Here is a 113,335-nt window from a genome sequence, read left to right as displayed (position 1 = left end):
GCACGTCGGGCGAGCGGCCCCGGTGCGTCTCTCGAACGTGCGGTGGCCGGAGGCGACATGCAAGAGCGAAGCTTTCCGGGCGGCGCTGGCCGTGTAACATCCAGTTGCACCGCGGCGGCCGCCCCTGCCCCGTCGGTGTGTGGCACACGGGGCCGCGCCGCGTTTTTCCTTTCCCTTCAGCCGTCCCGTTTGGCTGAGGCCCGGTTAATAATTCCCCGACGGACTCTCACTGATGAAAGCGTTCACAATTCTCACTGCGGGGAAATGGATTACACGTCAGATTAGGGAAGGATTATCTCTGTCATTAGCGCTGCGATATTTTGCCGGCAAAGGCTGTCGAGGTTTTATCGAAAGTGGCTTCGCACGGCGCAGGCAGAGATCAAACCGGAGGGGGAAGCGAGCCCCTCTATCAGCGGAGCGAGCCGGGGCCGCTCCGCAAAGTAACAAATGACCGTGACTTCAAAGCGGCTGACAGCGCCGTGATAACGGGGGGGGACGTGCGAGTCCCGGGGGGAACAAAGAGCCTCGCACAACCCTTCACACTGCGCTGAGGGCGGGCGGGAGGGAGGGAACCTCCGCGCGAGGCCGTGGACGAGCCCACGCGTGGCCGCAGCCACCGCCACGGCGAGGGGGGGACACTTGGGAAGAAGCCCCGCTCACTGTCCGCCCCGCCCGGCGTCGGAGCGAGCGCTTCCTGACAGCAGGAGCCGCTCTTTCCTCCCAGTGGGTAAAGGCTTCACGTGTGCCCCATCGCACATCGCGTCCCCGCTGTGTGTGAAGGTGTCGTGCCTGGAAACACGCGTGCAGATCTCCCACACACGACGCACGGAACGCTCGGACGGTGCTACCTTCACTCAGAGACAAACCAACACTCAGGCGACTTCAAGGGACTTTCCCGAATTACCGGTGCTGCTCCTTCTCCCCCTTGCCCAGGGGGCAGTACCCACGGGTGACAACCCCCTGCTCTGCCACGCTCACCCAGGAGGCGATGGAGAGCCATCGGGATCGAGACTTCCGAGTTCAGAGCTCCTGGGCTGCCAGGGGGAAGGTGTTCAGGGACTGGCTGCTGGAAAGCGAGGACGAGCTGCTGGTGGTTTCCTGATGGGGATGGGGCGACAGCTCTGAGCCCCGCGTCCGGGGCACCCAGCTCAGGGACATCTCCTGAACGCAGCCGTGTCTGTGGGGCAGAACTTTGTAACGCCACTGTTCCGCCCTGCGCATTTGCGCTTGGGAAAGGAACGCGCATCGCCCTGAGGGATGCCTGACGCAAGCGTTGCCCAAGACTTCATGAAAAGGAAACTTGTGACAAGAGGAAGGCGGTCGCAGCACCGTGGCCAAGCACCTGGGCAAGCACTGCCCGTGTTGCAAACGCCCTTGGTGCGGTATTTGCCTGCCCGTCGGGGATCGCCCGGGTATTCTGCCGACGTGCGGCAGTGACGCTCCCGGCAGCACCTCCAGCGGGGAATGCCCGAGTAGCACCCAATGCACATCATTCCAGTTCCCTGAGGGCAGGGACTGGATGGGGGAACCAACGGCCCTTCAAAGTCTGGGACCATGAGACAAATCCAGCAGGGTGGCAGGAAGAAGCTCTACATCCCCTCATTGCCCATCTCTAGTCCAACCCTAACTCAACCCTAGACCAACCTTAACTAATCCCTAAATCAACCCAAATCCAACCCTAACCCAACCTGAACTGATCCCTAACTCAACATTAAGTGAGCCCTAACTCAACCTTAACCCTAATTATCCCCGAGGATGCTGCACGCTCCCGACACTCCCTGCTGTGTGTGTACCCAGGTTTTCTCCCCTTCTTGTGCATTCTGTCCAGAACTGCTTGAAGATGGAAGTAGGGACACGTGTTAGCGCTGATGGGGAATTAAGGGAGCAGTGGCAAAGTTCTGTCTATAAGAACCAAAGTCTGTGTCCCATTCGTTGTCCTTCACTCCAAAGTCTTCTGAAGCATTTCCAAATCCATGTGATGTTCCAGGATAATGAAACCTCTTATTTAGAGCTGAGATGCTTCAGGTGCCCTCAAAGATGTCTGTGGGATTATACAGCCAGGCCTAAACTCCAGCTCTTAGTCCCAGGTTACTTGCATGTTTTGGCTAATTTGTGGTGCTAAGCCGGTGCCATGAAACCACAGACACAAGGAGACAAGCCGGGGGAGTTCCCCCTTCCCTCGTGTCAATGTTTTCCTGCAAATCTCCATTTCCACCCTGCCAGTTTCTGTTTAACCAGAGGTCTGGAGGCCAAAGAGACACAATGGGGCAAATAGAGGCTGGGACGTTTTTTTTCCCTTTTCCATCAGATTACAAAACTCACCGGCTCCTGCTGCGATTCCTTCGTGTGTTGGGCTCTTTTAGAGATACAGTGTTTGATGCAGAAGGGGAGTCTTTTAAGAACTGGCCTAAAGTTGGCCCAGCGTCCGCACGAATGATATTTTAGCAGGAAAAGATTAAAAGCAAACGGACAACACCACAGCCCTACTGCAACCCCTGCTTTCAAACGGCACTTCGGCTGATTGAAAATAGCATCTCCTCCGCTCTGTTTACCACCAACAAGCTGCGACTGAAGCCAAGTGCAGCGCAGCAGTGGGGAGCTGCCCGCTCTCTGTCCGCCTGCTCCGTTTCCTGTCCCTAAGCCAGGGACACCCGGGCCAGAAGCGCTCCCGATCACACCCGGCCCCGCTCAGGGCGTCTCACGCTGCCACCGGTGCGGGCACGGCTGCGTGCTGGGAGCACGGCCCGGCCCCGCCACCACGTGGGGGCCGTAAATAAACCGACGTGAGCTTCTCCCCCCGCCTTCGGCATCGCTCGTGGTGCGAGCGTGGCGCCGTGGGGAGGGGGGAGGCACCTGCAGCCGGGGTCGGGCTCCCCTCGGCGCCGGTACCTGGGCGCCTGGCTTTTAATGCAGCGTAAAGAGCCTCCTTTCAGGCTCTTTCAAGGCGAGATCGCGGAGGTCACCGTGTCTACAAACCCCCCTCTGTCGGCCGCGCGGCCCGGGGTGCCAGCACGGCAAGCTGGAGAGCAGCGCAGCCCATGGGAATCCCAACACTTGTGCCGGCGGCGGGCGGCGGGCGGGGGGCGGAGGGAGGGCTCCCCCGGCCCGCCTTTCTCCCCCGCTCTCCCTCCCCGAGGAGCCGCTGAATGTAACAAATGAGCTGCAATCGATCTACGGGCACGGGGGAAAATCAAATTATATGGTGCGGCTGGGCGGCCGAGGCCGGCGAGGTGCGGGCGGGCGGGCGTACGGCTCGCTCCTCGCCGGCTGCCGGCTTCGCCCCGACCGGAGCGGGACCGGAGCCAGCCCCGGGCTCGGCGGAGGGGAGGCCGTACTCGGAGCGCGCCGCCCTTGCCGGGCCGGGGGCATCCGAGCGCTCCACTCATCCCGCTGCTCCGGGGCGCCCCGTCGAGCGGCCGCCGTCCGAAGGGCACCGCGCCCGCAGCCGCGCCTCCCCCCCGGCAGGGCGGCACCTGCCCGGATCCTGAATGGAGCAGCTCCCAGCGGCGAGCTCGTACCTGCGCCCCATTCTCCGCTCCCAGACGTGCGCGTCGGCACCGCGCCGGCCGTTCCGCTTGGGAAAAGCCTCGCGCGAGGCCGGCGTTTGTCTGCGGCAAAGCTGCCGTCCATGGGAATCTCGCCACTTGTGCCGGCAGCAGCCGGGAGGGGGCTGTGCTTCCTTTACAAAAAGAGACACAATTAAGCAAAATGCTCAATGAACATTATAAATGATGTGCAATCGCCTCGCAGATTGCTTAGCAAATCAAATTATATGGTTGCTCACGGGTGATTTCCATGCGCTTTAAAACGCAAACAGGTACTTTCTGATTTTTTTTTCCTTTTTTTTCCTTTTTTTTTTTTTTTTTTTGGTCTAAAAAAAAAAGCGTTAAACATTGCGGAGAAATGCCACACGCTGAAAGGCGGCTGTGTGAATATTCACGTTCTCCTTTGTTCCCTCCTGAATTTCACAATAGCCCGAGGAGGGCACGTCCACTGCGCTCTTGTAAATTTACCAATCCTTGACTAAAACCGCCAGGCACCTGCTTGGCAAAGCACAAAGCTGCCTACGTTTCAACCACCAACAATTTACTGTTTCATCGTCTTCTAAATTGCCCTGACAATAGCGGGGTGCAACGCTAATACCATTGAAATCAGGGGAGCCGGTCGAACCCCGGGACGACGAGCGGCCTGAGGCCGAGTGAGGGAGCGGCTCAGGTGTGAGCGCTGCCGCAGCAACCCCCGGACGCCCCCGGAGGTCGAGGCAATCCCGAGCAGCAGGTACCGGCCGCAGGGAGCCCGCTCCCCCCGGAGGACTCGTGCTCAAGGCCACCGGAGGAAAGCAGAACTTAACAAGCGCAGTTTGATAAGGAGCCCCGTTTGCCAGTACACACAAGCACTCATGGGGTGAGGGAACGGCTTGGAATTAAGTTTTGCCTCTTGTCGCTCCTCTGTGGGTTAGAGAATCCCTCTGTTTTCTAATTCCCTTCCTTTATTTCTTCCTTTCTGGGTTATGACTGTTTATTCTTGTGCAAGAGCGGGTGCCCATTGAAGATCTCTCTCTTCAGGGGATTTTCCCTTGGGTTTAGTTACAGTTTCCACATTCCTTCCTGGATCTCATCTTGCCGGTATATGTAAATGAAACTCAGTGTTTGACAGATCCAAATCACCTTTCCTTGACCTTTTCTCAGTAAGAATTCATCTACTGGGACAACCAGAACTGTGACCGCACACTTTCATCCAGGAGAGTCCTCACGGCTCCTTGGAGAGCACTGTCAGCCCTCACCTTTCTGCCAAAAGCCCTCAAGTCACACTGCGATGGTAATATTTACTCTTTCCATGGCCAGGTTCCTTCAGTGGCTCGTAACCACTTGGTCATTAACTAGTGACCAGGGTCTTCTTCTCTATCTGTCAAGGACTACTGAGATCACAGCACAGTATGTTCTTACAGTACTCCCTCACTGCATGGCCTCTTCACACTGGACTTAATTCCTTCTCTCTCATTCTACTGCTTCCAATTGTAGGCTTCCTCCTGACGATTTCTCAAGCCTCCCCAGTGCCAAGATGCCTTTCCTGCTCTCTGACTTTGTCAGATGTTCTCAGAAGATTCTTTCTTTTCTTACAAAACTCTTCATGAGTATTTTCCATTGACTCTGTGTAAACAAGGAGGAAGCTGTGACTGTCCTGGGCCATGGCACAGGTACATCCTGTTCCTTCAACCACCTGTGACAGTGAAAGGAGCTCAGGGAATTCATTTGTCAGACACTGATCCTGTGGATCTAAGAGCTATCAGGTCTCTCTGTCTTTTCTTTTAAACTCAATGATTTAGAGCTCTGAAGACCTGAGCTGCCTTAGTTGTTCATTTCCAAGGAAGGATACCCAGAGGAGATCCTTCAGTCTCCATTTGTAGGTGCAGTCAGGGTGTTCTCCAGCCCAGAGATGATTTACAGCATCTGTTGGCTCCTTGCTGAGCTCACTGGCTTGCTCCTGCACTCTGTTTATCACCTGCCTCTCGCCATACCCAGAGCCTTGGGGCTGGGTGCCCAGCACCTACAATTCAGGCATTGCAAAACCACATCTCTGCATCTTTTAGCCCTGAGGCGTTTATCTTTGTGGCCAATTATTAACTAAGTCAGGGACATGAAAAAACATCTGCACAAGGAGATGCTGCACTTTCTTTGGAAGTGGTCCACACATGCACTGCATTGCTTTGTTTTACCTACCCTGGTACCTCTTCTTCTACTCTCAGCTTCTGATAGGCACAGGATAACACTGCTAATTCCATCCTCTAAGCCCCTTTTTCAGAATGAGAACTTTTACCACGTCACCTAGCAAAGATCACTTCCTGAGGCTACACAAACCCCTTTGGCTTTAGTGTGTACTTTTTAACACCTTTATATTGCTGTTCTCTACTATTTCCCTGCAGCTTTTCTTCAAGTGTAATGTCTAAAACTGGACACGGTACTCAAGCTAAGCCTCAACAGTGCCAAGTAGAGCAGAATAATTACCTCAGTGTTTTACCCAAGACACTGCTGCTAATATCTCACCAAACAACATTTGTTTTTCTGTATAAGCTTTAACCTAGCTTTAACTTGCAAGTGGTTCACAATGGCCAGTCGATTCATTCCTGTAGCACTGCTGCCTTATCAGTTATTTCCCATTTCACACACCATGCATTTGAACTGTCTTTTGTCCTAGAAGTGCATTTCATACTTGTCTTTATCACAGTGAGGCTTATTGATTTCAGACAAGCTCTCCAATCTGTGAAGATCAATTTGAGTCCTGATCCTGCTCTCCAAATCAGCCTCTCCCGGCCTGTCCCAGTCAGTGCTTGCAGGAACTTTGTTCAGTTCCCCCTTTCCCAGCAGACAATTTACTGTTGAAAACATTGAGGCTGCAGCAGATGCATGCAGGGCCCAATTGGCATGTCCAGATTTGACAGTGAACAACAGATCAGTGCTTCCACACAGTTCAAACATTATGTTCTCATTCTAATCCCTATTTCATTTTGATCTCATTACAGTTTTGTTTATAAGAGCAAGTAATTTGACACTAACAAAGTCAACATACATCGTATCTATCCCTTTATACACTTGGCCAGACAGTCCTTCAAATAAGGACCCTGAATTAATTTGAAGTGATATGTTCCTGATTAATCTATTTCAATATGTGCTACTGCCTTCTTATCACTTATGTGCTTACACATTGATTAATAATTGACTCTCATTATCATGGCTAAGCTGATAGTTTTATACTTCCCAGGATCCTCTCCTTTTTTTGGGCTTGTAAACACATGATTCTGGCATCAATGTTCCGTGACCTCAAGAAAGTGACTTAGAGAGTGAGTCATTATTGCCAATAACTTCAGCCACTCAAAAGCTGGATAGGAACTAGGACATTGATTCAGTTCTTTGCACACAGCAACATGACGTCATTTTAAGTACTACACAGCAGCCAAGACATTTCCTGGACTTTGCTGAAATGACACAAGACCCAGGTTTCTGCAAGGTCAGATGGAGACAGTGCAGGATACCTGACATCACTGATGATGGGAGTAGAACAACTGTGTTGAAGTGGCTGAATCCCTGAATATAAGTTTTTCATAAGTAGTCAAGAGGAAAATAATGGTTGTAACAAACCAGCTTCAAGAGGGAACTTCCTTAAGATGAAGTCAATCAGCCTTTGGAAGCTCCGCTTCCTTTTCACAGGTAATAGAAGGAACCAAAAAGAATTTAGCTTCAGGTTAGAGATCATAGAATCATAGAATTACCCAGGTTGGAACAGACCTTGAAGATCATCAAGTCCAACTGCAGCCTAACCATAGTACCCTAACTCTAAAAACCCTCTGCTAAATCATATCCCTGAGGACCACATCCAAACGGCTCTTAAACACAACCAGAGATCTTATATTTAAGAAGCTACACGGTTTAAAGGGCACTGTGACACTTAAAGGTCCAAATGCCTCCTCAAAATATGTAAGTGCAGTATCTAAGCGCCTACCACCTAGACTGGTCCATGTTTATTTTCTCTGATTTTCAATACTACTCAAGATATCTAAGGTAGGAAGATAATTACTTCAAAGCATCCTGAAATCTGGAATGCCCTCTTGATATGCTTATAGCCCTTTAAAAATTACTGAGAGAATCTGCACTGGTTAAACCTTAGTTTTGGGATTTCTGTTCATTGAGAGGAATTCAAGGCTTTATAACTCAGCCCTATCTATTAAGTGCATAAAACAGACCTTTGACCACATGAAAGCTTGCAAGACACTCTAATCTGTAGCAGCAGAGCCACATATACCCAACACACAAGGTTTCGATATAGCCATTAGTACAGAATGCAAAGCTGAAACTCATCTGTGCTGCCCACAGCCCAAGATGTAGTACAACCTTTCTCCAGATCTACAGTGTAGATATCTACAGTAATGTCAAGACACAACTAACGCCAACAGCAAATTAAGAAAACATCAAAGATCAGATTGGATGACAATTGCCTCATTTTTGTTACTGAAATACTGAAGGTCTCTTCTGAATATCATCGGTCCCGAAGGTTCATGAGAACTGTTACTGATGGGTTTTAGCTCTTTGCATGCACTCATCTCACACGCATGATCTCTGTCATCAGTGATGGCTAAACAAACAAGTGTTTCTGCCTTTATTTGCAAGCTGTCAAAAATCTGTAGGAATAATTCCATTGCCAGTTACACACAGGCTGTTTGATTTAATCCACGCCTTCATCAGCTTCCACATCAATACAGCCCACAAGGAGTTATCAGATCCAAATGAGCTGCTACAGTTTCCCACCCTAGCATGAGGATGGAACCCGAATTACCCTAGGCCACCTGTCCCTGCTCACCACTGCTATGTACAGTAGAGGGATTTAGCCCTTATTTGTAATCTTTTGTCTGTAGCGTTGTTGTTTGGGTGGGGCTGCACCTGTTCTTGGGCAGTGGGAATCCCTTAATTAACGCAGTGGGGCTGGGCAGCAGGAGCTGGCCCTGTGGGCTGGCACACAAAGGCTTAGGGGAACGCGTGTGAATTCACTGCCCTCTGGATGCCATGCCAACATTCATTTCAAATCCTCTGCAGGTCTTTACGGCTCAGCTCCTGCATTCCCAGGGCTTCTGCCTGGGAACCCACACGCCGGGCTTTCCTTTCCTTAGAACGTAGAGATGCTGCCTCCCTGTATTTTAGATTCCGAGAGGTTTCAATTCTTTAGGAATAGCTGTTGAGGGACAAGAATATATTTTAGGATGTATTGTTGTATTGTTCTTTCCTGACACCAAAACTGAATTGAGTTTATATGGCGAACACAGCTCCACAGCTTTGAAGTGTCATGCTAATAAATACAGCCTAAGGCACAACATTCACCCAGGTTATATGTGTTCTGAATGCTCACAGCAGGTGCATCCCAAATTTCTTCCCCCATCTATCCCAGTTACTTACTAAATTTCATATCCACGTCACCTCATTTTGGTGAGTGCCCAATTCCCCTGCCTTCCACAGAATCATACCATTGTTTGAGTGGGAAGGGATCTTTTAAAGGCCATTTAGTCCAACTCCCCTACAATGAACAGGGACACCTATGTTAGATCAGAGCCTCATCCAGCCTGACAGTGAAATGTCCCCAGGGATGGGGCATCCCTCCGGGCAGCCTGTTGCTGTGCCCATTGCCGGAGCTGCCGAAGAGCTCCACGAAGCGCTGAGGATCTCCCCTCCCGATACACGGGCTGTTCGCTCCGCAGCCCCGTGCTCCATCTCCAGGTTGCCCTCAAACCTCGACGCTTCCCCCCGCAGACCCGGCCGGGCCTCGGCTCTCTGCCGTCATCTTGTGGCGCAGCGCGGAACGGCAGCGGCCTGGAGCGGCTTATGTGGCAAACGAGAGGTTGAGATGTAGGGCTGATAGCAATTACATCGCCACCTGCTATTGCTTTAATCTCCATCCTGGATTTCTAATTGCGAGGGGGCTGCTGGCACATGAACACACGAGGGCTATCTTAAAAGGCACAAGCATTAGGATGCATCCCTGCCATCATGGGTGCGGCTGCCCCAGATTGTAGTTTTTAGCCTTTGCTTTGAGTTTTGGCCTCATTTTTCATCAGTTTGCCCTCACCTTCCTAGCATTTCACCCACGAGTTCCATACGTGATTTCATTTATTTGTTTCTTTTGAAAACGTAGGTGGTTTTATGTTAGGTTTGGACAGCTCTTTCCAGTTTGGCTTCCTGACAGCCTTCTGCTGTCAAGTGGTCTGCATTCATCTGTGTTGTGGCTGATTTTCAGCAGGTCCCTCTCTGAGGCCTATTTCTGCTGGCTGTTACCCAGGTGAGCAGTCCTACTGTAGTCAGCGTGATAATAGCTCCCAGTAATTGCTGCTTCCACAGGTTGATGGGGTCAGGGCTTGCTTCTTCCTTTGCTTTGGTTGGTTCCAATTTGCTTTCGAGTCATGCTTCAGCAGAAAAAGAGAATGCCAAGAATGTTGAAAGGTTTGCTATCTAGTTCCACAAAGGGATATGTTTGGGAGAAACATGTTGATTCTATGGGAGAGATGCACAAAATAGGCTACGATTTGCATAAGGAGCTACTGAGAGAGGGGAACTGAATGAAGGGCTGAGGGAAGGCTTTGCATTGACATCAAAGAGCATTGGATCAGATCCATACCGAGCATCTGCAACTTCCTTTGATGCAACAGCAAGCTGTAGATAACAAGCCTCCCCTCTCAATACGTGACCTACCTAAAGCACTGTGTGGAGAAAGACTCGGAGAGAGAAAGTAGGTCTGTATAATCTATTTGTGGGAAGCTGCTTTTTCTAGGTGATCTGGGGTTGTAGCAGGTCTGAGAGCAAACACGCCTTGGACATCACTGCAGAGCAGGCACCTGAGCTGCTCTGTATCTCAAAGAAAATTCTGATTTTCTCAAAAAACTCAAAGATTATTCTGGGATATAAAAGTTGAATTTTCATAACGGTATTTGCAGGTAATCCTGAGAAGCCACTGTTCACCCCCTTCCAAAAGCATCCACCCATCCACCTCCACAGAGCAGTATCCCCAGCCATACCATGCTGTCTTTCTCAAGAAGAATGGCACCACCTTTGCACTACACTCTCTACCTTAATTCCCACTTACTCCCTACACCACACCTCACTCCACAAGGTCTTCCTGCTGTGGTGCACGTCAACCCCATAATCATGCCTGTATCTCCCCAGCACCCACAAGCTGCTGCCCCTCCACAGTCATAATAAATGGTCTCATTTGTCCTTCTCCGGCTGGTAGGGCAGTTCTCACAGCAGACAGGTCCTTGCAGATGCCACTGTGGTGGCTGCAGGCTGGAAGCCATCAGAAGTTAAGCTCAACCTCTCTGCTTGGCTGTAGTTATCCATGGGGAGGTGCTTGATGACTGGCTAAATGCCACTGCATGGGTAGAGTGGAGCAGTTTTGTTATGCCTCTTTGGTGTGATTTGTTCACACCACACACACTGTTCTAGGCAGTGGTTTTTTACTGGCACTTTCTGCCTGATCTTGAGGCAGGTGAAGTGTGAGGAGGTGAAATCTTGCAGAGAAGATAAATTGAGAGAAGGGTGGTAGGGTAATAGAACAGGGCCAAAATAACGAGCCATCATAGGAATTTCTACAGCCCTTTTCAACAGTGGATATCAAACAACTTGCAAGAACCAAACAGGTTAAGCCTCTTAGCAGCGCTAGGAAGTCAGAAGCACATGCAGATTGTTTCACCTACTGCCTAACTGCTGTCCCCCCTGAATTAAAACACAGAAGCTGTTCATTGCTCAAGGCAACAACTCCTGGCAATTTAGGGTGTGAGAGGCTAACTCAAACTGTAAGACAAGGCAGCATTTAGTGTCTAGAGTTGGCCAGGCCACTGCCTTACAAAAAGAGCCATGGATCTTTAACACCAAGTGGTCAGGCCTCAGTTTGACGTCTTAGCTGATAAAACAGGAAAGGTGAAAGCAGGGGCAGAACCAATCTTTTAACAGCTGGCTATAGGAGAAGACAAATTTGTAAACTGAAAGAGGGACAAAGAAAAAACATTTACCCCCTGCTTTTAATAGAGATTCATTCATAAAAGTAAAGTGAAGGCTACAAGGTCACTGAAAGTTACATGTGATTGGGATTTGGAAAATGCCCTTCTTACAGCCCAGGCCCAGAGGCAAGCGGCTGTTTGGACTATTGCCAAGGAGAAGAGTCATGGAGCCCTTTTTTCCTTCTCTGGGGGCCTAAGGAAACTCCAGCTAGACATTGTACATGACAAGGTTTAATGACCTTTGTTCATAATGGACCCAAGCATGAATACCCAAGCGCATTCAGGAGAGGCCCAGGACTGAGAGGTAATGTAAAGCCTAAAATAGGGAGTGAAGATTTTCTGGATTGGGAATAGGGTCATTCGTGGGGCAGTGGATGTGTGAGGGTTCATTTTGCACCTGGTATTCTGATTAACACTGTGGTCAATCTCTTAAACTTCCCAAGCAGGAACACCTGCTTGTAGCTCTGCTCAGATCCCAGCCCTTTACAATGCTTTCGCCTTCAGCAGTCCAAGCAAATATGAAGGTGTCTCATAGGTCAGTCAAAGAGACACTGTCACATCAGGAAGCATTGACTTCAGCACCCCATTCCTGAGAGCTCACTCTCTAGCTGCCAACAGTCACACTCACTGGACTTATTGTCACCTCTGAGTTCTGACTCCTGCTTGAAATGAAGGTGCTGATTTTCATGATCTCTTTTGGACTCTTGTGCCTTCTTTTGTGCTATGTTTAACCCTTTCCTAACGAGTACTCAACATGAGCCAGCAATGTGCCCTAACAGCCCAGACAGCCAACTGTGTCCTGGGTTGCACCAAACAAAGCGTGGTCAGTAGGTCAGGGAGGTGAACCTGCTCCTCTACTCAGCACTGTGAGATCTCACCTGTAGTTCTGCATCCTCAGTATGGGAGAGACATGGACCTGTTGGAGCATGTGCACAAAAATGATCCCAGGGGTGGAACACCTCCCTATGAGGACAGGCTGAGAGAGCTGGGGCTGTTCAGCCTGGAGAAGAGAAGGCTCCGGGGAGAGCAGAGATGGAGCTGTAAGAAAGAAGGGGGCAGACTCTTTAGCAGCATCTGTTGTGACAGGACAGCCTCCCCCCCAGCCCCCAGTGCATGCAAGTAGCTGCTGACTCAGATGTGAGCACTTGGCTGTGTGTTTGGTCATGTCTGGAACCAGGGGAAGTGGACTGAAGGATAGAAGCTAAGATGGTTCCAACACAGGGTAAGGGTGAGTTCAGTCAAGAAAGACAGATTTGGGAGTAGATTACAAAGAGATTTCTAGAGAGGAGAGAGGAAAGATACCATAGAGCTAAAGGGAGGCGGGGAGAGAGAAAGAGAGAAGACAGCAAAATGAACGATAATAATGAGCATGAATTTCTCTTTCTTCTGCCCTGTGGCAAACTGCCAATCCCTTCCACACACATTCCTCAGCGCTACTAAAACCAGTCCCCATGGACACACCTGCCTTCAGACAAATTCTTTCAGTCTTGAAAAAATCTGGGCACTTCTTCAATAAGGGCTTCGCTTTTAAGCTACTTTGCCTTTGTGAATTTTGGCAGCAGCTCACACTTGGAGAGCTTTTGAGAATCCTTTCTGTAATTAGATTGCCCTGCCCTGCCCCAGGGAACTGTGGGCAAGTCACTTCCCACAGCTGTCCCTCAGCTTCCTATTCGGTGACATGTGGTTTACCACTGCCTCAAAGCCTGGGGCTGGGCGTTATTTATGCATAGAGAGCTGTGAAATCCATGGGTGATGGGGTACTGAGCAGTACGTGGCATGCTATGGGCGTAGTGTTTCCACAGCTCATGGCATGGGTGAGGTAGGAGGTGGGAAAGGCACTGGAGTGTGGCTGTAAAACACTTGGCTTCCTGGTGCAAAAAGTCATTAAGCAAGTGGAGAAAGAGGCAGTTGAGTTGTGTGCTGCAGGACTTGTTTCTTCTTTCTATGTTGACGACCAGGAAATACCAACACGAGGACTAGCTAAGCCTTCACCATCATGCTCAAATCAAGAAGTCTTCCTTCTAACCACAGTCAGACTAGGTTGTCAACAAGCTTGAAAGAAAATCTGAATGGCTTGCAGCATGGTGCCACAGGACAGAGCATCACTGCAGCTCTGTGGATACGTGGATAACATAATGGGTGTTTCTGGTGAAAGCAGGGTGAAGCTGCTTGTAATGCAAGAGTAATCTACTCCTCCTCTCCTTATCTCTCTTTGAGCTCACAAAGAAAGCCACACTGCCTCCCAAGCAAGGAAGATACTGTTAGAAATCTGCTTTACAGCATTTCTATCTAAAGCTGGCTTGGAACATAAAGTACATCATTATAAAGTACATCCTCTTGGTACATAAAATGTGTAAAGTACATAAAATGCGTAAAGTACATAAAATACATTTTGGGCTGCGTGGAAATACACAGCACAGATAGAGACTATAGCTGCCTATTTCCCAACCAAACCTGTATCACCTTTGCTCTGAGAAATACATCGTGTTGCTCTTTTTATGCCAATATTGCCCTGTTTAGCTTAGTTCTGTAGTTTTGATACCACAGTTAGAAAAATATGTGCTAAATGATACTTCCTCTCTTTCAATAATTCACCCTCTCCAAACAGTGAAGTGCCAAAAAAGCTTTAGAAAAATAATGTCTGAAAATCTGGACACCATTAGGAGTCGCACAGTCTAATTCTGGCTTGGCTGCAATCTTCAGCAAGTCAGTGAAGTTATTCTAATTGAGTCTTCCCTCAGCAAAACTGAGACTAATTACGTACTTGGAGGGATGCTGCAAGGACTAAGGAAGGCCTGAAATAGTTTATTTAAGGAGTCAAAATCTCTTGAGAATTATACAGAAAAATAAATTAGGGTTTGTTAAAAGGTTATTTAAAAACACAATGGGAGAAAAAGTATCGTTATTGAAACTAATTAATGAAATGGTCATGTTGAAAGACTTCTCACATGTAAAGGATGGAACACTGATTTACAGTTGCCTGGCAGATTATATTCAGCTCAGAGAAGCAACTGTTCTTTATTTGCTGTCGTGGAACAAACTCAGTGAAGATGCACAAGGGAATTATTGTAGCCTATGATGGTCTTTAATAGTGGATTGTAACACCTTGGGCCTTTAGCTGGGTCTGTCATGCTGGGGTTGGTTCTGTAGGCACAGAAAATAATGCTATTTCCATCCCAAAGATCTCAGGATCAGAGGTCTTGAATGGCCAGCAGTTCACATCACATGGGGACTGAGGCCATTGGTGTCAACAGCTCTGTTGATAGACATAGAATTAGTTTGTATAAATGCATCTTTGTAGGAGACATGCTCAAATACATGATGATTTTATGAAGGAGTACTGAAGAGTACCCCATTTGATCCCATTTGATTTGTTGGTATGGCGTTCACTCTTTTACCTCCAGAAGGTGTCAGTGAGATCTGGTGTCCCTGGGCACTGATTGGAAGTGTCTATTTTGCCATTTCTCATCCTACCTACGATGGTCTATGCTGATCTTCACAAAGACTATGCATGTCTTAAATAAAACTTAAGTTTAAAACCACTGCTGTAAACCCACCCAGATAAGTGAAACTCTGTGTTAAGACATGACAGCATGCATGCGCAGATAGGAGGAGCATTTCAGCTTGGTATCCCAGCCAAAAGCTCAGTACTCAGGCAGGTGTTGCCTGGTTTGCCAGCATCTGGCTGCACGCAGGAGCCCAGCCACCTCTGATGGCAATGCAGCCATTGCCAGCTGTGACACCGTGCCACAGCAGTAGCTGCAGCTTTTCTTGCTGCTTCACACCTTCCAGGGCTCTGGTGCAGCTCTGTTTTAGGCTGGCTGTGATAATCACCATGCCCGTCTGGTGTTTGTAAAAGGGGTATGAAATTGCTTAGAAAGCACAGAGAGAATGAAAAAAAAATGTAGAGTTCCAAAGACACAAGATCAGGAGGAAAGGTAAATTCAGTGCGCTCGAGATTTCTAAAGACATTAAACACATTTCAAGACTGCACCAGTCCGCAGAAGTCTAAGTAAGTGAACACACCCTTTTTATTACCGAGGCAACAGAGCCAGGGAGAATGGAAACAGCCTGTTATAGGTGAAGCCAAATGAGATGTTGCCTAGTAACTCTCAGCAGGGAGGCGTTTAAACCCAGCCAGTTTCATGAAGCTGATGTTCTGACTTAGACATTATTTTTGCTAAAAAAAAAATCTGAAAGCAGGAAAGCTCGATTTAACAAACACAATTTATTTTCCTGCTACAGCAAACCGCAGTGACAATGCTTGGAGGAATACAAAGTATTTACAAACTTGTACAAGGAAGAACAGACTGGGCATGTTTTCAACAAAAGGATCACATTACTGAAGATGTATTTTAATTCTGTTTTGTTTTGGGGTATTTTTCCCCCCTAAATACAGAAAGCTTCACGTGCATTTTTATTTCCAGATTCTGAAGCACACAAGTGATAACGGCAGCCTGAAGATACTACACAGATCGTGACTTTATTATAGCATTATTTTTATGAGAGGAAGTTCCTGGAGCAAATCCTACTTCAGCTCTGCTATAGGACACAGAATCCAAGTCTCTGGTTTAAAAGAAGAAAGACTCCATGTATCCACTGGTTCCATTTCCTGACAGAGTTTTAGTTAGGTTCTCCTTCAGGACTCTGCCTTTATGGTTCACAGAAAGGACTGCTTTGGCTAAAAATCTCTTGCATCATACTGCAAAGATGAACTACATTGTGGTAACTGACTATAGTGTGTGCCTCTGATGTTCATAAATGATACCTAATGCTTCTAGAGGGGGCTGCAAGACCACTGGAGAAGAGTAACAGAATAAAGAGCAACCTTAATTCACAGTTGGTTGGGCAAGTTGATCAGTCCCCTGAAGATACAATTCCTTAAACTCAACTGCATAATTTCACACCTTAACAGAAGTAATAAACAGCAGAGATTTAGGGTTGGGAAGAAATGGCTGTGGTGGCAGTTTTCTGAATATAGTGGAAGCCAGACTTTCTTGTTGATTTATCCTTGCTAAGCAAGGCCCTGGGTGTTGTGTGGTCACAGTGTATGTGTGGGTCATGGGCTGTGGAAAGGTGAGGATGTGTAGGCCGGAGTACCCACACAAGCTCTAATTGCTGAGGAAGGTTGGGCCCAGCTGCTGTGTCGTGTCCAGCTTTGTACTCTGCTTCATGAAAAAGGATCCATCGAAAGAGAAAGAGAGAAAACAGGGCAGCAGAAGGATCAGCCTCTGCAAAACACCCATAAAATGGAAGGATTGAAAGGGTTAGCCCTTTCTAGTCCGGGAGGGAGATGACTGAGGGAATAAAGACAGCGTCCTAGAAGGACAGCTTCTATGAAATGAAAGAACAGTGTTTGTGGGGCAGACAGCAATAAGCCTGCAGTGATGCAAAGGGAACCCAGCCTTTTCCCCGGAGCCTAACCAGTGATTGGAAGACCTCAGCAATCCACCTCATCACACTGTGAGGATGTAGATTGTAAGAACGTCTTAAGCAAATATTTGACTGGACTGCATTAGGAAGCACTGACTGTAATGGGATGGATGGTTGGACTAAATCCCTTCCAGCTGCTCACCTGAGGTTTTCTGAATAAATTTTCTAAGTTCCAGCCTTCAGCCCTATTTGAACAGCTACACTCTCACCAGTCTCATCATTTTCTCCATCCAAAACCAACCGTAAGCTCTTGATACTTAGAACTCTACTCGTGTACATATTTTATACCAGGAAGGGGGACAGAATTTTTCCAGCACTGCCGCCACTCTGTGTGTCCAGGTGGATACATTCATTGTCACAAAGAAGACAACTTCTGTTCCCATAGATCTCAGTAGGTTGTCTGGTCATCTCTCAGTATTGGTACTGCTTTCATGTCTGCCACAAGTACCACATGCCTCAGAAAACAATAGCCATCCAGTCCCATCATTGTACTTATTTTCTGAATATAGTGGAAGCCAGACTTTCTTGTTGATTAAGAACAGAGATGCCACAGAAACATCTGCATTTAATACGAGCACTCGCTTCTTTCCTCATCGTGTACTAATATTAACAATATTTGGCACTGTCACATTTTCTCACTGGCACCAAACTGTGTTGGAATCTCTTTTCCAAAGGGAATTCTCCACCAACCCACTACAGGAGCTTTTGCCATTTCTGTTTCACCAACATCTAAGTATGTTACAAAGCTTGTAAGAAGCGTTTTTTCCCCCAGTAACTAAACACACTGGCTGAACTACACCTGTAAAGTCACAGCTCAAAGTGTGGCACAATGGAACACAACCTCTGAGAGCAGTTTATGGTGTGAAATGAGATGTGACACAAAACCAAAGCAAGTATGGAGAGCGGCTGTGCTGGCCCACCATGCCAGCTCCTTGGGGGATGGTGGCTTCTGTGTGCAGCCAGCAGCGTGCCACAGCCCAGCTGCTAAATAAAACAGGGCCTTGCTCAAAGCTTAATCCACCGGTGGGAAAATCCTGTCAGCACAAGATTTGCTTTGCCCAAGAGATATCCATTGCCAGAAGGAAAAGCACTACAGATTGTCCCCTTGTGGGTGCCTCCTGTTAACGTGCAGGATTACCAGCACTGCTCAGCTGTATATTAAAACTTAGAGCGTATCGTAAATAGGATCAGAGAATATTTTGGGGGTTTGGCACACAGCAGTGTGAAAATCCCATCGATGTAAAGATACTGATAGCAGTAAGTGAACTGCAAACAAAGAGCTGTTGTTCCCTTCTGCCTACTCTAGGATGACATAGAGACAGGAATGAAGACTGGCTCACACACCGTTACAAGAAATGCATGGAGAGCCACAATCAGCCCCTCCGGATCCCCCATCTCAGCCACCCGCCTCCCAAAAGCAATGATCCTACTGGCACCTAGCGGTGGATGGACACATCAGCGGGAGCTTTGATGTCAGAGATTTTTACATCACTCTATGTACGATTTTAACAATGGTGAAAAGAAACACTTGTATTTTGCTGGGATCCTCACACAGTGAAGGCAAGTCTTAGAATCTTCTCTAAAAGGAGCCTTTTGGAGAGACACGATAACAAGCCGGCCAACAAGCCTAACAAACCAAAGCAGAAAACTGCATTAGAGCTTCAGCATGCATTTTGTAATTACAGGATGTGGCTTTCTTGGAGCAGTGTAACTATGGAGATAAAAGAGGATTTGCAAACAGAGATGACCAAGGGCTGGTTTCTGTGCAGGCTGCTACATTGATCAGTGAAGATGCATGGGAAATGTACTGCTTCCTCCTCCACTCCACGGAACCAGGGAGAAATAGAACATGGAGGAGGCTGCACCATACAAATGTTCTCTGCTGGTTCTCATCCTTGTGTGAGGGTGTTCTGGGCTCCCATCCTATTGCTTGCAGCCAAAGCACGCTCTCTGCTCTTCAAAATCCCTCAGACCCCACGCCTGCTGAGCACAGGTTCCCAAATGGAAACCTGGGTGAGCTCAAACATCCACGTGCCCTGAATTTCCCTGGTGCATACTTGTGTAATTCTCCTTTTACCTTGAGTTCTTCATTTGCTGGCACAAGGACCCTTCTGCTGAATCAGACGTAGGAAAGATACACCAGGCTCGCTCTGAAACCTGGCAAAGCCCAGGAAGCTCTTCCTGCTGTAATTCTGTGTGGGTTTTGCATCCGACTCCTGCTGACTCCATCCTTTACTTGCCACTCACAATACCCGGGTTCATTGCAGGTGTTTTCCACTGCTAATGGATCCATCTTCAGAGCTGTTAAACTGACTGCATGGAAATGGTCTCTATGTGGTTTTACTAACAGTAACATCCCTTGGATTCCCTAATAGAAACATCTTAGTACCCCAAAATATTGCTGCTCAAGATCATATTTGTCCTTTGAAGTATTTCGCCACTTAATTTATGGATAGATGGTCTTTCCCTAAACATATGCATTAGATTAGCCTCCAACACACCATTCCTTCAGCACATGTCATTTACTTTGATCCCTATTTCAGTCGTCCTGGATGAAATCCAGATAATTCTAAGAAGTGCTTTTTGCTGTATGAATCTCAGCTGTAGGTTTGTGGCTCATGGAGGGTTTGAGATTTCATTAAAGCTCCTCAATTTGCTATCGCTACAGGTTTGAGGTTTGTTTGCTATCGCTACAGGTTTGAGGTTTGTTGCGTGTATTTCCAAGTCTTGCAAACAAAAAATTGGTAGCAGAAGGTGATAAATGAAGGTATAAATACACACACACACATACACTTGAAAGGAGAGTAGAAGACGCTTCATGTTTACCTGCAGCTGACACCAATGGTGCCCATGTTGAAGGAGCATTTGAAGGAACAGAAGTAACTTCCACAGCTGAGTGATTTAAAATGTCTCCGAGTGATGTGAATCTTCCCCAGGTATCTGTGGGTTTTGTGTTTGCCCTCAGAAGATTCTGCAGTGCCTTTTTTAATACAGTCTCCAATATCCAGATATTTTACCCCTCAACTTCCCATCTGATATTCCAATGTATGATGCACCCTTTAAAGTAGTCACAAAAGGATCACCAACAAGAAGGGCGTATTGGCTGTATTTCATTGACTTCTTAGTTGGAAAGGTAGAAAGGCAGTTTTCTGGATCAAAAATGAGGAACTGTCCTTTCTGGTTCAGTTACAGAGAACAGAACACCATCTGCGTGTCCTACACTGAGGCACTCTATTTCCTTTTACTCAGACTTTAATGAAGTTGCAAAGTATACAGTATTGTAAATAGCACAGAGGTTAATGGCACAGTCATTCGCAGGCAGGTTTTTAAAAGTAAATGAAACTAAAAAGGCAAAAATAGTGGAATTTAATTTAGGGAGCAAGAATGAGGAGGGGGGGGAGGTCTCGAGCTCTGGTACAAGGAAGACAGCAATGGGAACAGTGAGAGCCAGTGCCCCCAGCACCAGGAGATGGCTGCGGGAAACACAAAACCAGAGCGGGCATGGAGTGGTACCCAGCACAGACACATGGGTCTGTGCCCGTCTGTAGTTCAGGGAGCTCTTAAATGGAGAACTATTGTCAGCCAGAGAGAGCAGCGAGTGCAACAGAAGAATGCAGATCCTGATTCAACAACTGCTGGATGCTGGAGACCTTTGTCAGTGGGAAAAAGCCCTCCAGCAAGAAGGGACTGCTTCTCTCTGCTAACTCAGCTTTCCATTCCTCCTGCATACTCAGGATATGGCCAGGATGCTGAGGGATCAAGGGGATGTTACCTGGGCGTGGCACACTGCACACACGGCAGTGTGTTCCTGGTCCCACGTTCTTCAGATAGATCCCAGGAGAAACAAGATAAGTCAGTAGTGTGTGTCTTTAAAAGATTACCAGATCAGGTGTGTAGAAATCAGGTTGAAAACATGGGAAGAATCATAAAACAAGGACTTCCCAGTGGGGCTTCGAAGAATGAATATTAGCAACATTAAAGAAATGAAGGAGAGATGCCTTTGGATTAATAGGGAAGACTTTCCCCTGCCCCAGAAACTTGGAGACCAGTCAGACATAAACCACCCAGAGCTCAGTGCTGGAGTCACCACCTCCAAGGAGCTCACAAAACACTCGGGATCCCAAGCACCAAACCTCTGGTCATGATAACCCCTTGCTAACCTCCACTCTACTTTACACTGTTGCACTGGCCTTGTGGGACTGCTAAAATGTGAGTGAGTTTTGCTGATTACTCCTTGGCCCTTCGGATGATGATAAGTACAGCAAGCTGGAACTCTTTGGCATTGCCTGGATCAGGGAATATCTTTCTGAAACATTCTGGGCAGGCATCAGTCACCTCTCACTGCTGTCAGATTGCAATTAAATTCATGCTGCAGCCAGAAGATGTAGTGTGCACACTAATTGGTGCCAGGGAAAAAAATCCTGTCAAGACATTTGTTTGTGGCTGTTATGGATTGACTTTACAGAGAGGCCAGCGTCTGCATGCAGAAATGCTCATGCTTTTGCTCTCTTAAATGCACATTACAAGCATTGCTCTTTGCTATATTGATCAAGTAATTGTGAAGGTGGTGTGCTATCTGCATCTCTCTACCACTGGTCCTGTCCCCAGCCCCCAACAGGCAGGTCAGTGCGGCTCTGCCTTAGGTGCCAGGAAATGAAGCAGGGTAAGAGATAGTGATTAGTCTTGAAACGTGTGCCTTTTAATGTAATTGACATTGATTTAACTGCTGGTTGGATTTTTGAAGACAAAATCCAATAAAAAATGGACTGTCAATATCTTCCTTACAGCTGTTTGCTGCTGGTTCTACTGCAAAATGCAACAATTTGGAGGCGGTGAGAAATGAAATAAGGCAGATCCGTTGCTGTGCCCTCTTCCTTGTGCTCCGCATGGCATTGCAGCACATGGGCTGTGCAAGTGGGAGCAGAAGGTGCTGTGTTCATCAGCCCAGGCATCATCATCCTCTTTACTGCCCAGACTGTTGCAAGCTGCTTCTTGATCACAGTCAGCACAAAGGTAGGACGTGCAGATCCAGGTAATGCCAACATCCCCATTTCACATATGAGATCCTGCAGTCAAAGCTGTGCCACCCTCTGCAGCACACATCACTGCAGGGCCCATCACATCAGGACCCATTGCTGCAGGGCCCATCACTGCACCCTGTTGCCCCTTCACCTCACTGGCTGCCAGTCCTACTCGCTGGGCAGAGCACAGGTGAGAGGAGGCAGCAGAGCAGCAGCTCCTCAGCTGCCCTCTCCACCCAGCACCTTGACCAGCCACTTCACACATCCTTCCCAGGCAGAAAGCTGCCCCCAAATGGAGACATTTTGTTTTTCTGATCTTGTTAAAAAGCAAGCAAATAAATAAATAAATAATCTCTGTCCCATCACGCCGGTAATACGGCCTCCCCTGGTTACAGCACACACCGTGCTTTGTAGCTAGGCAGAGAACAGGCCTGCACTTCCCCCTGCAGACTGCTATAAAAGCCAATTAAGTTGTTACTTAATTTTCCTCTTTTTTTTCTTTTCCCCCCATTATGCACAAGGGGAAGCAGCTGAAAGTCTCGCCTAGCAACAGTATGTAAAATTTAAAGTAAATTCTCCCCAAACTGTGATTCAGCTGCCTTATCGCTACAAACGCCTTCTGACTGTGATGTATGGACACACTGTGCTGAGGAATGGGTCCCTCCCAAAAAGCTCAGCATCTACTTAAGGGAGTGCACAGAGTGCTCATGTTCATTGTAGCTCTGATCATGTCCCAGCCCAGCTCAGCCTTGGCTGCCAGCTCTAGAGATGAGTGGAGTGTCACCATTCAGCCAGCTCTGAGGTGTATAAATCATACAAATATCCTTCTGCAAACCCAAATCCACACTTAGGCTGTTTTTGTTCATAGAATCATACAATCATAAACAATTGGAAAAGACCTTTAAGATTACCTTGTCCAATTGTCTACCTACCACCACCACTGCTCACCAGACCACGTCCATTAGTACTACACCTACCCTTTTCTTGAACACCTCCAGGGACGATGGCTGCACCACCTCCCTGGGCAGCTCATTCCAGTGCCTGACCACTCTTTCAGAGAAGATTTTCATAACACCCAACCTGAACCACCACTGGTACAACCTGAGTCCATTCCCTCTCATCCTTCTTGAGTCGCATGGCCAGGAACAACACATTCCCCACAGCCACGCGTGTGTTTTCTCATCCCTTGTAGCTCAGGCAGTAAAAATCCACACTGCTTCTCCTTCCACCCAGCACCCAAAGCCTGAACAAAACATTGAGTAATTATTTGGCAACTGCTACAGCAGCAGCTTCCTGTAGGTTATCTTAATGGATTTATCGCCCTGAACTAAGCCCTGGCCATCTGCTCTACTCTCTAATTACAAATGCAGAAAGAACTAATTCACGACTGTATCATAAAAAAGTGAAATAGGAATGATTGAGGAGCGGGGTAAGCTCTGCTCCTCCCTCCAGTGCCCCAACAACAGCTCTCCTCCTCCCCAGTGAGTGGCAGCTCCTGAGGAATGGGGCTCCCCAGAACAGCCTTCTCACTCATTCATTTGGTTGCACCATTTAATCTGGGATTCACATAAACGCTGTCACAAACCTTTCCTTCTCTCTCAGATGATCCCCCAAAGATGTTCTTGTAATGCATTTTCTAATCAGGAGAAGCACAAAACCAAGCTGCTGAAAAATACCCTAAAACTCTTCATTTCCTCCAATTCACAGTGAAACCCACCCCTTCACTCAATGAAGACACATGGAGTCGTTCCCTGGCGTTGTGTTGCTCACTCATTTCCACCTTAGTGCTGCTGGTCTGGGAGAGCAGGGGCTGAGCACCCATCACCACTGCCCAGGAATCACTCTACCAAGAAGGACCAATTCCCAGCACATAGGCCAGGAAGATGGGAGTATCTCAGAGCAAGTTGTTTGGCCCTGGGCTTTGGGAGACTTTATTTTTCCCGCAGCTATCTATAAACAGATTGTGATTTCCTCAAATGCATTTGTTATATGAGAAATAAGAACTGAGTGGGAGAGTGGAGCAGCGCGAGAGGTTATTCCAACCAGAAGGATTGCCTGAGGGACTGACAGGTAGAATCACAGAATCATGGAACCATCAGGGCTGGAAAAGACCACCGAGATCATCCAGTTGAACCCCAACCCTTTCTCACCACACCCAGAAACCATGGCCCTCAGTGCCACATCTGCACAGTTCTTCAGCACCTCCAGGGTCAGTGACTCCCCCACCTCCCTGGGCAGCCTGTGCCAATGCATCACCACTCTTTCTGAGAATAAATTCTCCCTACCATCCAACCTGAACCTCCCCTGGCACAGTTTGAGGCCATTCCCTCTCATCCTATCACTGTTACCTGGGAGAAGAGGCTGTAAGACAGCAGCAACTTACCATGGGTAAATTGTATCTGAAGAGGGCACATTTATCAGAAAACATGCTAGTTTTGCAACTTTAGATATTAGATGTCATTAACAAAATCTCTTGTATCTTGGGATACAGAGCAGAACTCCACCCGTATCCTTTCTAATTTGTTCCATAACACCAATTAAAATTAATGACATTTTGAAAATCTCTTTGACCCTCGAATATCCTTTTGACACTTGGCCTTTAAGGACTTTTCTTTCAAGCTCTATCACTAAAAGCTTCCTGCACAGAGAAGTTGAATTAAAAAGGAATTTAATGCACTCCATTGCTATTACACTTTCAGGTGTGTTCTTCTTTTTTCTTGTGTTTTTTTCCCTCACGAAATCCAGAAATCCTTTTATAACTAGGAAGAGCTGCTCATTTGTCAAAGGACGTAAGTTAACACAATCAACTAATATCAGAAACAATGAGTCAGTCTGGGGACATCTCATGGAGAAAGCATGAGAGAGAAGAACAAAGCAGTGCGAAGCAGGACCTGCAGGCTGGGAGCTCCCTGGCTCCCCAGTGCTTGGCACAGCCCTTTGCAGCAGGGCATGTGCTCCCTGGAGCAGCTTCTGCTCCACAGGAAGGCAGCACCGTGCTCTGGAGCAAGCCTGTGTGATGCTGGCACCTCAAAGGGGAACGTGTTGCATGCAGCAGTCACAAGGGCAGCAGTGGGCAGATATAGAAAGACTAGAAAATGCTGCACAACCAAACAGTGCTGCACTTTTTAGGAGAGCATTTCACTAAAGAGTTGTGAGTTTTTTTGTCTCATAACCTAAAACAGGCCTTTGGCTGCAGCTGCCCAGCCCAGGGAGGTCAGCCATTCCAACCCGCCATTTGCCTTAAATATGAATAAATGTCAGCTTCAAGCAGGAGCTGTCTTTGGTTCTGCTTTGTGCACAGTTTCCATAGATGGCATCTCAGCATGTCAGTGAAACATCAATGAGCTGGAAGAGCAGGCTGGTTAATTAGCATGCAAATAGGCTCCCTCCTTAATGAGAAAGAAGCTTTTACTAGCTCACTGAGCCTCCAACACATGAGTTCCTGCCATGTCCTACAAATAACATTTTTATAGGTCAAAGACACACGTGCACATTTTTGGCCCCACACCGCCAGCATTGCTTCACATACACCACCTGTATCTGGAGTGTGAATTCTGCCCAGTGATGGTGGACGAGGAAGGCCAGGTAAAGTCATCCCAATATACCTGGTATCTTTCAGTGTCAGAGGTAGCGTTTTTATAATAGAAAAATAATTAGCTCATTAAGAGGTCTGAAGAGCTTTCCATTTATCTGCAAAGTTCTGCTCTAATGGCCATACTGGTAAAGAGCAGGAAACAATCAGACCCCACAGCCACACAGCGGTCTTGCAAGGCCTTGCAAACTGAACTGCAAACTGCTCTGGAAATGTAGAAGTGTATTTGTGCCATGTTCTTAACCTTTGCTTTATCGATCTTTACTGGAGATGGGCTATTTGGGCAGACAGACTGTTGCCATTCATTATTCTTCTGCTTTGCTGTAATGTCATACACAAGGGTTTCAGCGCATGTTATTTTGTGGCTTTGCATTGCCTGGGGAACTTTTTGCTTATTTTAAGTCTTCTGAAGAAAACAGGTACTGCAACAAGTTGTGGGGGGAGACGGCTCTTGTAAAAACCATCACGAAAGCGATGAATATAATGAGTGTATTAATGCACTTCTCTATTTTAACTAAATTGGCATGATAGTCAGTAAAAGCTTGCTGCCTCTGCACAGCCTCTATTTTGACATTGACGCTGTGATGGTAACAAGCTGTATTTTTGGAGAAGGGAGTCATATAATAGAAAGGTTTAGATTCATGCAGAGGAGCTGTGGATAAATTAGTACATCATCATCCCAAATCCATATCCACTAACAGAAGACTTGTTTGTTTTGCCTGAAGCAAAGTTTTATACATAGAGATATATATACACACATACATATATATATGTTATATATAAGTCTATATATATATAAAGAATTTAAAAGTTCCTCTTGTATCTGAAAAGAGACATCTGTTTTGCCCCACAAGCTCTGGATCCTCCTTAGGGTCCATAGTTAAACAGTTAGAGAGATATACTGGGGAAAGTGTTCAACTTCTTCAATACAAGGGAGTATAGAGTTTGAAGGAGTGACATATTGGAAGTCTTCTGCTGTTGCTGTTGTTTAGTAATAGACAATCAGAAAGTACCTGAAATGCATTAATTCCATGAATTAGACAGCAGTTGTCCGTTGCTAACATAAAGATAAACCAAGTGGAAGTTAACCCGGATGTTCCTACTACTGATCAGAGACCAAGATCAACAGAGGGGAAGTGTGGAAATGCTGGTACTGCTGCTGCCAGTAATCTGTGCTGCCTCTGCATCTACTTTGGGGAAAACAGAAGAATCCTTTTCTGTAGTGAAGCGTAGCTACAGACGCCTCAGAAATGTATCTGAGCCAGCAAACTAGTCTAAAAAGCCTGGAATTATCTACTTAGAATCCTATTTGTCGTAACAGCCTCCACACATGCAGAACAAGCAAACAAAGAGAAGTACGCAGGGTCAAGGCTGTAAGTCCTCCCATATCAAAATCCCACTGACAGCACCACCACCTTCAGTCTGCTGCTTTGCTGGTTTACATTCATTAGAAAGGTAGAAATCATAGAATCATAGAATCCTTAGAGTTAGAAATTAAAGGGAGATTGCAAGCAATAACTTATCAATCATCTGTCTTCTCTGTGCCAGGATAAACAGTATTTACTTTTACCTACATTATAATATTATCCATCCAGAGACAGAAAGTACACAGTTGAAGGACCATAAGAAAAGAAAGGTAGTTTAGAAATCTATTTGGAAAAATCTATTTAATAAGCACAACATACCAAGTATTCTTCAACTAATAAATTTTAATCTTACTCTTAAAATAGTACCAACATTAACAGCTTCCACTCCCTTCCTAGTTTCTAAGAACTGAGGTTGGCTATGTTTAATTCGATGTTTAGAACAACATACCAAATGCAGATATCTAAAGCGAAGTCTCAGAAAATGAAGAATGCCTTTCAGCAAATGTCTGTAGAAATCAATGCTTTTTCTTTGGATAGCTGGACCGCAACCCCCATTTGTTTCATGAATAATAGCATGTAATCATCTTAAAATGCTTATTTTGGAGAAATTTGGGTGTGATTAAATATATTTGTACTGATCAGCCTCTGCACTTCCTTGTTTCATCAGAAAGCCCGGCACAAACATCAAATCTACAATATACTCTTGAGGAGGAAGCAGCAGCCCAGTTACTCCTTGAGGAGAATCATCGACCAATTTAACTTCATTCCAAGCTCTGTTATACTCGCCACGAACTAAACTACAGCCAATTCCAAGTCTGTCTGCTATCACCTAAAAGAGAAAGAAAAGGAGTTAATCAGTTAGTGCATTTAGCTTGTGTGATAGTGAACAATGCTTAAAAAGAAAAGAAATACCATAAAAAGCTTTCTTGATACTGACTGCATAAATATCTGTGGTGTTCCAAACTGCAAATATTTACTGTTGGTTGTGCTTAGACAGACTGCTTATAGATGCTATTTCTACCACATTCTATGTACTGAATAAAATCTATTCATTTTTACTCTTCTCGGACACCAACATATCCATGCATCAGCCTGTCTTTCAGATATCAAATGGAGAACAATAACCACGCTGCACCGTAAGGTATTCTTCTTCCTGGAAGGCCGTTTTGCACAATGTTCTGAAGATCCATTAGTGATAGTTGTACCTTGCATACTTTACATGCACTAAGTGTAGAAAGGTAACATTTTTATTAGTGTTAAATTTAGGGCTGCTGCTTCACTCCAATGCTCTTTGCTCTTCAGCACCTTCAGTGTATGAAGCAATGAAACATGAGGTGAACTACATAGAACACCTCCATGGCCTCAGCTCTATGTTGTCCCCAGCAGTGCTGCAAGGGCTTCCAGCTACAAAAGGTACTTTCTTCGAACACATCTGCCATGAAGAAATAAAATCCTGAAAAAATCTTACTTCTTACAAAGATATTCCATGCTGAGATTGCAGTAGCTTTAAGAGAGAGGATTTGTCCCTGCAAACGTTTCTTTGGAAACATAATGGTGAGAGGACAGTGGAGGGTAAGAGAACATCAGTACTGCTTCAGCACAATTAATTCCTTCTCTCAGACCTCCACAATATATGTCAGGAACTTTCTCTCCCCATGGATGTCATGTATTTTGCACTGTACTCTTTCTCCTCTATACTATTTCCCAGGTCCTTCCTGCTTAGCGCCTAAGCCCTTCTTCTCTTTTTCTTTTCATACAAGAAGGAGAAGAGGCCAGCTACGGAGGGCACAGATAAGCAGGCTGACATGAAGACAGAGGAAGAAACAAAGCTTTCCAGCCTATGCAACTGGAACATAAAAGCTGTTATGCATTGTCACAGAATATTGGATAGATAATGAACAGAAATTGTCCCTACACATTTACATTTGCAGCATACAACAAACAAACAAAAACAACAACAACAACAGAAAAACAACCCAGGAAACTGCATAATTCAGTATTTGACAGTTACAGAAAATATAAAATGTTTTGACTACCAAACAAATCTCTTGACTCCTCGCCATTTTTCAAGTGTTCTGCTGATATCACTTAAGGCAATTTAATGAGAAAAAGAATGTTTACAAAAAGAAGCCATGCTGGCTTTTGTTCACTGGGAAATCAGTTTTGCCAGTAAAATATGTATATACTTCTGCAGACTTAGACATATACACAAGATATTACATGAATATAAATATTAGATTACACTGATGCAAGTATACTCTAGTTTTAATATCCATTTAGCAAGAATAACAATATGTTCTAAAGTAAATGTTAACATACCTTGAAAAGTAAAGCCCTGTGGCAAAATGTTCCTTTTTTCACTTTCCCAATAGGCACAACATTGGATTTTAGTTCAAATTCTATTTCACTTATGTGAAGCTCCCAGCTGAAATTGTGTAGTTCGTCTCTTTCAATTGCACCACCCATTTTGTCTGCAACAAACCTGTTCCAATGAACACCAAGATCAATTAAACCTACAGCACCTCTCGAATTTGTCACAAAATGGAAGGTACAGATGCAGTAAGAGAATGATACATGTAACTTCAAACTGTTGCTTTGAATGCTGTAATTGTTTTATTTGCTGTTTTTTGTTTGTTTTACTATTAACTACAGTTAGACATCACTGTAAACATAAAGATCACAGACCAAAGTCAAAGCTGCCAGCAGTGATTCTGGAGAGGTCTAGTGTGGGCATCAAGTACTCCAATAACATCATCATCAAAACTGAAATCACTGAGTACATAGTTCAGAAACTAATGGTCATCTCTGCAGCCAACAGATTACTTGAGTAATGTAGTACAATCCCCAGCCCCAGCATTTGTTTGAAATTTTAATTAAAGCACGAGAATATGTGACAAAAATAAAGTCATTAGACAATATTCCCAATACAGGAAAGTAACTACACCCAGAAAGGGTACCTCAATCTCTACATGTGTTTTCTTATGCCAAAGCCAATATTTGGTGCAGGAGGTTATCTTTATCCTTAAAAAAAAATAAATAATAGTTTAAACAAAGAAAGAGAAGATCAGAACCCACAAGCTATGCAAAAACTGCAAAAAGAATGTCTTCTAGGTGACTGTGCACAGATAGGATCCAACTCTGATTTATACATCCCTACCTCCTCTTACACACATCTTCACCTCCCTTCTGTCACAGCTCCTCTATGCACAGACCTCTGTTCCTTGCAGTGCCCTCAGTTGAAAGCATGGCTATTCATGAGGGCTGTAACTCTGGACAAGGTGCCGCAGAGTTGACACAACAGCTACTACCTCAGACTGGGAACAAACTTCTGCATCACTGCCTCCATCGTAAACATATGCAAACAGGTTTTAACTTCACACTGCATGCAAAACTATTCAAGAGGTCTTATTTCTCAAAATCCAGGGCCTAGGGAGGCACTAGTAGCAGCAGCACAGGGAGGTATTGCTGAGCAGACTGGATGTGATAACGCGAAGCTGGCAATTACAGCGTGAGCCTGAAGAAGCAAAGGGCTCCAAATAGTCTCTTGTGCTGCTCATGCCTGCAGCCAGCTCTCAGTAAAGGGAGCAAAGGCCCCTGAGCCTACATGCACACCACTCCTGCATGTGCACGGAGATGTGCTGCACCCGTTTAAATGAGGCAGCCAGTACCATGGTGCATTCCCTAACTCATGCTGGCTTCCTCCCAGCAAACACAGCAGGGATGTGCATGGGCTCCTGCAGCTGCCTCCTCCTCCAGCATTCAGCACATGCTCCCCAGGCACACACAGAAAATGCACTATATGAATACAAATCCCTGCAGAAAACATTTTACCCCTGTCCCTGATGATCATTTCACCAGGTTGGGTATTTGCAAATATTCCATTCGCGTGTTTGAAGAGTGGATTTGAAAGGGTATTTTATGAGTTCCACCTTGAGAAAGACAGCGTAATTTATACACAGCTGGATAGTGAAGGATGAATCCCTGTCTTGTCAAATTTTGCAATCAACAGAGAAGTCGTTCCTCATACCACAGCGGACCACTTCATTAAAAATGTGGTTAAAAGAAAGAAAGAACAAATTTTGAGAGACTCAGTGGGATCTGACGCCAAACTCTCCAGATTCAGGAGGCAGTCAGGAAACTGCTAAGATAGTAAAGGTTAAACTATGGAGAAGATGAAAGAAGCCACACTGCTTGGAGATGACAGTGATTGGTGCCTAGGCTGAATGGCCAGTGCTACTAATGAATCGCACATTGATAACAACTGTCTGTACACACATCATTGCAATGTTCTGGCACTATTAAATCATCAGGATGTTAATTATAGTAGTACCTGAAAACTCCTCTTAAGAATGTTTTGTGCTTTTGTGATAGAAAACAAAATAGAAGAGAGCTCTTATTAAGAGGAGTTTCTAAACTAATAGAGCAAGAAATATCCTAAGGCAAGAAACTACTGTGCAGTTTTTTCTTCAGCGGCAATTGTACAAAGTTCTACATATAAGGAATTAAAAGGGCATTTCCTGGGAATCTGGACCTTCTCCTACAGAACATGACAGTTTTGCATTTGGGTCAATTTTTAAACCCTCATCCAAAACCCATTGGAGTCAACAGAAAGGCTCACAGCACCTTTTTGTGCTGGGCCATACCCCAGTAGCAGTGAGAAAATAATGGCAAGTAATGCTTCTTTCTAGATGTTTGTTTTAAAAACCAGGGGATAAAAAAACATTAATTACTCTCCTAACATTAATTGCTGTTCAACAACCTTCAGGGCATCATCATAGCCAAGATGACAACTAAGAATAAGGGCCATCTGTATTACCACAAAATAGGTGCTATGTCAAGAGGAATAAGGGGGGACATATTTCACAAAACAAGCTCTTTAATGATAGGAAATATTTTAAATACTTTAAAGACAGTCTTCATTGTGCATTCACTTGTAGAATGAATAGGAAAGTTTACAAGGAAACACTGGAAATCCTGATTTATCCGAAATGCTCAATGGAAAGGCTCAGTACAGATATGTAAGTGTCAAAAACCTGAAACTGCCAGCATGAATATTTTCAGAATGAGAAAATTATACCCTTTTGTTGCAAATGATATTTTATTTAAGTACTTTAATTATAATCAAGTAATAAAGAAGAAACTTAAAACCAAAAATCGTATTAAAATACCAGGCCAAAGCTGGTTTTGATTCCAATTATGGGTGGGGAAAAAAGAACAAGCTGGAAAAAGTTGCCCTGTGAAAAGAAAAATGTTACTTTACCAAATCAACTTATTTGCATTACTTATGGAAATACAATTAGGTACTCACTGTGCAAGAGCCACAACCTGCTCCCGCGTAGTGGTGAGTGGTAGAATTGTTTTGGAAGCATCATTAATATAATTCATTAACATGTAGTCAGGTGGTGGTTGCCATTGTGCATCTTCTAGATTTATTTCATCCTGGACTTCAGATAAAATCTCAGCAACTTCTTTCAGTTTTTCCTCTTCTTTCTTCCCTTTCCATTTTCTTACACTGAAAATAATAATACCTTTGTTTAGAGTACTGTTACTTCTAAAGTCCAAATCCGGAACAGGTCCCATAACCACATAGCGGAAGAACAAATGAAATGCTTGCTTTGCTCAGAGAAAACACTGTGCATTTCACAGGCTTCATAGGAACTACAAAATCAGCATCTCACTGGGGCTATTATTAAGATCCACAGAATCAGACATTTTAGGATTTTTTATTTGTAGGAACGCATAGAACTTGTGTTTTGTAAGCATTGTTTCTTTTTTCAGCATACATCTTGAGTAATCCTACTGGGAAATTGGACAAAATTCCTTTCATTTCCATTTTTTTTTAATCCATAACACTTTCATCATTCTTGGAAGAAAAAGAAAAGAAATAAAGGGCCACAAGAGAGCGTGCTTCAGGGTACAATATAATTACTGTATGCTCTTCCAATTATTCTTAAAAATTTTACAATGAATTGCACTCTTAAGACTTAAGAAGGCTTTGTACAAAGCAGAAAGGCATTTACCTTTATCAGTAGTCTAATTCAAGCAATTTGTCTTCGGAATATTTTTCAACTTTTACCTATTAAAATTTATCATATTCACAAAAAGCCCTTTTCACAGGTTTCAAAAAAGCACATTTTTTAGAAGGACAACCAATTAAGATTTAATCTTCAAAATATAGAAAATTCACCACTGTCTTAAATAAACTACTCTGGTTATTAATTACACTTATACTCTAAAAAAGCAGGCAAACTGTTTTCATTATCTGTTTTGACTCCATAGCAAGGAGACCTCATAATAGTAGCTCAAACAACCACTACTCCATTTATGCACTTAGATATTATGCTTGAGAATAACTTGTTAAAGGGAACAACATCAAAAATGAACCACTCTCACCTGTCCAGTGTCTGATTTAGCAGGTTTTCAAAATAACAGACATCTATGGATGGTGTATTTCTTTCTCTTTGACTATTTTTTTTTCTCTGCTCCTCCCAAAACGTTCTCTTCCCAATGAGGAGTGTGCTAAGTGATTGTGCTACAACAGGAGGAGTAGTTTCCTATTCCTTTTTACTCAAATGTCTGTTGAAACACTTTTATTCTCCTTCATCCCAGCTTTTCAGGAAAAAAACTGTGTCTGTCCTGCTCCTCAACATTTCATTATGTCTGCCTAAAAATCTGTCTTGTAAGGAACTCTGGGATTACTGCCTTACAGCTGAAGGCTGTAAAATGAACAGTGACCATCACAGCAGGCTTCTATTAACCTTTTCATATCCTCTTCTTTATCCCCATTTTATTATGGGAATTATGAAATCTGGGGGAAAAAAAATCCACTCCTATTTCTGAAAATTGCCTTACTGCTCATGATGAAGTTCTTCACAGAGAGTGGTGAGGTGCTGGCACAGGTTGCCCAGGGATGTGGATGCCCCATCCCTGGAGGTGTTCAAGACCAGGTTGGATGTGACTCTCGGCAACCTGTTCTAGTGCCAGATCTGGAGGTTGGTGGCCCTGCCTGTGTCATGGGGGCTGGAACTGGATGATCCTTGGGGTCCCTTCCAACCCAAGCCATTCTATGATTCTATGACATGCTGCAAACGTAAAACAGTACTCTAGAGGAGAATTAGCTGTGGTAAATAGTTTTAAAGCTGCTAGGATTTCTGTTGCAAATTCAGCATGGATGTGCTGTGTAATACCAGAGAGCCAGCATGAAGAAAATGGCAGCCAATGCACTGTACTGCCACCGAAGAACAGCAATTGCTTCTATTTTTTTTTTTCCTTTTGTATACAATAAAATCTCTTGCCTGTCTTTCAGAAAGGAGGAAATGAGCATTGGAAAGTATTTTCTTGAATGCTCTGTAAGTATATAGCATGTGAGAGATACACATTTATCAGTCTACATTAAAGTTAACAGTTTAGTTCAGGCATCATATATATCAAATATGCAACTGTTTGATCAAAAATGTTGCTATCTGTCTATGCAAATACATGTCAAACTATCAGCTAAGCACTTTCTCTACATCTAATTCAAACACTTCCAGCAGACAACTATAATTCTCCTTTCTCTTAGCTTTCAGCTACAGTTTATATAAACCAGTATCACTTTTCAAAAACAATGGTTTTAAACTATGTTCAGTGGTACTCTGCAAAATAATGTTGAACAGAAACGTATGATCAAAGGAAAAAAATATGTAGAAAAAAAGTATAAGCATGTTTAAGACTTGGAGTCAGCCACTGACCTTCAAGTAACTTCCATATATCTCACAAATTAATAGTAATAATGATGTATGAATTATGGATTCAAAATGAATGACAATGGGGTTATAAATCATGCAACTTGATTATGGCATTCAAAAGCAATTATTTTATACTCGAAGAAAGAAGTCTTTGTATCCCTGCAAGTTTACTGTGGGGAAACTGAGCCAGGTATTTGTTTTTTCTTAAATAAAAATTCCTGCTTTCCACAAGAGTTAAGATCACTAACAGTGCAGTTATTTACTGTGTAATTGACACAGATTACATTGGTCACTCCAAAAGTAATGCCTCCTGTATATTTCCATGGAAACTACAACAGATACAAAAAGCATAGTAACACTACTTGATAGAGAAAATTCTCAGCTATAAAACACTATTTTTCAATATAGTCACCACCATTAGCTACGCATTTTCACCAGCAATGAACAACAGCCTGCATGCTGTGCTCACAAAAATCTGCATGGCTGCCCAGAACATGATTTGTCTCTCATGTCACTGTCACCACCGCTGAAATGTATCACCACTGACTCACTGGGCTCACATTCACATTTTGGTCTCCAGAAACATTTGTCAAGCATCAATGAACATCAATGGGTGCAATTCTTTTCCACTTGGAGCAATTCAATTCCACACCTTTGCTTCCTGTACCCTTTCATGTCAGACACCATTTTGTCAAACTGCCCCTCTGCTGTCAAAAGGAATAGGATACTGGTGGGAAGGTTCAACCTCTACCGCCATACCACCAACATTCACTTCTGGCACTGTGGGCCAACATAACGAAATAGGAAACATTATATTTGGAGCAGCCCTTGTACGTTAAAAAGCAACTACCCAAGGGTGCCCTCACACAGCAGTACACAAACACATTATCTTGTCAGAACAGATCTCTAAGCTTTGCACTTTATGACAGGGCAAAGTAGTCTCAGTCTCTAGAGCATCTGCTGAAATGACAGAAATGCCCACAAGTACAAAGCAAATACTATTGGCTTTGTATTCCCCCATCACTTCTCTTCCCTTTAAGTGAACTGCAATAGACATGGGATGGACATCAGGAGGACACCATCCAAATCAGCAGACATTAGAGCAGGCCTGGTAAGATACTAAAGACACTTCCACTCCTTTTCATCCTGAAACAAGAACCCTGCACAACATCCAAGTGGCAAGTAGTTCCTTATTGCTTTTTTTTCCTTTTTCCTTTTCTCTGTCTTAGCAAACAGTTTTTAACTCAACCCATGAGTTCTATTTTGTTTCCACTTTCTCCCTTATCCTCCTGATTGGGGGAAATCAAGCAAACAGTTGTGTGGTGCTGAGCTGCTCCCAGGTTAAACTACAACAAACTCATTTCAAGTATTTAATATGAAGTGATTCAAACAGAATTCCAGAAGTACTTACAGAATTACTAGCCAAATTGTAACTCAGTAACTTGTGGCTAGATTAATCCCACAATTTGGTTTGAACTCAGAACCTCAACACTTGACCATCAGTAGCTATTATCTATCAAAAAATTTGCATTTCACTTCTAAATTAATATAATTCAGAGTGTGACACCTTAAAGCTTTTTCTCTGCTGCGGCTTATGCAGACCAAAAGACCTTCTTCCAGATAACTCCTGCTTTTCCTCCACTGGAGATACCATCAAGCTATTGAGATCACAAAGCAAGTTCCAATTTTCCCTTGTCTTTCCTTACGGCACATTTAATCTCTCAGGCACACACAAAGATTCATAAGCACAAAAACACACAGCAGTGCAAGAAATCAGCAATTACCTCTATCAATAAAAGGTCTGTATAGATAGTAGCATATCGTAGTTCATGGATAAGCTCCAAGATGAAAATTGCAGCCGTGGTGCCCTTGCTCCTGCAACAGACACTCACATTTTGCAAGCCTGAAATTGTTAGTATTCTGTAATGCTATTGGTGACAAGAATTCACAGCCCTGAGAAGTGGCAAAAAACCCCTAGACCACAAAATTAGGTAAATTTGGAAGTCAGGACTGAGACCCACAGAAACTTGAATGATAAATGGTCATAACCCTAAGTTAGGTAACCAAAAATCTGAGTGCAGCTGTAGGTTGTATCACATTCCTATCAAGGATTAGATGCCATCCCCTGGATTGCAAAGAGGTTCTGCTTGGACTGGCTTTGCAGTCCTGAACATTCCCCTGGAACTAGGCACGTACTCCTGCCTTCTCCAAAAGGCACTCATGCAGTGGTGACTGTGCAGCTGTTCAGTTCAGGCAAACTGAACTGAAGGTGAGTCAGTTCAGTTGGGAGACTGCGGTTCACTTTTCTTTTCCACACTAAAAGAATATAAATTAAGTATTTTAACTAAAAATCATTAAGACCAGGACGAGATCTCAGCTCTCTCAGAAGAAATGCCTTAACAGACAGAGCTTTCTATTATATCTGTTATGCCTTGTTTTGAGCAGGTTTACAACAAACCAGAATAAGACTGAAAAACCCCAAACATCAAGCTGGGACAGGCTCAAATACTCTTTCTACAGAGGAAGGAAATAATTTTTCCATGAGATTAGAGATTTGTACCTCTTTGGTAGAAGCAAACCCGCTCAACAGATCAGCCCCACAAAAAGGACCAGTAAAACTCTACCTAGTGTACTGTATGGATCAGAGGGAGCTCTCCACGACTGAGGCATTTTTAGGCTCCCTGCTGAAATAGTACTGAACACACGCTTTACTGCTTTTAGTCATTTGAAGAATTTCACTGGAAGAAATTTAATCTATGAAAATGGATGAATGTGGGCAGTAGAGGGACTTCTCATTCACAAGTGTAGCTTTTAATTTGAAAAAGAACTACCCTAATTTCCCTGTGGCTTAATTGTCAGGCTGTAAAATAATTGCCTTCTAGGGATACCAAAAGGAAAAACAGCCAAATAAACAGGAGATGTTTGAGTACAGTATGGGGAGGACAAATAACAACTAAGATAGACAAAGGAAGATTACTTCAATCAGGATGTGAAAGAAGGACTCTGAAAACCTATTTAAGATTGTATTTGAGCTATTGTACTCTGTTAGGAAATTCTCTATTACAATTTTCAATCAGAATTCTATTTTTAACTATAGCACAATAACAGAACACTGACAACTAGTACATTTTAAGACCATACCTTGATATTTCTCTACTGCTTCTCCTTGAAGTTAAAGGTGACAAGGTAGCCTGTTCGTAAGATACACGCCGTGGCTTTTCCTCTATTGCAAGGACACTGCAAAGAAGTAAGATTTTTTTGTGTATTATTTGTAAGACAGCATTTGCATGTTAAATTATGAAAATAGAGCTTTGAATTTAAAGGACAGTCAACATATTAATAAGAAATATATTCGGGGAAGAAATAACAGAAATAAACATAATGTGGATTCAAGGATCAAAAATGAAGTACGGAATACCAATGATGGACACAGAAGTAACTGGGTAGTAGGACTGATGCTAAGGTGCAAAGGCAATAAGCTGTGCAAAAGTCAAAGAAAGAAAACCCAATAGTTAAAAGACAAGGTTAGGATCAACAAAGAGCATGAAAGGTTAATTTGTCATAGATATTCTCAGACATTTTTATGGTGTCATATACAAGCTTAAAAGGGAAGCTTACGATACTGTAAACCAAATATGTGATGTGTTGACAGAGAAGATGATTTTGGACTTGCAAAATACTGGTAGAGCATTCTTTGATCTGTGAGACTGTTTACACGAAATGACTCCCAGTTAAACAAGGCCAATACCAACTTCCTGCATTCAAATCTAAGAAGATTTGTTAGGCTGGCTTCAACTTAAACAGAGAAATAACTGACATAGATTATCTATCGAGTCCAACAGCTTTGTGCTACTTCCTGGGATGTTGTGCTTAAAATTCCACACATTTGTCTGCTCATTAAGATCATCAAATCATAGGTCTCATTGCTCCATGCTGATGTTCAGTTTGGATGACATAACTATTATGGCAGATGACAAGCTCTGTTATAGCTATTAATAAAATGGATGTCCCACCATGAGAAACCAAAAAGTGTTCAGTGAGTGAGTCTTCTTTGCTAAGTTTTCTAACAAAAAACAGATTAAATCAAGTGAATAAATATTTTCTGTCTAAGGGGAAAAAAATACCATTTTACAAATTTTTGTGTTATGAAATACCCATCACTTGGCTTCTAGGACGTAGCACTCTGTTGAAATTAAAATAGATCTCTCACAGTACAAACTATGTAGTACTTTCATATCAGAAACAGTGGAAACAATGGAAAAATGAGTTACTGCAATAAATATTACTAGATGACTCACTCTTCTTGTGTCTTAGTGCTAATGAAGATTATGGCCCGACGGTCAGTAAGCTCTTGCATACTCAGTTCCTCCAAAGATGGAAGTTTTACGCCAGGTTTTATCTACAAGAAAATTACAGCAAAAGATAAGGTGGTGCTCTCAGTTAGAAATGAAGATAAAAAATAGTTTAAAAGAGTCAGGTAAACCTTTAACAGAAGACTTACATGAGAACTTATAAAACTCATTCTAAATATACAAAAACAGTGTTTTCCCTATTTGCATTTTCCTTCAATTTTCTTAGAAAAGATCATTTGTAAGTAATTTAACTTGTGATTATTGTTACATCCTAAAATTTAGGATAAGGAAATATTCCTGATTTTGAAGACATTACAATTTAGGATGAAATTTTCAAAAGTAAGTAAATGCTTTAAAGGCACGTATTTCACTGATCTTTCAGTAAGACTAATATTTTTAATTTATTTGGGCATTTTGAAAAGTACTTCCCTAATTTAAACTGAACACAGTAACTGGTGATACATAGTGGAGTCAGTCTTGATATATCAGCAGTGCTGTGTGAGACAAAGGGTCATGACCAAGGTGAAAATACGAACCCTTCTTTATGTAAAAATAAACAAAAAGTCCATAGGTCATTCAGAGTCAGATTACTATCAAATATACTGCAGTGAAAGACAACAGAAGAACTAACTTCCAAGAAAGTCCCTGGTAGGGAACTAAGAACTCAGCAGATTACACAGGATTGGAAGGAGATCTGGAAGAAGAGTGTAATTAGGGGATAGCATAAAGATTATAAGATTTTACCATAAAGAAAGATAATCAAAAGAAATCATTATAAAACCTGGGAGACAGCATAACAGGAAAACAAAGTTATTTTAGGTAGCCAGATGCTGGCTGTTGCTACAGTCCTCTTTTTCAAAATGAAGAAGAAAATTTTACTGTTTCTGAGCAAAGTAATTTAAAGTAACTTACCTTACCATAATCATAGAATCCATCAGTAATGACATTACTTGATGATAAATAACCCATTTGGCTGTACTTTTGGGAGAGATTGTTATCAAGTAGCCTTTCCAGAGCAGCTTCACTGAAGTTATTTCTGCGTGCCGTTGACTGATTAATTTCTTCTAGGATGTCTATTGCTCTGTTAAACAAAACACAATGGCTAATTCATCACTAAGTACCAATTCATTGTTATTACACAGTTTTCAGCATTACCAAGGCCAAGACACAGACTTCTTTCTACAAGCTAGCTCAATGCTCTTTAGACCAGCAAGGAGCTTGCTGTGCTACACTGAATTCTTTCTCTAGAGGAGAAAAAATGCCTTACTGTGCTCAAAAGCAAAACCAGTCCTTTTCAGCAGTTGAACAGTTACATAAAGAAATGCTAAACTGGACTCCATAGCTGGACTGTCCATTTATCTCTCTGAACTACACACGGTGCCTCAGCTGTGGACATTTACAAGATAGACTTCTGAAAGTACGTCAGATGAAATTCAGAAAACAAGTTTTGCAGACAAGGCATGTGACAGCCATCTCTTTTAGAAGAGAGCACTGGGAGAAAATAGTAGAACAACCATACAGACTACTTGTCATAAAGCAAATCTCAACAAGATCAGGCAATCAGAATGTAAGATAATGAAGGAAAGAATTTTCAAAGGGAAAGCTAAGTCTAGTGAGTACAGCAAAGTCTAAAACGTGACATTAGAGGCACACTGGCCTCACATGGAGGAAAGACAAGCCACAAAAAGGAACAATATGCAGAAGCATTAACAATTCTGTGACTACCTGAAAACCCAGAAGGGACTCAGGCAGAAATGGGAATATGGAGACTTCCAACAGGGAAGTGAAAATAAGGGACAAGGCCAAAAAAGCCCACAGAAAAACTGAGATACAACTATTCAGGGACCCGAAACAAAAATAAATGTTTCATATGCTACAATAAAAGAGAAAAATGTAAGTCTATGACTCAGTGTGGGAAGAAAACTCATAACAGATGGCATAGAAAAGACTGAAGCATCTGCTGCCTTTCTTGCTTCAGTTTTGATAAAATGGTTGCAAACAGATGCCTAACAGCAATATTAACAAGAAGGCAGAAGCAGTAGGCATAACATGTAAGCTTCAGAAGACTAAGTTAGCAGTGCCTGACATTCACCCCATCCTGTGTTTTGAAATGACAAAATCAACTTCTAAAGTATTTATAATTATCTTTGAAAATGTAGGAAGAAGAGGTACAGAGCCAGAAGAGTGGAGAAGGGCATAGATAAATTTAAAAAGAATCAACAAGGAAATGGTGGAGATCATTCAGCTGAATTTCAGTGTCCAAAGAATATCATATCAGAATACTAAACAATCAATTTGCAAGCATTCAAGAGATAAGGCAGCTAGAAATAACCATTACGTAACATTATAAACAAATCACATAAAGCCAATTTAATCCTTTCTGCGATAGGGTAACTGACTTAATGTACAGGCACAAGGAGTAGATGTGAGATATGTCATGACTTTGAGATATGTTGTGACTTTAATAAGTCCTCTCAAATATTCATTTTTGAATAGTCATGAGCAAGTCAGGGAAATATGATCTATATGAAAATAACATGAAACAGAGCCTGACTGGTTGAAAAACTATGCTTAATGTATTATTATCAATAATATGCTGTCAAACTAGAAGGACATATAAATTAGAGTCCTATTCGGATGCTGCCAGAAAGAAAGGATTAAATAAGAACAGTGCTATGTGCAAGATATGGAAAATAATTACTGAGCCTTGATTGGTGGTGATTTGATTACAGCTGAGATACCTCATCCAGGCTGGGAAACAACACTTCAAAATAGCGTAAATAACTGGGAGAAATTTAGAGATGTGTGACAGAATGCTACCAGATTTCAAAACAAAAAAGCAGTTCAATGTTTTTGCTTTGTCATGAAAAGGAAATTGAGAAATTTACTGCATAGACTCAATGAATCATTAAGGTTGGAAAAGACCTCTAAGATCAGCTTGTCCACCTACCACCAATGTTGTCCACTAAACCGTGTTCCTTAGTACCACATCTGCACAGTTCAGGGATGATGAATTCACCACCTCCATGGATGGCCAATTCCAGTGTCTGACCACTCTTTCAGAGAAGTTTTTCCTAGTATCCAACCTGAACCTCCCCTGGCACAACTTGAGGCCATTCCCTCTTGTCCTTGTCTGTTACCTCAGAGAAGTGGCCGACCCCAACTTGCCAGTATCTCCCTTCAGGCAGTTGTAGAGAGTGCCATGGTCTCTCCTGAGCCTCCTCCAGAATGAACAATCCTATTTCCTCCAGTCACTCTTCATAAGACTTGTGTTCCAGACCCCTCACCAGCAGTGTTGCCCTTCCCTGGACACATTCCAGGGCCTCCATGTCTTTCTTGTAGCGAGGGGCACAAAACCAAACACTGTAATTGAGATGCGGCCTCAATCAGAGCTGAGTAGTCATCTCCGTGCTCCTGCTGACTATGCTATTTCTGATACAAAATACAGTAAGTTAAAAAATAAACTGCTATAAAGAGGTGGTTATTCAATTCCACTGAAATTAGGATGAGATATAATTGGACAGAGTTGCTGCAAGAAACATTTAAAAATTGAAAAACTTTCTAATTATAACAACACCTCATCACCAGAAGAGGTTACCTCAGAAGTTGTAAAACCCCTTCATAACGAGTACCCACAATCACACTGAGCAAGCTGAAGTATGTCAGTGTACCTGATTCAGTCACAGTAGGCAGACAGACAGAACTACATCTGAGGTCTCCTCCAAATCTGTTTTTGAGGTCTGGCTGCAGAATTCCCTCACAGATGGGCTGCAAGCATCAGTGCAGCAACCAGAGAAGTGTCCAGCAGAGGGAGCAGGGCAATAACATATATTTCACTTCAACAATAAAAGAATCACCTCATACACAAATCTTGATCTTTTTTCAGGCTTGCAGTTTTTCTTCTGTAAAATTAGGACCATTTCAGCTGTAACACTGGCAATACAAAAGTAGTTTCTGTTTGCCAAAAAGTATAGCTTAACTTTGTCCTTCTGTTATTAATACATTAAAATCAACTTTAATAGTTATCTCATTAAAATCCTCCCTCTGCTCCTTGATATTATTCCTACTCACCCTAGCCTGCACAGTTCAACAGCGGTTAGTTCATCACTTGCGCAGACCATGACAGCCCAACAGGCATTTCTTCTGACTTCTTTGTCCTTTGAGTGTAGCAGCTCAACAAGTGGCTCCAGTCCACCTGCATTTCTTAACTGTAAGAACATGAAGACACAGCCGCTGATATATTTTACCTACTTCATTCCAGCAAGAACAACATATTAAATTCTCCATCCAAAGCTTGATTCAAGACTTGCAGACAAGCAATGCTGGGCTGGCAGATAGGCTATTTATGGTAGCTCTCTGCTTCTGTGCTGTTCTGACCTGAAGTGAGGTTCAGAGTGACACACATCCTTTCTGACTCTGCTTTTCAGTTATAAGATTGCAATGTAGAAATTGAAGAGACTATGCAACCCAAGACTGCCATGGAGATTTGTACACCTTTTTCCGCTTTCTTTTGCCTCCTAGCAACTAATTTACATTACAATACATTTGAATTTGTATTGTACTATATGTATGGCAATCTTATTAACATCCTATTCTCTCATGTGCTACAGTGTCTTTCCTACACATGCTGGAGAAAACATTGCTCATTTGGATTTCTGAAGATAAAGACATTTTAAGGACACCGAAAGAGGTAGATTGATTACCTACCCCCCTTATTCGTGTCCTAAGTAACAGCTTTGACCCTTGAGAAATCTCCAGCTTATGATCCATGAACGCACAAAGCACCATCCTTATTTATGAAAAGAAAGTAATATCACCACTGATAAACAGTGAAAAGTTCAACTAGCTGGATGCTGCTGATGGAGGGATTAATTACATTTTGAGTTTTGTTTGAATCACGTTTACTCTGTGCACATTCAATATCTCATAAATCAAAATTAGGCATTGCCATTCAGGCCTTGAAATTGGACAGTAATAAAACACCGAGAGGAGCAACAAGAACTTATCATCTTCAAAATACAGCTGTCAGTTCCAGCTGAAAGAAACCTTAATGTTTTCTACTCATAAACATAGGGATTAAGATACAGTCCTGGCTGAGACTTGTTGAAGCTACAGGAAGGTTGTGTAGCATGAATTTGTGCAGGTAAATACAACAGTAAAAATAAAAATTAAGGAAAACCTTTTACAAGTCTTCACAACAAATGGAGGTGAGCTCAGCCAAACGAGCCTATCATAACCATGCAAAACTAGTTACTATCTAGAAGCCAAGGACTTTTAGAGCAGACAAAAAATACAGGGAACATCAGTAACAAAAACTTCAGCACTCAGAATTCTTACAATCAATCCCAATCTTGGAGATTTTTACCTCACTTCTCGCGTCAGCATCACAACCAAAGGCAGCCACGGTGAGTGCTGCCCTGCTTTGCACCTGGCTGCTGGTAGAACGCAGTGGCTCTGTGAGCACACTCATCATGCCGTGGCTCTGAATACTTAAGCGCAAAGGCTCTTGCATGGCCATATTTGTTAGCACTGTAGCAGCATTCGCAATGGCTCCATGTCTCTCAGCATTTAAGGTCTCTACTAAAGGCTTGATTCCTTCAGCTTCTGCAACAGCACTAAGAAAATGAAGAAGAAAAAACATGTTAGTTATTTTTAGGATATTTATTTCCACTTACTGTGTTACATTTACCAATGAAATAAGTCTTACATTTCAATAATGTAAAATGTTGCTTACCTGCAATAACTTGAAAGGCTGATTTTTATGCTCTTAATCACTATGTGAAACAGAAGGTAAGAGCTGAATTGTGAAAGCCCTCCTTCTGATGCCTTACCTAGATCTGACTCACACAGCGAAGCACTGCTCAAGAGGCACAACCTAAGCATGAAAACTGAGACATTCAACCTATCAGGACACTTTTTTTTCCTTCAGAAGTTTCAAATAAGCAAATTAAATCTTGCAACTTTCCTAAGATGCTGAGTTTCTCTATCTTCAGCTCCAGCTAAACATCTCTCCTGAACCCTATCATCTCTTCACATAACCATTCTTGCACTTTTTCTAACGAGGATTTTAGTGCACAGAGTATCACACTGCTATGCTTTTTGCTGTCTCCTTGAATTTCTGTGATAGCATGAGTGGGTGACATGAATAGTACAGCAAGCTCCTGCCATTCTTATAGGGTAACGCACTGCAGTTCAGTGCAATGTAGAAACTACTAAGCTGGCTTTGCAGGAGCTGGTTTAGCCAGCAGGAGTACAGCAGACACATTAGTACAGGCATGTCCAGCTGCAGCCCAGCCTGGCTGGCAACGCGTCACTCCCCCCCCATGCTATAAATGGCAGCAGCTCTTCCCAGCAGAGCAGCCCTGTGCACACCCAACACTCAGCCACAACCAAACTACTGGCACATTACAAATGAAAACTACATTAACAGAACCTTGGGCACAAGGAGGGCGGTGCCGTGCAGTGCTGACTCAAGTGATGTTTAACAACTCTATGCACACAGGGCTCTGAAGAGAGAAGAATATGCAGCCGTGCCTTCCTTTTTAATACAGGAGTTTAAGAATAAGTTTCAAGATTGCCAAAAGAACTACATCAATTTATGTTTGTGGCACCATTTTCAGTTGTTATAAAGCCATGACCTGCACATTTTCAAATGGAATGTACAGGGCTGCAATCAGACATTCAACTCAAAAATCTGACCATGTATCCTTACAGGACTTTTATAATCCCAGTTTTACCAGAGAAAAATATCCTTTGCTTCACAGTCACACCTCATTCACATCGCTGCTTTTTGGCAGTATGCACATTTGTGAACAGTTGTCAAGGATGAAGTACAGGAAGAGTACAATTACATCAGGAATCTCTGACAAACACCTTGAGAGTTCACTGAGAATTGCAACCACTGCCATCTCACCAGGGAGCAATGTGTTAAGTGTCACAGAACAGGGTCAGAAATCCCACCAGTTTTATGTATTTACTCCTCTCTTCTTAAAAAAAAAATAATAAGAAGAACTATAAAAGACTAAAATAAGTTTTGTTACTTATAGATATTAACTACAGTATATATTTTATGAGGGCTGCTCCAAAAGTAATGCCTCTGGCTTTATTATGTTGGTCCATGACATCAGAGGTGGATGTTGGTGGTATGGCAGCAGAAGCAGAACCTTCCCACCAATATGTTACATTTTGTTGCCATGGGGCAGATGGCAGCAGAGGGGCAGTCTGACAGAATGGTGACTGACACAGAAGTGCAGATGAAGCAAATGGAATTTCTCCATGAGGTAAAAATGGCAGACACTGACATACAGCAATGCTTGCTGAATGTTTATGGAGACCAACCAGTGGTAGTGAGCACAGTGAGGCAGTGGGTGGTACATTCCAGGAGTAGCAACGATGGGTCACCTCCACTGGTGCAGATTTTGGAAGCTCAGCATGCAGGCTCTTGTTCATGGCTGGTGAAAATGTATAGCTAATAGTGGTCACTATACTGAAAAATAATGTTTTGTAGCTGAGAATTTGCCCTATCAAATGGTGTCATTGTGCTCTTTGTATCTCCTGTAGTTTCCATGGAAATAAATAGGAGGCATTATTTTAAGAGCAACTTATATGCATTCCAGGACAGTTCCTCTTCACTCATTGTGGCCCATGCAAGGCAAAAGGTTGGACACTCATGCATTAATAACAAGTTTTGTGGATCCACATCACCAGCCAATCAGTAGCAAACAAATATTCTCTCTGCTCCCACACATGCAGTCTGTGACTGAAAGCTGCTGCTGTGGCCCAGTTCTAAGTTAGACCAGCAAAACAGCTTGTTTGCAAAAAAACCCAAACTGGGGGAAAAATGCTGGAATACTTCTGAGGGTCCCTTCATAGAGTTAGGTAAGGGAGCAGCCAAGCTGAAGCAGCGTTGTTGAGGAAGCAGTAAATTAAGGAAGAAGACAGCAGAAGATGTGGGCAGCTGTACTATTGGAGGCCGCATTTGGAGGATGTAAATCTCATGTACTGTAATAGCTACTCGAGAACTGAACTCAGTCACAACAGAAGGAACTGGCCTATGAGCACTGCCCCTTAACGCTGATATTCTGCTGCTGGCATTCACCTGAACAGTGCATCCTTTGATTTATTTATTTATTTCCAAATCAACTTCACGCCTAATTTGTGGGATACAGAATATATTGAAAGCAGCTGCTGCTGTGTCTCCTAAGTGAGAATAGAATTGATGCGGATCCCAGAAGAGAGAACATGGGTTTAACTCAGAGGAAACTACTACCCTCTAACAAATCCAGATCTCAAACACTGGATAGGCACATGTTTTGGAGTTGCCACCTCATTATGTATTCCTTGTTTTCTCTGCCAGAGGCAAAAGAGACTACTGATACAAATATAGTTTACATTCTTCAAATACCATAAGATATTCCATAACTTAAGATTCTTGTTAACCTTCTTGCTGAGGCTTATCTTTCAACTAGAGAACAGACTCATTTCTTTGTCTGCATCATCTTACATCTGTGTTATCTTAGTTCATTTCAGTGGTAATTTTTCCAATGTCGTTATAAAACAGCACACTATAAAAACTGAATTGTCTTCCCACTGGGTTTGTACATAAAATTTGATCAAATGGTTTCAGGCATATGCCCAATGTACTGTCTGCCCTTAGTAATTTTATATTGGGCTCATCTGTCTGTTAAACAAAAGTTGGTAATGTTATTAGCAAAGGAAATGCACAGGTGGCAATTTGAATTTTCCATGCAACTGCTTTTTTATGTTATCTCTTTAGTACATTTTGTTTCAAAAATGTAATGAAGCCTCCCTACACAGGCATATCGGAGCACTTTCACTACAAAAATACCCACACAGACTTTATAAGTTTTGCTAACTTTCTGGCTGCACGTTAACAGGGGAAAGTTGGATGTGAAAATTTTACATTTGCTGGAATGGCTTCTTACCAAAAATCTAATTCACATTTTGGTAAATTTTACAAGTAAACACAAACTTAAAATTACTGCATAAACAAGAGAGAGTTGCACCATCAAAGACTGTCAAACTGCTGATAAAACATGAAAATGTCAGGAATGCTGGTGGTCACTCATTTCTGCAAAGAGTATACAAAGCAAACACATGGCAAACCCTGCCATATAATCACATTACACCGTGACACATGTATCAGTGATTTAATGTACCTACCAGCAAAGTGTGAAAGAGACTCGTCAAACACGTGCACAGCCATGCACAGTAAGGTATGTCTACAAGCTATCAGTATGCACACACAAATTTTATCCAGAAAATAAACAAATTGTTTTTCCTGTACAGTGGATGCTTGCAAATTCCAGTGCTTCCAGAATGCATGAGACAGAGCCACTGCTCATGAATTGCATCCCTGCATCTTACAGGTGTAATACAACCAACATTTCACCAAAGGGTGGACTTACTACTCCTGTGCTACACAACACAGCATGTGGATTCCCCAGTAAAAAATCCTAATAAACACACGGTCCCTATTGATTGCTAGACAGAGCAGAGCCAGGTAGCCAACTGCATTATAAGCAGATTTGCTACAATCTGCATAAGGCACACAAGTACACAGGTACTTAACAAACGAGCAAGGTGCAGCTCCTTGTGCTTTCAGAACTGACCTCAGCAAGGTACAGAGCACAGCCAATTTTCTCAAGTGCCACTCAACTTCAAAGAGGTTGAGAATCACCAATTTAGACAATCACACATATTTATTTCAATCCTGTGTTCTACTTCCACGGATTCGTTCTGAATCACCATTTTATGACTGTAGTTTAATCAAGGAGCTCAGCAGATCACATGGCAACAAGAATTCATCTGAGAAGTGACAACAGCAGGTAATGAGATTTGAAAGCAACCTTTGGGGATTCGATTTTAAGAGGAGCTGGAACACCTTGGAGAAGCACTGTGACCTGCTAAAGGATGTCTACAGAAGAGGTATGAGAGAACCCACAGTTCTACTCCTATCCCACAGTCCTCTGGAAAATACAAAAGGGTCACAGAGCTCCAGGTGCTGAAGAGAAGCCGTGTCTGACCTCAGAAGGGAACTGAAAGAATGAATGTAAGTTCTTAAGACTGTGAAATACTACAACTCAGGACTTGAGTACGGAAGAAATTCTTTTCAGGTTTTTGTTTTTTCCCCTATATGAGTAGATGTACCAAATTCCCTAATCATGGAGAGGTGAGAGAAAAAAAAAATAGTGACAAGGGAAAAAGAATAAAAGGATGTTGCATTTAACATTGCTACCTTTCTCTGACAAGCAAAAGCTGACTGAATCACAAACACATAGAGCTCAAATTAGAGGTAAAGTAGTTAGAATGTCATGACACAGAAATACGTGGCTGTGATCATTAGGGTGTCTAAATTAACAGGGTTAGGCATTTATCTTAACTGGAGCATACAGTACAATAGGATTACATTTGAATTGTTTCAAATGCCTACATTCAAGAATAGCTAAAATATTTTTCTTACACATCAATGGAAAAACAAGCATTAAATGTTCATATATTAAATATTTAACTTGAAGTATTAATTTTAAATACACAAGTTATTAAGATATAAACTTGAAAATTCTCTGTAAGATCACTCAGAACTCAAAGAATAAATGCTAAGAGCTTGGGGAAAATAAGCTTTGTTCACTGTCTCTTACTGCACAAATTAAATTCAAAGTAGACAATAAAATTGTTACCAAAAATGTCACAATACAAGCTATTTTTAAACAGTTAAGATGGGGATGCATATGATTTTCATTTAACTCAATATGCCATTGATTTAATTGTCAGGGGTGCCATAGGAAAGCTCAGAAATCAGTAGAGAGCGTTGTGTAAACAATCATCAGTAAAAATCTGACTAAACAACCAGATTATTGTTTTTTCAGGAGTGCAGGTTCTCTGGGGCAAGAGCCACGGCTTTGTTGGCATCACATCAAGCATAATAGCTCTGTTCCCCGCCCAAGCCTCCCAGCCACCGCAAGAAAGAGAGCAGATTATTGACTCTCTCAGCGCGTACGGACGGACACAGCGAGCTTTTCCTCCTGAAGAGAAGGTTCATCATAATGGAGAGAGCAACTGTCCGTGTTCAAATTGCTGACAGAAACCACGGAGTCCACCCCCCAAGCTGCTAAACTGAGCCACCTCACATGGAGCGGAGACGGAGCGGAAGAGCTGTGGTGCAGCTTCACACCACTGTTTGCTCTGGATTTGCTCTGGTTTAATTAACACTTGTGAGATTGACAGTTCATAAAAATGATGATGTTTGTTTCTGCTCCTTCTACCACTACTGAAAATAAATGGGTTTGTATTAAATTTTACTTCTGGTTCTCTTCTATGTTGTTTAATTCTCCATTTCTTGACTGAAGAAGAATCTAAGCCATTTCTTTTCCTCAGGAAAATAAATAGATTTCCTTCTCACAAAGGCCACTGGACTCCTCACGGACTTCGTTTTCCAAAATGAATTCGCAACTGCATGTTTAATTTCTGTGCAAAATTACTGTGATTGTGTGTGAGGTGCTTAGCTAGCCATTTATGCATGTGCATATCTCATTTTCATACATAATTGCATGTAAATTATGCATAAGAATTATGCATCTAATTACACACACATTTTTTTAAATCAACTCTATCTGTGTTAAATCGCATGACTTCTTTTTCACACAAGGCATTTTTGATCCAGCTCTATTACATAATTTCTAACTGGAAGGCAACTTCAGAGACTGAAAAAGAACATCTTAACCAGAAGCTGAAAAACCTCAAGAAACAGATTCCTTTTTGTCCCTTAAGTCTATTAGTTTGATAATTCTTTATTTACCTTGTTATGTAATCATGTTTGGTAAACATCTTCTGCATTTAGCAAAATGTTCACTTTGCAGTTTAATCATTTGCAAAACCAATTGGCTGTTTTTTTATACAGTCACCCTCATTTTATTTAATGATTATCATTACTTCTGTTTTCTTCACTATCCAAAGTAAACTAACGTCAGTGAGTTTATTACAGGTAAGAATCTAGCACATGGGAAGCTGATCTACAGTTTGGGAGCTCTTTGTAGTTCAAAAAAAATATTGATTACATCAACAATATTCATTTCTCATTTCAGGAACAGAATCTTCCATTCCTATTTTTTAAGTACCTCGTTTAAACATCAACTGACCCAAAACTCTATAATAACCATCATGGTCTGGAAGCAATCAAACCTTACACTGCCTGGGTTAGAAGCCTGCGATATCTGACCCTCATTGAGAAATATACTCAAGGTTTCTGATGCCTGTCACTGAATTTACCTGACAGAGTAATGAAGATCTCACCACTAGAACCCCGATATCCCAAACGTGAATTTGAAATATTGCAGGAGTATTGATAATGAAATATCTGTTCCTGATAACTGAGCCTTTCAATTATAGTCTTATTTGCAACCTCTGTAAAGAAATTCTGACACTTCCACTGTTAGAAGAATGGATGAAATTCAACAAAGTCCTTTAAAAATCTCACATAGTGTCTGTTTCATGAGCTTATCTGGGCTGAAGCTATCCCCTTTCTCATTTTTCTAATACAAAAAACAGCATATGGAAAAATCAATAACAGCACAAGTGTTGGGAGTCTGGAATCCACATTGTCACAAAAGCAAAACAGCAGAGAACATTCAGGAATTGCCAGAGCAGCTTCATGGAGGTGTAATGAAAAAAGCAAAGAAAGAGCCAGAGCAGAGTCCCCACACCAACTGCTTGAAACACAGTGCCTGAGCTGCCAGCAGCTTCCCTCCATCTTTGGAAGCACCAGATGAGGAGGATGACAAAACTGTGCCAAGTCAGTCTCTCTACAAATAGTACTCGGATTGTGAAACTTGAGATTTCTACTCCTTCTGGTTAAATCTCTTCTGGACAACCGCTGACTTATCTCAAATGGCAGCAATCTGTTTTGCCCTGCTAATGGTTCAAGTGCTCAGAATGATTCAAAGCAGAGGAACTCACATTATTTTCCTCTTTCTTAAAATTTAAATCTCTAAGTACACGTACAGTACTACGTTAACATAAATTACCTAGACCGCAGGTCTAAAGGTTTCAAGTTACTTGTGAAAGCTTATTTTTACTCTCTTGTGCATATGACAGCCTCTAATCAGATAATAAGCCACAGTCGTCGCACAGCTTAAATTCACAGCAGCACAGAAGTTTGCATAATCAGACTTGCTCTTTTCTTACATACACTTAAATAATTTCAAACTAGACTAACGTAAGTTAAATCATATAATTAAATGTCTTATGTTTAATTAGATTCATAATAAGTAAATAGCTACAAATATAATATATATATAAAAGCATCAATGGATTTGTCAGAAATTTACTCCAAGGTGAAATACCCTCTACCTCCTTTAATTCAACTCAGTGAGTACCAGTGAATGTCATTGCAGAGATTCACACTTCAGAGGACACTTATGTCCTCATGAGACTTAGGATATGGTACATGAAATTTGTGTTAGACATGAATACACCGAACTCCTGATGGCAACACTGTTAAAAAAAAATAAATGAAACAACTAGAAAAAATAGTTTTCTTTCACAAAAAAACCTAATAAATAAAATAAAATAAAATAAAATAAAGAAAGAAAAAAAAAAAAGAGAGTTGTACAAAATGCAGCTATAGTGTCTGGGTCTGTAGATTACATATCCACACATTCACAAGTCTAAGAAAGAACAGCAGGTGGTTGTATGAAACATTTTGCACCTATCAGTGGAAGATGATTTAGGGTTCAGTCCACGAGTTGCATACCAGTCAACTGACGTGATGTTAAAGTCATAGAGCAAACCCATTTCTGCATGACATCACAGCGTTAGGCTTTGATTCAGCTTTTTTGACAAGGAAGAAATCTACCATAAAACGTTCTGCAGTTTTCAATCAAAACAATATGTAACTTGTATAGAAAAGCTTGTGTAGTTAATGACCGTCCTGTCTTTTCTGTTTAGAAAGTCCCCACCACACTACAGATATACAGCAAGAGAAAGTCAAAACAGGAATCTATTCATGGCACGAGGTAACTGGTTGTATTTGTATAGAGCTCAGCAGAACAGGCACTAATGTGGAAAATAACAACACAAATCACAAAATTCCCCTTATCACGGCAGAGCTGTAGCTCAAAAAGATTATTCTGTCACTAGGGGTCAGTATTAAAACATATTACCTTAATTCAATACAGCTAGTGGAATTCCATTGTTGATTTCCTCCTTCCGGATGACAAACTTACGTTAAACAATGAAAAAGACAAAACCCGTATTATGGATTATTACCTGTATGTGTTTCTAAATTTAGCATTCACGTACTAAGATTTTTTTGTATCTTTTCTCATAAATTCACACATGCATTTGTGTAAATATATATTGTCTCGTGGCTCTTCAGTTTTCATCTGTTTATGTGAATTAGATTCCACCAACAGTCTTGAAAGAGACAATGCATGACTAAGTTTTCCATTTTCTAATAGAAAAGATTGCTTATGATTATTTATACCTAATGGCAACAACCATTACTTTTTAACGACAATAACAAGATCTGAAACCTAAGAAAATGAGGAAGCCTTTTGATTTATTCCTTGACAGCCAAAAAATCTAAAAAAAATAACCAAATCTACTGTGAACAACGAAAATCTCCCTTTAAGAAGGTGAGAAACTCTCACTATAGGTGGGCACTATCCACACATCGAGGACCAAGGATATATTTTGAATCATTAGATGAGAATATGAATTTCAGCTTGAAATAGATGCAACATTGATATAAGTCAAGGGAGAAACACATTTTCTCCTCAGTGGGCACTGCCTATAAGCAGTGGTTTCCCAGCCCAGCTTTCTGCTCTCGATCTACTCACATATCTCAGAAATCTTCGTGCATATCACAAAGCACATATTCAGATTCTGTAATAATACCTATAACTGCCTGTATGAATGTAGTTTTCCTGATGTAAATAGGTCCAGAGGTTCCTCTGAAGAATTCAAGAATTAGAAAATCATGTAACATCAAACTTTGCTGATTTTTGGATGATATTTTACTATCTTGAGCCTGGATAGGATACTTAGAAATTTGTAGCATGATACGAATTATAAACCCCAGGAGAAATATTTTGCCAGTCCAAAGGGTACCACAGTTTCCTGCAGTTTCTAGTACAGACAAAGAAAATCCATGCTTTCCTTTCCTCCCCCAGACCAAATTAACTGAATGCTATAAATTTTGCACTTAAAATAAACAGTTTAAGACAAATATTATGGAGGCTGTTAATGAGTTAGTTAGTTAGTACAAAGCAATAATTTTCAGAATATATGTTTTCCTTTAGTGTCAATTCTAGTAGATGCCCAGCATTCTGACATTGCCAGATTTATGAAGCCAGCTATCAGAAATGGCATTTGTGCTAAGACAATGCTGAAGGAAATGGCTGGTCAAGTTAAATAATACCTAACTGGTACATTCGATATCTTATTACCATTTGTTACTTCAAACCGATATAATATTTATATTTAACATGATTAGCTTACCATAAATACACGAAGAGCAAAAATAACTGGTTACACTTTAAACAGGAAAATGTCGGCAGAAGAGAAAGTAAAACGGTTGTTCTGGAGGTAGTTGTGTAACACAGAATGACTTATTTTTCTGTCCAATAGATGGCACTGCTGTTTCTTCATTGATACGTAATTCTTCAATTTGTGCATAATGAACATCATTGAAGTGACTGTGCCTACATTTCCTGATGCCTGGATACATCTAAAAAGGACGGATTCCATAGATTCTATAAAATGGCATTCAACCATCCATATAAGTGTATATGGCTTTCAGCAATGCAAGTTACCATTCTGGATTAAAAAATTTAAATGGATGCAAATAGTTGAACATTTTTTTTTTTTTTCTTCCCAGAAGCAGAGAAACAGAAACCAATTCTGGCATATATCACAAGCGTGGTCTCAGAGCAATGCACACAGTAACAACCCCACGCCACTTCTACCATATGTTAGAATAAGTACATGAGATTCTAAGCTGCAATATGGCTCAAAATTTTGAAATTTTATTTTTATTTACCCGAGTGTTTTCTGTTTTACAAAGACCTTATAATCAACATACAGAACAACTAAAATGCCATCCTACTTGATGATAAAATTCTGATAAAATCATAATCTGAGGATGTCAGTTTTTAAATTAATGAGGCATTTGACTATTTTATTGTAATTTGCTACTGAAGCATGACACAACATCAGCTATGCCGCCAAAGGTTAAATGATGGAATATATACTAAAAGTTACAGCAATTTTTACGTATTCTGGTGGAGACCATACTGAATATCCATGTTTTCCAGCAAAATTGTTAGTACTGGACTCATGTTCTCTTCTGCTCTAGACCTTTTGTTCAAATACGATGGGGGCTGAAATCGCTGATCAGTTTATTTATTTTTGCCAAATAACAGTTGCTTGGGGACTGGTGTAAAATGACAACCTAGTCTCTGTCCCATACATTGTGAACAGGTGTTCTAATTACAAAAGCCTTACCATATTTGACACCTTTATTAGCTGTCTCAGTTGAGAAACAAAGGATTGATTGGGCAGGAGTGCAGAACTAGCCTTTCATTGCTGTGGGGAAGCACCTAGAGGTCAAGGTTAATATACATTAGTGGGGGGCAGTGTTGCCCATTGCCTGAGCTGCTCTTGTGTTATTAATCAGTGGAAGACTATTTCCTAATAAGACAGCTATTGTTGGAGCCTTAAGTATACATTTTGTTTTAACTTGTATTTTCTTCCATATTACAAGAAAAGCAAGTAACTTTTCTTCATCAAATATTCCTAAGAACAACAATGATTCTCCAGGAAAAAAAAAGAAAACAAAAGCAAGCAGTTTTGTCTATTATTTATAATATACACATTGTATACGATGAATGGGCGAGGTACACATCCTTCAATCAATGTATTAACACATGCCACAATAGTCATAAAAATAAATACAGCAGAACACAAGTATTTATGTTCAACAAAAACAAATTTTGTGATCTGGTGGGATGGTAAATAGTGAAAACACACTTAGAGTAAATGGTTTTCCCTTCTGCTGCAGCCATTTTCTGGTGCTTTCCCTGCGAGGTCTTCCTGATACTACTAGCTCTATGATTTAATGTTCTTTGAGGGTTTTTAACAAGAATCAAATACATAGCCAATAAAAGGGCACTAGTCTCATTAGTCCAATTTGGAACCTGAATATTGTCAACATAATTATACACCATGGTCACATCATTAAAAAGTATATCAGCATCTTCATTATATATACACTTACTTTCAATGATTTATAAGATAGACATATCAAATATTCTGGGATGAAATATGATTATGGTAACTCAATCTGCAATGCATTTTTTCCAAACTACTTTTTTTCTCAGTTATTTGAATGTAGAATAAATATGGGCCAGACAGTTGGTCAGTGAGCTGGAACTATACCAATTTGTATCAGCTGTGGTTTCAATTCTATATAGTCATTTGTAGATCCCAGTAACACTTGGAGCCATCTATGACTTATTAACGGTTTTGATTTAGAAAAGAAGCTTTGAAGTAATTATATAGTCACATGGCATTCATCCAATATACATATTTAATGTAAATTATTGCCTACTGATTTTCACAGAAGACCTGTGATTAGATTATCTGGTGCTTCCATATTGTAGTTGGAGCTGGATTGCAAGGAGAGAGAAGTATATGCAAGCCACCTTTACAATTTCCTGACTGCCTAGCAGGAAAAAACACAGCCTCAATTATAATTCAGAGGAACAGAGACAGCTATTTCCCTGCCTGAAATCTAAGAGAATTGTTCTAGCAGTTGAGCTAAACAATGTCATGACTATCTCCCTGGCAAAAGAAACGGAACGAGTTGGCATAAGCTGCTATACCAACTTGAAACTCTCCAGAGATTCCTTTTTCACAATGTGAAACCTCAAAGGGTTGCACTACGAAAAACAGCTGTAGCAGAGCTTGACCCCTGGACTCCAGTACGGTGCTCTTTTTATGTGTGTATGACTCCCACTGACACCAAGTGGAGTCATGCACATGAGGAGAGCAGAAAATCAGACCAAAGAAAAAAAAGATCTACTATGTGAATCTGAAAGCAGAATATTATTCTCTTGTGTCACATTATGGCTCCATCTGGCAACATAAAGTGAATACCGGTGACTATTAGAGCTGAATCAATAAATTGAAACAAATAATTTATTTGGTGCGTTATTTTATTTTTCACTTCAAAGAATGCTTGTGAATGGATTACAACTTCCTTGAGTATATTCCAGGAAACTTTTAAGGAATTTTATTTTATGGTTTGTTGGTTACATGTGATTGCTCATATATGTCAGGCTGCTCTGTTTCTTTTCCTTGAACAGAACTTTTACTAGAGTTGGGAACTCTGCAACTGACAATAGAATTTAGTTGGTACAATTATGTTGGAACTTACAGTCAGCAAACCAACCACTGTTAATTACTTTGGATACTGACAGTACACTTCTTTTAGAGAATGCACTATGAGCATTCTTTATTACTGGGGAAGCAATAAGAAGAGAATGACAGTGTCAATATCAGAATATCTGAGTATCAACTCTCACAAATCAGTTAAAAAAACCAAGCTGCATGAGTCATCGAATTTTATAATATAATTTACTGATAGTGAATTTTGAAAAACTACCCCACATTTAATGTCTTAGGATATGAGTCATGTTTTCGTCATATGTTCCCTTCAAAACATGACCTATACCTCTGCTTTCATTACATCTGCTTCATACCTCTCTCTGATAGAGCCAACATTAGCAAGGATAGCATAACATTTGTAAACCTGATGAGAACCAACCAATTCCAGATGACTCATGAGCATCACAGAAGGCCTTACAGGCTAATTCAAGAGACCTGCTTTGTAGGATAAGGACAAGATGAGACATTCATTAAAAACCCAAACATTATCATTTGCATTCAAATTAGTGCTTCAAATAATAATTTGATTATTGCAGACTCACCTTGCATTACTCTGACTGGCTGTTGTCAAATTGGCTAATGCCATGACTGCAGCTTCTTTTACCTCTTCATCATCACTGCTTAACAACTGTACTAGCTGGGGAATCCCTTTAAAACAAACAGTTATATACATGAGCATTTAAATAAACCATGACAATCTACAAAGTCATAACATGTTCCTTACAAAAGGAAAAGCACAGATTCTCATTTCCCATCTTACTTACCCTGGAGTCCAAATGCACGTTTGCTAGCTACATTCTCACACATAGCAGAAATAGCCTGGGAAGCAGCAACTTTAACTCCATCATCATCAATTTCCAAAAGATTTATGAGACAACTCTCAACGTTTTCCTCGTTTAAGATTTTTCTATTTTCAGCTTTAAACAAAAAAAGAACAATAGTATTAATCTGCATTCATTTTATCAATCAGCGAGAGAACACAAATTTGATTTCATATACTTATTTCCTATGAAAATTTGCTTTTGATACCATGGAAATGAGAACATTTTGCTAACAGACACACTAGCAATTAAGAAATGTGCATGAAGGATGTGATCCAAAACCCATTAGACTTCAGTGAACTCTGAATCAAGTCCAAAAGATACCTATTAAATACAGCTTTAAACACACATACCCTATATAACAGAAAGCAAAGTTTGATTGCTATAAGTTCCACACAATGCCTACAGGTTTGATTAATAGAGATTTTTCCATTCAGTAGATTACACTTTAGTTAATGCTGACAAAGATCAAACGTATCCACAGGAGTCTGACAAGCATGCTAACAACCTCATTCATTCCAGAATGGATTAGATCAGAAGGCTGGAGGAAAGGTCCAAACATTCTCTTCTCCCAGTGTACAGGTATCTGAGTTAAACTTTCTTACGAAAGCACTGGACAGCATATAAACCTTACAGTTACAAGGGTCAATAAACATTTAACCACACGCATAATTTGAAGCAGATTAATTACATTCCTGAAGTTACAGTTAATTGGTAAAATGTTAAAATGTATCAAAGAAATTCAGGTGCCATGAAGTCCATGCGCACATTTGGAAATTGCACAACTACTGGTTAATTTTTAAGGGATCAGTGTCTCTGTGTAGTCTGTTGTCTAAAGAAAAATTTAGAAGTAAAAAACAAAGAAAAATAGTGGAAGTATTCTTTTAAATAAAACTAAGTCTATGGTGAATGGACGCTAACAAATCTAAGTCCATAAAGCCAAAGGAAAAACAATGTGATTAAAAGCTTACTTGTGAAAAAAATGGCTCAATGTTGTTTTCTCCTCTCTAGATCAATTTTAACTGTTTATAGAATCATCAGAGATATGTAATTGAAGTCACAAAGTAAAAGATGCAACAGATAAAACAGAGAGAATTGTAAGCATCTGCAGAACCTTGGCCACAACCCTGATGTGTATCAGCAAGCTCTCAAGAGAGGGCCTTAATTGGGATTACAGACCGTTTTGACAAGCAATCAAGTATGCTGCTGGCCTGTTGCTTGCCAAAGTAGTCCATAATCCCTAATAATGATCTCTAGAGGTTCTTCATGCCTCAGTAATTTGGTTCTTGTACAGAGTTACTCAGTTCTACACAGATTTTCTACAATTATTTTTGTATTTAAAAATAGTTACGTTAATAGAAAACACTGTTACATTTTAGAGATAATTTATGCCTATATGACATGAAAATAATTCATTTGAATGGGTGAAAATAGTGGTTTAAAATATTTTAAGCAGAATAAAGAACTTTTCAAGGATGGAGAAAAACAGATTTTGAATTACTGTAAGCATTATGCACCTGCATTTGGCTAGCTAGCTAAATAGATGAAAACTATTAAGATTTTAAGATCCAAGTGCCAGTTCTTCTTAGGGGAAGAATATTTCATACTGACCTTCTCTCTGTTTGTATGCATTGTTCCCTGTGTTTTTTACGACAGAAAGAATATAGAGCTGAATTGCTTTTCTCACATTCAATGCCAACATTTACAGAGATGGATCTCTTGATCCCTAGGTCACTTGAATGCATTTTATTTAATTTAAAATAGTTAGGCACATCTAACCAAAACAGCCTGGAGTACTAACACCTCTGTCTAGTATTTTGTGAATTGACTCCATCACAAGCTAACCTTTGTTTTTCAATGTATTTTCCTGTTTCCAATTCTTACTGTAAAGTCATGATCAAAGAGTTCCACTGACCATCCATTCATCTTTCTGTTGTCAATTCATGGAACTAGCTACACCAGTTTCAAATGGAAAAAATGTTTACTATTATCATGAACTCCCACTGACATTGAGTTGAGATAACCCAGAAAAACAAAAACTCATAAAACATCATATGTTAATTGGGTTACAATACACATTTAATATGCTCCCAGTTGGAATGAATTGCATTTAGATATACGTTAAGAACTTAGAGAGCTTCAAACCAGAAGTCTGTCAGTGTGAAGCTAAACCTGAGTGAGCACAGTCATCACCTTCTCCATATACACTCCATAGCATTTTGCTGTTGTAATATGTCAGAGGAAGGTCAGGCACTCCTTAAGCAACAGTCCAAATAACCTGCTCACAGACATTCAGTAATTGACAGCATTAAACTATGTTTTGCAAGGTGACTGCATTATTTGCTGGGCAAGGAAGGAATCACAATAAAATTTACCACTATAAATCTCAGTATGCAAAGTTGAACTGTTGATAGATTAACACATTAAATTCAAAATAACACTGTAGAACAAAGCTAATTTTCAGTGTCAAAGGAATAATCATGTTTAGAAATGTGATCAATTTAAACTTAAACAGAGTAGCATCCTGTAGATGCTACTTAGAGTTGAGTAGTGTTTGTACCAGGTAGGATATTCTGATAGAGAGAATAGCTCTTAAGTGACTAAGCCTGAATTTTAACAGCAAGATCAACAAACAAAAGTTACAGGAATCCTTTCTAAATATCTGATAGTGGCACAAAACAAAACTGTTTGCTATGATCACATCAGGAAAAAGCTAATCATTTCAAAACCAGATACTACTGTATGCATAGCTAATAAGGTTAAAAAAAAATCATGCTCTATCACAGCAGAATTATGGTTTTTCATTTAGTGAAAATAGGTCTTTTTTTTCTCAAGTATGCAGGAAATATTCATAAAATACAATCAATTATCAAACATGAAAAATGTGGGCTTCTGTATGGCTACTGCAAGTTTAATGAAAAAGCCATGTAAGAACTTAAGAGTTAGGTTTTACCATACTGTATTTACAATGAGTCAAATAGTAGTACAGTAAAAATTAGAGCTGCTGTTTGAACAGACCTTTTGGTAGATTTACAAGCATGATCCAAACAGAAAAAAAGAAAAAAAGAAAAACAAAAAACAAAAAACCACACTATCTGCATACTGGGTTAAATATTTGTTTTCTTCTTGCTTTTGCAGTATTCTTTTAAATGGCCTCAGTGCATCACTTTTCTTTCTGCTGGAAGACTGACTTTAGTTCAGCAGCTCAAGGTATTTGAAATAAACTCAATATTTCTGGGGGTCATGCTGAACAGCAACTGCATTGTGTTTCTACTGCACCACTACGTATTGTCCTTTATCTAACTGGTTGTCACCAAAATTCTGCAGCTTGGAAGAAAATATTTTAAATCTTCTTCTGATCTATTTTCCCAGCTTGCTCCATCTATACCAACTGTCGTAGGCTGAAGAAGAGAGCAAACCTTTATAATGAAACCACGTTGACTCCATTTGTAAAGATATGTGACAAGAAGATGCATCTTTGCTGACGGTAACATTCAATGATATAAGATCATATGCCATACTGCAATATATTATGTGTAGTTCTTGCCACCGTGCTTTAAAAATGTTGTGTTCAGACATGCTTCCACTAACAGCTGCTAAAATATTAGGCCACAAAAACTGAAAAAGGAGGGAAAGAGGGAAAGGCAGCTATGCTTATTTGAAAATAAATATGAAAAAGGATGAAGATGCGATATAAAGTAGTAGGAGCAAATATAAATCTGCATAGCATTCCACTTACAAGACTGTCACAAGACTATAAAAATGATACTGACAGTCCTAAGTAGCATAATAAAATAACAATGCTGGAAAAATACACTAAGAAAACACTGGCATAAGAAGGTTCCTTCCCATCTTTGATATCTAAACATTAAAGAAAATAATTTTGTGTGATTTGCAAAGCTTCCAGCAGATAAAGATAAAAGCACACTGAAACAGAATACTAGGAAAAGCAAACTCTACTCTTTTAATATACAATTTACAATCCAAATAATTACAAATATTCAGAAAGTCAAACTAAGGAAGGTGAGAAAAGAATAGGAAAAGAGAAGATGAAGAAGAAAGAAAGGAGGTCTGAAATACTGTAGAAAGGAGAGATTATTTTAGCTGTGTATTAAATCAGATATTTGTAAAATACATGTAAATTAAAAGCATAACATAACGAGATGACAGAAATATGAACAAAATATTTAAGCTCTGCAGTCATAGTTACTGTTATCGAAATCCCTTAACAAAATCAAAATTTACAGAAGACAGAAGTATGTTGTTTCTTACATTGCATTTTCTCATATAGCAGTACTAGGCAGAAATTGCAACTCAGAAACCAGTGTATGGATGGAATTACGAAAGCACATTTATTTAAAAAGCATCACTGTGGGCAAAAATAATGATGAGTGTGTACTGTCTAATTCAGGATTCCTTGGAGATTTATAGAAAAGTCTACCAAAAGAATCTTAGGATGAATCATTATAAAAAGATGACAATGAAACTATTTAACCCCACTGGGAATATTAATCTACAAGCCGTTTGAACTGTTTTTTTCATGTCCTCATTAAAGGAATTTGTACTTGAAACTGAATCATAGAATCATGGGAAAGATCTCTAAGAACATGAAGCCCATGTTCTTAGATGTTGACCCATGTTGACCCATCAACAACAACTAAACTGTGTCCCTAACATCCAGGTACAGCGACTCCATCATTTTCCTGGACAGCCTGTTCCAATGCATTACCACTCATTCTGAGAAGATTTTTTCCTAATATCCAATTGCCTGACATTTAGATTAGCAGTTGCATATGAAAGGAACTAAGCTTACAACTACGCCCTAATTGATATCAATGAGAAATTATGTCAGTAGAGGTGGTTTAAGATTTAAGTTACCTGACATCACCAAACGAAAGATGAAAGCTGTATTTTCAGACCCACGTATTTTATCATATTTTCCTGTTTGAGGACAGCATTTTGCAAGAATACATTACATTTAAAAATAACTCAATCTTAAGTTCATCTTCAGATGTTCATATGTATACATGAACATTATCCAGCTGCTGCTCAGACTGCTAAGATCCTTCACTTAAAGGTGTTCTTACAGAAGTACTGTCCTCAGTCAGATAATATCACCTCATTCTGGATGGAAATTTACTTCATAAACAAATTCTCATACACAGATTATTTTAAAGTCACATACAATCACAAGCTGCTCTGGCAATTGCCTTTGCTGCATTCTTCTGAATATCAGGAACAGTAGAGACTCCAACAAATGAAAGTAGCTTTTTAAGGCCTCCTGTCTGCTGAATCAATTGCATAGTATCCGCATCTTCAAGGCAATTTCCCAACACAGCAAGAGCTTCCACATGAAGATCACTGAACTCCTAGTGAGGAAAAAAGCCCAAATAACCTTCAGACAACAATTAAAATATCTTTGGCTTTTAACTTTGGAGAATAATTGTCATAATAAATTTCTCTTGGACAGTTTGCTTATAGTACAAATCTTTTCATTTTTGTACCTTTTTATGTATACTTTTTTGATGTGCTTTAGAACCCAACTTATTAAAAACTGTAAAAAAAAAAACAAAACAAAAACCAACAACAAAAACCATTTCTCATTTATATCTAAATGGGTTAGGCAAGTATTCAGAAAGGACCTGTCACCTCAGAATTTCAATAACTTCACAAATTTCTCTATTCATTCTATTTCCCTTGGTGACATGTGAAGTCAGGAAGCACTATAGTGGGTGTCACAATAACATAAACAATGTCATTTCCAAGGAAGGAAATTATATTTAAAGGCAAGGATATCAAAGGAAACTCAAAAAACATCAGTACTCAAACTGCAAACCTGCACCAGAGTTCAGCATCTAATGAAAATTTTGGAGAAACCATCATGAAAAAGCACATGGCAAATTTGCCTGATATTTACAATCATCTGAGAAAGGACAGCAAATGCAAAAGTGTATCACAAATAAGGCAATAAAACAAACAAACACTGTTTTGAATCCCTTTGCTTTTTGTGGGAAGTTGGGTATGCCTGCTTATTTTGTTTCCATCATAGCTAGCTCCAAGTAAGAAGCTATTTCTACTATTACCTTTTTTACACAACACGCACAATATTTCTCAGTCACACAAACATTAGCAGCAGGAAAAAGAAACTTGTAAGGCAACTATACTTCAGTTTCCAGTATCGTCAGAAGATGATCTAATCCTTGATTTTCTCCCAATATTATCCTTGTTTCTCTGTCTTTGCTAATTACTTCCAAGGTTTTAAGGGCTAGCAACTGGATAACTGGATATTCAGATTTCAGTAGATCCAACAAGGGTGGGATTACATTCAGTTCACAAACAGCAGCACGGCTTTGAAAATCCTGTAGTAAAATATTCAACAAGGAATGTTAGCAATAGAGAATATAGCAGTACAATAATTCCTGAGTTTACAGAATGAACATCAAAAATCTAATTTCAAAAATACAAAAAGTAGTCAGTACTTAAGAACATGCAGTTCTAAACATTTCTTTCTTTTAGTCCATGAATCAAATTTAGTAAAATCTTCACCGCATTACATTAAAATCCAAACATTTTGTGCTATTGAGGTATACACTGCAATATCTAGCTCTAGCCAAACAAGCCTCTTTACTCTTGGTTTTGCCATATTTATCTCAACATAGACATTTTTTTAAGAAAGTTTTTAAAATTTAGTTTCATCATTTTTATTTATCTCAATGGGAGGAAAAATAGTTTTCCCACTACACTGTGGTTGCCTGGTTACGTCTTTCAATAATTATAAAACAATGATTAAAATTTTTGAATTTAAACAATATATATGCTGCTTACTAAAAAGACAGTAGTAGATTATATTAAAATAGAAAAAATATAAATAAATTACAATTTGCTTTTAAATAGCTCATTGCACATGTGCAGCATGCAATTATCCTTATCAATATAAGCAAGCACCAGGTGCAGTTATCCAGATATACTCTGCAACAAAGACAGCGAGATAGTAAAAAAGGAGAAAGAGTAAAATGTGATTCTGAATAGACATGCTCTGATGCCCCAAAAGAGATAGAGTTATAAACGGAATCCATTATTGAATTGATTCGCTTAAGCTTTGGAAGAGAACTGACATACAAATGCACCATTCTTTTGCTAAGCAGCATATGGATGACATTAGTGCTGAGTGTGAAAATAGCCAATAACAAATCTATTCCTCTAGTATGGAAAGTAGCTGTTGACAGCATCCACCTATCATTAGAAAGATGTTCACAATCGTAACTATGGACTTACTGGCCAAAAGAAGGCATAATGAAATTACTAATATAGTTCTATAATTATTCCAGCCTTTTAGATAGACTGGTTATAACTCTCATTACCAAGACTACTATTTCCCAAATAAGAAAACAAATACGTATTTAATTGAAAACACATCTGAATCTGATTCTGATCTCACGTTGCTGTTCAGCATGGATAATTGCATTAGGGTGGACACGAGTATAGTTAAATCAGCTATATATTCACAGTTAATGCGACAACTAATGTTTTCATAGACACTGACGAGTGCTGGAGAGTAAAGGAACCAAATATTTTAAAACTATTGACCCCATGGGAAAATACTTACTGCCTCTGTAATTTTTACTCTTTTCTAAATCAATAAACTTTACCTGTACCAGGAGATAAATACATTCAACTGAATTCTTCGTAACATCAGGGTCAGGACTACCCAGTAGACTTATAAGTGGTTCTAATCCGCCTTGCTCAAATATTTGTGCTTTAGTAGTATATTCAACAGCCATATGCGCCAGACACAGAGTAGCAAATTCATGAATAACCACATCTTCTATAAGAAACAAAGTACATATTTTGATCAAGTTTATTCAGCACAGTATATGCTCACAGATCTGGTGGTTTAAGATATTGTAGAAAATAGATAAACATTAGCTGTTAATTGTACCTCAGTTCTCCATTAACATGCTGCTCCATCTGTACAGCATAAAATATTACTCAATGAATAACCAAGCCCTGCCTATAAAAGTGATCATCTATTTAATATGTATTAGGGCAAATTATATGAGAAACATTTTATTAAACTGCTTGGTTTAGGAAATGATTTTTGAGAGTATTTTTGCACAAGGAATGCTGTAAGTTACCTTCTGGTACCAGGCGTGACAGAAGAGAACTTGTGACATTCAGTTCCCTCAGTAACTTCTTGACATCTTCTACAATGAAATAAATACGTGAGGTCTTTCATCAGGCAAGCACGTAAGGAAACAGATTCTGCTCCAAGGGAAATGTACTTAAGGTTACTTCATGAGTGACAAAAAGACCTGACTGGGACTGATGTAACCAAAGTTAAACAAAGGAAATGGGCCCAGAAAACGCACAGGAGATTTTAAAGAACCAGATAATGTTCTTCATTATTTTATATATGAAAAGTTCCTCAATACTTCACATTGAAAATACTTGCATCTAGCAGGTTCTTACTATGGATTACATAACATTAGTCGTCAAAGAAGTTATACTTGAATAGATAAAATATTTTTGCTTACAGTAATCAAACTAAAAGCAATACTTCCTTTATTTAGTTTTCAAGCCACCACTACCTATTTTTCTACAGAAGGTTCAATGTAACATTATATTGTGGTTAATGCATCCAGTAATGGTACTGCTGTACAAGATACACGAGTTTGCGTAACTGAGATGTTTCTGAGAGATGTTTGAGCTCCAATTCAGTAGCTCAGAAACAGAATAACGAATAACTGCAGCAGCACTGACCAGACAAGGAAGCTGGGTAAATATGCACATCAGTGCTTGATAGATCAGGACTTTTTTTGCTACTGATACCTAAGTTAGATGCTATAAACCTAATGCATTTCCTCTCCTATCATTGTAGCTATATCAATGCCTCCAGAAAACACAGCATTTTCTGTAGATGATAAATTGTATTTTATCCCTTATTTCCAACTTTTGTAAATGTTCAGAATTTGTCATATCCACATTAGCTGGGCATCATAAATAGTCAGGCATTCTCAGATAGAAAGAATTCCAGTAGTAAACTCCAACCTTTTTCACCCAGTCAAAGCAAAAATAATGACTGGGAAGAGAATTCACTTATCTTTTACATTTTTTTCCACAATGAGTGGAGCTCTCCAGCAGAACAAGTTCTTTTGAGTCACTAATACAGGATTTTGATTTTTTTTTCTTCCCATGATCCACCTATTGCTGTAACAGCTATAACCATATGCATGGAAAAATACTGAGAAACAGAGACTCTTACGATTAGAAGCCATGATGCCAAATATCATTATGGCATTTCTGCGTACAACGGGATTTTCATGTGAGATGAGTTTATACAAACGTTGCACTGCTCCAAGCCCAAGAAGTGTCACTTTGTTTTCATCACCTGAAGAGTAAATAGGTTAAAAGTTCTATAAAAAAAATGCAACAAGGTCATAGTTCTAATGTAACAAAGTATGACAGTATTTCAGTGACCAAAAATATAATAAATCATAAATTAGTCTGTATACATCAATAATATCATCAAAAAGTTACGTAAGACCTTTGAGTATCAAGCAAAATATCAAACACACTCTTTAAAAATGTAGTTCATGGATCTGATGTCATTCTGATCCCCTTCCTGGATCATAACATTAAAACAGCGTATCAGTCTCCAACAGAAAGAAAGAAACTTGTAGGTCTCAATATTACTGCAAAAAGTTTGAGAACATGTATCAGGACTAACTCCCTTCTGGAAAAAGCCTTGCACAGGGACTCTCAGCTTCCGTATGAAGATTTAAGGTGAACCCTTGCTCTTCATTTCACCTGGCCATGTATCCACTGATCCAGACTGTGACCACAGATTTGACTTCTTGGTTTGACCTCAAACCTGCCTTATCACTATGGACTTCTCGGTGACCACTGGAGTACTGACTGTGTGGTCACCACTGTGGGATGTGTTCTCACTGTACTCATGGGACTGCGCCCATTTTGGAGGCCATGATCCCTTGCCTGCTCTGCTGTCACTAACTCCTGTTTTCCTTTGCCTTACAGAGCAGCCTGCCCCTGCTGCTACAAAGCAGCAGAGACTATTTTTAATAGTTTTGGTGACACTTACTGTTAAATGAATTTACAGATAATCCAAAATGACTGCCTTGAAAGTTAGGTGCTTCACTGGTATGATAACTGGACGGATAACATATTATTACACAACAGATCACTAGGGGAAATGGTGATCCCATACATCTCTCAAGAGAAGTCAGGAAGAACCTGTTCCTTACCACTGTTCCAAGTGGTGGGGAAGGATATATGTTGGCTTTTCATCATCACATTATCAGGGACCGTTAATCTGTTTAATCTCTTTTTTGGATGCCTTTCAAAAGCTACAATAGTTACAACAGAATTAGTCTCAATCTGGCTATTTAATATAAAAGCGATAAAAACAATTACTTTATGAAACATTAAAGAAAGAAAAAGCATTCAGAAGCCAGAAGTTCCAGTACTAAAATTGACTATTTAAATTAAACTGTATCTTCTTAATGTGTGTAATGGATGGTCTTTAACATCATCACACACTTCAGATTTTTAATTCAATGCACAGAAACACTTTGAAATAATTATTTCTCCAATATAAATTTCTACAACAAAACATTGAACATTTCCATACAAACCGCAGGACTTCTTTATAACTGCAAATACAGGAGTGACAGGTATTTCTGAAGGAAAAACAAAACAAAACTTTGACAGAGGTTGAAAATTTTAGTGCTAGGAAACTAAAAAGTTCTGAACTGCTGGCAAAACATAAGTAAGGCAGAGGGAAGTTTTCTGCAACGAAGACTGACCTTTTGATGCATATTTATATATAGCATCACATGCTTTGGCCAAAATTTCCTCTTCTGGAGAATCGAGCATTAGTACAACTGTTGCTACTTCTTTGCTTTCAATCAGTAAAGGATCAAACTAGGAAAAAAAACCAACAAAAAAAAGGAAGAATAGTATGAGTTTTTACTGAGCCTTGCTGTGTGCTGCAGTAGACTTGCACACTTGGTTAATAAATGGAGAATTCTAACTTTTAGTAACAATTTGAAATGTTTTTGAAAAATAACAAAGAATAATTGATTTAACACAATCATCTCGTTTCATCCTGTATGAAGATTTTGGGAAAACCCTGACAGTTTCCTGTGCATCCTTTTGAAGGGAAAAGACTACACAATTCTGTTACATGTAAAAGAGCCTCTTACAGCTTCCAAACCAAATATGAGAAGAAGTAAGATTTGGTTACTCTGTGGCATTACTACTTAATGGGAGTTATTAAAAATAAATAAATTAAAATGACCCTTCCTGTGCCTTCATCAACTCATTTCACATACTGAACACTAGCTTACCACAGTCTTGCACATGCTGAAGTATTTCTGTGATAATCCCTGGTGAGCTCCGCATCAGAAAAGATACAAAGGGCTCATTTCCAGTTCTGAATCTCTGATTCAGAAAAATATCTTCCAAGCTGTGGGGTAACACCAAGCTGTGGAGTAAGGTCAACACACCTGAGGAATGGGATGCCATCCAGAAGGACTTAGGCTGAGGAGTGAGCCCAGGAAAACTTCATGAGGCTCAAAAAATCCAAATGCAAAGTCTTGCATCAGCCCAGAAAGCCAACCATATTTTGGGCTGCATCAAAAGAAGCGTGGCCAGCAGGGCAAGGGAGGTGATCCTGCCCCTCTACTCTGCACTGGTGAGGCCTCACCTGGTGTTCTTCATCCAGATGTGGAGTCCTCAGTACAGGAGAGACAGGAACCTGTTGGAGTGTGTCCAGAGTAGTGCCACAAAAGAGATCCAAGGGATAGAACATCTCCCCTACAAGGACAGGCTGAAAGTACTGGGGCTGTTCAGCCTGGAGAAGAGAAGGCTGTGAGGCGACCTGATAATGGCCTTTCAGTATCTACAGGGGAGCTACAGAAAAGAAGGGGAAAGGCTCTTTAGCAGGGTCTGTGCTGAGAGGACAAGAGGCAATTGTTTCAAGCTTAAAGAGGGTTAGATTTAGGTCTGCTCTAAGGTAAAAATTGCCTTAGAGTGGTGGTGGAAGCCACATCCATGGAGACACTGAAGACCAGGTTGAATCAGACTCTGAGCCCCTGATCTAGATCTGGATGTCCCTGTTCACTGCAGGGGAGTTAGGTTAGATGAAACCTTTAAAAGTCCCTTCCAACACTAAGGATTCTACAATTCCACGAAGATCCATGTTTCCCTAATAATAAAAAGGTTATTTGGCTAATGCACTGAACTGCTCTCCCTAGCTCCAAGCAGGTCTTGAAAATATGCAGATCTATCCATCTTCATGCTTGCAGTGACAAGGTGAAGGCACGGGACAAGTTGTGGAAGTCATTAACTAAACCCAGATGAACACATGCTACCTCTCCAGTACAAGAGGAGGAAAATTGAGTGAACACATGTCTAGGCTGAATTTTTGCTTTCAGATTTTTCATTAGTAGAGAACATTAGGACTATGTTTAAACTCTTACTGCAGCTCTACCTGCAAACTGCTGCAGACATGGATATAGTTAAACACATAGAGCAGAACCTTTTTCAATTAAAAACAAACAAACAAAAAAACAACAGCTAAAAGAGGCCAAATAGGTCATACCTCTGATAAAAAACTCATGTCTGTTCAGCTTGGCTTTATATATATTACTTCTCTCTGACCAAAGAAGATATGTTGTCAATATTTCTTACAAATATTTTCTTACAAATAAGAGCAATTTGGGGTCATTTCTATTAAAAAAAAAAAAAACAACAACAAAAAATAGAGGAAAAAAAAAAAGTTTTGCCTCGTCATCAAAACGAGCCTTTTTTTGGGTGTTTTCAACCCAAAAAACCAACTGGAAATGCAGGTTTTTCGGATCATCGGGGACGTGAAGGGGGAAAAATGTTCATTTTTGGGTAAACTGCCCCAAAATGGTGTTAAAATTTACATGTTTTTGGGTTTGGAGATGATTCCATCCGGGTAATATTGTTTAAACTGATCCACAACGTCAGGGTCCAAGAAATGAATCCCATCCAACTGGTTTCCTAAAGTGATCCAGTTTGGTTGGATGTTGTGGGGTCGACCGAAGAGTTCGATATTTTTTATTCTATCAAGAGGACTTTTTTTCCCCAGCTACAATGTTTCATTCCCTTGCAGCTGCTCCACAAGGGTACATCTCTGGTACAGCACTTCAAGGCCTGAAGCCATGAGAAGGGCATTCACAGAACAGCCTGCTGCAGAGGAGAATCCTTGCCACACCTTGTGTGCCCTTCTTCCACACACCGATGAAAACGTTCTCTATTTCTATTGGTTGTAGGGCTTGGTTATTGGTTATAAAAGTATAAATAATAAAAGAATAAGTTACAATACTTATTTTCTACATTACAATTCAAAATGGATTCCTAATAGCTCTCCCAGGCAATTGCAGACATTTTAATTACATTAGGCTCTGAATGAAAAGTGATATATCAAGAGGCAAAGTTAAATCCAACCCTGTAGAAAATTCATTGGCAACAGCAGGGCCAAGTCTGGCCAAACACTTTGTGATAGTGTGAAACTTTAATTTTTATTAAAGGATGCCATTATTTCAGGGAAACATAAATTAAACTCAAAGATTGATCTCAGATGAAGGTTAATAAGAAATGAAATATAAGTAAGAGTTTTAAATCTCAGTTGTTTATTTACATTGATCTAATAATGAAAATACTACTATGTAGCTCCATTTTCTTTATCGTATAAACTACAGTTCATTGATAACTCCTAGGCTCTAATTGCAGTATTGCATACAGGCAGAGTCAAATTGGTCTTACATCTATACATTTATGTAAGTATTAGATTCAATCCTACTCTCTGAAAAATCTAAGAGGCACCTTCCTATTAGACTCACTTTTGGACTGATCCCACCTTTTGAAAGACGTATCATCTCCTTTTATTCTATTGTTTAATCATGCTATTTTTCTAAAATATCATTTTAAAAGCTCTTTTGGGACTAAATGAACATCATCCATTAGTAAAAGAGATGGTGACAAACACTTCAAGCCCTCTGTGGCCCTTTGCCAGATTTCATAGAATCATAGAATTACCCAGGTTGGAAAAGACCTTGAAGATCATCAAGTCCAACTGCAGCCTAACCATAGTACCCTAACACTAACAACCCTCTGCTAAATCATATCCCTGAGCACCACATCCAAACGGCTCTTAAACACATCCAGGGATGGTGATTCAACCATTTGTTCTAGTGAGTCCATGTGACTGTTGGACCAGATGAAGCCAGAACTGGACATGGCACTCCAGATTTGATCTCACCAAAGTAAAGACAGCAGTCACATCTCACCATGGCAATGTTTTCTAGTGCACCCTACAGTATTACTGGCCTTCTTTACCACAAGTGCACATTACTAGAGCATGGTCAACTTACTTCCCACCAAAGCTGCTTTGCAGCTGGTCCTCACCCAGTCTGTACTGGTTACTACTTTGCACCTCCCTCTAATGAACTTACCGAAATTCTCATTTTCTCTGTTTCTCTTGTCTCTTGAGGTCCCTTTGAATGGCAGCACAACAATTGGTGCATCAGTCACTCCCAGCAATTTCATATTGTCTGTAAACTTGCTGCAAATGCACTGTGTCCTGTCACTCAAGTCACTAATGAAGAGGTTAACCTCTGAGGCACAACAGTAGTGACTGGCCTCCAGCTGGGTTTCATGTTGCTGATCACAACCCTCTGAGTTCAGCAGCTCAGCCAGTTTTTAATTCACATCACTGTCTGTTTATCTTGTCCATGCTTCATCAGTTTGTCTATGGGGATGTTATGAAAGATGGTGTTGAAAGCCTTACTCAAATCAAGTAAAATTAATTACTGATTCCTCAAAATGTGTTCCTGTCTAGAGCTGACAGTATCACTTCCGTTCCTCCATACTTTGATTTTTAACATCAGTGTCACAAGTGAAGCTATTTTCAAAAATACCCAGATTGCTACATTGTTCTTTTAGGGATAACGACGCAGTATTTTCTCTAGTGGCAACTCTAGGCTTTCTGTTAACACAAGGGCCCCAACTGATGAACAAATAGCAGGATTGTGTAGAACAAACTTAAGATACCACCTACATAGGTTGCTCTGAAAGCAATGCTTCCTATTTATTTTCACGGAAACTACATCAGATACAAAGAGCACAATAACACCACTTGATTAAAAAAAATTCAGCTACAAAACACTATTTTTCAACACAGACACCACCATTAGCTATGTATAATTGCCAGCAGTAAACAAGAGTCCACATGCTGTGCTTGTAAACATCTGCACGGTCATCCAGAACATGGCTTGTATTTCATGTCACTGTCACCACTGCTGAAACACAGCACCCACCGACTCACTGTGCTCACATTCACCCTCCAGCCTCCATAAATGTTCAGCGAGAGTCAGTGAATGTCAGTGGGTACAATTTTCTCCACATGGAGGAATTCAATTCCACACCTTTGCTTCACCAACATTACCACATCAGATGTCATTTTGCCAGACTGTCCCTGTGCTGCCATCTGTCAAATGGCAACAAAATGTAACAGCATATTGGCAGGAAGATTCAACCTCTACTGCCATACCACTAACATCCACTCTGACACTGTGGGCCAACATCATAAAATAGGATAAAATATCCAGGTGAAATTTAAAGGTTTGAAATTTGATTTGACATGACTGGTGTCAACAATATTCTCATAGCTTGAAGAATTTCTTGGCTGATAGTAAAAACCAATCAAGGATCTATATTCACATTTATAATACTGTTTTGCTATGCAACATTCAGTTGTCTTCTCCTGACAGGACTGCTAGAAGAGATACGTTACCCTGAAGTACAGTAAGAGTAAGGGTCTAAGCCGAAAACCACAGATGCCATCTGGAGTTCACTCTTTCTACTGCTTTCCTTTTTAATGTTTTTCTAAACTTTTATTGTAAGTTTACTTCTTTTTTTTTTTCAATTGTTTTATCTTTCCTAACATTATTCACAGCTGACCGCAGTAGGCAGAAGGCTGTACCATTCTGCTCTTCAGAAACTCTAAATGGTGGCTTCTGAATACAGGAGCTACGGTCCTGCTTCTATTGATTTTCTAGATAATTACCAAAGTAGTCTCTTTTTACTATTTTTGAAGGTGGTAGCATATCTGTAGACCATAAATACATTATTATGCCTTTCCATTTTTTACTAGACTGTAAATATATCTAGTTTTAATTATCAAGTCTGTTTTACTTAGCCTTAGCCACATGTATCTTCTTTCTGTGTCCTTGTTTTTTGGGTTAGTGTTAGGTCAGTTTACCCCCTCGTGTTAAAGTTTTAACTCAACTCTCCATTTGTAAGCATTTATAATTGACTGGATCTTATGAAGTACATTTGTAATATTAAACTTTCCACAGAACAGTTGTGTAGGATCAGACAACTGCTAAACCTCAGTGACATCACAGCTTCAGACATTTGAATTCAACTATAATGGCTGCTTTTATTGTCTTGGATAAAATTATTTATGGTTAAATAGCACTGACACCATGATGTAGCTTTTGCTGATCAACTTTGCTATGATGTCTGAAAAAGCTCTTCTAGTTCCGTTACTCTCAACCTTTTTTGTCTTGTTTTGTTTAAAACCAAACAGAACAAAACCAAACCACATGTACTGAGCTTTGCCTTTATTCCTGTGCTCTGTCTGGGAACATACGATTCTCCATTAAGTAACTCATTATCTGGTACTGAATCTGTGATTTGTTTGTTCAGTGTTTCATCTCATATCTTATATTTCTTTCTGAATAAGCCACTAGGACTTATAACTTCTGTACTTTCAATTTCTACCTCTACTTGGGTCTCCCTGTACTTTGCAACTTCAGAGAAACCCTCAGAACGTGTTCATTAGCCATTGTCTGATCTTTAATTTCCAGTTTTTTGGGGAAAAAAAAAAAAAAGAAAAAAAGTCATATATCATCATTATTCCATATTTGGCTTCAACTCTAAGCACTTCTTACTGTGGCACTTTTCAATGATACAAAAAAAACCAAACCAAAACACAATAAAAAACCTACTCCTAGAGACCATATACCTTTGCAAAAGATCCAGAACATATTCTACAAGTATTCAAAATATCTGTAAAACTCTTGTATTCAGTTAAACAAGCAAACAAACAAAAAACAAACAACCCTGCAGATTTATTTAAGCTTTTAACTCTTTCATCCTTGGGAATGTTTCCACAGTTCAAAAGAGAAGCAGATTTCAGGTCCCTCCCACCTTCTCCTTTTGATTTTTACAAATGGAAAACTAATACCACTCCTCCAATAAAAAGAAGCCTGGATTGTTTCATACATTACTACTTGCACAGCCTGCCAAAGACAACAGTCTCCTCAAAGAACTACACATGCCCAGTCAGTCTGGCTTGTACGCTGTCCAAAAAAAGCAGAAACAGAATTATCTTTAAAAGACATTTTTAGAATAATGTGGGCAAGCTCAGAGAGTAAGGAACTACATAAGGATGGTAGATCTGGGCCTATAATTGTGCAAGGTTTATTTTATAGCATGTTGTAGTTTATAAACTTACCACATCCTTGGGTGGAGGCTCTACTTCCTTCTTCACTTTTTTACCCATTCTAAAAACAAAAACACATAAATGAAAAATAAAAACAGACAAACAAACCCCCTCCTGTCTCATGAACCAGTTCACCAGCGCTTTAGGGAAACTTCTAAGACCGACCTATGCATTTGTTTGACCCATCTAAACAAGTGGAAGAATTCACTGACACTGTAATTCCTGTACAGAAGGATATTCCTTCAAACAGTAACATTCCATTTGTGCAACACAACAAACTTTCTAACACACTTGGTAAAATGTCTCAATCAAAAAGCACCTAAAAGGGAAAATACAAGACATCCCAGGCTCAGGGTGTCACGTGGTACAAATAAACAAGACATGCACTTTTGTAATTCAGTTTTGACTGCATCTATAAATCACACAAGAACAGGCTATTTCCCTATGTTTGCCTGTACATTATATGTTGGCAAACATTCCGTACAGCTGTAGAATGAACAAATGAGTTCTACCTAGCAAAAGTATTTCAAATTCAACTCAATTTCTCTGTCCATATTTAACAGAAGATAAAAATCAGGTCTGTGGGTGCAAAGAAACAGTTTTGCACAAAACTATTTTCAAGGATTTTTTTATTTTTTAATTTTTTTTTATTTAAAGACATTACACCAGGTTCTGTCTTCTGCTTTTTTTGTACTAGCACATGTGCAAGTGAACCTGGAAGACCTTCTCAGCTGCATCTAATAGCAGCTTCTGAAGCGTATGGATTTAATAACCCCACGTGGACCTAATTTCACATGGCTTGCAAAGCCTCGTCTGAGAGGCTTCCAGTTAAGCTACAGGCAAAAAGTGAAGTACAACATGACCCTCTATCACTAACAATGCAGAGAATATAGCCCAAGTTATGCCAAACTTAGGCTTGTTTTAACACTGTGTAAAAATGCTCTTAATATCCCTTAAAACTCCTTGGTAGTTCTCAAGGGGAAAGCACACTATCACCCATAGCCAGGCCTAGCCCAACAGCTTCTTGTGGTGCAACACAAGATCATTACCCAGTGCAATGAGATATGCAGCTTGGCTGATTACAAAAGTCAGGGCTATTGCTTATTGTGGTTGCTAAAACTTTGTAGCTCTTCTGGAGTACTCTGAACTTTTCCAGGTAGTGCTACTGGCATCCCAAATAAGCTACAGCACAGCAGTAGTGAATCCAGCTGATAAGCACATCCTAAAAACTGATATGAAGTTTAAAACTTCATAGGCAGGTCACATATACATGCACAAGTACGAACACCCAGACATAGAAGCATTCAGTGTTTCAAAACCGCAGTTTTGGCTAGAGACCGATTAACATATAAGAGAAACTGTTGTGCAACTAATGTTCTCAGTTTCAAATCCTGTACGTATTCTAACACTGTGAATAACCAAAGCTGTTAGCAGTGTTTCTTCATGCTTTCCAAGTGCATCCAACTTCCAAGGATATTTTCAAGGAATTTGTGTGTTGTCCCCCATGTTCAGAAACATTTGGTTCCTTGGTAATACTGAAAAGGCAGCATCATATGCAGCAACAAGCACAGGGAACTGGATAATTACATGACCATAGGTTACGCCTTTCAGGTTATTTCTTTCCTACAGTTACTGTGCTGGATTTCAGTGCACTCTGCCAACAACTGTTGTTGCACTTGGTTGGTCCCCATACAATTCTTTGTGTTCTGCCCTTAGAGAGAGAATGACCGCTATGACACATGCAGTAGTATTCTGGAATATATTAACCATTAGAACTGCATCTTCTGGACTGAATACACATATTTAAAGGTTACTGGTCCATAAGTCAACTTCTCTCTCTAGCTGCGTATAGAATGCGTATTGCTGACTCAGTTTATTATTCTGAAGATTTTTAATTTAGACAAATTTTTAGTGGGATTTATATTTTTAACGTGATTAAATGTTGGGTTTATGTTACCTGAAAATGCTTTAAAAACTACAAATCTATTCACAAGTGATTAAATGTAGTTAATTAAGTCTTTATGAAACATAAATAATATTCTTATTTGAGTAATGTTTTGTACTTTATATTCCATAAGTTGCTAGGAGTGTAGTTTTTCTACTTCTGTCTTGAGATGAAAGGGCTGATTGTTTAAATCACATAGAGCTAGAGGTACTAAAGGCCTTTGACTAAACAGATGTGGCCATAGCTGAGCAGCCTACAGAGCCATCATTCAGTGCTACTTCCTGCTCTTCACCTGGAATGCGCTGGTTTCAGCGCTAGATAAATGACCCTGCTTTACGCTGCTCCTCAGTGCAGTGATGCGACCAGATGCCGTCTCGCATCCAGTAAAGCAGACATTAGGTCTAACTGCATCTTCCTTCCAAAATGACAGTCCCCCAAACTCTCTCTGTGTCCCGTTTCACTCCAAATTTCAGAAGGGTCATCACCTTTTCTGCAGGACCAGAACTAAATTAGGCGTCAGTACTCAAGTTAGTCACTCTCCTTTATAACAGATGGAGATCTAGCCAGTCTGTCCAATAGCTGTTAGGGCAGATCATCCTAAAGTAAGTGTCTAAAACTGGTCAGGTGAATCACACCTACAAAAACGACCATTTTATCCTCTGATCAAAAATGGAGCCTTGAGCTGCTGGCTCATATATTGGCACTTACACGGCTGACAATTAAAACGAGTCAGATGTATATTTCACCGTTTCTCCACATGAATCCACATGCCAGAACATCACTGGAACCTCGACTTGTTTTTCATCAATACCCTTGTTCACCAGTGAGCATGCACAGAAAGTGCTGGGTTACTTTAATCACCAGATGATGGATAGTTGATTAGTATCAATAAAAAGTAATTAACAAAAGATTTGTTTTATAACAGATCACACTTGGAAATATGAGAAAAGTCTTACAGTGGTTGTACTGATCAAAATATTGAAATCCTCTAAATACTTCCTTTAGTCTATGAGGTACACAATGACACGGTCCAAGTCCTGCTGCATACAAGTAGAGGTCAGATTATTTTATTAAGTCAAACCTCTCAAGTCAATTCCTCTCAGCCAGAGGAAAGAAAAAGAACTGAAGAAACATCCCAAGCCCATCAGTCTGACGAACAGTACTGCCTGGTTTTGTATTGCCCAAGCACCACACCTGCAGTTTCCTGAAGCTTAGCTGCTTGTTAAGAGGTGCACTAAGGAATATTTCCCTCCTGTTGTGTGATTCTAAGTGGCACAATTCATTATCAATTTGTGCAGTGCAAGATGCAGTGCATGAATGTGCATATAATGAAGTAACAGGAATTAACAAACAGGATAGCAAATCACAAAGCAACTGACTGGACTCAAAACCAAATACACTGGTAAGAAGTTTTCCATGGTAGATCAGTATACTGCTTCCTTGTGATATATCTGATAAACGCATGGAATAATCCCAAAAGTCAGATCTCCTCCATCCGTTATGGGGTTTTATTTCCCCAAAGTAAAAAGGTTTAGACAACAAGTTGCTACGCTCTTTCTAACAACAGTCCCTATTTTTAGTGACCACATCAACATTTAAACCCTCTGCTCTTCATTCTATGGCCCGGGTCCAAATGTCAAGTGTATTTCATAAGCAACTAGTCCTTAGATTTAAAAAACACATAAACAGTTTAAATGTGTTACTCAATTCAATACAACATCCCCACATTCTTGTACTACAAATTTAGTTAAAAGATGCCCTGCCTTGATCCTCTCTACTTTCTTTTATGGTTCCCTGTACATTCTGATTTATCGCCTTTCTAAGCTGTCTTAATTATTTTTTCCATATTGCTTTTCCAGATGTATATGTTTCTTATCCCAGAGCCCCTCTGTGACTGTTAAATCTTTCTCAGATATGATTAACCTAATCTGGAATACCACCATCAATTCTAGAACACCACTGATTTATTACGGTCACATTATGCCTTTTTTGAGGATTAATTATTACCCAATTTCCTCAGTGAAGATTTTCGCTAAGCCATCCACATGTGGTAAACAGGTCATTCCCTCAACAGATTGTAGTTAATTCAGGTTCACTACTGAAAAGTGTGTTGTTCCAAATATTCCTGCCTGTGTAAATTACATTCCATGTGTAAACAACTAATTTCATCTGTCGTAGCGTTACCAGCTCACCTACCTGCAGAATAGCTGCAGATATTGCTAACAATCACCTTAATTAACAGAAACGATCTTATCTCAGTAGAAATTTGTGATTTCTCCACGTTATTGCTCATTTCCAAGTTATAATGAAGATATTAAGTAATATCAAACCCGGGGTCTCTCCTTGGAGAATCCAAGCTGTGACAACTCGAATAAAGGAGATTTTTTTTAGAAATTATGTGTGTGATTTTAAATGTCTCACTGAGACTCAGTGAAATCCCTCATCCCATGAGGAACTGCCTAAGAAAAATTGACTTAATCTAAAAAAAGAGAGAGAGAGAGAAAGAGAGAGGTTCCCATTCTCTGAACAATGATAGCCGGATATTCCTCATATAGAAGCCAAAGAGGCTTAGGAAGAAATATATCTTTAAAATAAGTAAAAATTAAATACACTCAAGATTTTAAGCAGCTGTACCAATACATATGTCTTAAAACAAATGTCTCCCTCTACCAGTTTCACAGGGACATTATAGAGCTGAAAGTGGCAATCTAAATGATTGGATTCAATCCTGCCTGCCACATGTATCACATCACATTAATCCCACCAGATAAGTCCAATGCTATAACTTAAAAAAACAGTGTGTATTTTGTTCCCACTCCTCTCAGTGAAAAGCTGCTGCTCAAGTTATTGCTCAGCAACTACAGATTTTTTGTGTGTTCTTTTTTAAAGTATAGCTTACTGTGTATCTGTGTATCCATGTTGTGTTCAAGCTTTTGTCAACTTCTTTCTTTCCTAGCACATGACAAAATATTTTAGTAGATTACTAAATATTTATACCACACAGTATATATTTACTATATCCTATACATCTTATATAGCCCTAAATGTTTTTACTACACATCATATATTGCCTATATTCCACTCATACAACATACTATACCATTTATATACAGTACTAACAAAATACATTTGAAGATAACTCTATTCAACCTTCATTTGGTCAGGCTAAAGAGCTCTTCTAAGGTCCTCTAAAACACCCAATTCTTTATTATCCACATCTTCGCAAGTCTTTTCATAGAATCATTTGAGTTGGAAAGGCCAACTTAAAGGTCATCCAGCCCAACTCCCCTGCAATGAACAGGGACCCACACTGGATCAGGTGCTCAGAGCCCCATCCAGCCTAACCTTGGGTGTCTGTGGGGTAAAAAAAAATGGGTCTATTACAGGGTAAGATAGAAGTACATGCAGTAGGTTTGCAGACAGCAGTGGGAGCTGTAAGGATTCAGAGGCCTGTCTTGGCATTCACCATAGCAGCAGTACATGAGATAATCAGAAAATGGCAGCAGTTCTAGAAGTCCCAAACATGTTGGTATTTCCATCAGCAAAAGTGAGAAGGATGGCTTGCTCATAGCCAACAAATAGTGGACAGCAGCTGTGCTTACCTTCCACTGGCTAAGGTAATACAGCATTGACAGTGTTACAAAGATGGTCATTCCAATCAGCAGTGAGGTTATAGGAGTCCTCTCACACAGGCGATGCTCCACTGTGACCAAACCCACGCTGGGTCTTAAGAGCTCCTGCCTGCAGATCCATCCCATACCTCTGTAGCATCATTAAACAGGGTGAGATTTAGGGTCAATCTTCTGTATGTGAAGTTTTATTCTACTTTTTTTCCTCCCTCTCCTTTATTATCCATGTTATTTCTGATCTCGTTATGTTACTGCTTCAGAGGAATTCTCCATAGCTACACAAGCCCTACAGCTTCACTATAAACCTTGTACGGTGCCCACTTTCCTTCCAGGATCAGGAGCTGCCAGTTTAGGCTGTGGCTGAAGGAAACTTTAACCTCTGCTCTCAAGCTAAAAAATAACCCAAGGTTTGGAGTTATTAAACCCTGTCCCGTGGTTTCTGACGGCTCCCGGCTGCAGCTCAGCGGGGCGGGCACGAACCACACTGCCGCCCCCAACGGCGCCCTCAGCGGTCGGGCCGAAACCTCCCTGTTGCGGTTCCGACTTTAAGCCTCTCACCGCTGCTTCCACAGACGCGTTATTTCTGCTTACTTGCAGCTGAAGGCTCCCAAGCCTTTAACGGGCCACTTCCCGTCTCTCCTCCCGCCCGCCCTCGGGCTCCCCGGCCCCTCGCACCGCCCGGGGGCGATCGCGCCGCTGTTTCCCCGTTGTTAGGAGACGGCTGCGGCGCATGCGCAGTGCGGCGGGAGGGAAGGCGGGACAGCCGCCTGATGGCGGGATGGCACTTGTCGTCTTCCCGCTCGACCTCTCCACATTGTCGGCGGGCAGCAAATGGAAACGGGCGAATATCATTCTTTTTTTGAAGTAATCACACCGAGCTGCACGATTTCTGCCTGAAATTGGCCTGCAAACTGGCTGGTCTCCTTCTGAGAGGCGGTGAATGATTGGTTTTTGCATTGATTTTTGAGTTTTCTTCCTTCACTTATTGATCTTTCTAGATCTGCACCCACAACTTCTTTCTTCCTCTTGCTTTTCCGATTCTCCCATCCCACTGGTGCTCAGCAAGTGGCTGTGGGATGCTTAGTTGCTATCTGGGATGAGCTCAGTGGAAACAAAATGGTCTCCATGACCTTGGCTTCTCCTTGTCTTCAGTGGTGGTAGTTTTTATCATCAGAATTCTATCTGACACAGCCAGTCTCCCCACTTAGTTGCATCTTTATTTCTGTGTGAACGGTCAAATAAACAGTATTTGTTAATGAAGAGTTCACGTGAAGGAAGAGGGATGTGGTAATGAGACCCATGGTCGCTGTTTTGAGGCAGCCTCAGAAGAACATGTTCGGTTACTTAAAGCTTAAAGACCATCTCACAAACATTATGAATCTGCAGCTATGTGGTGAAGTAGACCAGCATACAGGCAGTAAGGAGCAAGGACGACAGCAGATGACCTGGAGAGCGATAAGCATGCTTTTCTCTTGCCCTGATGTTACTTCTGCCGTGACTTCAGCATCCAGAAGCACCTCCAGGTCTGTGTGCTTCTGTGGCATTTTGACTCCACGCCGGGCAAGATTTGAGATTTGAGATTTGAAGGGATGACTTCCGTGTTCCTCAGCCCAGCATCCTTTTCTATTTGGTCATGTGGCTGGAAGTTAAACTCTATGAGCACACTGTGCTCACTTACCTACTCCATAGTCTAAATAAATGGGGTGTTATTATAGTGCGGGAATGCATTTAGCAGAGATTATCTCTTCTGCCTTTATCTGTTTGCCATGGGTAGAGGTAGTCAAGCACGGTGACAGCCACACAAATGCAGGATTTTTTTATTATGCTTTGTATGTATAATGTTAATTTAATTTTGTGAAAATAGTCCAAGGGTGTCATTAAGTAACAACATACTAATGAGGAAGCAAAGGAAGGGGACTAATGAGGATCGTTACAAAATGCCACGAGAATTTATAACTCTGAAAAATGTTCACAAGTGACAGAAATATTTTATTGAAATACGACTTCTATTAGCACAAAAATATACACAAAACAGAATAATACAAACTGCATTGAAGTTGGGAGATTATGAAATGAAAGAGCTTTCTAGAGACTAAGTATCTAATAGAGTGAATAAGGACTTTATAACTACACGTTTTAATGAAATTTCTTCTGACGATTTAGCTTATGACAAAGCCACTATAGAATTTGTACACTTCCCTATGAAGGAACGGGGCCAAATGCCCTATCAATTTGATTAAATTAAGGTTTTTGCAAAAATAAATCAAGTGTGGATTAAAAACACATTTGAAAGAATATTATGAAACAACATTTGGAATATCTTTGATTTCATAAGGGTTTAAGCACATGAGCTGCTGCAAAATCAAAGTATTTGTTGAATGTAAGGGCTGGAAATTTACATGTTGAGGTGTTTCAAATGATCTTCATGGTGTTACTGAAATCACTGCTGGGGGAGTCGTTCCTCATTTCCTGAGCCATCAGAAGTGGAATTACTGTTAGCTGGATTGCCTGGCTGGAATAATTCTTCTTTTCCATTAAAAAGAAAATAAATAAAGAATCAGTCATAATTTATGCCTTAAGAAATACCTGATAACATATGGTACAAAAAAACCTTGTCATGTAACTTGTTTTATATCAGTCTCAGAAGGCAGCTAAAAGGAACTTTCCTTTTTTGACAAGAAGCAGCTGGCTTTTAAAGTAACGAGTTTACAGCATATCTACTTTGCATTTCAGTTTGGTGTTTTACTTCAACATTAAAATACCCGATATCAGTGTAAATTGACCTCTTTGGGAAAGAAAATAAATACATCAGTATTTCTGCATTTGAATTTCTGCCTGTAAGAGGTGACACTTCTGAAGCCCCTATCCTAACAAGTGCTGAAGTTTATTTACATCCCCAGGTACTGCTGCTGAAACATATAAGCAATGCAGGGTATCCCGAAGTGGTATCTGGTGAATCAGGATGTGATGCTTGTTTCTTAGGACACGTGTATCTTAAGAAAATGAGACTGTGTTTTAAATTACCTTGCTATTGTAATTGTGGTTTTAAAAAAACAAGTAGGTTAGCTAACATAGATGAAAATAAAGACCTGTGTTTGTTGCTGAAGGTGCTATTTGAAAACTGTGTGTATTGTCAGAGCTGTTAAAGGGTAAGTGTAAGGATTGACTGAAGGAAGGGATGACTGAAGGAATCACCTTTGTCATTGTATATCTAACACAACAGACACTTCTGGCTACGTATTTTCATAGCATGTCAGCAAATGTATTTAAAGCATTTCTTGCTTTCCCAAGATGTGCATCCTTTTTAAGGCTAAACTGAATTGGTTCTTTGGAATATTATTAAGTGTCATCCTGGACATATTAAGTTTGAAATCAGATGTTCTCAGAGCCTTGTGCTGATGAGATTGTGCTTTAATATCACAGAATCACAGAATTATCAAGGTTGGAAAAGACCTAGAAGATCATCTAATCCAACCATTACCAATACTTCCCAATTAAATCATATTCATCAACACAACATCCAAACGTTTCTTGAGATGGAGCTTGTATGGAGATTGTTTTGCCTACGTTTCAATTTGCAACTTCAGCCTTCAAAAATCGACCACTCTGTAGCGTCCTCAGGACAAATGATGCTGTTTTATTTCCATTCTTATAGCAGCACTGTTCCTGCTAAGCCTTGCCAAAGGAATGACAACTCTGTCCTTGTTTTGGCTTTGAAGACGACTAAACTTGCTAAATATAGAAGATAGTTTAATGAATATTTTTAAGTTGTTTCACTGCTATATTATTCAAAACATACATTTCTCTTGGTTAAAGTCTGCTCTTTTAATTATAGATTTAGAATTCTCATTTCTTGCTCATCATTTGGATGTTTTACTTCTTTTGTATTCCTCCCTTTGTTTCTTGTTTGGAGGGGAAAATGAGCAGTTTTTTCCTTTTTCTTTCGTTCCTCTTCATTGATCTACTCTGTAATTTACATCACTTTCTCAGCTCTGAACACAGTACAGGGTACACAATTACACTTCTATTTTCCTTTTGCTGAAAAAAGTTGAGGCAAAATAGGTAAGAAAGAGACAAGAAGGTTTCCCTAAAGAGATTTTTCTTCTGAGTTCGGAGATCCGGAAAGCGACAACAGACATCTCTAAGTTTGTAGTTATGCAAACAAAAGTCATATAGATAATATTTGCTGAAAAAGACACAGCTTCAATGAAAGCTGTTATTTTTTATAACTGAAAATAACCTCTTGGTTTAGAAAACTGCCTCAGAGATGAAAAGTTATTAAAAGTTATTAAAATTAACAGTTAATATATTGCTACAAAATGTTATTTATCACGTTCCCTAAATTTAGCTGGGATACCTCCATTGTGCTTTCTAGTGTTTAGCTGTGAGAGTGTGTAAGCATCCTGTTATTTCTGAACTGTTTTCAAGTCAGACAAACATATCTGGAGATAATGAAGTACCTTCACACTGGTTTTCTTTCTTACCCCTTCATCACCAGGGGAATTTTTGTAAGAAATCAGAGCATCTGTTTATTCCCACACCCTCCCTCCTGACCTTAAAGTAAACACTTGTGGAGAGGTTTTGCCAGACTCAGACTTAGAGATGAGAATCCAGCATCTTCCTGGCCAGCAGCTTAATGAACCCATGGGTAGCTTGAAGCATGCCAGCACTGCTGTCTCCAAAGGCTGTTGGTGGTGCCAGGCCTTATTGTCGGAATAATGTAATTCACAGCTTGCATATAGATGTAAACCAGCCGAGCTCTTGCCTTTTTGCTCCTCTAAAAGCCAGGCAAAGTGAAAGATGAGCACAAGAGGTGAATCCAGCTGTGCTTCGGGACAGTGACCCAGAAACTGCATGGCACTGAGGCTCGTGTTTTAGCTGGAACTCCTTAATTTCCATCCTCTTTCCTGGCTTTATTACTATCCAATTATTGTTTTGGCATCAGTTGTATTGGAAATTATCTTGGCTTGCTGTCAGCCTACCAAAACGTTTCCTATTTCTGGATATTAAAAAATTGGTCTTCAGCCCAGTTTGGGGTGTTTGGCAAAGTGTGTTCAGGACTGTTTGTAGGGCATCTGCACTGGATGTTACAGAGCTGTGTGTAGAGTGTTGAATAACACACTGTGCAACACAGCTGGCCTTTGTCTTCTGCTTTCTATGTTAAGTTAGAGGTTCTTGGATCTTGTGCTCCCTCTGACTTTAGTAAAAGTACACATTCGGTACTTGCCTAGTGCTGAGTAGAAACTTCACTAAATCCCCGAATGGCTGAGGCTGGAAGGGGCCTCTGGGTCCATCTGGTCCAACCCCTCCTCAAGCAGGGCCACCCAGAGCAGGGTGCCCAGGGCCATATTTTGCTGTGCTTAGGTCAGAACAGGGCTAAGTGCTGTGTGGTTTTGCAGAATCACGGTTGTCCAGAATAGTAATAACTCATGTTCTGTTGCATTACGTGGTTCATTGATGGCTGATACAGTAAAAACTTTCCAAACAGGGACAGACCCTTGGACAGCAGCTTGAGGGTGCAGTTTCCAATGCGCAGGGTAATGGTATTGAGCAATGTTTTTAGACTATAGATGGGTTTTTCTGTTGCTTTCATTCCATACTTAGGGCAATGGCTCCCACTGCATCTGACTTGGAGATGTGCTGAATTTGTGTTTATTAACATTTTAAACATTTAAATCTATACACTAGATCTGTTGTTTTGCTGCTTGCTGATTGATTGGAGTTGTGTGTTGAATTTAGGTGGGGAGGAGCTTTGATTCTTGCAGAGTTAACCCAGTTTGGAAAAGCATTTAGAAAGCGATGGCTGGCTTCTTGCTGGCCTTCCAACCTTTTATCATTTGAAGTCCTATTGTACATATACTAGACTACTGATATCCGAGTGCATGCTTAATAGCTTCTCAGTTAAAGTTAGACAAAGAAACATCTTTTTTTTCTTTATCAGGCAAAGTTCTGAGACAGACTTAGTTCACACAGCTCATAAGGTTAAGCAGTGGGTTAACTGTTTCTCTCCTTGTATCAGATCCTCACTTGGTATAGATTAGCAGAGCTGACTTCAGCAGAAGCGGATCTATTTCCATCAGCTCTGAATACGGTCTCTTGGGCTGTGTTAGTATTAAACAAACTCGTATAGTTAGCAACAATTACTGTTGACAGTGAAAGGATAATAGAGGATTCTGCTCGCAGGTGCCCATCTTTGATCTCAGCCCACCGATTCTGTGTGGCGTGGTGCTGCAAGCTGCCAACCAGACCAAACAATTCTAAAACATTAGTTGTGTAATTTTCAGAGGCCTTTGTCATTGGATGTTCATGCCCAAATCCCTTTGTGCATTACTAGGGAGGCAGCGGCGGCAAGAACTGCCTTGAGAAACAGCAGAATGAAAGAGATGCGAGGTGCCCAGATGAGGCTGAAATGGATCACTCGATGACAAAGCTGAAGCGCAAGCAGTCAGAGAAATAAATCAAAGGATGGTATTGCTTATTCTGTTGGATTTTCCCGTATTCATGCAGGAGGCAGGGACATATGCTTGGGATTAAAGCTAATGTGCCTTTCAAACAAAAAATCATTCTCTGGGGCTTATGCTTCCCGTTCTCAGACCTCTTGAATTTACCATTGAAGTCATTAGCAATTATACAGGAGAATATTCCACTAAATATCCCTTCAGGTCTCTGACTGGACCTAACAAATCTGGATGCAGCATTTCCCCAAATGACAGCTTGATTCCACTTCATATCTCCAGCTGGCTGCGCTCTGCGGCACAATGTTACAATAGAGCTCCTTTATTCTCCTGTGTGAAGTGTTTGTAAATTTAGAGGGGAAAAAAAGAAAGGCTCCGCATGACACAGTGCTGAGTATCAGCACAAGTACTGACATGCTCCACAAGAAGCATTAATTCGTGTTTGGCAGGCCTAGAGATAACTCAAAATATTTTTAATTTTCACAACTGCTCCTTGCCAATTTCTGTTTGCTTGCTTCACTACTGAGAGCAGTAAATCAGCACGCAGTAAGTCATAATGAATCACGCTTATTAGCAATTAATACCTGATAATATTTCAGGATTGTTAGTAAACTGAATCAGCTGGCAGGGTTTGTACTTTTGGTATAAATTACACTTACAGTGCTATTTATAATACTCATTTCGGTCTTTCTCAGAATAATGTGGAAACCCCATCGCAACTATTAACTGTACATATTTCTGTTGTTATTCCGTCAGTTTATCAGAAGAACGTATTTCAGATTTCTGTAAGCTGTAACGAGATATGACAGGCAGGTTAGATAAGAAAAGGTGTGCATCTTCACGAGTGGAAATCGGAATAATTATACGCTGTACTTGGTAAGGCAGGAATCTCGTTGGCAAAGAAGACAAGGAAAAAAACTGTAACAATTTCAAGGCTGTAGAGAATTTTAGCTTATTCTCCTACTTGGCAGCTCCTGCATTAGCTATAGCATAGAGAGATGGGAAAACAGAAAGCTTGTTCACACTGCAGGCCTCTGGGCATTGCAAACAAGATCTCTACCGATTTTTATTGGTCCCTTTCATTGTGCTAATGAGGCGCTCTGGCTTATAAAGGGTTTCACTTGGTTATTGAACTTTCTGCCACTCCAGAAATTGGCTGGCACTATATAGTTGTATTGTATGTTTTAGCACCTGTTGTTATGGTCATTACTCAGGGATAGTGACAATTGCCCTTTGGTCTTTTGTACACGCTGTTCTTTCCAGCTTCTCTGTGGCTTATTGTTTTTCATGCTCAGAACCTGTCATCTTCCCAGTCTGAATAATTTTCTCGCTATAGGACAGTTAGTGTCTCATCAGTCAAACACTCCACTGTGGAAGTGATTTATTCAGAGCTGTGGGGCTTTAGGAATCAAGAGCGCTTTCCCGAATGACACAAACGATACCATTACTAAGTATAATACTGGGGGATTTATTGCGCTGTCTGTTTTATTCTAAACTCCAAGTTCTGCGCATCTCACGATCTCAGGTAGCAGTGCTCTCAGGTCCGGTTTATTTCAGTGCCTGTAAGAATGCTGCCCTATGTCTGGGGCATGCAGCACAGCGTGGTGGGCTGGCACGGAGCTGGGGAATTGGGCTGCAGCCAAAGAGCACGCATCCCTCAGCAGGACCCCTGCGAGCAGCAGGCTCCGCTACGGCAGCACGGCCGTGCAACAGCTTCATTCCTGCTCCATGATCTCATGCATCAAATCAAAGGAGCTGTGTCAGTGCTGAATAAATGTGTGTGTTGGAGCCCCAGCTGCAAGAAAATGCCAGGCGGGAGCTAACTGCCTGAGCCCTGCAAGCAGGGTGAAATGCTTGGCAGGTCTGAAGGCTGAGCTCAGCGGTGGAGCTGATTGCCGCAGGTTCACATCTGTGGCACGATCCCTCGCATCTTTCACATGAAAAAGATAGGCGGCTTTACTCACATCGTGCAACAAACAGCAAGAAAACAGGTCACATGTTTGCAAAAAGTCTCTACTGAAGGAGGACGGAATATTGGAATCATCTCCCCCCCCAAAAAAAGAAGAAAAAATGAGAATTGTTACAACAAGTGATCAAGAACCTGAAAATAATCCCCTACTTTGAGTACGGTTGGGGTTGTACTTTGTGTTGGACTGCTTTTCTAAGCTGGTCACAGCCATCAAGTTCAATCTGCAAGTAATATATTGTGCTAAATAAAGATGATGTGGATGCATCGAGGGGTGTTCTGGCACATTGGGCATGCAAATGTTTTGACTGACAGAAATAGCACTGCTTAAGATTTTGCAAGTGTTTGTATTTGATTCAAGGAGTTATGCATTCATCATCTAGCACTTCTTAGTCTTCTGGCAGGCAAAGCTGTCTATAATTTTGATGTAGACTGATTCTTTTCAAAGGCATCTCGCTGAAATTTTAACACCGAGTTGGTATTCATATTATTCTTCCTCTACCTTGTAGTGAGTTTTCTCTTAAAAGTTTCCAAATAAAAAGTGAACAAAGATAGATATAGGAAGTGACCAGTGCTTACTTCCTTTATCTTAGAACCAAATCTGTATCTCAGTTCCAGTTAGTGAGGTTAAGTTCTGTCGACTGTGCAGTTTGGGGTCCGGCCACAAACATTTCTGACATCCCATTACACAGACAATCCAGTACAAAACTAATTCATTATTTATATTAATAATCCTTCCCTAATGTAGTTTAATTTGTCAGAGCACTTTGAAAAAGAGGATTTTGTCTGGAATTTCTTCTCTTTTCATTTGGCATAAGATGGACCGAATTATCATGATCTAGACAGCTGATTCTTAGTCCAAAGTGGATGGGGGCAGTGCCAAAGATGATGTCATTGTTTGCAGATTTTTTCTGAAGACATGAAAAATGCAGAGTTGTTATCCACTAAGTGCTTCCACTTTCTCTAATGAAGTTGTAGGCAGAGAGTTGAGGGCAGATCTCCCATAACTCACAGCTTGATATCCAGCTTGTCTCATATCACGGTCTGAACCCTTACAGGGGAAAGAAAAGAGCATAAGAAACGACCAAAATATAGCTCTTTCCAGTGAAAAGTACTGAACTTGTCCAGATATTACATATGGCTCTGAGCTATACCTGACTAACACACTTGGCTGTTAGAGTGGTAGGAGATATCTGCTCAAGGACTGGAGTTGTGCTTTTGCAGAGGACTTTAGGATGTCGTGCCAAGGGTGGCATGGACTGGACTCACCAGTACTGGCAGCCCTTCCTACTCTAGTGTGCCAAGAACTGATTCACATAAATACTCGATGATTATTTTTTATTGTTCCTCTGGATTTCTTACCATTTTCTTTTAATCATTTCAAAGTATTTTATAGGATTAGTTCATTTTTCATTGGAACTTGGTTGCCTGCACGTGGAGGTACCACATGACATTTCAGATACACTCAGATAGCAGCCAAACATGGCCTAGGGCTGGTTTTATTTGAAGAGACCTGCTAGAGACTATGGGACATCTCAAATGACATCACCAGCTGACTGTGTGCGAGCATCTGAATCAAACCTTTGGGAGGTGTTTGGTTTGCAGGCTCATGTATCTTCTACAAAGAGCAATCTGCATGTGTTACTGCACTCAAAGGAGTTGCTATTTTTAGGGACAAATCTAGTTAGTACATTCAGTGGAGGCTGGAACAAAATTCAGCTCACCCTAATACCACCAGCACAAGGCAATTCATTTAGCACAGGCACCCAGCACCAGGTATTCAGGCACAGCTGGAAGGCCTGGACGAAGATGTGTGGGAGAACAGTGTCTTTCTGGAACAGCAGCCAGTGGCCAGGACAACACCCTGTGCCCCCCCTCACACTGCCAGGAGAATCTGCAGAAGCACAACATAGGTATAAATGATGGCACAAATCCATTCACTCAGCTGCATAGTTTTAGAGACTCCACTGCAGTGAATTCATCACCAATACAGAATAGGAGCTTAGGCACCTAACTGACATGTTGCATTTATAAGCATATACCTAAATTTATGTTTACTAATATGCAGGGATGAATTTCACCCTTTTGTTCACATCCCGGCTTTGGGCATTTCAGTATCTAAAGGGGTTTTATAAGACAGTGTGACTTTTTTCCAGGTCCTATAGGGGTAGGACAAGGTTGGAGCTGGGTTATATTTAAGGTTCCATCCAACCCAAACCTCTATGACAGGTTACAGTGCATGGTTTGCTGCATGGTTCTGCCAGCACAGCCAGATCCCAGTGGCAGAATCTGACAAATTGGCAAACAAATCCTCTGCGATGTGGGGGGAAATAAGCAGCAGTGTGATGAGAAATTACAAGTCAGTAATGTCAAAACTGTGGTCAGGGAATACGCATGGCCACTGTATTTCGTATATACATGATTGAGGGGAGGTTATGCATAACAGATGGCCTGAAAACAGCAGTTTTGAATTAATCAGAATGCAAGATTATGGGGATGTAGATGACAGATTTAGTGTATAGATGGTGAAAAACTAGATATGAGAAGCATTACAGGGGAAGGAATAGCAAGATTTCCTTGTAGGCTTAGAATTGAGTTGGAAAGGACTTCTGGAGGTCATCAGATCCAGCCCCTTGCCAGTGTTCAAGTCACAGTAGGCCTTTTCCAGATAAATTCTGTTTTAAAGGATGAATCATAGAATTACAGAATCATCAAGGTTGGAAAAGGCCTCCAAGATCATCTAGTCCAACTGTCCACCTGCCACCAACAGTTCCCCACTAAACCATGTCCCTCAGTACAACATCTGAACATCTCCTGAACGCCTCCAGGGATGGTGACTCAACCTCCTTGGGCAGCCTGTTTCAGTGCTTGATCAAATGGACAGATTCTTACAACCTAAAGACAAGCTGTTTCTATGCTTATGTGCTCCCATAGATAACCTTTTTTCTCTGTCCACTCCAAATGTCCTTTGTTGCAACCTGACTCTTGTCTCGTCCTTTCTCTGTGCAGTTCAGAGAAGAGTCCAGCACCATCCATTCCATAGGTGCCAGTTGGGCAGTTCAAGCAGCAGCTGGATTCCATTCAGCAATTTCTTCACCAGGGTGGACAGTCTTTCTTGTGCTGGGACTGCTAAAACTGGACATGAGAAATGAACAGAAGGGAGAAATCACTTTTGTCAGACAGCTGCCTACACAGCTGCCAGTGCACCTGGCATGCTATTAGCGCTGCTGCTGCTGTGTCCAGAGCCACAGAACAGGAGTCTGTGCAATGTGGTCGGTGTAACTCTGGATTCTAAAAATCACTAAAGAATCCCAAATCCTTCCAGAGCCCTTGTGTACCTACTGTGTAGTTGAGTTCATAATAGTTCTGAGAGTTCTCCTGGCATGTGTAAGTGGCTGAAACTGCATAGAAGAATGGGTAACTGCAGGGCTCAAGGATAGTATGTCGTTATTCATCAAGTCCTTTGTCTGCCGAGGAGGCTGAAAAATCAAAACAATAAGAAGAAAGTTATAAAACAACAACTAAAGCACCGAGCAAGAATTTCATATGCAGTGCATAAATAGAAAGTTGTATGTATTTTAAATCCCATTAATCTGAAGTCTAGTATAGGAAAATTAAGTAGATCCAAGCATGGCTAGAAAGAAGCAAGTGCATTCTTTTCATAAAATTCTCCATAAATATAGATGCATAACAGAAATTTGTCAATGAGTATCATGATTTAAGTTTATTCTTTGTAACTTACAGGATATGCCTGTAAAATATGTGAGTAGCACAATATAAGTAATGGTGATGATTTTTACAGGATGCTGGCAAAAATAATGTACATTACGGATGGTTTTTATTTACAATACTATCGTAAAACTACTGACTGTCTGTTGAAAGATGCTAAGGAATGTCAGTTTCCCATGTAGGACTTTGTCTTTAATTTCAATATATTCTTTAAAGGAGTATGTAAGCTCTTAAGATTCCTACTGTACTGTAATAAATATCCCTTAAGTATTATTCTTGTTCAATGTGAAACAGGTGGTGCTGAACCATGATATATACCTAGAACTTAATCTGAAGCAGCCTTGATCTGTGTCTGCAGTCCTGCCATGATTGATATGATTTTGCGGGTTAATTTTATAGCAGACAGAAACCACAAAGCAGAAGGTAGAGATGTGTTGAAACCTTCATTTACACCGAGTTCTGACATTTGGTCCATTTTTGCGTGTTCCCTTTTCATAGGGACCATGAAGGACATGTCTTGGGCTTTGCATCGGATTAATTTTAGGCTCTATAATGATACCCTCTTTGGTGTCTGCAGTCTCCATGAGCAGAAGCTGCAGTGAAGTTGGAGGAGTTCCTTTTGATACTACCTATCAAGAGCACTCATTAATTTTCAGTGATTCCAGTTCTGATTAATGCTACCATGAAATCAGACCCAGCAGAATTATGGTGGATTTGAGTTCACTTATGTATTTATTTATATTCCAGTGAGTCTACTTTTAATGCTAGGTGATATAGAGAGATAAAAAAAGAAACCAACCACAAAATTTAATCGGATGTAGAGCACATTAATAAAATAAAACTGCATTTGCAGGATTTAAATAAACCATCGGAAAAAGCTGTATGATGGAATTTAAATCTCAACAGAGCTATGAAAACCAGCATTCCTTTTCAGCCCAATGCAGTGTCTTTGTGGTAGCAGATATCCCACCTCTGCCTGCTTCAAGTTTCAGCTTCAGGAATGCAATGGAGTTACAGCATCAGAGGGGTGAGCATAAGTGTTCAGTTGTCACAAGCAGTATAGTTTTGAAGGGGCTATGATATGTGTTTTCTGGTTGGCATGGCTAAGCATCAGAAGCCACTGTCTAACAGCAAAGAGCTCTACATCCACACTGGCAAGTGATCTGGTGCAAAAAAGTGTCAGTCAGTGAATTAATCAGTACTGAGGCCTGGACATCTATCTACATTATGTGAAGTTCAGGGGCTTTACTTCAGACTAGTTTCAGTTTGGCCCCCCAGACCATCACCACTATCATCACATGTGGTTAGGAGCTATCCGAGGCTTTGTTTAGGTTAGTAAGCATCGTGCTGTGAGAAAAACACATCTGCAGAGTGAAGCAGCTGCTGCTGGGAACCTAATGTTCAGAATATGTACTTTGGAGGGTTTACTACACGTTAGATCTTGGCCCAGGCACTGAATGCTCATTAGTAAATGCAGCATGTTAGGAGAAAATCTTGGAATACAACTTCCAGGTTAGTTCTGCCTTCAAATAATACAGTTTAGGTTTTCTGAGACTTCTCTGCATTGTGAACAGAGGAGCAGGTCAAGTAGCCCCAAGATCTGCTTCCTGTGCACACCTCTGATCTGGACTGACCAGCGGTGACACAAACATACCCTGAAGTGGTAAGTGCTGTCACAGGCTCATGTGTTCCCATAAGGGACTGAAATGTAATTGGTGGCTATATGGAGCACAGACATCAGGTTGGGCTCTTCTGAAAGGAAACCTGGTGCCTGCAAACACTGTTGTGCAGGCTGCACCAACCTGCAGTAAATGGGAGCTCTCAGGATTTGTATTACCTCGAAACAGAATGCTAAACAGACACAGCTGTAGTCTGGATTTTGTGGCAGAACATTCCGTTCCTCTTGGCACCCAAAATGGAGCTGAAGCAGATCAAGCCTCTGCGCAGCATTTCAGAAGGCAACGATGAGTATTAGAGGAATTGCTGGGGACAGGTTTGAAAATTAATCCGAGTGCAGACATGACAGTCCATGAGCTGCTGACAATCCCTTACGCTGCCCCAGGCATTTAGAAGCATCACGAACCAAGCACATTTGCCTATGGTCAAAAATGGGGGCAGTGCTTCATTCCAGAGGTTTTTTTTAGGGCTGTTTCTTCCTTTTCCTTCTTTCCTAATTTTTTAATGATTATTTTTAATGTCCAGCTGCCTTTGGTCACAGTCATTTAATGCCCTATAGCTGCAGTTTAAATATCTGATTTGAGCTTTCAAAAAGGCTATTCTACTTGTCATCAACAAGACAGAAGACTTTTACTGTAAAATATGTTTCTTAGATACTCTTAAATAAAAGTCATAAACTGAACTTATTTTGTTGCTACGTGGAAAGAATATTGGGAAGGACCTCTGCCAGTTTTTCAGATATTCACCTATCACTCTTTACACGATCATTTTGTTTGTTAAATGTATACAGTCCTAAGAACAATCACAAGTAAATGAAAGGAGTGTTCCACCAACAAGCCAAATAAATATTGTGTCTACAACTAGACCAGCTCTTAGTATTTAACTCATCATAACATTTAGCTTAGGAGAGTCAGAGGTGCAGTGCAATGCATTCACATTCTAGGCTTGGTAAGAGTGGTCAGGACTATCGGAAGATCATGTGCAATTATAGAAAGTAACGGGCAGCAGTAATAGTGTCAATAATGGTTAGTAGGTCCTTTAAATTGTATTTAATTGCATTTTCTTGAATTCCAGGCTGTTTGTTGAAGCTCTAGACTTCATGTACCTCTAATAAAATCCTTCAGATCCTATTCCCATGGGTTCTGCTGAAATCAGCCCAGGCAAATATCTTGTTTAATTTACTTTAAAAAAAATCTAAGGGCTAATTCTATTCTGAATTTGCAGAGGTCTGAATTAAGACTTGTTCGAAAATAAATTGATTTTGATCCATGATTACTATTTAGAATGTCTTTATTTTACAAACTTGCTTCAAGGAATGTTTGGATGTTGTGTTGAGGGACGTGGTTTAGTGGGAGCTGTTGGTAATAGGTGAATGGTTGGACTGGATGATCTTTTAGGTCTTTTCCAACCTTAGTGATTCTGTGATTCTGTGTAGTGAACTTAAGAAAGGCTTTTATCACTGAAAATGTCATAGCTAAAACAGGATTTTTGGAACAGTTAATGGCAACATGTGAAGCGTTTTGTTTTGTACTAATCTGCATTTCTGCCCTACTGTTCACTCTGTAACAACTCCATTTTCTTCTTTAGATATACATCTGCCAATCAAACTAACATGAGACCACCTTTGCTGTTTGAAATGTACCAAATAACTTATGTACAGGTATTCAGTGGAGAAGGGAGAATGGAGAGCAGTGCTAAAGCCAGAAACTAAAGTTGCTTCAAAACTGGAATCTTACAGAGACCTGATTTTCTCCCATATAATATCATATAAAATAGTTTTTGTAGAGATCCTGATGTTTGCCCTGTGGAAATTAATGGAAAAATATCTGTTGAATTAAAGAAATCTGGGATGATATGTAATTACAAAGGTAGTTATAACAAAGACACATAAGTGTAAATCAAAACAGTGAAAATTCTTATTTGTTGGCTAATACACTGTGGCAAGTGTTTAATTATCTCTCGTATTGACGACTGTCAGCTAATAAATACCACTTCAGGTGGTTTAATCAAATACTTTATTTAGAGTGGTGGTAGATGAAATTGTTAATGTTCTGTACAAGATAAGCGCGCCAGAGCTTTCCTAGGCAACTGGACAGTGAGTGTGGTAAAGTCAAATGAATCTCAACAGTAAAAGGTATTTGCTTTATTGTTAATCCCCTCATGCATTCAGAGAGTTAAATCACACATGGAGTATTCATGAACTGGCCCAGCAGTTTCTTAAAATAAAAAACATGTTATGTCTCTGTAATATAGAGGCAGGTCTCTTAGCAGAGATGGAACTGGGGCTGCTTAGTCTGGGGAAAAGGAGGCTGAGGGGAGACCTTATTGCTCTCTTCCAATACCTGAAAGGTGCTTACAGTGAGAGTGGGGCAAGTCTCTTCTCACTGGTGACAAATGACAAGATGAGGGGAAATGGCCTCAAGTTGCCCCAAGATAAGTTTAGGTCGGATATCAGGAGAAACTTCTTTACAGAAAGGGTTGTTAAGCACTGGAATAGGCTCCCCAGGGAGGTGGTTGGGTCACCATCCCTGGATGTGTTTTAAAACCATTTGGATGTGGTGCTCAGGGACATGATTTAGCAGAGGGTTGTTAGTGTAGTATGGTTCTGTTGCGGTTGGACTCAATGATCTTTAAGGTCTTTTCCAACCTGATTGATTCTATGATTCTTTGATTCACAGCATCAGGTGTTTTTTTTTTTTTGTGTATTCCAATGGAAATGGTGATTACAAAACTGTACAGCACATGGGCAGGGCAAATATTTGCAGAAGGGCTACATGACTGTATCCAGTGACCTGATGTGCTGAACATACTGGCGGTGTAGGGAGGAAGGAAGCAGGGATAAACTGCACTTAAAACTATGTGACAGAAACAGAAGAGAATAATGTTAGGGATCACCAGCATAGGAGGAATTTCTGAAGCTTTTATCTTTAATGAAATTTTGTTTTAATTGCTCCTATTTGAATTGTGCCTTGTTTCTAATGTCTGTTTGTGTGGAGAAGGAATGATGTTCGACACTTAATGCACTGCATTGAGAGATCTGGGATTTATCTGTCTCTGATTCCCAGTGTTACCTCCCGCTAATCATTTCCTCTCCCCGTCTCAGTTTCCTTTATCTGTAAAGTGAAGTTAATAATCCTTTCTATCTCACAGAGTGTAGTGAAGTTAGACAATTCAATTAATAGTTGCAAAACTAATTTAGCTTCCGGGGTAGAAAGTGATAAAAAACTGTAAGGAATTATTCATAAATGTGTTAAGCTATCACTGTCCAAAGCTGAAGAACAAACGTTCTGCTTCACATTTTTCCTGACTTCTGCTACCCGAGAAGGTTGTTCATCTATGAAAGATAGAGCTTAACCTACTTGCACCACCATTTCTTTCTTTTTACCCAGCATATTTGTATTAACATAAATTATATCCTTTCATATTATATCATTATTAGCTAAGTACTAATATAAAATAAAATTAAAGGAGTGGATAATATTCTCCCTGGGTAGAATGCCATTGATTGTAAGTCTGAAGCTGAGACCCACTGATATTGGGTGAATCTGGCTAAGCCTTTAGAGCTCTTTTATGTATGTTTTAAGCCAAATAAAATATTATCAGAGCATGGACTGCAAACAATATTGTCAGTAATTTAATTTATTGTGATTTTCTATTATGATAAACATACATTCTAAAGACCGCAAGAATGATGCATTTAAACAAATCATGTATAGATTAAAGCTTTCCATTTACTAGCTAGCTGTGCAGGCTTCTGTACCAGTAGATGAAAATTCATTGTGTCTTTAGATTACCGCTTCTCCACATGCAATTTTGTGTATGGGAGGAGGGCTAAAATCAAATACAGCGTTCTATTAGCTCTATGGTTCTGATATGCAGGTTGCAATAAACAGTAATACTTAGCATATTCCTGGAAACAGACTTGAAAATACAAAGCTTTACAGAAAGACTAAGTGGGCTAATGCAGGGATGTGAGAGACAAAAACGAGGTAGAAAATAACTCCATGAAACTAGGAGGACAGTTACAGAATTTGTGACACCCGTACCAAACACCAGATGTCTGATAGCACTGCTGTTTCTAGGTCTTCTCATCTTAAGTATTTTTTAAGCAAGCCAATCTTTGCTCATATCTCTAGCTGACTGTGTTCAGTGGATTTACTGCGGGTTATATACAGATAGGGACTTTGGGTGGGATTCATCTCCCCCAGCACTGAATGGCTGCAACAAGGGCTGGCTCACTGTCAGACCAAGTCATCATGAGCTGCTCCTATTTTCAGCTGAGAGGGAGTGGACGCTTTCAGGTGATGATTCACCTAACCTTACACAGGATGTGATGACTGGATCTTCCGTGCTTAGGAGGGACTCCAGATGAATAGTTTAGATAAAAAAAGCAAATCCTTTGAGCTGAAAAAAAAAACCCAAAAACACCTTTTCTGAGATGAAAACTTCCCCATTCGTTGCCATTGTACGGATAAAGAAAAAAGAAGAAGAAGAAAAGGAAAAAGAGCCAGAGGCAGGTACTAAAGAGGTATCAGGTTTCTTTGAATTGTCAAAAGTGATTGCGTTTCTTTAAAAGATTAGAAGGGTAAGTGATATATTTAGCTTTCAACACTGCTAAGGGAAAAAAACAGGTATTACCTGAAAAAATGTACGTAAGAGTACAGATGTAACAACTTGTAATACCAGTGTTAGCAGTGCCTTAACAAGAGGAAGGATGAGTGACAGCAACTCCTTGCAGTGACGTGTTTTAATTTGGCATGTCGGGACAGCCTGAAAGTGATACTAGCGGAGTAAATTCCATTTGAAATCATAACATTAATAGAAAATACCAGTGAAATAATGTATTTAAAGATATGTCATACGAAGTAAGATGCGCTTCTCAGAGCATTTACTTTCCATACACGACAAAAGGTGCAAATGCAGAATAATTGGCATCAATTTCTGAGTATCTTGGGAAAGTGCACTAAAAAATGCTGAAATGAGAGACTAAGTAATTGGTTTGAGAACTCAAAGTGAAGAAGTTTCATTTTCTTTATTATTTTTCTTTGTTAATATTTCATAATGTGTATCTGTCAAAACCTTTTCCATTTCAACTAGTGTCTTGAAAATGGCAATTCATTGAATTCATCCAGTCTTGAGAAAGTGCTGCGGCAGCAGTGGAACGAGAGACCTTTATAACCAACTATCCAGACATGCTGGTGGGGTGAAGAACAAGGCATCTCCATATTGTACGAAATGAATGGTGAGCCCGTGTGTACCAATTCTACAGCGATCTGATGTGAGTTTACGTTGGTAACTTTTGTTTTTGTGACATTCAGTTTTCAGTCAAGATTCAGACAGGCCAAAACAACTACTCAGTCTTCAGACTTTCATAGCAATCCATAACACAAATGTAAGTTGGAGATGTCCTGCAAATGCTTGGGTTTGATCTCAGCTATTATCATTTGGCTATTCATTAGTTGGTCAAATTGCAGAAACGGGACTGAAAACACCTTGTAAGTGTCTCTGTTCTGTCAAGCTGAAGGTCCAGCTGATATTTGAAATCATGACATTATTAAAATGCTTTATATGAGGGTATTTTGGTTGTAATAACAACTGTTTCTGATCACTGAGATGGCTGCTTCTCAGTGCTTCACCATTTTAGTACAGAACAGGAAGAATGGCTTTTTCTTTGAGGTTGCAGAGGAAATGGTTTTATGAATCTCAGTATGAAGATCTTATGTAGAACCTCTTCAGCATTTCAAGCTGCACACTTAAAAATACTTACTGCATATGTATTTTAATACATGTTCCTCACTTTTGACGAAATGGGATCAATTCATATATTCCAAACTTAGCGTTTCTTTTTATACTTCAGTACAATCGCTAATTTGGGGGCGTGGAGGTTAATTCTGCCCTAATTACCTAATTGTCCACCTGTGCTGAAGTGAGCAAAGCAGCAGCGCTGCTCTTGACTGTAAAGTGGTGGGGTTTTTTTGACTGCTGGCACATAGAAAGGCTTTTGGACCCTTGTGCAAATTACAGTATAATAGCAATACTCTAGAAGAAGTAATTATACCCGGCCTCTGTAAGTCAGGAACTGCACACAAAAAACTTGAGCCTTTTAATTTGGTCACGTATAAAGTATAAAATGCTGTTCTTCTGAAGCTAATGGAGCCAGAGGGAGCATTCTGATTATGACTCTTAATATATTTTTCCATTTAAAAAGCAGGGTCAGCCTTGAACAGAGCGAAAGGATGAAGCATGACTTAAGTGCTTCAGACTGTTGCAAAGGATAAAACAAAGGAAAAGCCACAGTTGGCCTATTGAGTAGCTCCTCAGTGCCACTGCTTGTCTGAGTATCTACTCCACAAGCTGCCAGGTCAGTAGCAGTACACACACTGCAGAATAGCAGCTAATAGCCAGTCATTCACTGCTCTTGGTTTGTTTTTTCTTTTCAAAACCTTCAGAAGAGATAAAACATTTAATATTAATATAATTAGGTGGAGTGGAGAAAGGAATTTGTCCTTCTCTGTACCATTTGAAATAACACATGGAAAAGCTACTTTGTTTTGACGTGGTTAAAGGGATTCTAGGTCTGCAGCAGTATGATTCCCAAGTTTTCTCAGTACCTTTTGACATCTTTGTAGCCAGCACCATATCAAGTTTCTGTGTTCAAAGAGCCAGGGACAAGCTTCTCACACATTTATCAATATTGAGTAGTATCTTACTTAGGTGTTTTGAATTTAATAGCAATATTTGGAGAGCAAAGCTTCACAGCTTGGCTCTCTCTGTATGTTCAGGGCATAAAGAAGACCTCTAAGTGAGATACAGGTATCCTGCAAGGGAGCCCACACCTAAAGGCAGTAACTAAGAGGCAAATGCTGCTGAGTTATCTCACTACTTCAGCTGAAAAGTACTTCAGGACATCCCTGAGGATGTGATTCCCAGATAGGTTAAAACTAATCCTGTTCTGAGTCAGGCCTGCCTCTCTTACGCTGATGCTGCTACTCATCTGACACAGCATATTGCTGTATTTCTGAATTGGATCCCTCTGGGTTGAGACACAAACCAGTAACAGCACATGGCAGGGAACAGGAATCAGGCAGGCCTGAAGGGTGAAGAGTAAGTAATGTGATGGAACTGCAGCAGCAGTGTTAAGGTGAAGTTAAAGCAAAGGATTGGTGGTGGTATATTTTATATTTGCAATTGCCCTTCTTTTGTAATTATAAACAAATAATATGTAGTTATATTCATTCTAAGCTTCCTAGTGGTAAACTCATGTGAAGCAACAGATACAATGCAAGTTGCCACCCTGACTAGAATGAGGACAGGCCAAGTGGTTTTAAGAGAAATACTTTGAATACCTGCAGAAAGCAAAGATCTGGGACTTGCAGAAGGTAGGAGATGGAAAAGACACTTGGAGCACTGATAAATGTTTCCAAGGCCCGACATTTTAATCCAGACATGGAATGCTCAGGAATCCTAAATGAAGTCCTCTACCACTAGCAGTTGTCCCTGTAGGTGCATTTATGCCCAACTGCTGGCTGAGCCCAAGGGGCTGACCTGGCAAAACAACAGCCCTTCTGGCAGATAGGATGGCTCTTTGTTGGCATCCACAGGCATGGATGAAGAGCCTCTTCTACGGAGTAGGGGAGTGTATCAAAGAGGGGTTTTTGAACCTTTTTTAAAGGTGGTGCATCATTCACAGAAACATGCAAAATAAACTGTCTCATTCTGGGCTGAAAGAGGAAGATTTGACACTGTTTAACAAATGGATGGCAGACCAAGTCATTGATCATAACATAATTAAGAAGTTTGTGTTGAACAATTGTCCATCAGACCTGAAACGTCTTGGCTGAAATTCAAAGATTGCAAAAAAGTAAATAATTTGAATCATGTATAATCCCATAAATTGGATGACTTTTTAGAAGGCGTCTAAATTCGTCGAGGATTAAAATGCATTAGTAAACGTAATTGCTGTGGATCATGTCTGCAAGGCTTTTGACAGTGATGTGAAGAAAGATGCTTGAATGTAAGCTGTGAAAAGTCAACTGGTAAAGATTTTCTGTACATGAAAACTGGAGTTCTTCACCGAGGGAAGAGGGCTGGGGCAGGACAGTGGCTGTGGCTGGGCCATGACACGTGCCAGGCTGAGGGATGTCCTGGCCTTACTCAGTGCCTCTGGCAGGGGACACACATGGGGAGAGAAAGCACATGATAGCAGATAAACCCATATTGTCACAGTGGCACAGTTGGCAAAGATTTGTGCCCTGTTTGCCAGGAGATACTGATTCATGTTCCCGACTGCCATTAACTTGCACGGCCAATTTATTCTAACCTCTCGATGTCTGTTTTTCCCATCTGCTGAAAGTCAGTTAATTAACAAGTGAACTGTGATTTGTTCTGTACTTTTAAAACCTGGTCTGATGTATAAATGTTGAATAATGCTGGGAACTTCCTTTCAGGTACCCCATAAAACTTCTCCCAGAATAGCACGTCCTGCCCAGGGAAGGAAGTATGTGTCCTCTTAGCTAAAACTTCAGATTTCTCTTAGTATAACTTGGCCACGGAGGCAAAATGGACGTGTGGACCATGGAGGCTTTGGAAAGGGCCAAGCTGTTGGAAATTTCTTCCTACCAAGGGAGCTAATGTCCAAAATAGTGGTTTCTAGGCTTAGCAGTGGAGTGTGCATTCATTTCAGACATGAAGGCTGTCTGGGCTTTGCTCCCTTCTTCTTTTCCCTTTCCAGTGCTTTCCTACAAGGTGATCCTCTGCTGTGCCCCTAGCTCTGCCTCTACTGGATAAGGTCCTGGGCAATCTGATGTAGCTGTGGTGTTCTTGTTCATTGCAGGGGAGTTGGACTAGATGGCCCTCACAGGTCCTGTTCTTACTCTAAGGGTTCTATGATGCTATGAAAAACTCTCAACTCCAAGACTGACTTTTAGACTGATGATGCAAACGTGACAAATCTCATCTGGAAAGCATGGAAAATAAAGACAACAAATGTATGGACAGTTTTCAGGGTGGGATTTTAAAACCCCAGATGTAGTCATTGTGCATCTTAGGACATCATACATGGTTGAATATCGTCACTGACATCTTATATTCATCTTACATTTAATTTATCTATCCACTTTGTTAGCTTGTTGCCTAAATTGTTAAGGCACAGCTCTTCAAACAAGTACATGTAAGAATAACTTGAGTTGCAGTACAGAAAATACTTCCTCCCATAGCTGCTAACTGCTTTAGTAATTCTTTTGAATTGTGATCTTACCATATTAGTAATTATTATTGAAGTCTTACTACTATTATCAATTAACAGGTGATGTACTGGTTGGAAAAACACTAAGAATTTAAGGGAAGGTAATTTCCTTGTGTACCAGCTGGGGTAGTCTATAGGCAGCAGGTACTGCCAGGGAATAGTGCCCTGGGGACAATGCCTGCAGTACTTTAAAGTGCAGTGAAGAAATGATCAGTGTAGTTTTCCATGAATGGAAGATGGAGAATTGCATTTCCCTGCCCAGTTTGTTACTGCTGACCACAGCATGGACTTTACTATTTTCTATGCTGACATTCAAATATTATTTTCATTGTTAAAAAGAGATTAATACACAAAAGGTTACATGCATTTTTAAATAGTTCCTCATGCAGAAGTTGCTTAGAGTTGGCTTTTTTCCTACTTTTCCCTAGGGATTGTTAGGAGCAACAATATTTCAGACTTACTGAGATGCCTAGAGAAATACATCTTTCTCCTTGAGAGGTTTGTTCCAAGCTAATAGCACTTTCTGCCAGTGAACATGACTGAAGACAGAGCCAAGAGAAACCTGGTAACTGACAGAAAATATCCCAGCAATGGATGAAGCAGCAAATGAATAAAATAATGAAGTGATAAGTCATACAAATTGTTTCTTTGCTCTGAGTGAAAGGAGAAACATGACAGTATCTGACAGAGCGGGTCACTTTGATGGCAGTCTTCCTGAGACCTACTGTCCCAGTAAAAGCTATTTGATTTCATTTATAAGGCACTGTTTGTTTCAAAAGATCAGTCTCATTCAAGCTTTCTCTGCTATTCCTTTTTAAACATCTATCTAATGCCTGCACCTCTGAGTAATTTTCTTGTCACAAAGAGCGTGCAGAAGACGAAAGCAAACCCCCACAGCTTCCTCCCTCCCCTTTCATTCTATTATTTCCTTGTTTCTTACACTCTCCTCCATTTCCCTTTTTGTCAGCTCTTTTCTGTGCCAGTCTTCCTTCATTCTGGCTGGTGCGTGTGTGCATTTGTGTCTGCACATTGTCACAATTAAGAAATGACAAGGAATAATTCTTTAGCATATATTTTTTGAATTGCTAGGTAGTCAGAGAGCAACCCAGAAAAATAGGTCCTGCCTGGCAGTTAGAGGGAAGAACTCACCTCTTTGCCATATATGAGGAGGGCTAAAGCCCCTCCTTTGCAATATTCAGCAGCCAAAATAATGGGAAGCAAACACACAAATACTAGGTTTCTTGGTTACGTCTACTGAGTTTCCTCAGCTTTGGAAACAGGAGAGCCACTGCTTCTCTTTCCTCCTCCCTGCTTCCTGCAGGAACCCGAACTGAAACTGTGCGGTGAGCAAAGCAGGAGCAGTGTGGAGATGGCCTCCTTCCCCACAGCAGACCTGTAAGCATGAGTGGGTTATACCTTTTTTTGTTGACACTTTTCTGTGAGTAAATACTGATTCTAAACAGAAAAAGAGGGGTATGTAATCACTTTGGCATTGGTTCTGTGTCACCAATACTTTGACTTTATATTCAACATAGCAGTGAGGTCTTGGAGGCCTGCCTTGCTGTGCAGTAGTAGTTGAAGACATTTCTGAAGATCAAGCTCAACCCAGATGTTCAAAAAACTGAAAAAGCACACTGGAACTTCGAATCCCCCCTGTGGCGCAAGTGGTACAAGTGCCGCTCTGCTACACAGAGGCTCGAATCCCGGGGGCTGGACTCGATGATCTCTAAGGTCCCTTCCAACCCGCACGAAACTATGAAACTATGAAACTATGAAACTATGAAACACATTAATATTTCATTCGTAAGCACTCCCTGTACATCTTTGCCTCAAAGCTGAGCAAAACCTCTAGGCTTCCTCACTGTACTCTTCCATGTAGGATGAAAACTCTGCATTTCTGCAAGGACAGTGCAGTACCTAACATCACAGAACTTGTCTTTATCTAAGTTGGCAAACTCTGCTGTGCTGCACTTACTCTGCAGTTTACAAGCTTCAAAGCTGCCCGTTCTGCCTACCTTGGGAGGAAATGTGGTAGCGACCTCATTTGCAAATGCAGAAACAGTGGCAGCAAAAGAAAGCTGCGGGTTTGTACTATGTCTTCTGCTTCAGTTTTCTGCCACTCTTATCCTGCACAGCTCACACATGCATAACTGTGTACTTTAGAGAGAGCTTTGGGCGTAAACATCAGTTTCTTGTCTGTCATTTCCATCTTCTTTTCCTTCGCATGAGTTAATTAATCTCCAAACCTACTTCATATGCAAGAGACCTGGGAGATGTGTTGATGAACACTGCTGAGAAGTTTTCAGTGATAGCATGTAACAACCAAAGCCCTGCCTTCACTAAGGTTGCAGAGCTCTTAGCAGCTCTGATAATCCTCAGTAGCTCCCCTCATGCCAGGACTCTGGTTACAACATCAAACCACACATGCAGAAGTAGCAGTGCCTTATCACCTCCAGATCATCAGGAAATACCACCCCCACTGCTACACGCATCAGAGAGAAAGGCTGGGGCAGAGGCTCCTCTTCAGACCTGGAACTGATAGGGCTGCTTCTTTTAACCTACTTTTTAACACCGGAACAGGCAATGCACTACAATCTCTTACAGCTGGTAATGCCTGCACTTGTGTAACTGTTCATATTAAAATGGTACTGTTCTTGTACTTACAGTAAAGACCTGTGTAGACCATACACATGCATTTTTCAAACAAACTCACAGAAGAGGGAAGAGCTTTTTTAAGCGGAACCCAGCCCAGCCCCCACCTCACACAAAATGGCGGTGCTGCTGCGGCCTGCAGCTGACCCCACAGCTGTGGTACGGTCATGGGCATGCAGCACAGTGCCACACACTGAGAAACCCTTCTCTTTATTCTTGTCTGCTGTATTTTATGCAGTTTCTTGGAGATTTGTTGCAATCTCGTGTCTAACCAACTCCTAAAGCATTCTCACTTCTGCTCTTGTGAGCAGCAGGGAAGAGATGTAGTGAAAAAAAAAAAACAGCTTGAAGGAAGTGACTTTTCTAATTTCCATTTTCTTACAGAATATTTCTTACAAAATGTGTATTTGATATGTATAATGGAAGACCTGGAGGCAAGATTGGTTTTACATATGGCAAAATTTTATGCAGCAGAAGAACATCATATTTTACTGAACCCTAAATATTGCTTTTTTTTATGCTGTAGATATAAAATATCCTTAAAAGGAGGAATGCGATAGACTCTGATGAGGTCCCATTGCCAATTTCATATTGATCATAATAAAAACATATTACAACTGAGCCATAAGGAAGAAAGAATGCAAACTCGCATCCATCCTGAAGAAGGTAAGAAGAAGAATCTGGAGAAATAAGGTCAAGGAGCTAAACTGCACTTTCTGCAAGAGTTATGGGCGGAATTCTCCTACAAGCCATTTCTAAGCATGGGAGAAATAAGGTGATTGGGAACAGCCAGCACAGAATGATGAGGGGCAAATTATGCCTGAGCAACTTGATTGCCTTCTGTGATGAGATGACTTGTTCAGTGGTGGAGGGAGGAGCACTGTATGCTTTGATTCTAGTAGGACTGTATTCTTTGATACGGTCTCCCATTATCTCCTTAAAGCCAAATTAGTGAGATATGGATTGTGTAAGTGGATGATAACATGGGTCGAAAATCAGCTGAGCCACTGAGCTCAAAGGGTGGTAATCAACAATGTGAAGCAGAACTGGTGACTGGTCGTACAAGTGGCATCCCTCAAGGATTCATAGTGAAGATAAAACTGTGTAATATCTTTATTCGTGATCTGAATGATGGGATGGAGTGCACTCTCAGCAAGTTTGTAGATGCCATTGGAGGGAGCAGCTGCTATGCTAGGAGGATAGGGCTGCCATTCACAGGCATGGGACAAGCAGCCACAAACATGAAGCATGGGGAATTCCTATCAGAGATATAGAAAAAACACAGGGGTGGCCAAATACTGGTAAAGTTGCAAGATTTCCTTCCTTGGAGATTTCAGAACACAAACTGGTAAGATATAGAGGAAGTTGATGTGCGGTGATGGCTTTACTTAGATGCCATACATGGGAGACCTGGTTTTCAGAAATTCTGTGCCTCTACAGGTTCAGGATTCACTCAGGTTTGTCATCAACCAGGGTCTTCACACCTGGTGCTTTCCATCCAAAACAGAAGCATCCAATATTGAAAGACACCCTATTCTCTAGGACTATGTCTCACTATTGGCATTAATGGTGCTTTTCAATATCTTCAGAAGAAAATATCAGAAAGATATTTAGCAACACTGAAATAGAGCATAAAGATACCCTTCTTTTAAAACAAAACCAGTAGTAATAGTGGCAGCTGTTTAAATTAGAACATGTGGGAACTGCTGCAGTTCTTTAACAGTTCATCACCTATGGCAGTTCCTGTGAGTAACCACAGCAAGCAAGAAACTCTAAAATGACACATACTAAGGAAGCTGTGTTTCTCAGTTAGAAATTGATAACGCTGCTGGAGTGCTGCAGCAGGAAGGAAAATGTCCCTTAAATATTACAAATATTGAAAATACAGCTGTTGGAAAATGGAGCTTAATCATGTTACCAAATAAGACCAGCTCTGCACCAAGCAGGATCTATTAAAAGATGTGCAGTTAAACAAGGTTTCTGAAATATGTTTGAAATGTGTCTTTATGTTTAAAGGTTATTAAAACTAGATACGGGAAGCACAAAATCTTTTCAATAAGAAAAAAAAAAGTATTTTGAAAAACATCAGCTTTTAGGCAGACACAAATATGATGAATGGATTTATCAGAACATTATACTTAATGTTGATCAAGATGCAGTTCAGGCTGAAGAATGAACAAGATGTACTTACAGGCTGTCCTTCATATACATTTTCAATCTTGTTCATAAGATACCACAATTTTGGTTATGGAATCTATCAGTCTTTATCTTTTTGCTGGTCCAGATTCTCAACCTCTCAGCTGGACCAACAGCACCCAGGAGCAGTTCTGAAACTCCGCAGCTGACTGCACCTGATAAGACAGAAGCTTGGATCAACTGAGACTTCAGAAAATCCCAGGTTCTTCAGGAAGCTGCACATAAACAACTCAAGTAGTCACTATGAACCTAGAAAGGGTTAAAAGCTTTTGCTAAATAAGAAGGAAGAGGTTAGCTCTTAAAGACTATATAAGCTGCAAAACCTGGCAGTTGTGGCTTGTTAAACTGCTGGGAGGTGGAACTGACGGCTGTGCTGCCTAAGTGGGGAAGTCATAAAAGGGAAGCAGAGGGCCCCAGAGGGAGTGGGATAGCTGAGTTTTAGTGTTTCCCTCACTAGGGGGAATTTACTTTGTTTGAACTAAAATGGGCATAGCTACTGCTAGATGCTGATCACAGTAAGGCTTTTAGTTGGCTTGTTTATGGAGAGTCAAACAAGGTGAGAAGAAGCTGTCCTGGCCTCCATGGCAGTTAGGGTGGTGACTAAAGAAGCTACCTCTGGCTGTAATCATTCCCTAAGCCTGCAGTGGAGTGAGCTCTCTAATTTTGTTCAGTCCATCTTCCTTTCCAAAAGGAAAGCCCCAAAGCATCACTTAGGACAGATGCCTGATCCCTAATTGGGGCTGATGGCCCATTTGTAGGCCTCTGGTTATGTGTAATGCTTCCTGTTGAGAAACAAAAGAAAACTGGTAATGCTTAAAAGGAAATGTCAGAATCTTCTATTTTTATTTATTTATTTATTTATTTTGCTTGAGGAATTACTGCACTGATCTCTGTAGATTAATTTTAGTTTTGCATTTTAAGTTCTGTTCCAGAGATCGTTTGAAATCCTCTGCAGTGATGTGAAATTCTGTGAACCCTCTGACACTCGGTGGCACGTCTGAAGGCTGGCAGGCATCGCTTTCTGCCTGTCAGCACATAGAGCCAGTAATCATTTCCACATATCGATTGTGTGCCTTCTTCTAAAATCACAGCAATTAAGGAGCCTGCATGTGAAGCAGTGGATAGTTACGGCTTTTTTATTTCTCCTTTTTTGTTTTTAAAAGAAACTAAATGCTTTGTCTTCAAAATATGAGGACTGCTCTTATTCACGTCTTTAAGATGTGCTCCTTAGAAAAGCAGCAGTATTTCAGAACTAGGAGCTAGATTTAAAGTAGCCCAGCTCAGCTTGAAGTGACATGTGCTCAGACCAATTTATAGAGTAATGGAACAATTTATGAGTCTGCCTTAGCTGAAATTAGTTTCTGTGGCAGTTGGCCCAGGGAAACTCTGTGGGCCTTCTGTTCTTTGCAGCTGCAGAAAATAATTGTAAAGGGGAATATTACCTTCCAGTAGCTGGGCAAAGCCTCAATTACAAACTGTGATATCCCTTCCCTTAAAAGCAGAGACCCAAACTCACCACTCCAATTGCTCTTAATGACCAGTGAAACTAAAACCATGTCATTCCTATACATGCTGGAACAAAGTCTCAAATTAGAAAGTGTTATGTTTAGAAAATAAGGCTAAACAAAACTTTGCTGGAGGTACCAGTAAGAGTTAATAGTCTTTAACAGTGAGCTTGCTCATCCCAGGCTTTTCTTAAATGCTAAGGTGAGGGCTAGCACCCATGTTTCAGTATATTCTGTTGATGAGGGCAGTTAAAGACAAGCCTTCATTAGCATGGGCCTGCTAGCTCATTTTCTCCTTTGCTTTCCCTTGTCCACCAGCTCCAGCTGAGTGTCTTGTAGCAGATGTAGGAAGAAGGAATTTTACCAGTGGCAGAAAACTATTTATACAGTCATGACAAAACAAACCAGTTTCATCTCCACTGGAGCTTCTAAAAACTGTTCAGTGCTGCTGGCGATAGTAACTGCTTCACCAGAAGCTGAGTACATTCAGCTAAGTCCACTGGTGACAGCATACATTTAACAAAGTTCCCAAACACTGTGAATTGACCCTGACTGTGCCCTCCTATTCAGCCCTTATGCAGTTCAAAAGCTTTATATTCAGCCATCAAACAGTTCTGGACACACTGAAGGAGTCTCAAACGCTGTAAATCTGTGGGGGGTGGATTTCTTTAAAGTCAAGTAGGAAGCACTGCTCGGGACTTGACATGTGCAGTAACACAGAGAATGAACCTCCTGTTTTCAGAAACTCTTCTTACCAGATTGGAACCTACAGATCCTGACTTACAATAGAGCATGAATGTAGTCGTGGAAGTTGTGGAACTGCATTGACCAAGAGAGCTCTCCAGAGGCATTAGAGGCAGCATGCACTAGGTTTGGTTTTAGCTCTGAAGCTTTTCAGTGCCATCCCACAATATCTTTCACCTTCCACTACTGTATACGCATCATGAACTCTGATCAGCAACATATGCTGACAGCATCGGATTACAACAAAAAACTCCAACTTTGTCAATGCACTGAAATAAAACTATTCTGCTTAGCAGTCCTAGTCTTGGCATGGAGCTGATGTGAGTGTTAGGGTCAGTGCTGGGGAAAAAGAGGGAGCCCGGAGCTCCAGCTGGAAGGGAGCTTGAAAGCTTTTGCTGGAGGAAAGGCTGAGCCACTAGGATAAAAGGGCTGCAGGAACACGTGGGTGTTTGCACAGGCTGGGGGACTTAGTCTAAGGCTTGGCATCCTGTCAGGAGTGGGGTGAGTTCTGAGGTTGTGGTTAAGAGGAGAAAACCAAGAGCTGCAGCTGGCATGGGGCTAGAAAGTGGCCATCTTAGGGAAGTATAGGCTGCAAGGAGAACTTGGCCACAAGAACTTCCTGGTGCAGGCACTGGAATGGGGGCTGCATGAGGATTTGTGTGAGGGTTAAAGTTTGGGCTGAAAGAGGGAGCCTGGAGTTGCAGCTGGACTGGAGCTAGAAAGGAAACCTGAAGAGAAAGGACACAGTATAGAGAGAACATGGCAAAAGGAACATATTCCCATGAGCTCTGGCTGAGAGTCCTGGTCCTTCGATCTGTGTTAAGCCCAAATATTTGTTGCAAGTTACACACTTAAAAAGCAAAATACTTGGCTACATGGATTTATTCTGGATGGAAGATGAAAGGCAAATATGTGACAGATGTCACATTGATGTGCGCCGCGTTGCACAGTGATCAGATGTCGTGTTCTAAGCATAACGTAAGGAATAAATGGGTACTGATCTCTTCTAAAAATCTGACTTCAAATCTATATTTAGGCATCTAAGTGACCTGCTTTTAGTCAGAGGTGCTGACTGTTCAGCGGCTTCCATTGACTGCAGGAACTGTCAGGAAGTTTTGTTGTGAGATTATTATTATATTTTTCAAGAACAAAAGCTGTCATTTAGAACCCCTCTGTAACGCCTAAATTAATTTATAGTCTAAAAATAAAAGTAACCAGAATTGATATGTAGCATCTCTGTGCTCTCCTGTTCTCAGTCGGCCGAAGAGAAAATGACCATATAACGAATGCATAATATATTAATTGCTTCTGTGTGGGAGAGAGACAAAGCACTACCGGTTTAGATGACTTTGTACTGCAATCTCAACAGCCAAAGAACAGAGAAGATGAAACAACCACTGAGCTTGGTGCAACAAGGTTCTCCATCCATGAGCAGCTGTGTAGGTCTGTGCTGGGGGCAGAGCGCACCTGCAGACCCTAATGAGCAGCCTCACCTGGGAGGAGCAGCCCCGGCCTCTGCCCAGGCCTATTCTATTTAAGCTCAGAGGTGGAGCTAATTGTGTTCTTTGCCTGAGCTGTGCTGTAGGTGTACTTGTAAACTTGTCTTTTAGGTCACCTTGGCCCTTCTCCAAAGGCGGTTTGATTTCCTGATGGATGTTGGATGCTGTGCCTTTCTACATGGATCTGGTTCACTGCATCTGCAGGGCTGCTGATGTGTGCTGG

The 113,335-nt window shown here is 40.8% G+C and overlaps 1 protein-coding gene across 9 annotated transcripts; it reads right to left on the bottom strand.

Moving 5' to 3' along the window:
- Nucleotides 1-27,214: 27,214 nt before the first annotated feature.
- Nucleotides 27,215-82,178, bottom strand: ARMC3 (armadillo repeat containing 3). Of its 9 annotated transcripts, none has more exons than XM_015853330.3 (19): nt 82,037-82,172; nt 81,419-81,578; nt 75,884-75,932; nt 69,138-69,255; nt 67,577-67,702; nt 66,450-66,518; nt 65,964-66,139; nt 64,479-64,673; nt 63,500-63,683; nt 58,258-58,410; nt 58,036-58,141; nt 44,391-44,640; nt 43,097-43,233; nt 39,938-40,127; nt 38,972-39,072; nt 37,815-37,910; nt 32,255-32,458; nt 29,266-29,428; nt 27,269-27,775 (listed from the first exon to the last, which is right to left on the bottom strand). In XM_015853330.3, the coding sequence occupies exons 3-19, from the start codon at nt 75,929-75,931 to the stop codon at nt 27,566-27,568; spliced, it is 2,526 nt and encodes an 841-aa protein (XP_015708816.2). In that variant the 5' UTR covers nt 75,932; nt 81,419-81,578; nt 82,037-82,172; the 3' UTR covers nt 27,269-27,565. The 9 variants fall into 9 exon arrangements, 7 of the variants coding, with proteins under 7 accessions (XP_015708816.2, XP_015708819.2, XP_085394841.1 ...); XM_015853333.3 differs by having other exon boundaries at nt 39,938-40,106; nt 82,037-82,171; XM_085538715.1 differs by lacking the exon at nt 81,419-81,578 and having other exon boundaries at nt 39,938-40,106; nt 82,037-82,176.
- Nucleotides 82,179-113,335: the final 31,157 nt, after the last annotated feature.

Source organism: Coturnix japonica, chromosome 2, assembly GCF_054131305.1.
Source record: "Coturnix japonica strain WE chromosome 2, WE-NBRP24, whole genome shotgun sequence".
Taxonomy (NCBI): Eukaryota; Metazoa; Chordata; class Aves; order Galliformes; family Phasianidae; genus Coturnix; species Coturnix japonica.
The sequence above is the reverse complement of the archived record's forward strand: the minus strand, read 5'-3'. Positions and strand labels throughout refer to the sequence as shown.

Bases quoted from the DNA above. Each gene is read 5' to 3' on its own strand.
- ARMC3 (XM_015853331.3), bottom strand. From the start codon at position 75,931: ATGGGTAAAAAAGTGAAGAAGGAAGTAGAGCCTCCACCCAAGGATGTG. The intron at 66,519-67,576 runs GTAAGAGTCTCT...ATTTCATTGTAG, and splicing joins TGGCATCATGGCTTCTAATC to AAGATGTCAAGAAGTTACTG. The intron at 39,073-39,937 runs GTAAGTTACTTT...ATTTTCTTGTAG, and splicing joins GATTCTATGATTATGGTAAG to ATAAAACCTGGCGTAAAACT.